Consider the following 118,655-nt stretch of genomic DNA (forward strand, 5'->3'; position numbering starts at 1 on the left):
AATTATCGCATTCATCAGGCCATTCAAAGCCAATATCATTACAATAGCTGGAATGACTGAAGCCACAGTCATGAAATATGGAATGCCATTTCTCAGTCTACACATAGGTTTGCAGCAATCATAAAAAACAGACTCATCTAGCATCCAGCAGAGCAACACAATAATCTGTATTCCTTGGCATAAAATGGGGGGAGGAGGAGGATCCAATTATTGAAATCCTACAGTGTTGGAGAGGCACATGAGGCATTAACAATAAAATAGGAAGGTAAGCTAATGCATTCAGCATGAATGATGGCTAGATAATTAATGACACATAGAAATAGTATGGAAAAATCCTATTTATGCAAAAATAAGTATCAAACAATAAATAGGTGAATTTTTCCCATTAGGAATGGTATGATATTACAGCTACTTTTTTAAAACAAAGAGCAAATTACTATTTTCTAATTAAAATAGTTGTTTTTCAATGTTTTTTTTTTTTTGCTGAATGAACTCTTGGCCCACCATAACCCAAGTTCATCAAGAAGGGATTTATAATCCCACCCTTTTCATTACCTTTCCAAATATCTTTTATATGTTTCAAATAAGCCAAGAAATAACATTAAAGAACAGTTCAACTGGACATTTTCAACAACAGAAGTTTCAGAGGAAACCTAGCAGATTTCACAATACCAATCAGGATTCTGATTCTCTCCACTGGATCTGCTATTCTAAACACAAAGTTTCTTGTGACATTTATCAAATAAGATCTTTCAAAAATAAGCAAAATAAATGACAAGAATGAATGGGTAAAATTGAAAAGTAAACTAATTATCTAGCTATGAATAATGGCTAGATAATTACTAATAGAAATAGTATGATGTTATTTCTTCAAAAGTAGGCATAAAAATTGTCGATCTGATCTATTAGGAATGACACATATTCAGAGTTGTTTAAGAAAACTAAGACAAGTGCAACTGATTATGTTGGAATTTAAGTTTGGTGCAAAATGATAGGAATTTGTCAGGAGAACTAAGGAAGTTAAAATCTGAGTGCCAAGGATCTGGATATGAAAAGGAAAAAGTTATCCTGGAGAGGCATAGCCTAAAGGGACAAAGAAGAAAGGCAACTCATGAATAAGCAAAAAGTAGAACAGAAAAGCAGAACACTTTTCTCCCTGCAGCTAACAGAGGGCAGCTTGGGCGGTGCAAAAGAATCAGGAGTATCAGTTGGCAATGCTCAGCCAATAGAGTAAAGAATGGCTGGCAATTTCATCAACGTCCAGTGAATTGACTGAGAAAGGCTTACGATGAGTGGAATGGCTCAGACCGGCCAGGATGAAGAGAATCCAGCCCAGAAAAAGGGATCAGAAGAAAGTGAGAAAACTGCCACAAACCCCAGCTGTTGTAAGGGAGTGGGGAGAAGGGGAAAGTGGTTAGTTTAAATATGTATTGTGCAGTTGAAAACACACACACACACACACACACACAAATATGAATGATGGGACTTCTAGTTTCATAGCAAGACTCCCACTGAGTTCACTAGCTTAGCGTTGTTTAAAGTTATTCTTGTATCTATGTGATACTGTTTGTATATATGTATAATTATTGTTTTTCTAATGCAAATAGTGAAGCTGTTCTTATGGTTCACCATTACGTATTTGATATTTTCCTTATTGGATGCCCCAGAAGGGAGAAGAGAAATCACCCCTTAGACCCCCACTACTGGTTGGGGCTTCAGTGCCAGGATTGTTTAAAGTGAATTTCAAAGGAGTTGGACAAATCTTGTTTGGAAGATCTCAGGAGTTTCAGCTTAAAACAGTGGCTATGCAGAAGACAGCAAAAATTGATGGAGGGCACATGTGAAGACAGGGCTAATTGAAATTAGAGATAGAGTTTATGTTCAGAGCAGATGTCTGTCAGCATCCCAGGTCCTGAAGCTCAAGCAGCATGAATGGAGCATGTTGATTCCTACCCCACAGAAATCTTTAGGACTGAGAAGATCCAGTTTTCTTGATGCCTGTCAAGAAATTGCACTGCAGACAGCTGTATGAGTCTTTCCTCTTCCAGACATATGCAGAGACAGGTTTGAGTCTTTCTTTCACTTTTAGCAAGACGACTCCACCTTTGGCCAAGCATAAAAATGTTCCTGAATAATTTCAATCACTTCCCTTCCTCCATTAGTTTATTTTCCTTTCATTTTTTTAGAGAGCCAGTTTGGTGTAGGGATTAAGGCACCAGGCTAGAAACCAGGAGATTGTGAGTTCTAGTCTCACCTTAGGAATGAAGCTAGCTGGGTGACCTTGGGCCAATAACTCACTCTCAGTCCTAAGAAGAAAGCAATGGCAAACCACTTCCAGAAACGTTGCCAAGAAAACTTCAGGAGTTTTCCAGGCAGATGCCAGGAGTCAAGACTGGCTTGAAGGCACCAAAACAAACAAACAAAAAAAGTAAGCTTTCTGGCTCATTTTGTGTTTCCATCCCCATTATCTGTGCTACTTTACACCAGTTATTTACATTCTAATGATTTTGTTTCTCTATAACATTTTCTACCTCTTCTCTGAGCAGCTCAGACTTGTACTTGTGCATTCCAGCAACCTCAGGTTCCAGAATCCAGGTGAACTAACCCATCTATTTGCTTGCTTGCTTTCCCTAAGTTAAAATGCTTCAAAAGTTATAAACTTTCCTCATGGTAATTCTGACTATCTTTTTTGAAATTTTTGTATACAGCCATTTAAATATATTGATGGTTGTCTGCAGGTTCCCCCCCCCCCCCTTAATAACTCCCAATGTGGAATTTGCTTTCATGAGGGAACCATGTTGGCTCAACATTTTCACCTACAACATCTACTGTCCCAAGATTCCTTTCTAGTTAGATCACCACTAGCTCAGATCCCATCATCAAGATGTTTAGCTGTGCTGTACATTGCTTTACACTTGACAGAAGCTCAATTTCACATGGATTTTATGAGTTGTAAACTATATACTATTATTATGTTCTTCTGAATTGCTACAATTACAGTGGAACCTCGAGTTACGAATTTAATCTGTTCCATGACTCTGGTTGCAACTCGAATTGGTCGCAACACGAGGCAAATTTTCCCATAAGGTTCAATGTAATTACTGTTAATCCGTTCCGGCGTCTGTGGACCATGCGTCAGGGGCGGAAAAACGGCCGCGGACCACGCGGCAAGGCGGAAAAATGGCCGCAGACCACGTGGAACGGGCGGAAAATGGCCGCGGATCCGGTTTGTAAGTCGAGGCGAGTTCGCAAGTTGAGGTAAATTTTTGGGACCGGAGCTGGTCGTATCTCGAAAAATTCGTAAGTAGGGGCGTTCATAACTAGAGGTACCACTGTAATTAAAAGTGCTACAACAGAAAAGTGCTACAACATTTAGGCTTAGCCCTCTCCCGAACTTAGGCTAAGCCTAAATGTCTGAATAAAATTCTTCAGGCTTCTCTGCTATGGCAGGGTTGCAAAAACTCTGTTTCAGCTGGATTATCTCCTTTGAGATTTAGATGCTGAACTTCACAATTACTCTTCTGTGATGAAGCACCTGGTTCTAGCCAATGATTAACAAATAAAATGGAAGCTGAAATTATAGTCCCATGAGTATTTAATTGATGAGTGTTTTCCAATCCACTTTCCTTAGAGCCTTTCACAGAATGATTCCCTTAGCCTCCCAAGGTGTCCAACTCTGTCACCATTACATCTGTAGCTATATCCTTCATCATCCTTGTCACCGGAAAGCTTCCATTACTGAGTTAGACTTCATACAATGGCCAATACATAGGATAAAGTTTCTGATAAATATGATTTTAGGAGAAAATTCATATAACTGAGCGTTATTCAGTAAGGGAAAAAAAGAACTGTGCATACACACAAACTGTGAAAATGGGAAAGAAACAGCTCAGTGTATAATATACTTTATAAAAAGTTATTTTCCATATTTCCTTATTGTATAGTACTGGGGAGAAAAATAATATCTAAGAATAGCTCTGACATAGTTCAATAGCAGCAAAAGAAAAATCTGATTTTCCCCTCTGCTATGCATGTAAGTGTCTGTTAATATTTTGGACCTATAACTTTCAGTTCATAAAATGCTTGGAAGTGATTAACTTACTGCAGTGAATCTGCTAAATAACAGTCTACACTTTGTTGCAATAAATTACAGATTTATTACCAACATTGACTTGGAGGAGAAACCCACATTTTGTGCTAACATTCTTGACATTTTTGGATGATACCCAACATGGATTAAGGCAACTTCCATTCACGCCATACAACATGTCCTTCCAGTGGCCTCTGCAGCAGGATTCAGCACTGGCAAGAGGGGGATGGAGAATTGTGATGCAAGCCCAACTCTTTTGGAGCACGCGTAGAACAGTGACACACATACAAAAGGACTGGTGTTTGCATCACAACACTCCACCCCTCATCTTGCCAATGTTGACTCCCCCATCTCCACAGAGGCCACCGTGCCCTTCTTCCTGCAGCCTTTGCAAATTTGCTTTTCTAACTTTTGTTGCTGATTTGGGGATCAGGACATGGGTCAGGGCTTTCAGATCTGGGGAATAAGAAAACAATTCCCTTTGTTTATATACACAGTTGGAATCTATCCTCTGTTTTCCTTCAGGGAGATTGATGAACATTTGTTGTATTGCCAAGAAAAATCCAGTCTATCAATACTAATAAGATTCCATAAGTCCCATTAAACCAATTGCTTTGAAAGCTGAGTGTCTCCCTCCCAAATTGTACAAGAAGAAGCAACACACACACACATACACACAGAATCCAAGCATGAAATGTACTCAAATGTTAGCTATTTTTAGTGGCATGAGATTTCCATGACCTTTGACTCAGAACCTCCCACTAAAAACCTCCTTTCAAAAGGATGAAGAGCTCTAAGGTCTGTCTACATTATTTAAACCAGCAATTAGAACCAGATGTTACCGCACTTTATATTTAGACACCAAATTTCAATGTCTCAAATAGTGCATTCTTGAAGGACAGAAGGAATAATTTCAAAAATGCAATTACCACATATTGTTTCTAGCCTCTCTCATTAATTTACCTGATTGCAAAGAAAATTAAACTAATTTATATTTAAATTTGAAATTGGACCAGAGAGCAATTTACTGTCTTCCTCCATGAATCATATGTGAAAGAAAATGTAGCTTTGGCATTCACTTAACATTATATTAAGTCAGCCACTTGCCATCAAGCAGAGAAATGGAGCAAGATACATATATTCCAATGTTCATTTCATTGCTCATGACATGGTATACAACACTGATACTTGGTGCTATAAATAACAACTGTGATATATAGACACCTATAAGGAACTTCAGGCAAGCCAGATTAAAATAAGCTTCTTTAAAAAAAAAAAAAAAAACTACAAATTTTCATGACATTGGATTTCTGGAGCTGCTGCAGACATATGTCCAAAGTCTCACCCTACATTAAGTCAACCACCATCTCCAAGATCCAGCCTTGTACTTATTGGCAGACAATCTCTATATGATATGCCAACACTATGTATTGTATAATAAAAGACTAAAGTAGGGTAGACATACAGCCCATCAACAACTTGAAATTATGCTACTGAAATTGGATGGCAAAATGGCCAACTTTTCAAGCCATGCTGCCTTCTGATATAATCAAGCTTCTCCTACTACTTTATACCTCTTTGAAACATCTGCAGCTCTCTTTTAGAGAGAAACATCATGCATAACTTCTCCTTGGTGGGTAGGCAATAGGAGACACTGACAACAGTGTTGGATTTATTCATGCTTCCACTTATTTTAACTCAAAAAGTGACTGCAGTACTGCCAGGTTCATTCACATAGATTTCACATGGATACTTTAATGAGCTATATAACTCCTCTCTTCTATTGCTTCTGTTCCGTTCAAAAAAATTGTAGCCTTTTTTAAATTGCACTATTTTTAATTGCACTATTTCAATCATGGGAGTCATTCCACCAGGCCTCAGTTATATTTATTAAATCACATTTGCCTTCTGCACCAAGAGTTTTAATTCATATTTTTGTTTCCCTGTACTTTGACTGTTAGAATATAAACAACAAAGAACATAAATTTTGAGAGCCAACGTTCTTTCCAATTTTTCATTGAGTAGTTTAATAGGCTCCATTACAGAAACACTGTCACTTTCTTCTATAGTACACAAGTCATTATCTGAGATCTTTGTTTTAAGGTTTTTGCCTCTAGCCCCCAGAACATTCAATTTAAATTCCTCCTGATTAAACTTACCATGTTTTGACCCAATGCTTTTTTGTAGTCTTTGTCAGATGCAACCCTTCCCATCTCAGCAGCCTTTAACTGCACAGGAGTCTCATGTCATTGCTTCCAAAAAGATTTCAGAAAAGAACTTACATTTTCATAATTATGAAAGAGAAATTTGGGGTGAGGGACACCATAATTCAATAGTACTTACAGATTTTCTCTTTACCCAAGTAAACTATGCCAACTTTCCCAAAGTGGGTTCCCTCTAGAAGTGTGAACTTCAACTTCCAGAATTCCCCAGCCACATGACCATTGCACAGAAGTCTGATAGATGAACATACTATATCCGGTGGATGCCCAGTTCGAGGAAGGCTGATACTATGCTGTGATTCAAGCATAGGTTGTTTTCTCCTTAGTAAACTATACTTGCAAGCTTTTTAGCTACAACCACTCATCAACAATAATTTCCTATCAGGCTGCACTGGAATTCTATGAATGGCTTATCAATCCAAAGACCAATGTGCTCATTTCATAAATATTACATCTATAATTTTCTAAAAGATATATGTGGTCTTTAATCTCTTCCACCTGCCAAAATATCTTACCAGTATTGAAAGGTAGAGGAGTAAGAACTAAAAGTGCGAGTTTACAAAGTCAAGCTATTTAATTATAGTCATTCACTAATCAATTACAGTATTTTTCTCAAATCTACAATTAGGCAAAAAATTAAGTCTCTCTCTCTCTCAAAAATGAACTCAACTGCCACTTCATATGTCCTGTGTAACATTCATCACTCTTTACTGTTAAAAAGAATCTCCAGTTCCAAGGAAGGGATAAGTGCCATACTGATTTTTTGAAAAATAAAATAATCATAAAATTGAAAGCTTGGAATAAAAAAAAAGGGAAAGGTACTCTTTCATCAGAACAAAATTCTACAGAGCGACAACTGAGATAATGGATAGTCTTTGAGGCAAGCCAAGTCTGGAAACAGACTCCACAAGGACTCTGCTTTATTGTTGCGGGTGATAGTGACAGAATCTGGAAAGCCTGACAGAGCTTCTCTGTTCCCCTACCCCTTATACCCAAGAGAATCAAGGAAAGGCAAACTTGAGTTTCTTTCTTACCTTTTCTTCTTTTTCAGATCTAAGCTGATGCTTATATAGCTAACTTTGTATTCCTTCTTCAACGTTATATCCATATACTTCTACATAACTGATGGTCCACTTTAAATTGTTGTTGTTGTTTAGTCGTTAAGTCGTGTCCGACTCTTCGTGACCCCATGAACCATATTGCGCCAGGCCTTCCTGTCCTTCACTGCCTCCCTGAGTTTGCTCAGTTTCATGCTCATTGCTTCAGTGATGCTATCTAACCATCTCATCCTCTGCCGTCCTCTTCTCCTTTTGCCTTCAATCTTTCCCAGCATCAGGGTCTTCTCCAAAGAGATATCTCTTCGCATTAGGTGACCAAAATATCTGAGCTTGAGCTTCATTATCGATCCTTCCAATGAGCAATCAGGGTTGATTTCCTTTAAGATTGACTGGTTTGACCTCCTAGCAGTCCAGGGGACTCTCAAGAGTCTTCTCCAGCACCAGAGTTCAAAGGCATCAATTCTTCGGCGCTCGGCCTTTTTTATGGTCCAGCTCTCACAGCCATACATTACTACTGGAAAAACCATAGCTTTGACTATGCGGATCTTTGTTGGCAAGGTGACGTCTCTGCTTTTTAATATGCTATCTAGGCTTGCCATAGCTTTCCTCCCAAGGAGCAAGCGTCTTTTAATTTCATGGCTGCAGTCTCCGTCTGCGGTGATCTTGGAGCCCAAATAAATGAAGTCTGTTACTGCTTCCATTTCTACCCCTTCTATTTGCCAGGAATTGATGGGTCCAGATGCCATGATCTTAGTTTTTTTAATGTTGAGTTTCAAGCCAGCTTTTGCACTCTCCTCTTTCACCCTCATCAAGAGGCTCTTTAGTTCTTCTTCACTTTCTGCCATTAGGGTGGTATCGTCCGCATATCTGAGGTTGTTGATGATTCTCCCTGCAATCTTAATTCCGGCTTGTGATTCTTCCAGCCTGGCATTTCTCATGATGTACTCTGCATATAGGTTAAATAAGCAGGGTGACAGTATACAGCCTTGTCGTACACCTTTCCCTATTTTGAACCAATCGGTTGTTCCATGACCGGTTCTGACTGTTGCTTCTTGGCCCGCATACAGATTTCTCAGGAGACAGGTAAGGTGGTCTGGTACTCCCATCTCTTTAAGAATTTGCCACAGTTTGTTGTGATCCACACAATCAAAGGCTTTTGCATAGTCAATGAAACAGAAGTAGATATTTTTCTGGAACTCTCGTGCTTTCTCCATGATCCAGCAAATGTTGGCGATTTGATCTCTAGTTCCTCTGCCTCTTCGAAACCCAGCTTGTACATCCGGTAGTTCTCGGTTCATGTATTGCTGAAGCCTAGCTTGTAGGATTTTGAGCATAACCTTGCTAGCATGTGAAATGAGTGCAATTGTGCGATAGTTTGAGCATTCTTTGGCGTTGCCCTTCTTTGGAATTGGAACATAAACTGACCTTTTCCAATCCCGTGGCCACTGTTGCGTTTTCCAAACTTGCTGGCATATTGAGTGCAGCACTTTAACACCATCATCTTTTAGTATTTTAAATAACTCAGCTGGAATACTGTCATCTCCACTAGCTTTGTTGTTAGCAATGCTTCCTAAGGCCCACTTGACTTCACTCTCTAGGATGTCTGGCTCAAGGTCAGTGATCACACCAGCGTGGACATCAGGGACATTAAGATCTTTCTTGTATAGTTCTTCTGTGTATTCTTGCCACCTCTTCTTAATCTCTTCTGCTTCTGTTAGGTCCCTGCCTTTTTTGTCCTTTATCATGCCCATCTTTGCACTAAACGTTCCTTTCATATCTCCAATTTTCTTGTAGAGATCTCTAGTCTTCCCCATTCTATTGTTTTCCTCAATTTCTTTGCATTGTTCATTTAAGAAGGCCTTCTTATCTCTCCTTGCTATTCTCTGGAAATCTGCATTCAGTTGCTTATATCTTTCCCTTTCACCCTTGCTTTTCGCATTCCTTCTTTCCACAGCTATTTGTAAAGCCTCATCAGACAGCCATTTTGCTTTCTTGCATTTCTTTTTCTTTGGGATGGTTTTAGTTGCTGCCTCCTGTACAATGTTATGGACCTCCGTCCATAGTTCTTCAGGCACTCTGTCTACCAAATCTAATCCTCTAAATCTATTCATCACCTTCACTGTGTACTCACAAGGAATATGATCTAAGTCATACCTGAGTGGTCTAGTGGTTTTCCCTACATTCTTCAATTTAAGCTTAAATTTTGCAGTAAGAAGCTCATGATCTGAGCCACAGTCAGCTCCTGGTCTTGTTTTTGCTGTCTGTATAGAGCTTCTCCATCTTTGGCTGCAAAGTATATAATCAATCTGGTTTCGGTATTGACCATCTGGTGATGTCCATGTGTAGAGTCGTCTCTTGTGTTGTTGGAAAAGAGTGTTTGCTATGACTAGCTTGTTCTCTTGACAGAACTCTATTAGCCTTTGCCCTGCTTCATTTTGTACTCCAAGGCCAAACTTGCCTGTTATTCCGATTACTCCTTGACTTCCTACTTTAGCATTCCAATCCCCTATGATGAAAAGGACATCTTTTTGGTGCTAGTTCTAGAAGGTGTTGTAGGTCTTCATAGAAGCGGTCAACTTCAGCTTCTTCAGCATCAGTGGTTGGGGCATAGACTTGGATGACTGTGATATTGAATGGTTTGCCTTGGATACGCACTGAGATCATTCTGTCGTTTTTGAGGTTGTACCCCATTACTGCCTTTCCGACTCTCTTATTGACTATGAGTGCAACTCCATTTCTTCTAAGGGTTTCTTGCCCACAGTAGTAGATATAATGGTCACCCGAATTAAATTCACCCATTCCTGTCCATTTCAGTTCGCTGATTCCCAAGATGTCGATGTTCAATCTTGTCATCTCATGTTTGACCACATCCAGCTTGCCTTGGTTCATAGATCTTACATTCCAGGTACCTATACAATATTGTTCTTTACAGCATCGGACCTTCTTTTCGCTTCCAGATACATCCACAGCTGAACGTCCTTTCAGCTTTGGCCCAGCCGCTTCACTCTTTCTGGAGCTACTTGGAATTGCCCTCCGCTCTTCCCCAGTAGCATATTGGACACCTTCCGACCTGAGGGGCTCATCTTCCGGCGTCATATCTTTTAGCCTTTTAACATTGTCCATGGGGTTTTCTTGGCAAGGATACTGGAGTGGGTTGCCATTTCCTTCTCCAGTGGACCACATTTTGTCAGAACTCTCTGTCATGACCTGTCCGTCTTGGGTGGCCCGGCACAGTATAGCTCATGGCTTCACTGAGTTACGCAAGCCCCTTCGTCACGACAAGGCAGTGATCCATGAAGGGGAACAACAAATATAGCCAGGCAAACAGAAATTAAGCTGCTGGTTATTTATGTGTTGTTGTTGTTGTTGTTATTTTTATTATGTGTTTTATGATGTGTTTAACAGCTGCCCAGAGGCATGAATTTGAGATAGGTGGCCATATAAAATGAATGAATGAATGAATGAATGAATGAGCTCACATATACTCAAGTTGAGACTTAGGCAGGGTTCACCATGGTGACTGAGAAATCATCTTGCTGGGTTACTGGAGATTGTTTTTGCCCTGTAACTTCTGAGGAAGTGGATAGAGTGCTCTTTGGGATTTTCTTGGCTACCTGCAAGTTGAATCCTTACCTCTCTTGGCTTCTTCAGGCAGCTAGGCAGGTAGTAGGCTGTTCCTTAGATCCAAGAGATTGTGAATACTTTATTGCAGGAGGGAATGATGCCAGCAGCCCTTAAAGAAACAGTGATGTGGCCCCTCCTCAAAACATGGCTTAATTAAAAAATAAATCATAGATAAATCTTGTTTGTTTGTTTTTTACAAGATAATTACTCTAGCAGACAAAGGGGATGCCACCAAAATAATCTACCTTGATTTCAGCAAAGATTTTTGCCAGATTCCACATGATATTCTCATTGACAAGCTTTTATTAATGACCTTGATGATGGGCTGTTTATCAGATTTGCAAATGACACAAAATTGGAAGTTTTGGCCAATACTCAGGATGACAGAATGAAATTTATCCAATCTCGACAGGTTGAAGGACAGTTGAGAGGAACAAGATGTCCTTTAAGAGAGAGAAATGTAAGATTATTTTTAGCGAGAAAAAATGTAGGACACATGTAGGAGATGGGGGATTCTTCTGAGAAGGGTTTGGGTATAGTTATTAGCAACAAGGTGAACATGAATCAGCAGTGTGAAATAGCTGCTAGAAGGGCAAATGTACTTCTGGGCTTCATTAGAAGAAGCATTATATCAAATTTTCAGGAAATTTCTCTATACTCAGCAATGTTAAAACTGCATCTGGGGTACTGTGCACTCCATCATACCTTAACGGAAGCTACAGGGAAGATGGTCAAGAACTATTTTCCATAGCCAAAGAAACTAGGACTAGAAGTAATAAGTATATGCTGAAGCTATCTAGATTTCATTTAAATATAATGAAAAATTTCCTGAGGGTAAGATCTGTACATGAATAGAACAGTCTACATATGATGGTTGTGGGTTCTCCATCTCTGGAGGTGTTTAAACCGCCTCTCGAGGGTGGTTTCAGTGGTTTTCCTGAACACTGTAGAGAGTTGAAGTAGATGATCCTTGTGGTCCTTTCCAACTCTACAATTCTGTAATTCTATGAGTTCTCACCAACAGAGAGCAACTCTACTTTACTGAGGAAGCACTGGGAAACTGTTGTCGCAGTACATCTTCTGGGCTAAAGACTGAGATGATTAGCTTCTGGAATTTATTAGTTCAGCTTCATCAAATTCTCAATAGACCCACAATATTGTGCAAAGATCCTAAATTAAAAGACCTCAATTGCCATAGTCTTTCCCGTACAGAAACTGTTATAGCCCCTAATCAGTTTACTTGCTTTTTTCTGAATCTTTTCAACTCTACAATATCTCTTTTTGAGGGCATTATTGCATTGACAGTTTGTCTTCAATTTCTTTCCAAATTATTCCTAAATTACTAGCACAGAATTTCAATTTTACTTTTTTATTTTATTTTATTTTAATTATTTATTTTCAGCCACTGCACACAGAACTGACATTTTCATTAACCTATCTCCTGTGAGCCAAGATTACGTTCTGTTTGGCTGCTGCAAGAAGATCACATATCTTTTTATTCCATGTATGTAACTCTTTACATTTCTTTAGCTGATGCTTCTTTTGCCATTGAGATTCACCTAATTTGGAGAGATCTTTTTGGATCTGTTTGCAATCTCCTTTTATTTTAGCCCCTTGGGTAATTTGTTGTCATTAGCAAAACTGACCTCCCCTTCACCCTATTCCTAGTTCCAGGTCACTTAGAGCTTTGGTCCCTATGCCAAGCCGAGCCTCAAGAAGACCATGCTCTGTAGCTGCCCATTGGGAAGATTGTCCCAAAATAATATGCAGCTGAACTTTGTAATTTCTTTTGCATTACAAGAAGTGTAATGGAAACAATAGATTTGGACCATCCCATACCATCGGGAGGATTAAACCTTTATTCGCAAGCTACTAGAGCAAAGTGGTAGATGATAGAAAGAGATAAAGATAATGGATGGGGGGGGGGAGAGGGATAGAGAAAGCAGTATGTGATGAGAATGGGTCCATACTAGAGAATAATCACTGTTTTCATCATACTGAGAATTTAAAAAAAATAAAAATTAAAAATAAAGAGTAGCTTTGCTATCAACTTGATGATTTCCTTCCTCCCCCCAAATGTACTTGAAACTGTTTGAAATCCAAATCTGTAGAAATTACCTCCACTATATTGGGGATATGAAAGTGAGGGTCATTTTCTCACTTAAAGAGGACTAGCAGGAAACAGGTCCTGGTATTAAAATAATTCATTCTATTAGTACTATGATGTACTGGTGGATTTTAACATTTTGGAAAGGGTACTTTTCAGTATAAGACTATTTACTTAGCAATCATAAATTAGAAAGAGCAAATAAATGCATGTTCCTCAATTATGGATTCCAAATCCTAATGCTGCCCCATAGGCTTCCTTAGTGTTGTGACTCTTCTGCCTAGCTTTTTAATAAAAAAGTACCCCTAAATAAAGATCAGCCTTCTGATCTAATCAGTCCTCTGGCCATTAATGGGTGCTCTTTCATTCTGAAGATCAATAAACATACCAGGTGGAACACTGCTTTTTCAATCCACAGACTTTCAGGCCTTTTTCAATAAGCATGTCCTTTTAGTATTTTTTTATTCACTTCCTTCTGTGTTTTGGGAAGAGTCTCACAATAAGCTTTTTTCATTTGTTATTCCCAATGTCAGTAAAAGAGCCTAACAGTCCTGATTATTCCCTGTCCTGACACTGATTCTGTCTTGTCCTCATAATATACACCATTAGCAACATAAGTATGCTTAAAAAGTGACTTATTTTGTAAGACATGGGGTACAACCTTTTCTGGTTTAAAGGCTGTCTGCCTGTGGATTCTGAGGAACATGTTGGAGGCTGGAGGTAGGTGAGGTAGATGAAATCAGGAAGGGGTATGTCCTGAGGAAAAGCTACATTTTTCTTGTGTCATTTCATTTTTCTGTGTCGATTTCCTTTTCCCACCATAGTCCACCTTAATTGAAGTTGAATTTACTGTACTTACAAAAAAATCAGCAGCAGCAAAGAAGGGACTGGTAGATGTATAGAAGGTCTTGGTGAGAGAGAAATGCAAATTGTGAGTCTACACTTGTTGGATTTATTTATTTAATCTCTTTATCCTGCCACATTTCTATTCTGGGAAGAAGCAGTATAGGATCTTCCTCATCACTACTGTCTTATGGCAATTGTTAAACGAGGGCTTAAATTTTAAGGACATATTGTTCATGACCAAGAAAAGATGTTTAGTAATGATTGGCCTGGAGGGGAGCTATCTTCTCTTTATTAAGCTACTCCAATACTTTAAGATTATTTAGACTCTTTGCTAAGCCTTACTGTGTTCAGTTTGAAATAAATGCAGACCTTTCTGTCTCATGAGTCCTCGTCTATTCTCCTTACTCATTTGTTCTCACCAAGATCATGAGCAGCCAAGGAGAAAAAATAAGTGGAAAAAGATATGCTAAGTTTTTGTGTGTTTTACTATTGTTATTTTAAGTAATGAGTGCAACTAAATCTGAGAAGCATACAGAGTTGATATCCATTTTCTGATGCTTCAGTTCTTTGTCTCCAGTTCTCTTACTCATGCTAGAGATGTAACAAAATGCCACTAAAAGTTTCCAGAAACATAGAATCATTTAAACTGATTCACCACTGAAATGCAATCTTTCTGAAGTGTAATCAAGTGAGGATTCATTTTTTTTATTAGCCATTGAAATGAACTCAGGCATCATCAGATACTTAGGTAGCCTGTCAACTGCTAAGATTTATTCCCCAATAAATATTCCTAATCTGCTCACAGATGGTCAACCCGATTTGAATGTGTGGGATACAGACTCACTTTTTCATAGTCAAAACAGAATATATAAAAGGAACACTCATTGGTTATTCATATTTCTTCAAGATGAAAAATCTATTTAGCAGTGCAATACTCTACTCAGAAGTAAGCCTCATTGAGTTTGGGGGATAGAGTTGGACTTCCTTATGACTGAAAGTATAGCAGTCCAAATTGCATTAAGAGATTAGCTTGTGTGAAATATTCTGTACTACCCATCAGTATTCATTATCCACATTCTAACCATCATGAATGCAGTAGGAATACAGTGGAAGCAAGTGTCTACATTGAACTTAGGGATGGGCAGCTTCTCAGTGACGCAGAGCAGCTCCAGGTGGATCTATGCTGCAAAGTGGAAGAGGCTAGGGAAAAATTCTGCGGAAACGAAATCCTCAAAATCACATCTTAAATAAACAAAAAAGAAAAAGAACAGATTTAGACATAAACACGCCCCTCCCCTCCAATTAAAATAAAGTATGTAATGAGCTCTGCAGCCTTCACACATGGATTTGTCACCAAAAATCAACCAGGCACGTGTGTCAGCATGATGATGAGAAGGATTCCAGGCCTTTCAAAATGGTAAATCAGAGCTACTGGTGGCCCATGGGGTACAGAGTGTCTGACTCTGAGTTCAGAGATTGAACTGATTGAGCTGTTCTCTAAAGAAGAAAAAGGAGCAAAAAAGTTACTGCTTAAATGTTAAACCTCTTCATTAATACTGTATACATATTTATAAGCTTTATGACTATTTTACCACATTTGAACATTTTACATTGCTTATTGGACAGATGTAGATCAGTCTGTCTCATAACATGGGCAATAATATCTAGATATCAAGGCAGCAAAAATCCACATTGGCCACTAGATGGTAGCAAGTGTTAGCACTGATCTGAATCTCTTTGGTGTCATCTGACAGTTGCTTGAATGTTGGCATTCCAGTTACTGATATACCTATGTTGTCTGAAAGGTGTCATTGTGGATTAATATCCATAATGAATGGATATGCTTGAGCATGGAGGACATATACCACTGAAGATTCTAGCACTGAAGGTGTTACCTAGGCGGGTAATGAAACGTCTGCAAGAAAAAAACAAGCTCAGAGAATCCCAAGAACTCCACAGACATATACCACATTACATGAAATATCTTTTGATGAGATCCTTTCGCCTTCACAATGTTGTCACATTTAGGATATTTCAATCTTTCATGACACTGATGATGAACGGACAGTGCCCTTATTGTCCTTATTACAGATGGTGGCCCATAATGGGAATAGACAATACAGATATGCTTGAAGGAGAAGATAGGAGACAATGTTTTGCTAGTGATCCTATTTAGAGTAAACCTCCTCCATCCCATCTAGTGCCCAGTCCTTGTCATTGATCCAAGTCATTGCTCTTGTCATCAAGGAGTGCCTAACATGACAGAGCTTTGCTGTTTTAGTGCCTAGCTTCCCCGCCCCCCCACCCTTTGCTTTATCCCTTTTCTAAAAAAACATTATTTGTGATAAATTCCTTTTTGGCTTTGAACATAAAATAGAATATTTGCAGTTTACTGAAACTAAAGGATTAAGAGATGTCATTAATGAATATGAACAACTGAAACTATCAGATATTTCCATAAATTCCAGAGATGAGTACAAAAATTTATTTTTAGTACAAGAATAATGAAATTTTTTAACTGGATGAACAGTGAAGTCTTGTATGCTCAGAAGCAGGTCCCCTTGAATTCAGTGAGATTTAATTCTGAGTAGAAGCAGCCTTGCTGGCACACCACTTTTTAATTCCTGTTCTCATAAATTTTCACATTGCCTCACCAAGCAAGATTCAAATCAAGTATGCTTTGGGGAAGGGGTAGAGTCCTAAGTCATCATCCTTCAGCCCCTTCTCAGTGTAGCTTTTCTGTGAAATTAGTTTCTGGCAAGAACTATAAACCCTGTGAGTAGAATCTTACATTCTGGGCCACCTCTTCTTTTGAGGCTCTTGGACTCCCTTCCCTTCACACCCCATCATCCTTTCTTGGAGGTAGTGGTACCTGTATTAGTCAGAAGATCAGAAACATCAAGCCTTCCTCTCTTACCAGCAATCCCACTAATGAGATAGCTGAAACCTTCAGAAAGTCTGACACTTACTTGTTTATAAGACCGACAAGCATTCTAATGTCATTTAGGATCAGCTGTTCTGCCGGAGTCCATATTTTGTCTAAGCCTTCTTCAGTCAAGAAAACCCCGATAACTACACCTACATGAAAGTTAAAGCAATTTCACACTCTATTGGCTTTTTACAGCAAACACTAATCCAGCATTCATTAATGTCAACAGCATCACAACTGCAGGGATACTACCTGTAAACACATCTACAAAAACCGTTCACTTCCCATTTTCATCGCTCTTTCCATTTTTCCTGCTCCAGCTAGCATCAAAACAAACTCTTGGTTCCTTACTGTTTTTCTAAATCCCACTTTTCAGAATCTGTTTTTCAACCCAGTGTTTTGGGAGTGAAATTAAACAGGGTGAAAATCCAAAACCTCAGGGCATCTATGACACCTTGAAAACCTGGAGCATGGCTCCAAAAAGCCACTCTAATAATTGCCACCCAATTATAATATTTAATATGGCAGACATGTGCTGTATTGTGCTGTATAACTGTTTGTTCTTGCCATATCGTTCGCGCTCATAACCAGCTTTGTATATATATATGTAAAGGTAAACATTTAGTCCAAAGTAAATGTGTCTCCAGAAAACTCCCTGAAGAGTAGGCCTCTTCCATTGCCTGGGTCTCTGTATATTCCCCTACATACCCCAGCCCTAGTCTGGGTATCATCTCCAAAGGTTTTTTGATTGGACACCAGAAAACACAGTTAGATACAGGTAGTCCTTGCTTAATGATTCCTAACTGGGGCCAGCAACTCTGCCACTAAGCAAAGTGGTTGCTAAGCAGGAACTCACCTGACCCCAAATGTGCTTTCCAGCTGGAAAGAGACAAGAATACTCAGTTTCACACCTTTGGCTTTTGTTTGACTCCTAACCACTCCCCCGTCTTTTGGAATGTTCACCGCTTACTGTTTTGTACACACTGAAAGCAATGTGATCGCGTTGCAGCCCAGGGCTGGGAGCTGTGGGCATGCTGTGCAAACAATTTACATGAGTGGAGTACACAAACAGTTTATAGTATTCTCTTGAAATCTTTTCTTCTCCAATCTCTCTGTTCTGTGAGGGGGCGGGGAGAAAACAAGCGACTGATTTCTGTAGGCAATCTCTCATTTGCCTGACACTTTCCCACTGTTGGTGCAATCACATTGCTTTTGATGTGTAGAAGAACAAGCAACTTATTTTCTTGAAATCTCTTTCTCTTCAATCTTGGAGGGGGGGAAGGGTCAGGCAAAGGAGAGATTGTCTATAGAAATCACTTGCTTTTTTCTCTCCCCACCCTCTCAGAGTGGAGAGACTGGAGAGAAAGAGATTTCAAGAGAGTACTGTAAGCTATTTGCGTAACATGCCCATGGTTTCTCAATGTGTAGAGGAGCAAACAGCTTACTCTCTTGCAATCCCTTTCTCTCCAATCTCTCTGCTCTACAAAGGGAGGGGGAGGAAAAAAACACAGTCAGCACAGGACAATGCATACTGACTCTAATGGTAATCATGTGAATGAGGGATGCTGTGAAGGTCATAAATGGTTGTAAATGGGCCATAAAGTTTTTTTTTTCAGCATCATCATAACTTCAAACAGCCATTGAACAAATGGTCAATAAGTGAGGACTACCTGTATTTCAATGACAGTTTTACACTAAGGTGTCTAATTTGAATAACATTTTCTAGTCAACATAAGAGTAATAAATAAAAGTGTAACTTAAGGAAACAATAATAGTCAAAAGAAATTGTCAGCAAGATTCACAAGGTGCTGTTAAAGTAGCCTAAATGCTTCTTGTGGTGTTCATCTGGGGAGAAGCAAGAAATAGCCTATTTCAAGGCTCTGCTGTGGCAGTTTTGGGAGTGGGAACAGCAGTTAAAATATATCTGGAGGACACCTGGTTGAGGAAAACTAGCATAGCTTCATATGGGAGCTTTGAAATGATTCCAAATAAGTGTTTTAGACCTGATGCAAGTCCAGCACTACTGTGGTTTTCAATGAAGCAGCCTGACTTCTTTCAGACTTTTGTGTGAACCTGGAAAAAAAGTGCTGTTGCTTTAAGAAATCCACTCATTAAAGTTAATACAATTCTTAAAGCTTAAAAAAAGTTGGTCTGGTTTAATCAATATATTCATGTCTGAAGCACTTGTTTACAATATTTTTGAAGAATGCCCAGTACTAATCAATATATCATATCATAACCACTTCTAGTATCAAGTTATATTAGCATTAGAGCTATATTTGCAAAGAGGTACTTTGCAACTCACTGGGAATAAAGCAAAGTGGCTGTGCGTGAACACGCTTGCAGGGACATTTGGGTGCAGGTTTTGAAAGAACCATGTGATCTTTGCCAAAGATGTGTCTGATTTAATTATTCAGAGAGGGGTGATTTGCCCCTGCTTCTGCATTTTGCAAAAGTATCTTATTCCAATGTTCTCCTAGCTCTACTAAGAGTATATAATTTAAGCTACTCCTGTCCTATGCTCATGTTTCCTTGACTCTAGATCAGCTTAAGAAAAACCTAAATGGGTTGAGGTGCTTTTGTAACAGTTTGCAAAGTATCTAGTCAACAGGTAATATTACGTATGTATACAGTATGTGGATGGATAGATAGACAGACACATACATGCAGGAACAACTACAAACAAACCAAATCCTTAAACAATTTATGACACCCCCTTCCCCCCTTCACCATGATGCTGCAATAGCAGAGTGGTCATAATCTTGCCTTGTAAATAGTAGGGTGCTTTTTTAAAAACCCAACAGAAACAATTACTTATGTTAATATTTTTCTTTACAAGCTTCCTACTTCTCCCTGGGCTTGCTTACTTGGTTGTTTGCTTTATTTATGGTATGTGGTGGTGTACGTATGAGCTGTTTGGGAAAAACCTTTTTTCCTCAGGTGACTGGGAAAATGATGATATGATGTACCACTGCACTTATTTCAAAAATAAAGCAGAGGGAGAAGTAGAAAGCTTGAAAAGAAAAACAGTAATTAAAATTATTTTTTCGATTTTAAATTAGGAAACTACTATTTACAAAGCAAGAGTTATAACAACAGTGCATTACAGCATACACATAACACTATGACATAAAATAGCTATTCATAAAATAGTGATTTAGAAAACATTTAAAAACCTGCTACTTTCTATATTATTTTAGAAGCTGTAAATTCAACTTCTGAGAGCTGACTATAAATTCAAAATGTAACAATGTTTATCTCTTTTGCACCAGATCTCATTCAAGCATGATTTCAAGCATGAAAGTCCTAAATTTGCATATTCTGAGTTGTCATCTGGGAACTGAAATAAAAAAGACACAAGCTTAGGACCTAGCCATATCACAGTTTTGCAGAAACATTGCACTTATCCATTCAGAACTCAATTACCATTGGGTATTAAGAGAGTTTGTTTCATTCTTCCTATTCAATGCTTGATCCAGCTGTTTTAGTCAACTAAACATCATTCAATATGTTAATATCGCTGTTGGAGCAAATGAAAAACAATCTGTTCCTCCAAAAATAATAGTCTTCTGGATTTCTTTGAAAACATGAGGTTTGAAACTGCATTGGTCAATCGATAACCTTTGATCTACCATCACAACTTAAGGGCCAGTTCTGGATATCTTATGCAGTATCTGGGGAAACTCCCTTCCTGGTTAGGCACTGTCGCAAGCAGAAATCTGACTTGGATGGATTTTAGATGTATGAAGCTTTACTGTTCTAATATTTTTATGTTTCTCTCTCCCCCCGAAGTTTTATTTTCCAAGCATATTATAAAGTACAAGCCAAATGCAAGTTTAGTTACATGTTCCAACTGAAGCACACAGAGTATTTATCCATTTATGAGCGGTTGCAAAGCTGAATATAATTTTGCAACAAACTGAGGTAAAGTTTGCTTTCCAGGTTTAGGTTTAAAATGTTTACAATTAGTAAATGGTTTGCATTTATACAGAAAAGTAGAACAACTTTGAATACACAAATGTTAAAATCCTTATTCTGATTTCTGATTTCTTTTCTCTGACTCTAGACACACAGAGCTAAACCACATTTACACACCATTCAAAAGAGGCAATGAAAAAGCTAAGAAGGAAACAAAAAGACCAGAATGCATCCTTTCCAGCAACCACCACCCAGATAATCAGGGAGTAACACCAGACAAACAATCAGAAACAAATAATCAATCAACAAACAATCAAGCAGAAAACAATACCCTAATCAAGGAACCACCAAGGAGAAAACCACACCCCCACCAACACTGGCAGGGCAAGCTACTTATATAAACAGGGAGCAAACCCCACACTCACCAGCACTGATGATGTTACCTAGTTGGGTAATGAAATGTCTGCAAGCAAGCAACCAAGTTCAGAGAGCACCAAGGACTCCACAGTTCAACTCTGAGCTACAGAGAGTCTCTTCTGTTGGGACAGGAAAAGGTATGTCTGAATAAATTAGGCAAATGCAGACACTAAACCAGACACATATTTTCTTTGGAGCTGATTTCATATACCAAGGAATCTGACACCTGTGTTAATAAATGAACTTCCTAACAAAAATGGTTGATTTTATTGAAATTTCTTTGATTGTTGTCGGCTGCCCAGAGTCATTGAGAATTGGATATCATACAAGTTTTATTATTATTATTATTATTATTATTATTATTATTATTATTGAAGTCATCTCAAGAAAAGTTCATCTATGAATCATGTTATTCTCCTGTTCAAATGCCTAGTTAAGATAATGAATTGTAGGCAATTCCCATGAAACAAAGGATATGGTCAACAGCAGCATTACTATCAGAGGGAACAGGTCTGTCTGCAGTTGATTAAACTCAAGGAGCAGACATACCATATTTTTCTGACTATAAGACGATACTTTTTTCTAAAATCCTTACGCTAAAAATTGAAGGGCGTCTTATTCAAGGAAGTCAGCCAAGGAGAGAACCGCGCAGTTGCAAAACTGCCCATACTTTGTCTCTGCAAACAGGCTTCCTCCTATTGCTAGCCTCCAATCACGAGTGAAATAGCTTGACTCTGCAAACAGGCTTCCTCCAATCATGAGCCTCCAATTACGAGTGAAACTGCCCATACTGTCTCTGCAAAGAGACTTCCTCTAATCACGAGCCTTATGTAACTGATGTCAGCTGATGCTGAACAAACCAATTGGAGGAAGTCTGTTTGCAGCAACAAGCTATCGGCAGTTTCACTCGTGCTTGAATGTAATCAGTTATGCAAAAGAGCATGGAAATAGAGCTGCAGAGAGACGGTTTGGACCTCCTCCCACCGAGTGTATCAGGTAAATGTTAACTAATTACTAAATAAAAATGTGTTCTGCACTATCTTTAAAATATTGATTTCTTAATTTTGGAAGAAATTTTGGAAAAGTGGGAGTCGTCTTGTACATGGGGGCATCTTATTGACGGAAAAATATGGTAATTACCAATTTACCTCTACTTTGCAACTCCTAAAAGCTAACAGTATTACACTGGAGTGGAAGGAAAACTTTCAGTCTCATGTCTCAGATACAAATCCATTCTAAGGTGGAAAAATTGGGAAGGTGGCTGGCATATGTTTTCCTAGAGAAGTTGACTCTATTTTTGTTTTCTGTCCTGACGGTTCTGTTATAAATAAATACAAAATATCCACATGCATAATGTTCCATTCTCTAATCTCATTTTATGATTTCATACCTGGCCAAATCAAGGAGAAGCACAATCAAGAAAGTTGAAAACTCCCAGGAAACAATACTAAGGAACATTGTGCTAGAAAGAGTCATTGGTGGAATCCAGTTGTTAACTTTCCCATATAACATTGAACTCCTGTTTAGCCCCAGTAAAGTTTGTGGCTGCTAAAAATGTGATATTAAAAAAACGCTTTGTCCCCCAAAACAATATCTCATCAGTGGCAGAAAATAATTTCTGTTTGCCTGGCTTTATTTGTTGTTCCCCTTCATGGATCACTGCCTTGTCGTGGCGAAGGGGCTTGCGTAACTCAGTGAAGCCATGAGCTATACTGTGCCGGGCCACCCAAGACGGACAGGTCATGACAGAGAGTTCTGACAAAATGTGGTCCACTGGAGAAGGAAATGGCAACCCACTCCAGTATCCTTGCCAAGAAAACCCCATGGACAATGTTAAAAGGCTAAAAGATATGACGCCGGAAGATGAGCCCCTCAGGTCGGAAGGTGTCCAATATGCTACTGGGGAAGAGCGGAGGGCAATTCCAAGTAGCTCCAGAAAGAGTGAAGCGGCTGGGCCAAAGCTGAAAGGACGTTCAGCTGTGGATGTATCTGGAAGCGAAAAGAAGGTCCGATGCTGTAAAGAACAATATTGTATAGGTACCTGGAATGTAAGATCTATGAACCAAGGCAAGCTGGATGTGGTCAAACATGAGATGACAAGATTGAACATCGACATCTTGGGAATCAGCGAACTGAAATGGACAGGAATGGGTGAATTTAATTCGGGTGACCATTATATCTACTACTGTGGGCAAGAAACCCTTAGAAGAAATGGAGTTGCACTCATAGTCAATAAGAGAGTCGGAAAGGCAGTAATGGGGTACAACCTCAAAAACGACAGAATGATCTCAGTGCGTATCCAAGGCAAACCATTCAATATCACAGTCATCCAAGTCTATGCCCCAACCACTGATGCTGAAGAAGCTGAAGTTGACCGCTTCTATGAAGACCTACAACACCTTCTAGAACTAGCACCAAAAAGATGTCCTTTTCATCATAGGGGATTGGAATGCTAAAGTAGGAAGTCAAGGAGTAATCGGAATAACAGGCAAGTTTGGCCTTGGAGTACAAAATGAAGCAGGGCAAAGGCTAATAGAGTTCTGTCAAGAGAACAAGCTAGTCATAGCAAACACTCTTTTCCAACAACACAAGAGACGACTCTACACATGGACATCACCAGATGGTCAATACCGAAACCAGATTGATTATATACTTTGCAGCCAAAGATGGAGAAGCTCTATACAGACAGCAAAAACAAGACCAGGAGCTGACTGTGGCTCAGATCATGAGCTTCTTACTGCAAAATTTAAGCTTAAATTGAAGAATGTAGGGAAAACCACTAGACCACTCAGGTATGACTTAGATCATATTCCTTGTGAGTACACAGTGAAGGTGATGAATAGATTTAGAGGATTAGATTTGGTAGACAGAGTGCCTGAAGAACTATGGACGGAGGTCCATAACATTGTACAGGAGGCAGCAACTAAAACCATCCCAAAGAAAAAGAAATGCAAGAAAGCAAAATGGCTGTCTGATGAGGCTTTACAAATAGCTGTGGAAAGAAGGAATGCGAAAAGCAAGGGTGAAAGGGAAAGATATAAGCAACTGAATGCAGATTTCCAGAGAATAGCAAGGAGAGATAAGAAGGCCTTCTTAAATGAACAATGCAAAGAAATTGAGGAAAACAATAGAATGGGGAAGACTAGAGATCTCTACAAGAAAATTGGAGATATGAAAGGAACGTTTAGTGCAAAGATGGGCATGATAAAGGACAAAAAAGGCAGGGACCTAACAGAAGCAGAAGAGATTAAGAAGAGGTGGCAAGAATACACAGAAGAACTATACAAGAAAGATCTTAATGTCCCTGATGTCCACGCTGGTGTGATCACTGACCTTGAGCCAGACATCCTAGAGAGTGAAGTCAAGTGGGCCTTAGGAAGCATTGCTAACAACAAAGCTAGTGGAGATGACAGTATTCCAGCTGAGTTATTTAAAATACTAAAAGATGATGGTGTTAAAGTGCTGCACTCAATATGCCAGCAAGTTTGGAAAACGCAACAGTGGCCACGGGATTGGAAAAGGTCAGTTTATGTTCCAATTCCAAAGAAGGGCAACGCCAAAGAATGCTCAAACTATCGCACAATTGCACTCATTTCACATGCTAGCAAGGTTATGCTCAAAATCCTACAAGCTAGGCTTCAGCAATACATGAACCGAGAACTACCGGATGTACAAGCTGGGTTTCGAAGAGGCAGAGGAACTAGAGATCAAATCGCCAACATTCGCTGGATCATGGAGAAAGCACGAGAGTTCCAGAAAAATATCTACTTCTGTTTCATTGACTATGCAAAAGCCTTTGATTGTGTGGATCACAACAAACTGTGGCAAATTCTTAAAGAGATGGGAGTACCAGACCACCTTACCTGTCTCTTGAGAAATCTGTATGCGGGCCAAGAAGCAACAGTTAGAACCGGTCATGGAACAACCGATTGGTTCAAAATAGGGAAAGGTGTACGACAAGGCTGTATACTGTCACCCTGCTTATTTATCCTATATGCAGAGTACATCATGAGAAATGCCAGGCTGGAAGAATCACAAGCCAGAATTAAGATTGCAGGGAGAATCATCAACAACCTCAGATATGCGGACGATACCACCCTAATGGCAGAAAGTGAAGAAGAACTAAAGAGCCTCTTGATGAGGGTGAAAGAGGAGAGTGCAAAAGCTGGCTTGAAACTCAACATTAAAAAAACTAAGATCATGGCATCTGGACCCATCAATTCCTGGCAAATAGAAGGGGTAGAAATGGAAGCAGTAACAGACTTCATTTATTTGGGCTCCAAGTTCACCGCAGACGGAGACTGCAGCCATGAAATTAAAAGACTCTTGCTCCTTGGGAGGAAAGCTATGGCAAGCCTAGATAGCATATTAAAAAGCAGAGACGTCACCTTGCCGACAAAGATCCGCATAGTGAAAGCTATGGTTTTTCCAGTAGTAATGTATGGCTGTGAGAGCTGGACCATAAAGAAGGCTGAGCACCGAAGAATTGATGCCTTTGAACTGTAGTGCTGGAGAAGACTCTTGAGAGTCCCCTGGACTGCTAGGAGGTCAAACCAGTCAATCTTAAAGGAAATCAACCCTGATTGCTCATTGGAAGGATCGATAATGAAGCTCAAGCTCAGATACTTTGGTCACCTAATGCGAAGAGAGATCTCTTTGGAGAAGACCCTGATGCTGGGAAAGATTGAAGGCAAAAGGAGAAGAGGACGGCAGAGGATGAGATGGTTAGATAGCATCACTGAAGCAATGAGCATGAAACTGAGCAAACTCAGGGAGGCAGTGAAGGACAGGAAGGCCTGGCGCAATATGGTTCATGGGGTCACGAAGAGTCGGACACGACTTAACGACTAAACAACAAAACAACAACAATTTGTTGTTCTAGAAAACAGAATTTGCCTTCAGAATTTCCTGATGCAGCATGGGTTATATAGACCAGAGTTTCTCACCCTTGGCAACTTTAAAATCATGGACCTCAACTCCCAGAATTGCCCAGCCAATGTGCTGGCTGGGGAATTCCTGGAGTTGAAGTCCACATATCTTAAAGTTGCCAAGGCTGAGAAACACTGATATAGACTATGCTGTGCTATGACAAAAAATGAACCAAATATGTGTATTATTCATGTATGGTTTCCATTGCATTTGGCTCACTATCTTTCACTGAGCAGATGCAGAGCTGAGTCATGAGCAAGTTAACCCAATGCTAACCCTTTGTAGTTCCTTTGAAACAAATAGGGCTATAAAACTGAATACATTGTGATGTATTCTGCTAAAATGGCTAGTATTCCTAATACTAGCTTTCCAAAGTACAGCTCTGTATGGATTCTGTGTTGTTTAGGCTGCAAATCTCATACTGACTTACCTGAAAATAAGCATCATTAGGCTCAATAATGTTTACTTCTGAATAGACATGTACAATGATTGAAGGCATGTGGGAATGAGAATGGGGTGTTTTTTCTTTGGGGATGGTATTAGTAATTAAAAAAATAGTCCTACTGATGATATATTTCTCATGTAAGCGTTCACACTGAGTATCTGCTGAGAGTGTTGACAATTCTCTTTTTAAAAAAAACCAATGATCCTCATTTTTAATTGCAACAACTATCCTTATTCCCTTATCATTATTCCTTGGTGGCTTGGGGCTGTGAAAATGCATATCAATTACAGCTCCCTTATTAACTAAAATCTGTTAGAAGCATCCTGCAGCACAAACCATTAAAAACTGAAAAGCAGAAAAGAAATAAATTATTCCAAGATTTGGAGAAGTATAAATAATGTTTGCTTGTTACAATAGATGCCAATTATTTTGGCATCCTTGTCTTCTGGCTTTCTGTGGATATGCCCCAAACCAGCAGAGGAGCCACTGGCTCTAAGAAGTGGCAATTCAAGCAAAAGAAAACAATGCAACTTAAAAGAACTATCCGTTCTGTATGCCCCCAAGACTAGACTATCTTCTGGTTTATGGGATTCCACTTAGGTTCCCATTCCCAAGACTCTGGAGCTAGTACTATCTTTACATCAGGCATGGAGCAGATCCTGTTGGGTCTAATGACCTTCTTGTTCCATCTGGTAAGCCAGTTCCCCCTCCTCAGGTCCCTTTCCAACCCCTTCCTCCCCCCCCCCCCATTTAATTTTTGCAGCTGATCTTTCCCCAAGAACTGCTACGTTTCTGGTGATCATCTAGTCATCCCTTTGCTTGAAGCAAGAGGAGGCTGTTTAGCTGTGGGACTTCTTCTTCCAAACATTTGCAGTTGAAAAAGGCAGTTGCAATGACAGAGCTTTCTGCGTAAAAATAGAGCTCTCAGGCTGGGGTAGAATTTTACCCATGTGTTCAGTTGGCCCAGGCCTTTTTGCTTTCTTCACACCAATGTAGACATGCTGTTGTATATATGTTACTTTATCCTATACTTTGCTTTACAGTCACAACCTTCTGGTATTGTGTAAGTGTCAACCCATCACCCAGCTAAGCTCTGACAGCACAATCCTTCCTTCCTGGAGCAAGAAGCCGCTGTGAAACAAAACACTCCCCTTTCCTTTGCCACACATAAGATCCTGTCAACCCTCCCACTAAACAAACAAACAAACAAACTAGGGTGAATTTATATCCCTGAAATTTGAAGGCAAAATAATCAAATTTTGATGGGACAATTTGTTTTGGAGGTTGGGAGAGGGAGGCCATCAGGAGGTAAACCTTTCCCATTTCCATTCCCATCCTAAAACTGAACCCCCAAGCTAAAAAATGGGAATCTTCAGGGGAAGGGGGCAGACATAGCCCCTGCCCATTTGGACGTTGCCCATTCCTGGTATATTGCTTAGAAGATGGGGCAAGCTCCATTTTAAAGTAAGCGCTTACAAACCTGGACCATCCTACAATATTGCAGTAGGAGTCCTATTGCAACAAGACCTGGCTTATGCTAGATCAGGCTCCTAATATCTTTTATTTAAAAGATTTCTAGAAAAGGAAACAAGAGCTAGGAGAAGCATTAACTAGCAGACAAGCTGGCTGATTGATAGGTATATGCCCTAAACGGCACCAAGCCCTCTATAAACTGTAACCACTACAGCTGTGGCTGTTTTTTAATCCTAATGTGTGCATCACATATTTATGACTGCACCTTCCTCCTCACTCAGCCCTCCATGCCTCATTAAGTGCTTCCAGTGCAAGCCAAATTCAATAGATAACATCAGCTATCTGCACTGCACACTTCATATGCTGATACTTCATGTGCATCTTTCTGACAAAAATAAAGCAGTCCTGCAAAATGGGCAATGTGACAGATTCTAACACCAAATGCTGTCTTGTAATTCCTCCAAATTAAAAGAAGCACCCCCTTTTCTCTGGGATCCCTGTATGCAGAGATTATGAAGCTCATCATGCAGAGTGCCATTGCTATACTGAACCTGGTGTCTTGGACTTCATAAAATATGGGGACTAAACGTCATAAATGGGTGTACCTGGTTTATATGTATAACTGTATGCATACAGGAACACTGGGAATCCATGGCTCCATTGGTGTCTTCTAACCATGTTTACTTTGAGAACCTGCACATTTCTTATTTGCAACTAAGTTAACTCTGAAGACTTAAAGTGGCCATATATGAACAGTCATATGTGAAAAAAAGAGTAGGCAAAATAGCCTGGGAGAGGCTCTCTGGTTCACCTCATTAGCAAGGTCAGTAGGATTCCAGTCCACAGTATTTACTTTCTAGCATCTACTCTTTTACTCATAGCACTGATAGTGGAGGAAGCAGGACATGTCAGGAGTCCATGTTCATGTACGATGACATATGATACCAGCCCATCAGAGTCACCTGGGTATTGAATACTGAAAACAAGTAGGCTTCAACCATTCTACTTTTGTCACTGTAAACACTTAAATATTTGAAGAGAGCTTAAAAAGGAACACAGTGCGACCTGCACTCATGTTGTAATTGCAAATAACGGGAATGTGTTTGCTTAAAGCAGGCTCATTTGTTTGCTGTTTCTGAACCATTAAACACATTATTGACTGATTTAGTTGAGCTGCATAACCAATGTATGTTCTCCCCATTCAACGAAATGATATACTAGAAACGGTATTCTGTGGTAATGTTAATAACAGTTTTGGAAATATTGCCATCTCACGAGTGTGTGCTTCAAATCACTTAAGAAGGTGGCGATTGCAAGTTGAACTGTATCAATCAAATGGAGTGAAGACATTGTGACCACAAAGAAGAGATTGGTTACTAGGCTGCGGTTCAGGCTAGGCCTCCAATCTGAGACCTAGTTATGAGCCAGGCAGGAGAGATTTCTTTCTGATTCCAATCTCTGTTAATCCCCAACAGTTCAAAGGAACAGAATTTGACCCATGGAATGGGAAGTGATGTGTGATTGAAGCTTTGCCAGCCAGCAGCACAAGACACATTGGCCAGGAGTGCATGAATACACGTGGGAAGGCTTAGGTGTTCGTCATAATCAGGGCTCCTCATGCCATACGTTTAATGAGTAGGGTGTGTTACTGTACTTCTTTTCAGAATGCAAACTGAGTTGGAAATTGGAGAAAAGAAGCAAAGGGAAATCAATGACATTTATCTGGGAATGGCCATAATACCATGGGATTTCCCCAGTGCAACAGAAGATAAAGACTGGCATAGCTTCTTCTAGGGACTATAATCTCCCACTCCATCAGCCTCTCTGTTATAGAGAGTAAATGACTCACGTCAGGCAGTGAGGGGCTCAGTTGCTGATAACACATCTGGTAAGAGAATGGAGATGAGAAACTGAAAGGTTGGCAAGCTTAAAAGAAAACATTTGGAGAAAGAAGAAGATGTTTGGTTCAGCTGCTTGAAAGGCAGGAGATGTTTTCAAAAAAGCCAAAGAATGGAAAAAGGAATGAACAGAATATATTTAAATGTAAATCACTCATACTCTTATGAGGTAGAAGCTTTAGAGAATTTGTCAGAGAGTAGGTACAGAGAAAACTGGGCCCTTGAACCTTCTCTAATGTGATTTAGCGGGTCAGAATATAACAAGAATGCTTTATCGGGCATGTGGATGAGTTTGGCTGGCAGTTTAGGTTTCTGCATTTTCCAGGTGACTTACGGAGAGACTGAATTGAGTATGTTCAGGAAATGAGTTGGACATCATTTCTGCATTAGTGTGATAACTATACAAACAAATCCAGATGCCCACTTTTCATCTCATGTGGGAGGCATGCCTCATTGGTTGATCACTGCATGAAAAACAAAGATAAGCATTAGCTATAATTGCAGAGAGGTGTTTACTCTGCTACAATTAAGGGACTGTCAGTGCTTCTATTAACCTTTATGTTGCTGGCATTTTCCATTTACTCCATCTGCATGAAGAAAAGTAGATGAGAAAAATATCCATGGCCTAAAGCTGCATTCCTAAATACATTTACTAGTGAGCAAATCTCATTGAATCCAGTGAAAAGAGAGGTACTTCTAGGAAAGCATGCATAGGATTGAACTCAGAGTCTATACAAAAGTGTATCACCTATATCTGGAGATGTGATATAGGTGATGAACATGTTAGCATCCTTCCGATGTCAGAGCAAATAATACACTACTAAAAAAATATCAGCTTGGCACCAAAGAAAATCAAAATTCTACTCCACAAAATGAATCCAGTAGAAAATCAGTCTCAAAATCAGAATACTCGGATACTGCCTCCTGCCTCAGACTGTATAGCCTTTCCTTAATGGTCTACCTTTATTTAAATTAGATTCAAATCACCCCAACCCAGTCCTAAAGTCTTTGCATGTAAGGCATGGCATATTTAATGAGGACCTGAGATGTAAATGAGCACACCCATTTCGCCCAGCATCTTCCAGCATGGCCAGTGATGGAGAATGGTGAGGCTTGTCAAATGGCAATATCTGGAAGGTCATAGACTCCCCACCCTTGATGGACATTGGCATTAGATTATAAATGCTTTCAATCATTTGTATTGCTCAGAAACATGGCAGGACTTGAACATTCACATGTACATTCCTAATACCATATGATGGATTCTGCATTAGCATCTGAGTCATCTTATTTATACGTGGCTAAATCAAGCACAAATTTATACACAAAACCAGTTATCTGGATTTACCCTTTCTCTAAAGAGCTGAAGGAACCCTATGGGTACAGCCAAAGGAACTGTTGGACTAGAGCAAATGTTCCAGAACATATATTTGTTTTTGATGCTGATGGAAGTGATGGATTGGGGTAAAACTCCTTGAGGAACACCATATTTGTACATTCTGATCCATGCAGCTCAGAATGAAGCTAGCCTTAAGACTTTACACTACTTATAAAATTGCAATGGCACGCCCAGCTCAAAATGGTATCATAATGCATTGAAAATTAAGAATGTTCAGATAAAATTGATAGATAATTTGTATCCTTATTTTTTAAAAATATAAATATTATTTAAGTTTAATATATGTGGGGTTTTTTAAAATCACAGATTAATACTGAAATGGGATAGGACAAATAAATGATTCAGCACTTGCCAAAGTGACATTGAATACAAATAGATTGTTCTGCTCAATCCAAGATAGGGAAGATGAATAGGATACCCAGACTTAGTGATGTTCCACTTTGTGCAACATCAGCTACAGTTCCTGGTGTCTTCCAGAACCATATAATGTGCCATTAATGAGATAATTAGTGATGACGGAGCCACATTCTGCAGCTCTTCGCCACCCTTTCTACTTTAAAGAATGAGCCATACTGTAGAAATTTAACATCCTCATCACAGGTGACAGGATAATTGGAGAGGAGAAGTATTAAATGAAACTTTCTATATAAGTGTTTGTAACATGTAAAAATACTTTTATGATGGTCCTCAAACAGTTAAAAACAGAATGTTTATTTGGTTAGGGAATACAAATGGTACCTTTTGGGGGATGGGAGAGAAACTAATCCTGTAACATTCCTCCACATTCCTACCACAAACCTTCAAGAGAAATGTACACTTCCTTTCTGATATCCTACGTACTAAGCGGGACCATAGCTAGGTATCAGAGAACACTGGACAGATCCAGTGCGTAATTTGGGGGTCCTCCTGGACTCACGGCTCCTGCTCAAAGAGCAGGTGGCAGCTGCGGCCAGGAGGGCTTTTGCACAGCTTCGGGTTGTGCACCAGTTACATCCCTTCCTGGATCGGGATGCCCTTCGAGCGGTCACTCATGCCCTTGTTATCTCCCAGATAGACCACTGCAATGCGCTCTACATGGGGCTACCCTTGAAGAGTATCTGGAAGCTTCAGCTGGTCCAGAATGCAGCCACGCGAGCTATTTTTGGGGTCCGAAGAACCTTTGCTCCGTGAGCTGCATTGGGTACCAGTTTGCTTCTGGGTCCAATTCAAGGTGTTGGTTATCACCTTTAAAGCCCTACATGGCGTGGGGCCAGGCTGCCTGAGGGACCGCCTCGCCCCCATGATTTCAACCCGTCCTACCCGATCTCACAGAGAGGGCATGCTCCGGACCCCCTCGGCAAAAGAACTCCAACTAGCGGGGTCCAGAAGGCAGGCCTTCTCTGCTGTAGCCCCCGCCCTTTGGAACATCTTGCCCCCGGAGGTGAGACAGGCCCCCTCACTCCCGGCCTTTTGGAGGGATTTGAAGACCTGGCTCTGCCATCTGGCCTGAGGCGGGGAGGGAGGTTGTCAGAAATGGGGTTGGCTAGCCCCCTAGAGCCTAGTGTGGCTTCCATCAGCCTCTTGGATTTTTTTCTCTTCTTTCCATCTGTGTAGATGTGTTTGTCTTTTTATAAATTTTAATCATGTATTTATTGTTTTAACTTGATGTAAACTGCCCAGAGTCCCCCATTGTGGGGAGATGGGCGGGGATAAGTCTATGTATAAATAAATAAATAAAAACACATGTGCAATGCAGAAAGTTCCAGCTTCAATCCTTGGCATCTCACATTCAAGGGAACAGGAAGCGGCTGATGGAAAAAACTGCCTGAGTATCTGTGGCTAGAAAGCACTGGAATAGGGTACTAAAACAGCTGCAAAATTTGGATGACCACTAGGTGGGAGAAAAGAGCTGGGGTGTTCATGATTTCTTCACTGCCATCTACAGTCATGCAGATTTTTGCAGTCTAGATCTGACAACTCAAGCACTGGCGTATATACATATAAAGAGAGCTGTGCAGTGATCAGATCCAGTGAAGTAAAGGTGATTTGAACTGCATGTTATCTGTGTGCAACTCTTTAAGAAAGCTGCATCTTTCCCTGGAGTCATGCAGTGGCAGTTTCTTGTGTTTCATATCTACTTTTAAAATGGCCTCAAGTAAAAATCGATGTGATTTTCTCTTTCTCTTTCAAATACAGACTTATAGAACTGAAAGGGGCATTGGGCCCATTGTGTCCAACCTCTGCTCCATGCAGGAATCCAATTAAAGCATCCTTGACTGATGTCTCTCCAGATGATTGAACATATCCAATGAAAAGGAGCATCATTACTTCTCTGAGTAATTGATTTCATTGCCAAACTGTTATTACTATTAGGACATTTTTCCTAACATTCATCTGGATCTGCCTCCCTGTAACTTAAACCCATTATGCAACTTATATCTATCTGTGGAGTTCTTGGTGTTCTCTGAGCTTGGTTGTTTGCTTGCAGAAGTCTCATTACCCAACTAGGTAACATCATCAGTGTGAGTGAGTGTGGGGTTTGCTGCCTGATTATATGCAGTAGCTTGCCCTGCCAATTTTGGTGGAGGTGTAGTTTCCTCTTTGGTGGTTCCTTGATTAGAGTATTATATGCTGCCTGATTGTCTGGTGTTGATCCCTGCTTATCTGAATGTTGGCTCTTTTGAATGGTGTGTAAATGTGGTTTATCTCTGTGTGTCTGTTGATGGCTGATTTGTCTGAATGCCAGGAATTCCCCTAGCATTTCTGGATTTGGCTTGGTCTAAGATGCTAAAAGTTTCCCAGTTGAAACTGTGGTTGAGTCTGTTCATGTGTTGTGAGATGTGTCCAAGCTCAGAGAGCACCAAGAATTCCACAGTTCAAGCCTGAGCTACAGATATTCTTTTCTATTAAATCTATCCCCTGGGATGATCATGAACAGGTCTGAGTCTTCTTCTATGGGTCATCCTTTCAATTATTTCAAATATGCTATCAGATCTCCCTTTCAGTCTTTGCTTCCTAAGACTGAACATCCCCAGATTCTTCAATCTCTCTTCATAAAATGTACTTTCTAGTCCTCTGATCATGTCTGTTACCATTCTTTGAAATTACTCTAGTTTCTCTGAATTCTTTTTTAAAATATGATGCCCAGAATTGGATTCAACATTCAAGGAGTAGAAATACTGCTTCTTATGCTTTGGATCAACCACTGTTGATGCAGTCTAAAATAACATTTACCTTTTCTAGCAACCATATTATATAGCTGACTCATATTCTGTTTGTAATCTAGTTAATCCTTTATTGATTGCTTTAGAGTCTTTAAAAAAATCAGTGTCAGAATGGCTGGTCTTCAGTTCCTCCTCTCTCTCTCTCTCCCTCCCTCCCTCCCTCCCTTCATGCATGCATGCATGCATGCATGCATACATTCCATTTGAATGCCAAAACTTTAGAGTCATGGCAGTTTACAATAACAATCAGTAATAAAAGCAGCCACAGAACAGAATCAAAACTTCCACACTAGAGTATAAAATAAAAATAGAAGTAAAGGAACCACTCTTTCCCTTTCAGTTCTCAAGCACTTCACTTCAAAAATCCAGGATATTTCAAGACAGTATATGAGGTTGAGCCAGACTATCAGCATGTCCTTCCATATCTTGGCATTCAATTCATCTGGCCATAGAGATTAAAGCTCAGTCAAAATAAATAATATATTTTTGATACTGGATCAACGAACATGAGTATTCAGTTTCTACTTATCTCTCATTATTTCCACTACCAAAAGCTAGAGAGTAAACTTCCTTACATCTATGGAGTCAGATGTGATGTTTCTGGCAGAGAGCAATGATCTGTGAAGGGAAATAAATAGAAGCATCTATACATTGCTTTTAGATATTTGGGAAGTGGTGTCTGCTGTTATGGGTATATTAATCATTTTCATACCTTGGCCTGTGTATAATTTATGAACACCTACAGACTGAACTGTATTCTCCAGAAATAGTTAGTGAAATTGCTTCTCACAGAACCAAACTATCCCAATCCAGTAGAAAACCTCTCACTCTTTCTTGAAAGAGAGGACAGGAGAGAGGGAGAAGCAAATACCCCATGATTCTAGCTTCAAGTGTACATATTGCTACTTAGGTGCAATGACAAGACATAACTCCAGCAGCGATGTAATCAAAAATTCTATTTGCAGTAGTGAATTGAGACACTGATGCGCCTCTATCTGGTGACACAATAAATCCCATCACCTCCAACTGCTTGAAAGAAAATAAATAAGGAACAAATTACTAAGGAAAGACAATACCCCCTCCAGTTTCTAATAGAACACTAGCAAATCACCAGCAATTGTTTCTGCTTTCTTTGGGAGGAGAGCACTGAGTGTCTGATAAACTAAATGCTGGTTTCTCCATCCAGGTATGTTTACTGCAGAGCAGCAGGACTGGAGGGTAAGAGAAACAATACGAAGGGAAGTCCCATGCAGTTCTAGAGACTGTGGGAAAAATGATGTGAGTTGCATGTATGTGAACAGGAGAATGGCAAATACCAAGATTGATGGAGGGTCCAAAGGACTGTCATGGACCTGTGCTTAGAATCCAGGAGTCCAGTATTGGTAGGAGGCACATCAGTACGACCATGCATTTTGTCCACACAGTCCCAGAAAACACTTTTCTGTTGTTATTTTTTTTTCAATTACTTTTTAATTGCACCTTTCTTCTAAGAAGGTCAGAAGAGTATAGGTGGTTCTTCATCTCGAGAGGCCTCAAGAGTCATTAAGCCTAGATTAGATAACATGGTATCCGTGAGGATTAGTATGTCGGCAGATACTTCCCATTGTATCCCCCAGATTCCCTACCCCACCCAAATTATTTTCATTAAGTTTTTTCATTGCCTCCAGCATTATTATCTATGTCCTTAATCAGTTAGACTGGCTGCAGTTCAGTGCACACCTTCCTAGAACAATGATTAATGTAAGCTGAATACAATACTGAGAGAGCATTGGGAGGGGTATGTTTGGAGCAATTTCACCCATTTACTTCTGGGAAATTGATGTTTTTTGTTTTTGTTTTAAACTAAGCTTGTCACCATGAGAACCATTTTATAAATAGGCAAGATTCCCATGGCATCCATTTTGGGAGTCAGCCTTTGACATGTGGTCAAAAGTCCAAATGTGTCCATCAACCCCAAGATTTGGAAAAGCTACTGAGAATATTAATTCTGTCCTGTTGAAATTAATGGAATTTGACAAAGTTTAACTTTGGCTAGTCTATCTCCATTTTTAGGGCAATTTAACAGGGTTCTCTTAATGTATGCTTTCATACATACACACACACATACGCACAAACAAACAGAGTCCATCACTCCCATAATCTATATGATCTATTCTACTCCCTTCCCAATTTTTGTTCTGCTGCCAGATTGAGGGAATACCCATCATACAGCCTGAAATTAATTGAAAATGAAAAGCTCTCACTAAAAGGTAAATGGTATAATACAACAAATTGTTTTTAAAGAGCACAGCTTGGATAACAAGTTTCAAACCCAGAGTGAAATGTTATGCCTGAGTTGTAAACCTCCAATTATGGAGGATTAAATGGAAATTCATACAGACTCTTCATTGTAAGAGCACTATACATTGTGAACAGCAAGATTATATTTTGAAAGAAGTGTTTGGAAAGAGTAATTTAAATTCTTTTTAGCTGTTTTACAGCAGTTGATACTTCCTCTGGTGCTTTATTATATGCATGAATGAGATAAAAATAATAACTATATAATTGTTGCCCACCTTACAGCCTTAAGAAGGAAAAGAAAGGAATTCACGAGTCTTCTTTGCTTTCACTTATTAAACAGATTTGAACAGGAAGGGCAAGAGATAAGTCAGCTTTACTTTTCCTGGTACCCTTCAGAATGATTGGATTTCAATTTCCAGCATGCCACAACTAGCATGCAGCAAAGCCAACCATGTGTCTAGTGGCACCTTAAAGACTTATGAATTTATTACTACAGAAGTGTTTGTGGATCACAGTAGTCTTAATTAGAAGCATGTATAGGCCTGAGAACATGGAGAGAGAGAGACAGAGACAGACAGACAGACGGACAGACATGTGCACACACACACACACACACACACATACATGCATCATACATATACTCTCACAGAAAGGAAAGGGGAAATGGTGGAAAGAAAAGTGAGAAAAAATAGTGATCATTAATAAAGCAGTACAATGCAAGCCTTGTGTGGGCATGAGCTAAACCAGAGTGCCCTCTTCCATGCAACTGCTTTGTTTAAGCCTGTCCCTGCTTGCATTACTATTACCATTGCTCAGCTGATATCAGCTTTCTTGTAGCATTTGTGCATTCGACACCACTGTCTATAGGAGACCAGCCTATGCTTGTAGAGCCATTAAATGCCCTGGCTTCCAAGAGAGCCAGGGACTTGCAAAATCACGAGACTGGCTCATGTGGAAGAACGTATGGCTTCATTTGTGCTGAACACACAAATGCCAGCAGGAAAGCTGACATCATTAGAATGGTGTTGACAAGATGAGCATCGCTGTCATTCTTGCATGCAGGTGCTGCTTAACATATGGAGAGTGATTGAAAAAGAAGGCCTTTGTCTCTGCTTAATCCATGAGAAATGTGGTTAAGTATCACAATTAATTCTAGCTCAGCTGGTTCATGGTGGAATTGGTCTTTGCAATTCATTTTGTCAAGGATGGCCAGCGGTGAGAGTTACTTCTCACAGTGACAGGGATGACAGTTATCAGAACAGTGAACAAATGCACACTGCCCTTCCTTCACAAAAAAGGCACACTTCCAGCCTTTTGCATACAAAAAGCAGGAGAAAACCAGGGTTTTGCCATCTTAAATTGTTTAGATATAGGTGTCCCATTTGTAGCAGAGTACTCACTGGAATTCTTGAGTTGTACCCTTAAACTTCCTTCTAATAAATATTATTAATCAGAGATCTTAGAGTCTTGTTGCTTGGATTAATAGTTTCTAGCCTAGAGTGCAACGAGGCAAGACTGATACCATCATTAGATCAGTAAGTGAATGTCCTGAGTAGTTGAATTATTCACAATCATTGAATATGGCCATTTCTTATGTTAAATTGGGTCTACTTTTATTCATGCAAACAGAGGCCAAATGGAGCAATTTAAAGAATAGGGGGTCCTTGCTGCAGATGGTGGCATACTGATTGGAGATCATGGGAAGTGGAGTCCAATTCATTTGGAGGCACAGATCAAGGAAAACTGATCTTTCGTATCTGGACAGCCTTTCAAAAACAGAAAGGCATCTATTGGGCCAGCAGACTTGTAGGGCTCAGTTAAAGATGAAAATGTGCCTGATTAGTTGTAGATTATGCATTTCCCCCATAATCTACTCATTCCAGAAAGCATCCAAACCAGAAGAGTGATATTTTCCTGTAGGCCTTTTTGCTTCATGCTTCACAGAAGTTCCATTTTGAAAGGCTGTTCTAGTAAGGCCATTTTAAGTTTGGAAAGCTGCTGGACAATACCGTAATGCTTAAGCATGTTTTTCCAAGGCTATCTGGAGACAGATTTTATTAGCAGAGTTATAAATTTTCAAAAGCATGTAATTCAGTCAAAAGCTTAAGATCTTGGCATTCTTTCACCTCCACCACCTCATTCCCACAATATATAGAAAATCTCATAATTTACCAAACTGAAGCAGAAAGACACTAGTTTACACTTAAAAAAAAGAAGAGAAAACCCAGATGCTTTAGTGTTTATTTTCTATCTTCATTGTAAAAAGGAATTAAAAAGTGTTTATTAGGTACAGTTCTAATGCATTTTACAGTACAATTACACACATACTATTACATATTGTGAAATGCTGCTGCAATTTATGCAATTACACAAGGAGAGGCAACCTGTTGAGCTTGGTAGACCCACCCATCAGGGATATAGCTGTTGCCAAAGGGATATCACAGGTAGGAAATACAATCTTTTTCTACTTAAGCATGGGTGAAACATTAAAATGGATATATTTTTATGTATAGTACAGCATCCATTTCGATCCTTATTTTAACAATAAGAACAGCAACAAAAATCAGCCATTTTGTATCAGTGGTGTGATTGCCTGTGTGAAAACAAAATGGAGCAGAAGAGCAATGACCCCTTCAATATATTTGTAATCAAGCCAATAAACGGTCACAAAGCAGCCTGGGTAGATGGGTAGACTTCTCTTATCATCAGTGTAATCCTCATAAGATAATATGACTAAACTAATCAGCCATCTGGTCAGTCAAGTAGAACGGCAAGTCAAATTTGCTATCATGTTTAATTCCCCCATGACATAATATTTTTCACTATACAGTACAAGAAAGTGAGGCCATTTGGGCAAAACTGCTTCATGTGAAAGCATGGCACTGAAAGCATTGGGTGAACTAACAACTGTCAAATTGTATGATGTGTCACCATTTGCCCATCCAGATGCCATGAGTACCACCCACTTATAAGTAGGTTCTTTAATGTTCTCTCACATTTGGCCTAAATCTGAACAAGGAATGGTGCTTGTGCTTCTCCAGCAGCTACTGGGTTTGAGGTTACAGAAAGGATGAAATGTTTGGATCAAGAGGACATTCTCTGAACGGCTTCAAGCAGTGACTGATAAATTAAACCAGGTGACCATTTTGCCTACGTATAATAGGCTTTCAAATAATACATTTATCTATTCAAAGAACCTTCAGTGCTTTTAATGAACAGTGGCAAACAGTTTCTGGCTATGAAATAAACTATTTAAATACTAACCGGTTATATTTTTTCATAAAAACAAGGAATCAGAGCTAGAAGGGGTGGTTTACGCTATCAAATCCAACAAGCTCAGTGCAGGAACTCAAAATTAAAAGAGTCACTTCCTCGTGAGATGGGTGGTGTCTAAATTTGAAATATAAATAAATAAGTAAGTAAGTAAGTAAGTAAGTAAGTAAGTAAAATAGGCCTGACAGATAGTTGAAGGTGAGCCTGTCATTGGTTTCACCATCAAGCTGCTTTTATTGTTAGGATGTGTTTTTTCCCCCGTATATTCATTCAGAATCTGTCTTCCTCTAATTAAGTGCATTATTCCATGGCTTGTATTGTATGAAAGAAAACAGGTCCTCTCCTTTTTCTGTGTGATCCCATTTCAGAAAGCAGAGAACACTACCATATTCACTCCATCATCTTTATACATAGAGGATACTATTACCAATCGCATTAACATGATATCACAAAGAGCTTAACAGAGCTGCCTAAGTGTTTCATTGGTACAAATCTGAATGTTTGTTTTGATCTGCAAGACATCCTTTTAGTTTATAGTCATGCAAATATATTATATGAATATTCAAGTAGGCAGGGGCATCCATGGGGGAATCAAAAAAGTCAAGATGGTGGCTGTGGCTGTGCATTTTTGTGCATCACACATGTGATACGTGTAAAAAATGGGTGGGACTTCAATCGCACAGTGGTGACTGCCATCCTGACTTTTTGATGCCCTGAAAATAGATATATATATGCAATCTTCTGCAAGGCATCAGGAAACAGAAAATGTGAAGGAGAGGTTGGGATGTATGTTCTCAGCTGAAGCCAGCAAGGCCTGAAGGAAAGAGTCAGAGACCAAACCAGACCGTTACCTTGTTTGGTGCCCTCAGGTGCACTGAAGGCTGAGGATCAGGCATAAAAATGTCCATTGTCACTTAATGATGGGGAAAAGAGAAGCCCTGAAGCTGATAGAGAAATAAGGCTATCTTCCTAGATTCTGGAATAATTGATATTCATTGTTATCAAGGCTTCTTTCTCAATAAAAGGAATGGATATTTCTGGGACACATCCTTGACTGTTCCACTTCTAAGTTCATCAGCATGTCTTGTGTCCTGAGAGATTTATTGCCGTGTCCGGGGAGGAGTTCTAACACCACCTATTTACCCTGATCTTAACATGTTTACAGGGAGGTCTGAAGTGATAGTGTAGCCGCATTGTGCCTTGATTCTGCAAGATTCCTGATCCTGTGGAAATTGTTTACAGCACTGAAATCCACAAAATGACACAATCACTTCCAACCTTTGCCATCAGCCTAGGAGCTTGGGGATAGAGAGGATGAAACTGGAGTATGCATTCTTCCCTCTATACATTGATTTTTCCTAACACCAGAAGAGGACTTGTAAAACTGAGCATACACATGTTCATTCATGCACTGAGAAGAAAGTGAAGCCAACTGGCTGTGCATGCACATTGATGTGGAGAAAACTGGGAGCAGCTTCCAAAACAACTGCAAGAGCCTTGCAAAAGATACAGCTACTTTAAACTTTTTTGTGCTCCTGTTGTTGGAAAGCATCATTTTTCAAAGGCTTTGCATAGCCAGAATAGCTACATGGTAAAGAGAAAGGCTTCCTCAGACAGCATTCTTGATAACTGCATGGACACATCCATGTAATTCTATTTGCAGCAATATTTACTGTTGCCTCCTTTGTTGATTTCCCAGTCTAGCTACCACCATGGTATTTTCTGATTGATTCCCATCAAAGTAGCACTGCTACCTGCTGCAACTGGTTACTCAAACCTGGGCATATTAATTATACATTTTGATTGAATGAACATATTATCATAGCCTGTTTTCCCCTAATTACCATCAGAGGTGAACTGGGGACAACAGTCTGAAGTAAAGTAAGAATCAAACCCAGGAGTCATATCTGAAGAATAAGTACAACCAGTCATGGAGAAGCAAATTCCAGTAACCAAAGGATATAGAAATATAGCAAAGTTCAACAAGAACTTAACTGCATCCAATCTATATGGGCGAGTGAGTTGCTCAAATGCTAAACTGCTTAGGTAGTTTCTAGAAGATGCAGTTCAATAGTTTTAACAATTGGCTGCTTCTAATGGTGATTCATAGATTGCATTCCTTAGAGTGAATCACACTTTTTTTTTTATTAATTTCATATCACAAACAGTGCTTTAACGGCAAATTCTTGTGATTTCATTTTGTAAACTGTGCTTAGTTAAATGAGTTTTGTGATCTCTAAATACAAACGCTGGTTTATCTGGCAAAGACTTGCAATTTCATATCACAAACATGGGCTTCATTTGCAGATTGTTGTGTTTTCATACAACAAGTACTGGTTTAATTTGCAGAGGATTGTCATGATACTAGAGGAAAAGAAGGTAAACATACCTCAGTTGAAGAAAATTCCTGACAACTATGTGCAGTTTGCTTGGCAGCTGTATAAATGATTGGTTATTACCTTTCTCCATGTTATTTTTCAACCTCTCAGTTTCACCTATAGCCTAGAAATTTCCTGGTGCTATCCTGTCCAGGTATTAACCAGGCAGGGGTGTCCACAGGATATGACCAAAAATACCCTAGCCGTACATGAAGTGTGCTTGAAGCTATGCCTGTTTTTTATGTGCATTGCATGTCCAATCTCTCTCTCTCTCTCTCTTTCCCCCCTCCCACCCCTATGGATGGTATGTGTCTTCCTCAGTCTCAGGTCCTCTACCAGAGGCTTGGGAGTTTGAGGGTTCTGCACAGTATCATAGCTGTTCCTAGCACTGCACTCTTCTGGACAGAAAGCTCTGATGTTGTTCCTGGGATCTGTTGGAGCCACTCTCCCAGCTTAGGAGTCACAGTGGCAAGTGTTCCTACCACCGCTGGGACCACTTTGGCCTTTACTTTCCACATCGTCTCTAGTTCTTCCTTCAGGCTGTGGTACTGCTCCAGATTCTCATACTCCTTCCTGATGTTGCTGTCACTTAGCACTGCTACATCTATCACCACTGCTGTCTTCTGGTCCTTGTCTACTACTACAATGTCTGGTTGATTGTCCAGTACCTGTCTGTCTGTCTGTGTCTAGAAGGCCCGCAGGATCTTAGCCCTGTTATTCTCCATGACCTTCTGTGGAATTTCCCATCTTGACTTGGAAGGGTCTAGCAGGAGGGTCTATTCTTGTACACAATGCCAGCTACTTGGCTGTGCCGTTCAGTGTATGCTGTTCCTGCCTGCATCTTACACCCTGCCACTATGTGTTGGACTGTCTCTCAGGCCTTTCTGCACAGTCTGCACCTTGGATCCTGTCTAGTGTGGTAGACCCCTGCTTCTATGGATCTGGTGCTTAGTGCCTGTTCTTGTGCTGGTATCTATGATCAGTGTCTCAGTTCTGTCTTTTAGTCCAGCCCTTTCCAGCCACTGGCAGGATTTCCCAGTTCAGCCACCTCAGCTGTCAATGGTATATCCCACGCAGGGTCTTGTTTTGCCATGGCACTTCCTCTGCTTGAACTTCCTCCGATGTCTGCTGCTGCCTCAGGCATTCTCTTAGCAGCTCATTTTTGGGTGACATCTTACTGATGTACTGCTGGATGCTCTGGGTTTCATCCTGGACAGTTGCTTTGACACTCACCAGACCCCATCTGCCCTCTTTCCAGCTGGTGTACAGACTCTGGGTGTTGGACTTGGGGTGGAAACCTCCCTACATTGTGAAGAGCTTCTGGGTCTTCACATCAGCAGCCTCCATGTCCATACATCTATATAAAACAGATGGAGCTCAGAGTTGTATTTTCATATGCAAATACTCTTTTAGCTCACACTCACTTCTGATTTCATATCACTAGCACTGGTTTCATCCCAAAGGTTTGAACTACAGAGATTTGTGAGTTCCTACCATAATGTTTGCAGACACTTGTGATCTGATGCCACAACCACTATACTGTGTGTAGGTAATACTACTTTCTTTCACAGAAAGTTGTGATCTTATTCCACAGATGCTGTTTTACGTGGTTTCATACAATAAACAAAATATGTGCACAGGTCTTGTGGTTCTTAAATGGAAAGACGGTTGATTCTGAAGCTTTGGACCCAATTAGCATGATGACCAAAGGAACCAGAACCAAGTGAGCACTTTGCACTTAGCAGAGGAGCAAAAACAAATAAATAATTCATGTACTTACAGAGTATTTTCTTTTTCAAAAAATGAAAAAGTTTAAAAAAAATAGTAACCATTCCTAAAAAACAGTTGGGTCCTCTGTGGAATAATCTCCAGTGTTGTTGCTGGAGTCTCAAGTAACCTCTGACTTCAAGAGGTTGGTAATCTACCTAGTAACTTGAGACCTCAATACTTGAAACATGAATCTTCCCAAACCAGTCTTGCCATGCATGAATATCTCAAGATGTTTCTGCAGTTGAATGCTGATTTTGGAAGGTTCTCTGACATGTTTGCGATCTTCCAAAACCAGGCCAACATACTTTTGATCATACAGACTTATAAATCAGTGCAAAATAAGAATGATTTAGTATTGTTATTTACACTTATCAGGTTATTCCATTGTGGAATTCTTGAGGAGAGGGGCATTACCAGAAAGTTGTAATAACCTTTGTCCAGAATCAGACAAATTCTTAATTTCACCTGGGAACTCTTTAGGGAAACAGTAACGTAGAGGTAAAATCAAATCTCCTTCTTGTTCCAAAATCTGTGGAATTCCATCTTTGGACCAGTAAGATTCCTAACATTATTATCCTCAGGAAACTGCTCCAAAATTTTATATCTCAGGATTTAAAAATAGGTCATGGAATGTTGAACTCTTCATTACTTCATAGCTGAAAACATTCTACAGTTTCTAAATTCAAAACCATACAGAACTCCTATAAAGCTCAATAAAAAGCTGTTTAAAAAAAAACAACAAAAAACTTCAATTAGTGTTTTTTGTGTCAAATTCCAAGTTTCGTTTCCAGTTTTCATCTCAACTTTATTAGCTTTATTAGTATAGCTCTTTATTCAGCTATACTGAATAGCAGTTAAAATGCTCTTTCTTACCCCAACCTTCAAATAGTTTTCAAATTAGGCTGATTTCAAAAACCTATTGGTAATAGCACTGGGTCTGAACTGCATCTGGAGGAACTAGAACAAGAAGTGCAACTTCAGTACAACATGAAATATAACTTCACTACAAGTATAACTTGTACTGAATCAGACAGGGAATCAGAAAAGCCGCCAAAGTCACACGGTTACCAGCGAGTAGGGCTGTGCACAAAACAGAAGTTGTGCTTTGTTTCCAGCTTGAAAGAATACTCTATCCCCCAAAAACGTTGGAATCATTTTTTATTGATTGTGACTCAGTGACACAAAACCGGCTTAGGTGCCTTGTGTACAGTAGAGTTAAGAAAAGACTCAACATGATTCAAATGTTTTGGTGATGGAAGACAGGGTGGGGCAGGGGACTCAGAACAAATCTCTGAAAAAATCTGGTTGACCTGTAGGTGGCGGCAAAGAGATTCAGAAAACTCTGGCTCTTTGCTTCCACCTAACGGTTGTCTGGAGTTCTGATAGCCTTCCTCAAACTCAATCCAGCAGTAATTTTCCCTGGAAAAGTAGAGGTCGTAACTGAAATCATCATTCGAGGCAGGCGGTCAACCTAGGAAAAAATATTAAATTAATTTCAATCAGTCCATTAAGAGAATACTTAAAAAAAAAACATTTCTAAACATATCTTCTAAATCATTCTGTGCCTAAACCTAACCTTGTAGTCAATTGGGAATTTGAACTTCTCCCTCTACCCTTGTTCACTGGCACTTCAGATTTACCATGATTTTCCCCCTTCTTTTTGGCTGCCAAAAACGAGGAGAGGAGAGGAGAGGAGAGGAGAGGAGAGGAGAGGAGAGGAGAGGAGAGGAGTCCAAGAGGCCCCACCCTGGGAAACAAATAAATCTCTCCCTATCTAGCTGCCACATTTATACAGTATCTGAAATAGAACATACGTTGATTTAACAGAACAAAAAGAATAATGAGTCACGTGCAATTCTTGCTCAGCAAAACTACTTTTTTTTTGCCCTTGAAAGGCTAAAGGGACAGAGCGAAAGCACTGCAGCAAACAGGTCTCAAACCACATTCAGACATGCATCCAGTACATCTAAACTTAACAGGCCAACCAGTACTGAGCCTTTTAATATATCCTAAAGTCTCCAGTACAAAAGGGCTCAGAATAAAGCAATGCAGAGATTGCACAGATGAATAAACACCAAAGCACTTCAGCAAGCATACCTACAGTGAAATCTTTGCTTTTCACATGCACTCAAAAGCAAACCCTCTAAAAGAGCCAACCATCAACCCAGAACTTTGGCTGTGCTATGAGGGCATGTCACCTCAGAGTCAGGGCACACTGTGTGACCCAGCTGGGTCAGGGGCTAAGCCCAGCAACACCACTTTTGGCAACACATAAAGGTAGGTGAGCCATGGCAGAGGATTTAGGGAGGGTGGGAGGATGGTAGAATTCTACTGACACTCAAATAGGAGAGGAACTGGATAACTCACATGGGGTCCTCTTCAGTATGAGGTTCATACAGTGACACTCAGAGACTAAAATGAACAGCCAGGTGAGCAACTTGAAGTCTTCCCCCATGGGAGCAAGTCAGCGGTGCTGCTCAGGGACTGAATGAGACAGCAAGGTGAGCCATGTGAAGATCATCCAGTGTATATCTCTCAGGTGATGTGAGCTAGGGACTCATTCCTGCATAACTTGCTCAAAGGCTTTACTGTCCTCAGAGTGCAGCTTCTCCAAGGACTTTTCTAAGAAAAGAATCAAGAGCAAAACCTAGCTTAGTAAGGCTGTCTCTGTACTTAAGAGATTTGTTGCAAAATGGCTCAAGTGCAGAAACTCCTCTCCTGGAGTTGAGAAGACATGCACTTAAGTGCAGAACATCCCGTTGCAAGAGGGAAACAACTTCCCATCATATTGCCTAAAATAGAATGGAACACTTGAAACAATTCTCATCTGAAGCAACCATATTGGTCTGTATCCAAAACAGTACAACTGGATCTCAGGAAGCTGAGGTGGAAGAGGAGACGCTTAAGAACTGCTGGAGGAAGACCCATCTTGAATCTGACTAGATACTGGTATGAGCTCATATTTGAGCCTTCACAGTGGCAATTCGGGTGACAAAAATCAAATATTTTGCCCTCTTTATTGCATTGGCTGAAAACAGCCCAGCATCCTCTTTTAAAGGCATCCTACTTCCTTTTAGGGAAAGATGTTTCCTGGATCTTGCTATGAGGAATTTTCACAGCATTTAGTGGACAAACCCACTTAGATTTGGGAGGAGTTGGACTCCAGCTGGACAATACCCATGGAGATAACTGGGACTTTGCTTCATCTTTGTTTCTGGGATTATTTTGAGTCTGGGAGTCCTGAGGAAGTAGATAGGGCCCTCTGCACTGTTACCACTTGTCATTTGGATCCTGTTCTTCATGATTGGTCAAGGCCTTCTATGAAGTGACACAAGTTGAATCTGAGTGATTGTCAGCACTTCTTTGAGCAAGCAGGTATTTCTGTCTCCTCTAAAGGAGACTGTGATATGCCCCCTGCTCAAGGAGTTTTCACTCATTCTGACAGAGTTAGACAATTTTAGACCTGTCTCTAACCTTCCATTTTTGGAAAGGTTGTGGAGAAAGTTGTGGCTCTACAGCTGCAGACAGTAATCTACTAGAAGTAGATTATTTGGACTCTTGACAGTCAGGGTTCAGGTCAGAATTCAGCAATCTGCATTAGTCACACTTGCTGATTATTTTGGGAGGATTAGGGTTGGGGAATGAAACAATCTTGGTCCTCCTTGATTTGTCAGTGGCTTTTGACACCATTGACTGTGGTATCCTTTTAGACCACCTCTGAGGGATTGAAGGGGGCCATTATTTTACTGTGGCACTTCTCTTTCATGAAGAGGCGATTCTAGTTAGTGGTAGTGTGCTTAGGGATCCCTCCTCTCCACTTCAATATCTATATGAAACTGTTGGGATAGGTCATTCATTGGCACAGGGTCCAGTAACATTCGTAGATTGATAACTAGCTGTACATCTCATTTCCTCATTGCTGAACAAGTGATGCAGTGGATGTACTGATCCAGTACCTGGAGGCTACTGGGAACATAGTGTTTGGGCAGCCACGGGTGTGCCCTGATACACTTGAGTGATCCCTTTGCTTTGGGAGCTCCATTTGTTGTTAGTTAGCTTCTGTATGTGATTTAAGGTGCTGATTGTCACTTTTAAGGTTCTACTTGGCTCTGGTCTTGGTTGTCTGAGAGACCACCTCCTCTGGCATTTATCTACCCATCCAACCAGATTTACTAGGGTCAACTATCTCCAGGCACTGTCCTTGAAGGACTGTCATCTGACATGTCCTCAGAGATAGGCCTTTTCCATTGTCACCTCCGTTCTGTGGAACTCCTTCCCATTGGAGCTTTGGCCTGCTTAATCACTCCTGTGTTTCAAGAAACTTATAAAGACTTTCCTTTTCTATCTGGCACAGAAGGGTGCTTCATGATATACAGGTGAAGAATAGCCTTGTGGAGGACCCAATGCATTGTACCACAATCCAGGCAGTGTTGTTTAGAGATAAACCTGTACAACTGGCAGCTCCAAACTTAGCAGATCTGGCTTGTTCTTTGTGAGGGACTGAAAAATCCTAAATCAGCTCTACAGAGGATCACCAGTGCTGGATCTCCTTGGATAATCATTTCTTTGTACTATAGTTATGGCCCCTAAACAGCATATGATGTATTACAAGTTTGTTGTTTCTCAGTCCTATATATTTATAAGGCAACAATTCCACCACTAGCAATTTCTTAACTTCATGGACTTGGGTTTTCTTTTTTCTTTTAGCATTTGCTATGGGGTAGTGAGCTTGTGAGATGGCTCAAAGGCCTTCCAATGATCCTGGAAGGGAACTATACCTATAGGGAGGATTAAATGTTTAAAGAACTGTACACAAAAGGAGAGACAAGTCAAGGGCACATAAATTATGGCAACTCAGGAGTGCTGATGCAAACATTTAAGGATGCCAGGGGCATTCCTGTCCCCCTTTCTTCTTTCTGTACCACCACAAACACAAGCTCCTGAAGTCCTTGAGATATAGGCAGCCCAATCGTAAGTAAGGGGAAAAAAAAAAAGCAAAGATCTGAGTTGCCATTGAAAGGAAATGCCTCCTTTGAGTCAAGCACTATTTCTGCTGACTTCACTGACACACACAGTTTGTTTTCCTGACAATGATGCAGAAGTGGTTTGCCACTGCCTTCTCTCAGAATATTTTTTTAATATATACTTCCCAGTCTTGGATTACCTAATGGCAGAGACTCTTGTAGACAGAGAGGTGGGGAGCTGACTAGCGAGTAACAGAAAGCAAACCCTGGACTCCCCAAAGATGTAGAAAACCTGCTGAAGTTTATTCTCCCCAGTCCCTTGACCATTCAGGAACAGGAGTTGACAACACAAACACTCTTTGGAGCCTTAGCAGTCCAAATCAAGAACTCAAAGTAACTCTCAAAATAAAATATCTAACCAGAATTCAATAGATCTGGCAGAAACAGTTTGAGACCTGTCCTCCTGCACTCACACAGTCTCAATAAATCTTCCAGCCTTGGCTGTAAGCATATGGACAATTCCTTACTTGAGTAGTCTCTGGCCCTTTCCTTCTCTGAGTAAGGCTTTCCAACGGAAGAAACCAATTGTCTTTTCTGCCTGCTGTTGGGTGCTGATACTGTGGGACCAAACTGATGTGGGGTCTTTAATTTTGATTCGTTCAGGACTTAAATGCAATAATTTTGGCCAGCCAGTGACATCTGGTTCCCTTCACCACAGTGTTCCATTGAAATACTAAGCAGGTCCAACCCTACTTAGCTTTTTGAGATCAACCAAGGTCAGCTTGATGCTTCTGAATTTGGACTAAAAGCACAGGTTGGGAATCTTTGTGTAGATATTGGAATAACCCTGGCAGACAATCACACTATGATACCCCCCCTTCCCCAAATGTTGGCACTTTCCAGATATGTTGGGATCAGAATTCCTAGCCAGTATAACTAGCAACCTTGGTGGCTGGTAATTGTGGGAATTACAGCCCCATCCTATCTGGAGGATTCCAGGTTACGAATGGCTATACCCAGGGCTAATCCCTAAAAGCCTTAAGGTTGGGGTTAGTCATTCAGGATAAAGCCCCCGTTAGAGTTCTGCACACATATTGCCTAACAACCAAGTGAAGCCAAGAAATTGTGTGAATTATGTGCTATATACATTGTACTATATACTGTTTTGAGAGTTTGAAAAGGGCTTTGTTACATTACTTCAAAACTAAATAAAGATTGCCAAATTCTCAGAATTCCCATTCAGCTAAGGCACAATGGAAGCTGAGCAGTGTGTGAATCTTGGATACAGTGAATTCAATTATTAGATCATGTAATAATGCTGTCAGCCTAGACACAGGAACAGTTTTATTTGTTGCATTGTCTGTTCCTAGTGACTGGTGGTTTTAATAAGGGATTGCCTGTAGGGAAACGTGGCCCCATTACCCAATCTATTTCTTAACAGATTTTCTTAGCTCTAAAATATCTTTTGTAAATGTCTTATTAAAGCCAGTGAGCTAAAGTCCCATTTCTTAAAAGTCTATCTTACATCTGCAGCATTTCAGTATCAACTCTCCGGTAAAAACAAAACAAAAACAAAAACAAAACAAATCAAGGCAGTAACAAAGATAAGAAACTTAAAATAGTGCTTCAAATCAAGTAAAAGCAAGCAGCGCACTGAAAATAATCAACTGGCTAGATGAAAATAATCAACTGGCTGGATGAAATGAGTGGTTAAAGTGAAAAGTCGATGTCTTGTCCTACACAAGCAGAAAATCCAAAGTCAGCATCCTATGCTGTCCAAGGATCAAACTTCATAAAAGAGCAATTAAATAACTTGCTGCTAAGAGATATTTGAGCAGGTTGTTCAGTGGCAGCAGACATACTCGGTTTGCAAGATAGGTTGAGAATAATTCCAGGCAGAAATCTCTGAGCAATATCAATCGAAAGACACTGTATAGCTTTTCCATCACTGCCTCTTTGAGGAAAAGGTAAAAGACAAATAAGCAATGGGAAAACAACAGAGAAACTATGTATGGAATATTGTGATATTGGACTTCCCCTTCTCTTCTTGCCTAGTAAAATTCTCAATTTTTAAAATGTTTTCTCAGTAGAGAAATAATCCAATTTATACTATGCATTCTTATGCATGGTTACTCATAAGTAAGTCCTACCATGTTCAATGGGCCTTCTTATTCTCCCAAGTGTATATGCAGGACTGCAGGCAAATAAAGTCTGACATATATCAACTAACTATATTTTGCATATTGAAATTAAGTTTTTTTCTTATTTCTTATTATTCAGAACTTACCTATAATTATGGTAGATCTTGCTTTTTTTCTTGCATCTCTGCATTGCTGCAGAACGTTAAGACAACATAAGAAGGATGTCTGCCTCTGTAAAAAAGGCACAAGTACACCAGGGAACAAAACAATGTATCTGGTTCATTAATAAATGCCATTAATAAATGTCAAAAGCCTAAGTCCCAGAGACAATGAACACCCTTCTTCTATAACATGGGGCTGGTTTGCAAACACCATTACATCAAGTTAAAAAATGGCAAATGCATTTTCCCCCAGAAATGGCTGCTAGTTGCTATTACAGTCAATCAATTTGAAGTGATTAAAAAACAACTACAGAGAAAAACTATTGGCTATGCTGTCATTAACAACCTCTCCCAATTTTCAATACTCTTCTGAAGTTTTTTTTAAAGTGTCTGTGATTTCTATGTGCATGTTAAGGACAGACATCAAAACAAATGAATGGATTGGTTTAGAAGGAAAAAAGAGCAGAACAGCCTCCACTGTATGAGAGAAGACAGGCAGCTGATCTGCTTGCTATAACGTGCACCCAGAAAACACACATCTCCTGTGAGCATTCTTAATCTTTACCCAAACTCTTAAGACCAAGCTTAAATCTTGGGCAAATTTGACAAGCAGTAGTAAATTCATTCAGCTAAACGTGCAGTTTGATTCAATACATTAGTCGTATAACACTTGTCAAGACCAGAAAGAGCTTGAACTGCAAGAAATAAATTAGAGAGCTATAGTGTTCTATTTTATTCTTTTCCCTCTATCATTAGAATGGCTGACAACTAAGCGTGCATTCAAAAATGTACCATGAAGTAAATCTTTTTGGAGACAAACGAAATGTAGTGCTGGCTACCAGCGTGGCTGGCTTCAAAAAAGGGCTGGACCCATTTATGGAAGTCCTGGGGATCAATGACTATTAGCCTTGATGGCAGGGTGACTGCCTTTGACGGCCATCTGTTGGGAATACTAGTAGGCTTTCTTGTGCAATTGGTTGGCCACTGTGAGAACAGACTGATGGACTAGACTGGCTAGGCGTCCAGCAGGGACAAGCTTATGCTTATATAATTTGATAATTTTATACCTACAGAAAAACAGTTGGCAAGTAGTGAATGAAGTACTAATGTGTGCTTTTATTAAGAGAGCCCCTGAGAATTCAGAAACTGTTTGTCATTTAGACTTTTCTGAGTCAATTTTTAATAAGGACAAATGGGTTACTTTGTTGGTCTGTGCAACAAACGCAAGTGGAACCAAAAAATGTGGGTTCAGAGAATGGCTGTGGAGGTCTTGGTGTCCATACATATCTTCCCGGGTTTATTTTCTGGGATGCTAGATTCAACGAAAGTGAGCTCCAAGGACATACCATTATCTCAACCCTATTTTGCATTCATGATCTCAACATAGCTTGGCTATTTTCTGTTACTTGTTATCTGGATCCATTCAATAAAAACTGAAGAATACTAGTGGTAAAAAGTGGAGGGACCACTAAGGCTCCAGTCATAACGGGGTGATGCCACAGAGAAGTCAGTTCAAGAAGCAGCATGGTACCACTGTTTATAATGGATGGTGACATCAGGTGGAAATGCAAGGGAATGCCAGACTAACATGAATTTAAAGAATTATATTAACAATTCAAGTTTAATTGTTGTGTCAGTATCAGACCACTAGGCACAACCTCAGTATACACAGAATATTGGAGTTTTTTTCTACTATTCTATAGATCAATCCTGCCTGCCTTCAAATTTTATGCTTTGCACTAGGCCTACCAAATCTGGACAACCCCTAGATGGCAGCAACGTTTTCTGTATTTTGCAGCAATCTAGTGGTCATTTGCAGTCCAGATGTGGTAGGCCCACTTCACATTCTGGAACTTGACTGAGCTAACATTTTTATTAATTAATTAATCAATTAAATTAATAATTAATCAATCAATAATTTAATCAATTAATTGATGAAGAAAATAATTAATGAAATAAATGTTGGTTTGGCTCAGTTGAGCTATTATTTTATTATTAAAATATAACAATTATTTTAATTGTTTTTATTTTTTAAATCCTGCTTGCCACCCAGAGTCACTTGGTGAGATGGGCAGCCGTACAAAATAATTAATTAATTTGTAGGCTGCCCATCTCACCAAGTGACTCTGGGTGGTGAACAAAATTTAAAAAATTAAAATAAAAATAATAGAAACATTAAAATACACAGCAGCCAAGAATAAAGCACCCATCATAATGACTAAATTAAAACATGAAACGGGACACGGCGCACACTCGGGGCTCCAGGTCCAGCCACATTGCCAGGTCTTTAGGACCTTATGAAAGGCCAACAGGGTTGGAGCCATCCTGATCTCCCAAGGGAGAAGTCCATAAGGCGGGCGCTACAGCAGAAAAGGCACATCTTCTAGGCCCCGCCAACTGCATTCCTTAGCCAGTGGGACCTAAAGCATGCCTGCCCTACCTGACCAGATTGGACAGGCAGAAACAACTAGGGAGAGACGGTCCCTCAGGTAACCCAAGCCATGATGAGCTTTAAAGGAGACAACCAGCACTTTGAATCGCACTGGGAGGCATACTGGCGACCAATGCAGCTCAGAGTAGGGGCGTTATATGTGCGGAATAACCATTCACTGCCGCATTCTGCACCAGTTGAAGCTGGTCCCTGCAGTTTTCTTGGCAAGATTTCAGAAGTGGTTTGTCACTGCCTCCTTCCTAGGGCTGAGAGTGAATGACTGGCTCAGGGTCACCCAGGCGGCTTTGTGCCGAAGGCGCGACTAGAACTCCCCGTCTCCCGGTTTCTAACCTGGTGCCTTCACCACTACTCCAAACTGGCTCTCCACACGATTCCACTATGTACACCAAACTGGCTGAGTTGCTGGGCTGCCCCCCAAAAGGAAAGTGGCCTCGCCACCTGCACATAGGCACGCTCAACCTTTTAACAGCAGAGGGTCCAATCTTCCTCCGTGTCTGGTGGTGTGTGTCTGTGAGACTGAGGGAGAGGGAGAGAGGGAGAGGGAGAGATGCCATGCAGGATCAGCCACTTCCTCCCACCAGCTACTTCCTCGGGCCGTACCACAGCAACCGTGTGCTTAAAGATAAGCCTGAAAATATGGAAACAGCTAGTTGACTTCCTCCGAAAATGCGAACGTGTTCACATTTCACTAGGCAAGTCCGGGACAGAAACCCTGGGTTGGACAGACAAGAAATGTTACAGATTGAGATTCACTCGGCAATGACTGCTGGAATCCCCAGATCGGTTTTAGCCCCAGGGCAAGGGAGATCCTGCAAACCACGCCACCGCGATGGATGTGCACCTTCTCTGCAAAGGTGAAAACGCTTCGTCCCTTTCGCTCAGGAGACTCGCTCGCCCTGGATGTACAGGACACTCCACGAGTCCTGGTTTAGGCAGGTTCCTCGCGACTCTGCCCATCAAATCAGCTCAGCTGAGCGGAGCGGAGCGCACGCGGCCCCCGCGACGGCCCTCGCAGCCGTTGCCGCTACCGGCGAAGGGACGCGAAAAAGGAAGCGCTTTCCTTCCACGCGCCAAGCTTCTACCCGCGCGCACGCGCGCCCCCCCCCCCGGCTGCCCTTCCTCCGAACGCCCGGAGATCGGCGTACAGTATCTCAATTTTGAATAGCCCCACCCAGCGAACGGCCCAAGCGGCTTCCGACGGTGATTTGCTCGCGCTGTTTCGGACCGTGACGTGGGCACGCACGCTGCGCCTCTCCCGGAAGTGAGGAAGCGGTGCGAGTCCCAGTAATAGCAACAAGCAGCTGCCTGGGCTTCTACGGTGCCCTCTGCAAGGGGCTCCCCCCTCCCCATACTTTTGCTTGCCCGGGCAGGGCAGCCAGGAGGGGCCCCGCCGCAGCGAGCGAAGGGGGGGCAAGCAGAACTCCTGCTTTCGCTTCCCCACTGAGGGGTGGTTGAGCAGTAGGAGGAGGTGGCGGCAGCGGCGGCGGCGGCTGGGGGGGGGAAGAGCAATGCGGCTCCGCCGCCAACAGCTCTGCCCGGACGCCACGCTTCCGCCACAGCCCCCTCCTCCTCCTCCTCCCTCTCCCTCCGTCCTCCTCACGCCATCACTGGGGGCCACGGAGTAGTGGCGCGCCCCCTCCCTCAGCACCGTAGGTATGAGACCCGCCGAGACTCCCCGCCAGCACCAAACTCGGGTATGTGATGTCTGTTATTGCTAGCAGTAGATTAGCTGGTTGATATTGTGGATAATGGTGGTGGTGGTGCGAATAACAACAACAGTAATCACACCCTGTCCTTCATCAGAACCATCATCATCACGCGTTCTTTCCCTGCTCTCCTCTCTTTCTACCCAGCAGAGGGTGGCTGGGTGGGAATTGCCATGTGGACTTCTCCAGCTGGGGATCCTCTCATTCCATTCATTCAGGTTTTTCTCTCCTTCCCATGAATCTGCAGGGTGGTAGTGAGGCCAGTAGTTTCCTCTTCCTTTAAAAGAGGGAGGGAAGGGGAAGTGAGGTGGGCAGCCAAGAGTTGAATGAAGGAGAAATCTTTCGCGCTGCTCTTTTGCCTTTGCTATTGCCATGCCAGCCTTCCTCAGGTTCCCCAGAAACTGATGGGGCAAGAATCTGCAATATTCTGGTGCTGCTTTTTCTTGATATCTGTGGCAGAAAAATACCTTTTCATTTCCTTCCTCTTAAAAGATTATCTTCCTTTATGAGTCAAGATAACATATTCTAGAGATGGGTATTTTATTTCTTATTGGTTTTAAGAGACTACTGAAAACACTAGAAACTTCTCCAGAGTGTTGCTTGTCGGGCAAATGCTTTCTGTCCTTCTGGACCTTTCTTTTCCTGCAAAGAATGGCCTTTGCAGTGGGACCTATTCTTGTTTAGATGAGTACACTTTAGAAAGATATAACCAAAATAATTTAGTTGTAATTGTGTCATGGACAACTTCCACAGATTTTTATTATATACAATCCTGATCATGTTCCTGAAGCATAAAATGCCTGGCACTTTAGAAGCTAATAAACATACTTTAGCAGAAGATTCTTTAAGCTAAAAGTGTGCTTTTGGTGCATTGGTACATTGGATAAAGTAGGCCCTAATTGCTACAGGAACCTTGCTGTTGAAAGAGTAGGGTATGGTTATAGTTTTTTATAAAGTCCAGAAAGGCTTTTGTCATGCTACTCTATATTTATTAGTCTTAAAGTTGTGATACCATCTTAGGAGCCCCTAGTGTCCAGTGGAGACGGTGGGACAAGAGAAACACAATAGTTAACAATAATTTCCAGAGATAAATAGCCTCAGAATTATGATCATGAAGATGTGTGGTGGTAGGCTCTAGACTCAAACAATAATAGAAGAACCCATGCTCTAGTCTCCAGCTGCAACTTGTTGCATAGGAGGGTAGTTGGAGCCAAATAATGTAAAAAGCATGAAAGAAGGGCTTTCGTAACCACCAGATTACCCATACCAATTTCTGCAGGGCATATAAATGCAGTCTCTCTTACACACAGTTTAAAAGTCAAAAGTGTTTTAGCTGTTTCTTTTCTCTGGCTCTAAGGACATAAGTGGCTCAGGTATCTTCTATGACTGCCCTTGTCACAAATATCTGAGTCCTCTTAGCTCTGTAAGACTGATGAGGATCAGATCTGGAAATCTAGGGGTGTGGTAATCCTGGATGCTCTGCTTAGACAGTGATGAGAATTGGACAAGGAGGAGTCACAGACAGATGCAGAGATTCCTACATTATACTAAACTGGTTTGCTTAAGTATATTTTGTTGAATATGCAATAACTGAATTCACACATTGCACTGTCATAACTCCTTGCTCACAAACCATAATGGCTGGGTTTACATAATTTGCTTAGCCAAAACTAAACCAGCTTATGGTTTAGTTAGTATGATGCATACCCTATCACTTCTAGCACTAGTGGAGAACAGGTAGAAGAAGAGAAGAGGAGACCATTACTGTATCACAAATGATTAGCTTTCTAAAAGGAAAGGAGTTACTCCTGCCTTCTTTTGGAATATTAAAAAAACCCTCCCATTTCAGATATACTGTTTTCTCAGTATAATATTGCCAAGGCTTATCAAGATATTTCTGTTGTAGTTTATTATATGGATTTTATTTCAAATGTGTACTAGCTTTAGGTAATGATTTACAGTAATGTAAATTATTTCATTTTTTTTCTGACACTACAGTAGCCATCACTTTATCTGCAATATTAGTTTAAAAAGTCTATTTTAAAACTGTTTAGATGAAACAGGTATTAATCAAGTGAATGTATCCGCATGTGATAGGACTTTTTCTTCTTTTCACTGAATCCCCTCAAATGTTCTCTAAAGGCTTTTCCAGCCCTCTGCAGCAGAGGTAGAGAAATGCAAAGGGAAAGGGAAATTCATTCTGTGTAAGGATGCCATTCCATCAGTAGATAGATATGGCCTATTAAGACTGGAATGTAAGAGATGGTGTTTGGTAGCAGTTCCAGCATTTGTCAATTTTATTTTCAGTATTTATTTGGATATAGTTTGTTCCTATGTACGTTAGTCAGCATTCACAAACCAGATTTCTGTGTGACAAGATATGTGAGAACAACCTTTTAGGAACCCTTTTTTGTAGCTTTAAAACTGATAATTATATTTGCTGTGTAACTCCAGGAGCAATGAAAATAGCTATTAAAATGGTATAGACCCTTTCAGTCTGTAATCTTCAGGATCCACACTGCTGAGCAGTTTGAAATATTCCGATAATAGGTTTTGCAATGACTACCCTCTAGTCCTAAATGCACTTACCAGGATGCAAGTTAAATTATTTGACTGGAACTTCAGCACAGCTTATTTGGAACCAGTAATGGCTCAGATTAATCTGCTTTGACCTTTTCTGCAGTTATACAGGAAATGAATCTCTGGTATGGTGCTATTGCTGAAGTCACATTGTAGTTACTGAATCACTCTGTTTACTACAAATTACATGTCTCATCTTTGGTAAGCAAGCCTTGATCCTCCTATGGCAATAATTAACTTTTAATTAATAGTTTTCAAACACCTCAAGTATGTCGGATTGTATTTCCTTCTACTCCAGTATAAAGGGAAAGTGGTTGGTGTTTTGCAGAAAAAATTGCCGTCAAACTTAGTAAATTCTAAAAATGCTAGGTGTACATTTTCAAATAGCTCTACAAATATGCAAAAACTGGCAGTAGCTACCAAGTTCCACAAAATTCTTATAAAATCTTTTTCCTTGATTTTTACTGTGTTGGATGACTATTGTACACTATGGTATAATTGTATAATATTGTACTCATCTATTAATGAGTTAATGACGTATATATCTCTAAAGTTCAGTCTAAGAGGTTGCAGTGCATTCCAAAAGTATTCGGACCCCCTTCACTTCTTTCAATTTTGTTATGTTGCAGCCTGATACTACCATCGTTCAAATTCATTTTTCTTCCCATTAATCTACACTCAGTACCCCATAATGACAAAGTGAAAACAGAATTTTAGAAATGTCTGTAAATTTATTAAAAAGGAAAAACTGAAATATTACATGTACATAAGTATTCAGACCCTTTACTCAGTACTTTGTTGAAGCACCTTTGGCAGCAATTACAGCCTCGAGTCTTTCAGTATGACGCGACAAGCTCTGCACACCTGGATTGGGGGATTTTCTGCCATTCTTCTTTGAAAATCCTCTCAAGCTCAATCAGGTTGGATGGGGACCATTGGTGGACAGCCATTTCCAGGTCTTTCCAGAGATGTTCAATAGGGTTCAAGTCAGGGCTCTGACTGGGCCACTCTAGGACATTCAGAGAGTTGTCCCTAAGCCATTCCTGTGTTGTCTTGGCTATGTGCTTAGGATCGTTGTCATGTTGGAAGGTGAACCTTTGGCCCAGTCTGAGGTCCTGAGCGCTGTGGAACAGGTTTTCATTGAGGAGATCTCTGTACTTTGCTCCATTCAGCTTTCCCTCAACCCTGACCAGTCTCCCAGTCCCTGCTCCTGAAAAACACCCCCACAGCATGATGCTGCCACCACCATGCTTCACTGTTGGGATGGTATTGGGCAGGTGATGAGCGGTGCCTGGTTTCCTCCAGACATGTTTAGAATTGAGGCCAAACAGTTCAATCTTGGTTTCATCAGACCAGAGAATCTTGTTCCTCACAGTCTGAGAGTCCTTCAGGTGCTTTTTTGCAAACTCCAAGCGGGCTTTCATGTGTTTTGCACTGAGGAGAGGCTTCCGTCTAGCCACTCTGCCATAAAGCCCAGATCGGTGGAGGGCTGCAGTGATGGTTGTCCTTCTGGAACTTTGTCCCATCTCCACACAGGATCTCTGGAGCTCAGTCAGAGTGACCATCGGGTTCTTGGTCACCTCTCTTACTATGGCTCTTCTCCCCCGATTGCTCAGTTTGGCCGGTCGACCAGCTCTTGGAAGAGTCCTGGTTGTGCCAAACCTCTTCCTTTTGAGAATTATGAAGGCCACTGTGCTCTTGGGAACCTTCAGTGCAGCAGAATTTTTTTTGTAGCCTTCACCAGATCTGTGCCTTGCAATAATCCTGTCTCTGAACTCTGCAGGGAGTTTGACCTCATGGCTTTTGCCCTGATACAGTATGCATTGTCAGCTGTGAGGCCTTCTATAGAGAGGTGTGTGCCTTTCCAAATCATGTCCAATCAATTTAATTTACCACAGGTGGACTCCAGTCAAGGTGTAAAAACAGCTCAGCAACTATTGAGAGGCACCTGAGCTAAATTTCAAGTGTTGTTACAAAGGGTCTGAATACTTAAGTACATGTGATAGTTCAGTTTTTCCTTTTTAATAAATTTACAGACATTTCTAAAATTCTGTTTTCACTTTGTCATTATGGGGTACTGAGTGTAGATTAATGAGAAAAAAAATGAATTTGAACAATTGTAGTATCAGGCTGCAACATAACAAAACTGAAAAAAGTGAAGGGGGTCTGAATACTTTCCGAATGCACTGTATATCATAAAGATAAGCACTAATAAGCATCTGTAGCCTAAGCAGATTACTGTGAAGTATTTAAATATTTAAAAACCTGTAAAAATTCAGCACATCCAGATACATGTGGAATTTTTAAAAATGGAGTACAAGAAAGAAACTTGTTCCTAACAGAAGCTGACCTTGCCTCTGCAGGCAAAGACCTTTTCGAGGTTGGCTTTTCTTAAAAGAGTTCAGAGTACATGAAGGCTTATGTACTTGTCTATCATGCTAATCATGCACTCAAGGGTTTTCAGTCATAAGGACAGGAACTGTTCTCTACTGTGTACTGCCACATGACTACAGTACATAGAATCATTTGAAGCAATGTGTAGATATAACCTCAAACTGGACTCTCAGTAAAAAGCTTCAACCAATTGTTCTTTAACAATCACAGTTGTGTGATACATGTTTTTATAATTTCTGTATTCTTACTTAAAGATGTAACATTTGACTAAGGAAGCTTAACACCAGAATTTCAGTGACCTAGCTCCATGTGTTGTTTTGAAATAGTTGCTATGCAAGTTTAGAAGAAATACTTGATTTGTCAATGAATATATTTTCCAATGCTGTATCAATTTATTGGGAAGAAAATGCACATGTAAATACATGTTTAAAAGACAGATTTTACCTTTTGGCTGGAAGGTAATCTTTGTATTAAATAAATGAATGAAATGGCTTTATTGTATTGAATAAGTATCTGGCAGGAAGATGTACTCTGTTCGCATTTGCATTTTGTATGTTCATGAAGGGAGGAATAGAGACTGTTTTATATCAGTGAAAGAAAGGGAATGTATCCCCAAGATAATGCATATGACTTTTGCTGATAGGAGTTTTCTTTTGTGGTTTGAAAAGGCCTACTGTTTAGCACTTTGTAGCAACTCATGTTTGGTAATAGACTAAGCCCTTCTAGATGACATTGTTGTTGCTCTCCAATCCCTCTAAAGCTTTCCGAAGTCAGCCCTGTGATGGTCTGCATTCATGCTGACTTCAGACTGTTGACAGCAGATAGGGTATACTATGAGCCAATCATACTCCCTCCAGGCAAACAGTAGGAAAGTACAAAAATGATCATTCTGTCAGTGTACTGTGCCTTGAGCTACAGCAGCTCCTGGAGTAACAAAAATCCACTCAAGACCACTATCGAAAGCAGAATAATCAATTGCTATTCCTACCCCTATGTTTATAATGCATGTTGTACATGTTAGTCTGGCCATTGTGCAAAAAAAAAAAAAAATCTGAACTGTTGGTATGAGTGGTAAATTGTCTGATCATCAAAATGTCATTCTTCCTGCAAATACATTCCAATGTCATTCTTCCTGCAAATATGTTCCTGTTGAAAGCCACAGTGATGGTATAACACTGTAATTTTGCTATGAGGCACTTTTCTTTAGTTGCAAGTAACTCACAAAGACTGGGAACTAAACTAAGACAAGACTTATGTGCTTGCTGCTCATATAAGTAGAGTAAGTTAAACTTGGCCCTTATTTAGAGGCATTAAGAAAATTTCTAGAAGTATTAAGATTGAGTTTGCTGGTAATGTAGCCCATGAAATCTGTTAAAGAGTGCTGAGTTCAGATTATTGGAAGTGGGATGAAGAAAGTATTTCTGCAAATGGGAAAGTAGCCAATTCCCAAGTCCACGAAGTTTGCAATTTGAGTTGTGTTATGACTGATATGAAAGAAAATTAGTTTGGTTGCTCAAAGAATGTAATGTCTTAAGAATGCAGAAGTGTTGGTTTGTTATTAGTTGAATATGCTTCCTATGGTGAATCAGGTGTTTTGAAGGAAGTTATGTTTTAAAGATACCAGTAAGTTGCTAAATTACATTTCAAACATTTGGAATTTGCCTACTTATGAAGAATTTTGGATTTATTATACTCAGATTGTTGCCAAAAAGATGGGTATGTGCTCCTAGAAAGATAAATGTTGACCTGATGAAATGTGTTCACTCTCAGCCTCTGCACTGGCTCATTATCAGCATAAAGAAAAGATTGGACAGTATGATACCATGTGGTCAAGATTCAGGTTGTTCAAAAAAAAAAAAAAAGACTTAAAACAGTTTTGTACATATGTAATTGTATCTTTTTCAGTTTTTTTTCAATTTTCAAATTGTATTTGATCTAAAACGTTTCTTTGTTTTGTTTCTTTTTATATTTTGTTTTGTTTGCATTTGTTGTTGTTGTTGTTGTTGTTTAGTCGTTAAGTCGTGTCCGACTCTTTGTGACCCCATGAACCATATTGCGCCAGGCCTTCCTGTCCGTCACTGCCTTTCTGAGTTTGCTCAGTTTCATGCTCATTGCTTCAGTGATGCTATCTAACCATCTCATCCTCTGCCGTCCTCTTCTCTTTTCGCCTTCAATCTTTCCGAGCATCAGGGTCTTCTCCAAAGAGATCTCTCTTCGCATTAGGTGACCAAAATATCTGAGCTTGAGCTGCATTATCGATCCTTCCAATGAGCAATCAGGGTTGATTTCCTTTAAGATTGACTGGTTTGACCTCCTAGCAGTCCAGGGGACTCTCAAGAGTCTTCTCCAGCACCAGAGTTCAAAGGCATCAATTCTTCGGCGCTCGGCCTTTTTTATGGTCCAGCTCTCACAGCCATACATTACTACTGGAAAAACCATAGCTTTGACTATGCGGATCTTTGTCGGCAAGGTGACGTCTCTGCTTTTTAATATGCTATCTAGGCTTGCCATAGCTTTCCTCCCAAGGAGCAAGCGTCTTTTAATTTCATGGCTGCAGTCTCCGTCTGCGGTGATCTTGGAGCCCAAATAAATGAAGTCTGTTACTGCTTCCATTTCTACCCCTTCTATTTGCCAGGAATTGATGGGTCCAGATGCCATGATCTTAGTTTTTTTAATGTTGAGTTTCAAGCCAGCTTTTGCACTCTCCTCTTTCACCCTCATCAAGAGGCTCTTTAGTTCTTCTTCACTTTCTGCCATTAGGGTGGTATCGTCCGCATATCTGAGGTTGTTGATGATTCTCCCTGCAATCTTAATTCCGGCTTGTGATTCTTCCAGCCTGGCATTTCTCATGATGTACTCTGCATATAGGTTAAATAAGCAGGGTGACAGTATACAGCCTTGTCGTACACCTTTCCCTATTTTGAACCAGTCGGTTGTTCCATGACCGGTTCTGACTGTTGCTTCTTGGCCCGCATACAGATTTCCCAGGAGACAGGTAAGGTGGTCTGGTACTCCCAGACATAGACATAGATGTTTGCATTTATGTTATATTAAAGGAAAAATTTTAAAGGGCATACACCCTTCTTAAGGTGGCGCAGATATCAAACCTGGGAGGGCCCTAAGTTAAGATTAAGTCTATTTTTTCCTTCCCTCTTAAGTTAGAACTACATTTGTTTTCCCTTTGGCAAGTAGTTTCATAAGGCCACTTCATGATTCACTGTTAAGATGGCATTCTAGGATTCTGGATCATTCAGTAGCCTGTATTGTTTTATCTTCTGGATCCTAAATTCAGCATAGGATTATTTCTTGTGCTGATAACTTAGTATAAATTATTGATAGGTAGATTAAAGTCATTGCCATAACATACTGAATAAAAATTGTTGCATTTCAACATTAGATCAACTCATATATTTTATTTATTTAAATCTCATGCTTCTACCCCACCACAATCAAAATGACTGTTAGTATAGATAGAACAAAAATTAAAACATGCACGTAAGATTTAAACTAATTCAGATCATAGCGATAATAGCCACGTTAAAGCTTACATAAAAACATAAAAAGCAGCACCCCCCCCAAGATCAGACATAAACAAGAAGCTCAGGATCGTGTAACTAGAAGGGCAAGTGTGAATTTGAATATTATACCTGACTGTATACTCATTTACTTCCTCTTCCCTGGGTGTGCTAATTCCTTCCCTCATTTCCTGGGTATTCTAGCTATACCTATCCATTACATGTAAATTGCATAAAGGTACAAGAACAGGAGCCCAAAAGTTGGGCTCTGTATTCAGAATCAAAAGAAAGTGGGGGAGTTGTAGGGTATGAATAGGAAGGGAGAATGTGTGATCCTGAGGCTTTTGCAGAGTAAGGCATCAGTTTACCTTATAATGTGTTCAGCTTGCTTGTTTGCTTTGGGTGGCCAAGTTTTCCTGGCCACCTCTGCAGTGGAGTGGCCAGACAAATCACAGGCTTGGAGCTGGGAAAGATTAGATTTACTGTGTGACTGATGGCTGGTCCCAGCCATTTATGTAGCTTAAACATTAATAGGAAGTCTGGGACTGTGCTGCAGAACTTTGTTGTTGGTGGGAAGGTTATGAGAAGAGGTACCTGAAAGTTGATATTGTTAAATAAAGTTTTAATTGTTCACAGTCAACTAGTTCTCTAAGTAAATGATAGAACACACACACACATATGGTTAGTATGTTACCTGAAAAAGAACCAATAAGAGATAGCATCCATATAATATCAAATTTCAGTACAAGGACTTTTAAGTTTGTTGTTTTGGAGTTGCAGTAGCAAGATACTAAACTAGATTTATCCATCCCTCCCCCACAACATAAGAAATTATGCCACTTTTCCCTAAATAAACCAAAGTTTGTCATAAGTAAACACAGTTACTGAAAAAATGTTTTAAAGAAGTGAATATCATTGAACTACAGATTCTTGCATACTATTGAAGCACAAAGTGGAATAGTTTTAAAATCTGGACAAAACAAATGACTTGAAAAGATGTATAGTTATATTCTGATAAATGATTGGCTGACTTCTGAAAATTTGTAAATTATCACTTGAGGATAGTGTTTTCAGATGTTAGTAGATGTCTCTGAACATCTAGCAACCCAAGTTTGACACTTCTGAGATCAGATAATGTAGAGGAATTCCTGGTAGAAGATAATGCCCTCCTGGCAGCTTCTTCCCAAAATCTCTTCTGAAGGTTAGGGAGAAGCCATTGAATTACTATATGCTACTGAGAAGAGAATGCTGTTGAAAAATTATATTCCTTGCACATTTCACTGTATCCCATACTAAATGTTTGGATTTGATAGGCTTATTCAAGAGTCTCTGGTGGCCTCTAGAGGCCTTACCCCAGACATAACTCAGACCATCTTTGTGAGATTGGGCCATACAGATCAATGGAGATTGTCACTCACTTACCTTCCTCCTTGCAGCATAGCAACATCACTGCCTATGCGGCTGGACTCTATGTTCAGGTTGGTGGTAGAGTTCCCCAAGCTTATGGTTCTGGGAGACTTCAACCTGCCTTCTCTGGAAGCGGGGTCTGAAGTAACCTGGGAGCACATGACAACCATGGATCTGGTCCAATTTATTCATGGTCTGACTCACACGGGGGTCACACTTTGGATCTGGCAATTGACTCGGGATAGTGGTGTCATGATCTAGATCTGGGTGTGTGTGTTAACATCAGTCTCTTGCCATGGATGGATCACTCCCTTTTGGCCCTAGAGTTCTCTGCCTCAGGTGCCTGATGCACCCAGTGTGGTTTCAGAGGAAGTTTGGGGGTTTTCCCAAAGCTCTGGCATGTAGTTTGGTGGGTGACCTTCTTGTGGTTTGGAATGAGCATATGACGGGTAGTGGACCAAATTGCACCTGTGCGGTCTCTCTGTATATGTGGATCTTGTAGAGTGCCATGGTTTACTGAGGAGCTCTGAGAGATGTAGTGGTACAAGAATGCCTAGAGCACTGCTGAAGGAAGACAAAAAGTGAAGTCGACCAAGCACAGATATGAGCCTTCATTAGGACTTACTTACGGTGATAAGGGCAGCGAAGGGCGCTTACTTCTCTGCCCTTATTGCATCTGCAGATAGTTGCCTAGCAAAGCTGAGGAACCCTTATGGGGCCGCTCTGAGGAATATGCTTAGCATCTGCTAGACAAAGTCCTTCAACTTCGCTCAGAGTTGGACTCTGGCTGGACATATCCTTTGGAAGTAACTGAGACACATCTGAGCCCTTTTACCTGGGAGGAGTTCAAGTTGGGGTTAGTCCTGAGGAAGTGGACAGGGTCCTTATGGCTGTGAATTCTGCCACCTGTGTTCTGGATTCATGGCCCTCCTAGTTGGTGAAGGAGGGGCTGGCACGTGGTTGGATCCAAGAGGTAGTTAATGCCTCTTTGTGGGAGAGGGTGGTACTTCCTGCCTTGAAGGAGGCAGTGGTTTGCCTCTTTATTAAGAGGCCATCCTTGGACCCAATAGTTCTAGACAACTTTCATCCCGTCTCCAACCTTCCCTTTTTAGGGAAGGTTGTTAAGAGGGTGGTTGGTGCTCAGCTACAAAGGGCTCTGGGTGAAGCGGATTGTCTGGATCCTTTTCAGTCTGGTTTCAGGCCATGGTACAGTACTGAGATGGCCTTGTCACACTTGCAGATGACCTTTGGAGGTCTTGGGATGGAGGTAGTGCAACCATCCTGGCCCTCCCTGATCTCTTAGCAGTTTTCAATCCCATCGACCACGATATCCTGAACTGGCTTTGGGGAGTCAGAGTGGGAGGCACTGTTTTGTGGTGGGTCTCCTCCTTTCTCCATGGCTGGTTTCAGTCAGTATTGGTAGGGGGCAGAGAGTTCAAGCCCTAGGCCCCTGCAGTGTGGGAAGCCTCAGGGCTTGGGTCTCTCTTCTCTCCTCTTTAACATTTACATGAAACCGCTGGGTGAGGTCATTCGAGATTGTGTGAGGAAGTGAAGCTGGGATTGCTATCTGCACTTGGGAAAAACAGCTGCAGCCAGGCAGAAATGCTTCCCATCCCCACTTCCCCAAGGCTCAGCACAGCTCATGCTTTTTCCAGAAACTTAAGAGGAGATGGCTCATTCACCCATTCATTCCCTCACTCACAATTTACTCACAAGCGTCCATGCTGACGTTCCAGCTGCCTGGCTAATTAAGCCATAACCTGGTATTTTCAGGGACATTCCAATATCCAAAGGCAGCCTCACTCCACCCAGGCCCTTAGCTTACAAAAAACGAATGCTACGACAGAATGTGTGGGGATGTGTGGAAGAAATGGCGATAAGAAAACAGCAAGCAGACAAGAAAGCGGGAGGCAACATCTGGAAATTTATTACAGGCAGGGAAGAGGGCTATCAGTCAACTGCCAGGACCACAAGCTACGGTAAACACCATACCCTGGTGGGATTCCTGCCTGGAGCTTGACTTGGGATCTCAGCTGAAGTGCTCAAAAGCAACACTGCTTAAGAGCAGAGCTTGGAGCTTGGCCTGGAGCTTGGCAGCAACCAGAAAACAGCAACTACGCTGAGGCAGCACCATATCTCAATCAGTGCAAGAACTTTTCAAGGGAGGCAAAAGTTATATGCCACTTTACAGATTTTGAGACTTTTATTTGTTTTAAGGACTGAGTATTAAAGACATATTTACATGTCTACATCAACTTGCAAGTCCTACTAGAGTAGAGTCAACCCAGAGCAGCAGCCTGTTAAGTGCCACAATAAAGCATCGTGTACAGTTATCTGCTATGCTGTGGTGTGTTGCCATTGTTAAGCAAGGACCATGCAGGTCATTAAACGAGGACCTCATGTGGCTGTGACTTGCAATTTCCTTCCAGCTTCCCCATTGACTTTACTTGTGGGAAGCTGGCAGGGAATGTCGGAAATTGCGATCATGTGACTGCGATTCACTGTAACGTCGTGAGGTGGGTGCCGAGTGCCTAGATCACAATCATGTGACCACAGGGATGCTGCGATGGCCAGAATTCCTGGGACCAATTATAAGTCCCCCTCGTTCAGTGCCGTTTGAATGGTTGCTGAACAAATGTACATAAACTGAGGACTATCTGTACGTTAACTGTGACAATTCATTCCTTCACATCCCACATTCACATGATCACCATTTCTGACCGTCACAGCCAGCTTCCAACAAGCAAAGTCAATGGGGAAGCAGGCAGGAAGTTGCAAGTCACAATCACATGACATCACGCTTAACCCCTGGTGATTTGCTTAATGACTTCAGCCAGAACTGATGTTATAAGTTGGTATGGTCACATGATGTTTCATTTTATGACTGTGTCGCTTAGCGATGGAGTTGTCAGTCCCAATTGCGATCGATAAGTGAGGACTACCTGTATATCTTTATTACATTCTGTCACGTGGAGTCCTAGGTATTTCACTGAATCATTTGTTATCTCATAGCCTTTTTTTTTTTTTTTACAAAATCTTCATCAGAGGTTAAATGCCTTGTTTTTATTTTAGTTTTCATTAATTCTATATCCAGAATGGCAGCCAGAGTCTTTAATTCTTTGCCTCAACTGTGGTATGGAGCTTTGTGGTTGCATAATGGATAATGCTATATCATCTGCACAGCATTTCATCTTCTTGAATTTTGATCCCAGTTATATTTTTATCTTTTGGGATCTTATTTGCTGGAACTTCCAAAGTGATTACAAATAGTAAAGGAGAAAGTGGATGCCTTACCTTGTACCTTTACATATAGAGAAACTTGCAGAGAGTGTTCTGTTCACTGTAATCTTTGCTGTTTGCTGTTGATATATGTTCTCCACCCTGGTTTTGCATCATTCTCTGGGATTCAGTTTATTTAGAACCTCCAATAAAAATATTGACTGCAAATTGTTGAAGGCTTTTTCTGCTTCTATAAGTATTACCATTGCCTTCTTTTTCTTGACATTGATATATTCTAGGGTGTTGATAATAAATCTACCATTGTCCATCATATTTCTCTTTGGGTTATAATGTGCTTGGTCTGTGTATATCTTTTTGGGGATGATTGAGGTTTCTTTGGCTCATTCCCTTCTTTGTGTATACTTTTTATGTTTTTGGTATTGTTTTTGTTGTTTGAATTTTATTCATTGTCTTCAATAGTGGTTCCACTAATTCATCTTCTAACTTTTTGTAATATTGGGCCATCAGCCCATCTGAGCCTTTCCAATTCTGATTTTTTTAATAGCTTCTTTAATCTCTTGTTTGTTATAAGTTTCTTAGTATTTGTTGGTATTCTTTGGTAAATCCTTTAATGTATGTTTCCAGATTTTCATTGCCAATTTTATGTTTAGAGTATAATTCCTTAAAAAATTATCTGTTTTCTATTATATCTGTCTATAACAACAAAATGACTATGATATAACCCTGCTGTAGTCTATCTGTAGTTTCTATATAAGATATAAAACTAATCTGGAAATTTTGCTGATTTTTTAAAATCTGTTTTTCAAAGACTGATATACAAACTGGAAGGTGAACAAAGTTGCTTTTTACAGACTTTCAGTTAAATATGTACTTTACATATATAAACTTGCTGTTAAACCGATCTGTTCTAATAATTGTATCAAATTTCTCAACATAAAAGGGAGCAAAAAGAAGATTAATTTCCAATATTTAGGATGAAATGTCATAAACCTGTGATCATGTCAGCCATATCCTGTGTGTGGCATTTGTTTTTGTCTCTAATACTTAATCACTGTATGTTGTCATCTTAATTTAGAGGCATAAACACTTTTTTTCTTTACCTCCATCTGTGGAATTTAGCTGATTAGGTTAAGGTTCATTGGATATAGCTTTTCTACACTGTGTTTAGAGATCCCCAACAATATAAATTATTGTCATAATGTCTCCATTCCACTTCTTTTCAAACTATAATAAGAGAAATTTATACCTATCTTCACTTCTAAAATGTGAAATGTATGTATTCAAAAACTGTGGGTATCTGGGCAGAATAATACTCCATAATATTAAAACCCATTTGAATCATTTTAACTTCAGTTGCTTTTGGGTGGTCTTGGCTAGCATTAGGGCTTAATATGAAATACAAAATGTGACAAATACATTCTTCCCAGTGTTTGGAAGCAGCTACAGAGCCACAAGGATATGTTTTAAGACAGTGCTAGTAAGATAAACTATCTAGTTAACCTGTCTCACCCATGGAATGGCTCCTATCAGTAGAAAAAGGAGAGGGGAAATTCTCTTCCTTTCCATTACCATCATCATCATCATTATCATCATGCTCCAGCAGAAGAGCACTAACATGCTGTTAGATTTCATCCATCAGTTTTTTTTTTTAAAGTAGTTTGAAGGCTTTGCTTAAAAAATGTAATTAATATACATTGCTCTCTCTGTTGGAATTTGTGTGTATCTATAAAAATAGCATCCTTGCATATTAGCCATACAGTTAACCTTAAATTGATTCAGTATGCTTTACCAAATACATTGGGTTAAAAGAGGATTTCTGTAGAAGCAAAGAATTGGTTTGACAATTTCTCAAAAATGAGTTATAGTTAGTCAAATTACCATTAATTATTTCAATTTCATCACATGCAAACCTACCTGTTTCAATATAGCCAGTAACTGTCACATTTTACTTCAGATAATTATAGGCATTTCATTATCCCTTGTCATATTATTTTATGAAGTGGGATCATGACAACGTACAGGTAGACCTTGCTTAGCAACTGCCTCATCCAGCAACCATTCAAAGTTACAGTGGTGCTGAAAAAATAACTTTACAACCAATGTCTGCATTTATGACCTTTGTAGCATCCCTCAGTCACATAATTGCCATTACAATCAGTACGTGTTATCCTGTGCCTGATCTGTTGTTTTTGTTTTTTTTCCCCTTGCAGAGCAGAGAGATTGAAGAGGAAGGGATTAAAAGAAAGTAAGCAGGCACACAATGAGGAATACACATTGAAAGGAATGCAGTGGCACCAGCAGCCCCAAGCCCACTCACGGCTGGAAGCCACAAGCACACTACACAAACAGCTGGTGTATTTCCCATCATGTGCCTGCTTACTCTCTTCTAATCCCTTCTTCTCCAATAAATGTAAATACAAACATTAATTCCCTTCTTGTTAATTATCCCAGCTCTGGGTGAGGATTCCAAAGGGCTGGGGATTGGGGAAAAGGAAAGCACAGTCACGGTCATGTGATTTTCCACTTAGCAACCACTTTGCTAAATGATAGAGCTGCCCATTCCAACTGTGTTCACTAAATGAGGACTACCTATAAAATGGAACTAGAAGGAACAACAATAGAAGAAAAAAAATTGCATGATAAATTTAAGCTTGAAGTAATGAATTATTTTGCTATTATTTATTTTATTTAAGTATATCTCCATGCTTACAGAGTGTAGTAAGAATTCTAGAGATGGCCTTTTGATCAGTTCTCTCATATTCTTGCTTTTCTTTTTAATTTGAAAATATAATGTGTAACTTGAATCACATTTGCTAGAACAAAAAATAATAAAAAGACTACATATTCTCCTGAAACACCAACATTCAAGCTAAACATAATTTCTAGAAAGTAACTTAAAATAACTACTAACAATCTAGTTAAAAAATATATTCAAATAATGGTGAACTTAGAATAGTGTTCTCAGAATTTAACATGCCAGAGAATGAAAGTTTTCCAACTCTGGATAATAATAATAAAGTATATTATTTCTTCTCCCCCATCCCCACCCCACCCTGCCCTTGCAAATAGCACTTTTTTATGGAACAGTAATCCAGTGTTAGTACCTAGGCAACTTTGGCTGATCTTGAAAAGCTTAGCAGAGTTAGACTTGTCGGAACCTGGAAGGGAGACTATTGGTAAGTCCCATGGGAAGTCAGAGAAACTCTCTGGAAGAAGGCTTGTTGCCAAGAAAGCTACGTGGGCTTTTCCATGAAGTCAGCAGGGGTTGGTTTAGGCTTGAAGACTTATATAACACTAAGCTGCCTTTTGTTTTAATCATAATTGGTTGAAGTGAGGATCAAGCAAGCAAAAATTCTGGCACAGTTATATTAGACTAGCAATTTGGTTATCACTAATTCGTTTGAATGAGGTTCCAAAACATTCTTCTGCCTTCAAGAATTTCAGTTGCTATCAGGATACTCAGCTTAAGTGCTAAAATCCTCATCACATGCCTTCCTCATCACATGCCACATAGAGTTGTTTCTAGAATTTCCTTCTAACCCATCTCCCCAACAAAATATTTCTTGAAAAGCACTATAGCTCTGTGTGTTTGTTATTAAAATAAATAATACCAAACTGATCTAAGGAGAGTAATCCATTCACTGAAATTCTTAGACACCCAAATTTAGAATGACTCTGGGTGGCTTCACAATTAATAACAGATAGAAAAATGATGTCATATAAGCAAAGAAGAGGAAAGATGGGATAGCACGTATTGGCACAAACCATTCCATACATGGAACAATTAGTTCTGGATGGTCCATATGGGCAGAAGTTTTGGGAAGGGGGGGAACCCTTCTTGTCCTGTTAGATGTTTTACAGTAGTTGCATTTGGTACCATTGATCATGATACCTTTTTGGGCCACCTGTGAGGTTGGAGATCAGGTGCACTGTTTTGCAGTGTTTCCATTCCTTCCTAAGTAGGCAATTCCAACTGCTGTTGGGGGAAGAAAGGTTCCCTGGGTACTCTAGTGTGCGGTTCCTGTAGAGAGGGCTCACAGTTCCCCAAGGTTCAGCCCTCTTCCCCATATTATTTAATATTTATATGACACTGCTGGGGAGGTCATTTGTCTATTTGGGATTAGATATCATCAATATACTAATGATAACCAACTTTACATCTCTATCCTAGAGGGAGCAGGAGATGTAGTAGAAGTCCTTTTCCAGTACCTCAAGACTCTGAGGACTGGATAAGCTGAAACAGGCACATTGGATATGAGCAACAGAGAATTACTGTTGGTACAGAAACCTTCTGTTTCCATGGATATTCCATCTGTTGCTCTGGATGGGGTTGCACTTCCCTGAAAGAGCAGGTGTACACTCTGGGGGTTCTCCTGGCTTCTGCTAAAGCAACTGATGGAAACCATTGCCAGAAAGTCTTTGTCTGGCTTAGGCTGATCCACCAGGTGTGCACTTTCATAGACCAGGGAGTTCAGAAGACAGTGACCCATGGCCTTGTCATCTCTCAGACTACTGTAGTTCATTTACGTGGTATTTAGAAGCTGCAGCTTATACAGAATTCAATTTCCTATTTGCTGAATAGTGCTAGCTGCCCACTTATTTTGGGCAGGTACATCGGTTACCAATATGCTTCTGGGCCAATTGAAGGTGACCCACTCCTTGAAAGAATATTACCTACTGTATAAAGCCCTTTCTAGCTTTGGTCCTTGTTACTTTCAGGACTGTCTTCTTGAGGTACAGTTTGTTCACCCGACACAGTGTAGCTAGGTGAAGATATTTCTGGTACCTATTCCTTGAAAGATCAAGGGGGATGGGGATAGAAAGTAGACATTCTCAGTGATAATCTCCTCACTTTGTTACAGTTTGCACCCTGAGATCAGATTAGCCCACACTGTCCTGCGCTTTAAGAAAATGGTAAAAACAGTTCCCTTCCACAAAACACTTGGAGAAAAAGATTTTTAATGAGGGGATAGCAGGGGAAATTATTTATATCTGGTATGTCATTTTAATTGCTTTAAAATCATAAGCCTGGAGTCTGAGAAGGTAGCATGAAATATGATAATTCAGTGTCATATGGTGTTAATATTCTTAAGGTGCATCATTATTATCCTAGGTATGGCTTTCCTAATAATAGAAATTGAAAGACAGTATGGTGTAGTGGTTATGGTGTTCGACTTGCAGCAGAGAAACCTAAGTTCAGGTCTACCCTCAGCCATAGAATTTCACTGAGTGATGTTAGACCAGTCACTCTGTCTTAGCCCAATCTGCTCATGAGATTGTGGGGAGAGATGGGAGGGAACACTGTGTATATCACTTTGAGCTCCTGAATGAAAAATGGGATATAAGTCTAACAAATGAAGAAATAAATGTGAAAAAATGTTTAAATATAGAAAAGCAGAGGGTAGTGTGGCATGCTGCCTTAGAGTGGTTTTACATGAAAATGTAAAAATTAGTTTTGTTTTAATCATGAATTATAAGAAGTTTGTAAACTATCAAGTGGTTCCTTTAAATTTGCTTTCCTTACGTATCTGCAGCAGATTGAAGAGGCCTAGTTAGCAAGGAAGTGGACAGGAAAGGAAGATCTAAAAAAAAAAGCACCAGTTACCAAACCATGTAAAGAGTTTTGTTTCACCTGCTCTTACTTTGTGGTTTTGTAGCTGAATGAAGAATTGGAGCAGACTTCCAGAACTGTTACTACACCAGAATTGCAGATCTGGAAATAATGAGAAATGCAAGCATTTGAAAACTGGCTGATTTCAGATTGTGGTTGGTTGGCCAGGGATCCTGGTATAGAATCCACAATTAAAATAAACTATTTATGTTACAGAGGCAAATATACAGAGACAAATGTCAAATTAACAAAATTGCCAGTCCATATTCTATGGATCTAGCTAGAGGTGGGAAAAATATGGTCCCACCCCAATATGATGAAGTAAAAGTTTTGGTTGAAAACAAAATGTTAAATTACTATTTCTAAATTCATATAATGACTGTAAATAAATTGGAATACCTCCAAGAGGGTATTCAGGGACCTAATAACTTACCTATCTAGAAATGAAAGGAGCTTCTGTCCCACAGTTCTTGAAGGAATCAGATTTAAGATTGCTGCAGAAATATGGAGATGTTTTCTCAGCAGTGCCTTTTTAGATGTATCGCCTGGAGGAGCTGAAATTGCCTAGGATTATAAGGTATCATTTCTATCACAAAATAATTGTAGGACATTGTGGTACCATCTTAATTGTTGATTTTCTGGAAGAGATACAGTTACTGGGAATTACTTTGTTATTGATGTTACAGTTATATATACTGTACAGAAACAAATATAAATTTAGTTTTATATCTGGTGTAATTGGTTTGTATTGGATAAATTACTTGAAAAGAAGGGTTCATTAAAATTGTAAAGTGTTTTTTACTGTGGAACCATATAGCATGTCTCATACCGATGGGTAATTGCCCTTTTGTTCCATCTGTCCCAATCCATAAAGACACTGAAGATGGAAATAGAAATGGAACAACAAAGAAAGTGTTGAAATAAATCTCTAAACTCAGAAGGAGGTTCCAGCTTCAAACTGATACACTGAAGGATACTAATGGACAAATAGTAACTGATTCAAAGAAGATCAAAGAAAGATGGAAGGAATATACTGAAATTCTATGTGGTAGAGTTGTCAACATCCAAGATATCTTAGAAGATATTCCCCATTTAAAAGAATGTGTAATACCAGAAGATGAAGTTAGATTAGCACTCAGACTATCATCAAGTCTGAAGGCTACAGGAATTAATGGAGTATCTACAGAAATATGGCAAGCAACAGAAGAAGAATAAATACAGGTTCTAACCAAACCATGTCATTAAATCTGGAGAACAGCACAGTGGCTAATGCTAAAAAAAAATAAAAAAATAAAAATTATAGAGTGTGCAAACTATCATACAATATACTTAATTTTACATGCTAACAACATAATGTTGAGGATCATCCAATGTGGATTAGAACCCTGCATGGAAATGGAGATGCCAGACGTTCAAGCTGATTTTAGAAAAAAAACAAGGAATATTATTGCTAATGCATGCTGGATAATTGAGAAAGGCAAAGAATACCAACAAAAGTCAATATGTGCTTCATTAATTATAGAATGGCCTTTGATTGTGTTGATCACATCAAATTGTGGAACCTCTTACGGTGTCCATTTTATAGAGAATTACGAACAAAATTTATTTCTCCAACGATCAGCAGATAGCCCGGCCGACCGGACGCTGAATATCTTCAAATTCTCCTCAAAGATGAGTGGAGTAATGTTACAGTGCAGGTGGCAAGATTTTGTGCAGCAGCTCTTAAGAGCCGACGTATTATTGTGAACAATTGATATAAGCATTCTGTGTTGCTATATTTATGTACTTAAAAACTGATATTAACTCTTAATTTTAATGGTTTATAATGTGTAATTTTAGGAAAATTGAAGCCATGGTGCATAAATTATTGTAAATGATTTTTTAATTATAACCGACAAGTACCTTGACTAGCATACTTTTGGATATATAATCCCTTATTTGGATTGGACATATTTCATGTCTTTCCCTTTCTTTTAATATTCTACTGGTCTAATTGACTGTAATAAAGTTAATAATAATCAAATTGTGGAATGTCCTTAGGAAAATGGAAATCCCAGAACACCTCATTGTCCTTATGAGAAACTTATACATAGGACAGGAAGCCAGAGTCTGGATAGAACATGGTGAAACAGACTCCAGACTGGCAAAGGAGTAAGACAAGGCTGTTTGCACTCTTCTTATTTATGTTGAATTGTTAATGAGGGGAACTGGATTAGAAGATTAGCATGATTTTACAATTGGAGAAAGAAATATCAGTAACTTATGCTATGCTGATTACATTATTCTAAGAGCTGAAAATGCAAATGATTTGGAAACTCTAGTAATGAAAGTGAAGGAGCATAGTGAAAAAATGGGACTAAGATTAAATATAAAGAAGACCCAACTGATGACAACAGGTACAGCAACCAGCTTTAGAGTTGACACTGAAGACACTGAAGTGGTAGATAACTTCTGTCTTTTATGGTAACTATCAACAGTAAAGGAACCAGCAGTCAAGAAATATACCACATACTAGCATGTGGTAAAGTAACAATAAAGACCTTAGAAAAGAAATTTTGGTTCCATGATTTATCTGTATCTACAACGATCAGAATCATGCAGGAAGTGGTTTTCTCTGTGATGTTCTATGGAATTGAAAATTGGACTTTAAGAAAGGTTTGTAAAGAATACCATGGATAGCCAGCAAATAAACAAATGGATCATAGAACAATTCAGTTAAGAGTTCTCATTTCAGGCTTGAATTGTCATATTTTGGATACATTAGGTGAAGACCTAGCTCCCTTGAGAAGTCTATAATGCTGGGAAAGATGGAAGGAAAGAGAAGAAGAGGATGACCAGCAGCAAGGGGTTGGACTTTATTACAGTGATGATGGATGCACTGTTAGAGATCTGAATGGCCAGACTGGGGACAGATGATCCTGGAGAAGGTCTATACAGTATGGTCACTAAGAGTCAATGTTAACTTGAGGGCATATAATTAGTCAATTGCTCTTTTGTTCCATCTGTTTCAATCCTATAAATTCTCCACACTATTTATTATTTGCATTTTAATGGACTTTATAAACTCTATTAATTAAGCTCTTTCTGATATTGTTGGTCTGTTTTCTTTATGTAAGAAAAATGGGTATATTTCTTACATATATAGTTGGCACATCTTCAGAAGAAACTTCTTAAATTACTAATAGTCTGGGGATTATAAAATTGTCTTGAATAGAACAAATTATTCCTGTCATGAAACACATGCTATTTAGATTCACTTTCAAATGTCTTTTTCTGTTTGAAGTTCACCATAATTATGTGTGAGGGTTTTTAAAAAAATAATATGATTGAATAACAAAGTTAGAGATCAGATGTCGAATGTAACAGAAAGGGAATGTCCCTTTGTCTTCTCTTCTCCACTCCCTCTATCTGCTTCCTCCAGAGCAGACTAGGAAGCTGGCAGATGGAGACAGTTAGGTACTACCCACATATTTAATTCCTGAGGATTTGCTTTCCAAGTTAAATCTGAACATCTCTGATACATTAATCCTTATCAGTTCCAATTCTGTGGGGCTAGGCTAATAGCTTTGTACATTTCTCAATTGTGTTACAATATATGATGTAGACTTTATGCTCTAGTAATTGGAACAGTGGAATAAGACTGTGAAGATCAAGGTTCAAAACCCCATGCACTGATGATGTTCACTAGACTGTTACTAATGAAGTTCATTGTTGTTGTTATACTTTTCAGAAATGTAAGCCATCCATAGCACCCCTTTAAAATCCTACCCCACCACAGATGCAAAAAAAATAACTAATTTTCCTGGTTTGAGTTGCTTTGAGATCCTGTCCTATCTACCCTAATGACAAGTTCATTAGCCATGGCTCCCAGATTTAAAAAAGATGGTCACCCTTGCCATATAGTTAGGTGTAATCATATCCCTTTAATTGCAGTTTCTAGAGTACTTGCCTGTGATTCCCAATGTTTTTACTTATTACACAATATAAGTAAATCAAATCTTCATATACATAAAATAAAATTTTGTATAATTAAGTGAAAAAGTGAATTACAGGTAATCCTCGACTTAACGGCCACTTGTTCAGTGACTGTTCAAAATTATGACACAGCTGAATGAAGGGGGATTTGCAAATGGTCCACCAAGTTGCGACCATTGCAACATCTCCATGGTCACGTGATCACCATTTGCGACCTTCCCTGCCGGCTTCCCAGAGTCAACGGGAGGGAAGATCGCAAGTTGCTCTCATAAGTCACTCCCACCACTTTTTCTCCCAAGGAACTCTATTATGGAGTATGAGATCCCAGGGATTGCATACTCCATAGCACCCCCCTGCCTTCCCACGCTTCCTAGCACCCATGCACTGTTTTTGCTGGCCCACACACTGCCTTTGCCAGCCTGCCTGTTCCCCTTGCTGGCCCATCTGCCCTTGCTGGCCCTCCCGTTCCCCTTGCTGGCTCGCCCGCTGCCCTTACCAGTCCACCCATGCTTCCCAAGGCCTGCACACTGCCTTGCTGGTCCACCCGTGCTCCCCAGGGTTAATGCACTGCCCTTGCTGGCCCGCCCACACTTCCTAGGGCCTGTGTGCTGCTTGCCCACCCACTGCACTTGCCAGCCCACCTGTGCTCCCCAGTGCCTGCCTGCAGCACCCCCATCCCCCTGCACTCCTTACCTGGGACTCCCACCTCTTCCCTTGCCATCCTGGGGCTACAACGGCAACCAGGAGTGCCGGGATTGCCATCGTTAAGCCATGCGATCATGTGATGTCATGCTTTGCAACCACATTGCTTAGTGACAGTAGTCCTAGTCCCAATTGCTGTCATAACCCAAGGACTACCTATAGTAGAAAATCTGTTTTATTACAAAAACTCACTAGGAGACAAATGGAGGGCAAATATACTATTACCTGAGTTTTCTCACTTTATGGTTAAAATGGTTATTACAAGTATTCAGTATTTTAGTAAATTTTACCATGTTTTTCCAATATTGACAACATTAATCAAGTTCTTTATAAGTTCTGATGTATAAATCAAGTGCATCCCTGTTTACAGTTGTGAAATAAGAGACTGGAAATTAGGAAAGATTACTTGTTGAACCTTACCACCAAATATGATTATATGCTTTTCAATGCCCCCGTGTTCCCGCTTAGCTTTTACCACCCTCCTGAATTTCAAAATCAGCCCCAGGGACAAGGATGTTAGAAAATGCATGTTTAACTTAAATCTAACTGTAGTGGAATAATGAATCTAACAGGTGTCAGTGTAGGTATACTTAATTAATTTATAATACTTATAATCTCTAATTTTTTTATCTTCCATCCTCTCTTTGCTCTGCCTCCTTCCTCATTCAAAAGATTTTATTGCCCAGATTTTTAAAGCAACAATTATTTTAAAACAGATTAAAGCAGCAGCATCTCAGACTACATACTATGTTTTGTCTGATAAATATTTGTATTTCACAGACATTTCAAGGAGCATATTTTCATCATAATTAATTTTTGCCAGTTGATAGTTTTACATTTTACCCTTTATAGCTATCTTAAGACAGAATTATAAGTAATCATTATTAGAGAGCTACTTAACCATCAGCAGTCTTTATCTTTTCAACAATCCAAAAAATAGTGTTACCTCAGTCTAAGATCTTACTCAATTGGTTTAGCAGAGTTGAAATATTAAATAGTGCTTCCATCAGGGTTATCCCTGCACAAATAGTAAGTGGTCATCTTCTTGTAATCTTAAATTAGGACACACCTGTCCTTGTGATTTATTTGAGCAGGAATCAGATGTCCTTGACTCTTTTCCCTTCTCCTTGAAAGATGAATGGACTTGGCTGACAACTACCATAGGCCATAGGAAAGAGGTTTGGTATTAACTACAAACACTTCTAACATTTGATGCTCATGCTTTTCTTAGGCTATTCTTACCATTTCTGTCTTTTAGATAAAAGCTGTACTGATTTATCTGAAATTGAACTTTTCATTGTAAATCTACTTTAGGGATTGTGCCACTATTTTCATTCTGTATTAGAAGCCTTACAGGTAGTCCTTGGGTTATGACCATTCTTTCAGTGACTATTCAAATTTACGATGGCATTGAATGAATAGTAGTTATGACCAGTCCTCGAACTTCCGGCCATTGAAGCACCTCCGTGGTCATGTGATCAAAATGTGTGAACTTGGTGACTGGCCTGCATTTACAACTGGTTGCAGCACATCCCACGGTCACATTCTCCTGCCCTGTGCAAACTGCCTCTGGTTCAACTCCCCCCACCTATCTCCTCCTACCTCTGCCCCATTAGCTGCCCTGCACTCCACTGCTTACCGCTGCCACCCCCAGCTGACCTTTGCCATCTTCCTCCCACTGCTGGCTTGGGATCCAGGTGCTGGGCTAGGGTGCAGCCCAGGACATGTGGAGTGAGTCTGGCAGGGCAGCAGAGCCTCATCTGCCAAAGGGAGCTTGCCAGGCCCAGCTGGGGAGGCAGCAGCAGGACGCAGCTGGCAGAGTAGGTGGGGCAGTGGTGTGGGCAGAGGAGCTCTGTCTTCCCCCACTGGAATGAGGAGTGATAGCCTGCAGACCATGGAGAATGCAGCAGGATGAGTTGGAGAGGTGGTGGTGGTGGCTTCCTGGGCAAAAGTGGCAGTGGTGTGGAAGACACTGTTCGGGGTGGTGGCAGAACTGGAGGAAGCAGAGGGACAAGGGCTTCCTGGAGGCTCAGCACCTGAATCCTGGGTAGCAGTGGAAGAAGTCAGCAAAGATCAGTTAGGAGTGGCAGTGACAGCAGAAGTAGGTGGTGGAGTGCAGGGAGCCCAAAGGGCAGTGATAAGGAGGGGCGATAGGCAGGTGGGGGGAGTTGAAGCAGAGGCAGTTCGTGCAGGGCAGGAGAAGTGTGAGGTTCTCGCCTAACGACCGTGCAGTCCTGGCCTAATGACCACAACAAGGAGTGTTGGAACTATCATCACTAAGCAGCACATTCACGTGAAGTTTTGCTTAACGACTGCTTTGCTTAGTGACACAAATTCCAGTCCCAATTAGAGTCATAACCTGAGGACTACCTGTATATTTTCCTTAGGTGGGTGATCTTCAGCCAAAAGATCTTAGAGAAACCTATGCAAATCAAGAAGTATATATTGTGCTGAAGAAGTTAGATGATTGAATTTCCAAGGTGGACTACAGTCATTTTTCAAGCATTTCAGTTCATTTACTTGATATTCTGATAATAATAATTATATGAGAAATTTGGTGACTCCTTTTTTCCCTTTTATCTGTAAATGTTATATTGAAAAAGCTGAGTATTTTTTTTCTCCCTTGGCAGGTGTGATTATATCCCAGTGAGAGTTTGGTTTAAGAGTGAATATTCAGTCTGATTGAGTCAGCCACTAAGAAGCTTTTCTTTATCATATAGTAATTGCCTTGTTCAATTAACAATATTAGATAAAATAAAGCAGAAGCTCTAGAATCAGAAAGCTGTCCTATTTTTTACAAGCACTTCTGTAAAAATTATTTTATAAAGTATTAAAGTGTGTAATTAGCAAGTGTGATATAGTTAGAAATATTATTTTATACTGGTATTTAACAAAATATAGAAGATGCCAACTTATGTACCGCCTGATGCCCTAACAGCACTGTAGGAGTTGTCCTCCTTATTGTACTTGTGTTTCTTTCTACTTGTGTTTCTTTGTTTAGCTTGAGTCTTGAGATGTTTAAAGCCTATAAACCTCCTAAAATGCCCATCTGATCACTCATAACTAGCTTGTTCCTGTTCCTGGGGCACTAGAGGCATTGAAATATCTGAAAAGCAGTTGTTCTGTGTCTCCTCTGATCAGATCAGTCTTTAAAAGCCTCCCTGTTTGGTCCTGTGAACCATGAAAAAAAGCCTGACAGAAACAAAAAAAAAAAAGTGAAATATTTTGACAGCTATTCATTATTAACCTTGGTGTTAGCATGATCTTTCCCAAACTTCTTGTACATGATGTGTTTGATCTTCCATTGGGGATGTTAGTCTTGCAGAAAGCATAGCACAATGGGACTGCTAAGTGTTAGTTATGCTAGCACAAATTTTAATAATGTATCCTAATTATCTTAATAATTGTAATAATTACCTTAATTTAATTATCCTAATTGAACAGTTATGTTAAACTTTCACTTGGTGCCAGTTCTGCCTCTTGAGTTTTTAGAAGTTTGCCAGCAATACAGACTTCCAGGAAATAACTTAAATTGAGTCTTTGGAAGTCCATTAATCATCACAATAACTTCTGGAGGTGGAACTTTGAAAGGCACAGCATACAAACTTCTTTCTGATTTTAAGTAATGATGCAATGTTCAGTCACATATTGTTAGAATTTCCATTCAATTTTTCCCCCTACTTGTAGATTGTGAGTCTTTCATAATACATATTACATATTGGGTATAATCCACCCAAGTTAAGCACTTAAAACATATTTATTTTAAGGGAAAACACATGTAAGCATCAACTTAAATTCCCAATGAGATTTAGGCTGTAATCCTATAGATTTTTATTTGTAAGTAAGCTCCATTGAAGTTAGTGGGGTTTATTTCTGAACTGATTGTTTATAGAAGTGCACTATTAGGTGTTTGAACCTTGACTGAATTGTGTCTATTGTAATTTATTAATAATAAGAGAGCCACTTTGGTGTAGTGGTTAAGATGCTGGCATAGAAACCAGAAGACTAAGTTCTCATCCTCCTTTAGGCATGAAAGCCAACTGGGTGACTTTTAGCCAGTCACTCTCTCTCAGCCAACCAACCTCATAGGGTGGTTGTGGTGGGGAAAACAGGAGGAAAGAATATTATGTATGTTCACCACCTTGAGTTGACTCACTCTCTCCTCTCTCTCTCCTCTCTCTCTCGTCAACTCAATGTCATATCATCTAAAAATCTAATAATATTTTACAAATCAGCTTCAGAAGGAAGTGAATTTATGTGAACTTTACTCAACAAATGCTTAATCTCTCTTCATATAGATAATTGAATAGAAAATATTTTTAAAATAAAAATATTTTTTACTAGAATTATTGAAATATCTGACTTAGGTATTTGTCACTGTAACTTGTAGAACTCTCAATTTCCAAAACAAAAGCTGTTAGGAGCCAGTCAATTCAGATTCTTGAACTTTGATATCCACCTTCTTGTAATTTTGAATAATGATATGCCACATAAGTAATTTTGGTTCCCTATCTTAGAAACATGTTTTTCTAACATGTCCTCGGAGTTCCGGCTGTTGGAGTGTCCTTATGGTCTTGTGGTCACAATCTGGGTGCTTGGCACCCAGTTTGCAATAACATCGCAGTGAGCCAGTCACGTGATTGCAATTTTCAATGTTCCCTGCCGGCTTTCCACAAGTAAAGTCAATGGGAAATGCGACAGGAGGTCTCAACTCACCACCCCATGGCACCTGTGCACCTGCCCATGCTTCCTAGTGCCTACCTGCGGCACCCACCTGTACTCCCTAGCACCTGCCCACAGCACCTGCCCTCCTGCCTGCCAGTAGCTCTCGCTCACAGCTCTCACCTGCCAACCTGCTTGCCTGGGACTCCTGACTCTTCCTGCTTAATGACCCTTGTGGTCCTGGGCTTACGACAGTAACTGGGTCTGCCAGGATTGCCATTGCTAAGCCATGCAATCACGTGATATCATGGCTTAGCATCGCTTAGTGATGGAAATTCTGGTCCCAATTGCTTTTGTAACCCAAGGACCACCTGTATGCAGCAGCTCCATGTTTGCAAGGAACTTCTATTGAATATTTTTCACAGATATTTTTAATGAATATTTTCATGCTTAATTAATGTTTTTAGGCAAATTCTGAAATAAAAGGGAAAAGAATAAAGTACAAGAGATTTAGCCATGCTGGTATTAGTGGAGAGGTATGCTTTGAGTCTCTCTCGATCTGTTGCTAACAAATATTGAAGTGAAAGTTTTTTACTTCTGGTTTTACGTGAACCTTGAAGGAGCAGTAGCTTCTCTTTACCTTCCACTGATTGTTTTGATGGTTTTGTGTATATGTTTAATTTTAATACATGTGATACTGTGATAAAACCTCTTGAATATTGTTCATATGTGTAGCTGTTTGGTATTATTTTAATATAATCAAATTTATTTCATAATTGCTGTTCCTTAAATTCTTTATTTTCAAATCAGCCCCTCCCTATCCTCTATCAATATTTTGCCTGCAATATACTTGGATCACACATGCACAGTCTGTATTAACCTATTACCTACTGCCATATTTAAACTTCGTGTTCATCCTTATCTTAGGAGAAACAAACAGCTCCAATTTTAGTCTGTCTCAATTTACTGATTTCTGCCAGGGTAAAACACATTATAGTTACATTTTAGAGCTCAGTACAGCTATCAGACAGTTTAAGGCAAAAATGATTAATTCTGATGGATTCTCCTGGGGAAAAAAAGTTTGTAGTTTTAATGCTTCAATAAATTTTGTGTTAAAGCTGTCTAGTATTTAAATGACTTTTTAGAGTTTAGAGTTTCCACAGACATGGAATTTTTATAATCTAGAAAGCCATGTTGGAGGAAAATATTTGTTTATCAAATCTAATATTGACTGAATACAGGTAATCCCCAGTTTAAGAACAAGTTCTGTTCCCAATGTCTGTCCTTAAGTCGGATTTGTATGTGAGCCCGAAAACTATTATTGCATAATACTGTGTAAGTAGTATTGTGTGATTAACTCAAACCAATGTGTATTTAACTCAAATCAACAGGATAAACATCTTTGGAAAAATGTCATGCCAAATGTTTCAAAAGGCAGACAACATTGTTTTTGTCTGCTTTTTATGGATGTCTCAGTGTTGTTGAATGGAACCATTGGAACTTTATATACAAAGCTGTGTGTAGCCAAATCCAAGCTTGGATGGATCAAGGGTTTCCTCCTGCTAGGAAAAGCATCCCCCATGCAGAAAGGAAGAAGGTGACTTTTTTCCAGCTTCCCTATCCTGGGCTTCCCCTGAAGATCTGCTTTTGAGATTCATTGTGTTTCCTGAAACAGTATGGGGGACTGTGACCTAGATCAGAAGTCTTTAGTAGACTTTGAATGAACCTTTCTTCTCTCACGAGGCTGAATACAATGTGCAGATTAATATTAGGGCTATTCAAAGCATTCAGAAGGGGTGCTTCATAAAGCTTGTAAAACCAGGTGAAGCACCCCTGTGTGAAGTGTTAAAACAGTGCATCCTTTGTAAAGCTCACTCTGTTGCTTTAAAAGTTGTACCCAACTATCTCCAGGGTGTGTCCATGCACAACCACTTTGTTGCTGATTCCAACAGAAATCTGCCCCCAAGCTTTCAGGCTGGCTAAATGAGCCTTGCAAAGGGTATGGCTGCTTTAATGCTTTGAGAAGTTTCTTTGCACAACACCCTCCCTCATTGATAAGCTTGAAATTAATTGCACTTGTCTGCCAGGGTTGGGAGAAATGGAAAGTTTCCTCTTTTGATCATGACACAGCCCTTTTCCTTCTTACTAAGTGTGATGAGTGTTTGTTTGTTTTTGGTTATAAGAATCAGAAGATAGTCCATTATCTTTGATCCCTGTAGGTTTTGTTAAGGATTTATGTCCTTCCCTTTGAGAAGAATGAATGCAGAATGACCTCTAGTGTAGTTCAGTTCTACTGATTTAGCAAATCTCTCTGGATAATGTTCTGTCTACCAAATTGAGATCCCCCTGGGCTGCATCTGGCCCCTTTGCTTTTGGCCTTCTGCAAGGCGGTTAAAACCAGCCTGCTCGGGCAAGACTTTCTTTCTTTTTTCTTTTTCTTTTTTTCTGTTTTTGTTTGAGATTTCATTCTGTCGACTCAGGTCTGATAATGTCTGTGTTTCATGGAATTTTATTGCATTCTAATATATTTTATGTTTGTAAGCTACCTAGAACTTTTGGAGGCATATGAATAAATGAAATAAATAAAGGTATCCTCTGTCAGTTAAATATATAGATAAGCCACAACAATTGCTGTTTGATATCTGACTTGGAAAAAAAAAGTAAATTGGTCCAACAGTTGCTATTGGCACTTTTCATTGACTTTTTTGAAGTCTATTTAAATTTTTTTTTAATAAAAGGTGGATACTAAATTAAATTGTCAGGGTTCAAAATATAATAATATAACATCTCTTCATTTTTTCCTGCTTAGGAGAAACCTACAGCTAATGAAGAAACAAAACATCAATATTATAGTAAAACAAAGGAAATTATGTCTTCTAGAATTTGATTTCACTGTATGAAATTTATCAGAAGCTATCCACTAATCTTTAGTAGAAAAAATAAGATTCAGAATATATTTCACCACATGAACCATTTCTGTATGTTCTTACTTTCTTAATGTGAAACACTATTATTGTCAGTAGTTTTTACTCCTCAGTTTTTATTTTTTAATCTTTTACCAAGTTCATGGGCTTACAAAAACTGCTATTTTCCCTGTACTGAGGCAAGCTGTTTTGCTGTTTTCCTTTGACATGTTAATCTATTTTTTATGCAATATATTTATAAACATAGAGCAGTTTCTTTTACCTTTTAATACTTTTATGTATCATTAAAAGAATGTTAAGATAAATTTTATATTCCCCCCTTCCCCCTTTTTCAGTTTTTTATAAAAAAATTAAAAGCCTTGGAGAAAGAAGAAGAAAAATATAGTTTTTTATCTCAGTATTTTGTTCACTTTTTGTCTTGTTTTTTGAGCTTTCACATCCTTAGATGGAAAAATATATATTAATAATGTGAAATAGTGTTAATTCTTTGCTTTCATCTTGGTGTTTAAAGGAAGGATACTGACAGCTAAATTGCTGCCTATATACTGAAAAAGAGTGCCATAAAGTGGGGATGTCAAGAGTCCCTACTCCTTTACCATCTGGAGAGATGTCCAGTGGACCTGTGGCTGAAAGCTGGTGTTACACACAGGTAATGTAATGTCTGGGTTCAGAATATGTTATTAGCATAATTATCATACATTAGCCAGGTTCAAGTCTAACCTTTGGGCTACTTATGCTCTCTCAGTCCAACCCTATCACATGGGGTTGTCATGGTGGGTGGGGATATAATGAAGGGAGCTCCCAAGTAAACTGCCTCGAAATCATGGAGGAAAGGCAGGATATAAATCTAATAAACTAAGTAAAAATAAATAGCCTTGAGAAAGAGGCATCTTATACTCCCCAAATGTAATGATGCCATGCCCTGAAAAGTCATTCAAAGAAATCCCATGCCCTGAAAAGCCATTCAGAGAAATCCTTATGATTCTGGTTTTCAGAAAGAACATGGAGACAAAAAGTTGAATAATAAAGTTTTAGCAAAAAAATCCAGTATACAAAAAGAACAAAAAGCAGTGACAGTTTTATAGTAGGCAGAAGATTAAATACCAGAGTTTGGCAAGTTGTCAAAAAAATAGATGAACAGCCTAAAGCCTTCAAAGTGTTCAACATGCACCTGACAGTGACAAAGAGTAGCCGGTGGTAATTGGTCACTTAGCCTTTCAATAATGAACCAGATCTCAACAGTTAGTATTGCACAGTTCAGTTGTGTATCTGTGTTTGGTGAAATGCAGTGACAGACCTTTTATTTATTTATTTTTAATTCCTTTGAGTCAGCTTTAGCTCCTTCTGATGACATTACCTCTGGTATCCTCTGGTGGTATTGCATCAAAGAATCAACTAGATTTAATTCTGCTTAACCCAGAAACTCAGAAAGTCCTAGTAAAAGTGAACAGTAAGGCTGTGCATATTTCAAAAATGATTCAGTAATACTTCAGAATGTAGAAGAGCACAGCATCTCTTTAAAGCAACCATGTCTTATTTCAGGTTTCCATGCTAGTCTCAGTCCAGAGGGTTACCATCACTGCCCAGAGGATCATTGGTTGCCCTCTCCCCTCTTTGGAAGAACTTTATAGTTCCCGCTGCCTTAAGAAGGCTCAAAACATTCTTAAGGATCCATCCCACCCGGGACATTCTTTCTTTGAACTATTACCATCTGGCAGACGGTACAGGATAATAAAAACAAGGACGAATAGGCTGAAGAATAGCTTCTATCTTAGAGCTGTAACTATACTGAATTCTATCGTATAGTGCAGTATTAATGGAGCATCAGGGGTTGTGCAATATGGAATGTGAAGGTTGTGTTATATGTTTTATGTGTGATATGTGTTTTATGTGTTCTATGGTTTTTATATTTTTAAAGCTGCACTGGGGTGGCATTTAATTTCATTGTACAAGTAGTACAATGACAATAAAGATTTCTATTCTATTCTATTCTATTCTATTCTATTCTATTCTATTCTATTCTATTCTATTCTATTCTATTCTATTCTATTCTATTCTAAATGCCATGGCTGCTTTAAAGCGATGTTGTTCTTAAGGCATTCTGACATACCTCTTTTGGATCATTTTCATTTTCAAAGTACATACAATCCTAATATACAATGTAAAAATGCAAAAGAGATGTTCTGAAATAACCCAAGACCTAGTATCTAACATTTAAAAAGTTAAACATTATTATGTGTATCCTTCTTAAGGTTTTTGAACCCTGAGAACCACAGCTACTAAGTTTATTATGCTATATTTTCTTTAAATGAGAAACATACTACTGTTTCCATTTGGAAGGAAGAGGAGATAAAATACTGTAATCCTGTCTGCATTTCTTATGCAGGTTAAAGTTGTAAAGTTTTCTTATATGTGGACCATTAATAACTTCAGTTTCTGCCGAGAAGAAATGGGTGAAGTTTTAAAGAGTTCAACGTTTTCTTCAGGGCCAAATGATAAAATGAAATGGTAAGATAAGTGTATTAATTTCTTTTTTTCCTTAAATATATGAGATTCCTTAAATATATGAGAAACATATAATGAATAAGGTTAGGGTACAATATCTTTCTTCAAATGTTAGAACAGTTGACAGAAAAACTGTCAATTATACTAGTCACAGTTACAGTCAGCACAGCTAAAGGCTGAAATATAATTTGTCATATAATAGACTAACATATTGAAATATACTGTACCTTAGTGGTTTCCAGTCTTTTCTCTTATAAGGAACATTGTATGTCATCCCTGAAAACATTTGGAGACCGCTAAATTACGGGTTGGAAATGTACACCTTTCCCTATAATACTATATATGATAACCTTCCCCCAACCCAACATTAAACAATTTAAAAAATTGTAATGTTCTTGATAGCTAAAACCTTTTGAGATCACCAAATTGTCAAGGTTTTGATGTTTCCTCCTAAAATCTTGTAAAATGTAGTAATTGGTGCAAGTTGGCCAATAAATACAGTGGTACCTCGGGTCACAAACGCTTCTGTTCACGACCAATTCGGGTCACGAACAGCACTGATCGCAAAATTTTGCTTCCGTCTGCGAACTCCGCATCGGGTGACGAACAGGATCCGCGGCCATTTTCCCTGCTGTGACACGTGGTCATGGCTTCCTGTAGGGAGGGGGACTCTCCCTCTAAGCAATAACCGCCTCCCCACCCGCCTTCCTGTCCTCCACGCCAGAAGTCGCCTCAAGCAAGGTTAGCGTTCTCTCTCTTCATACTACACCGTACTGTATTTTGTTTCATATTTTTGTGGTTTAAAAAAAAAATACATATGGTTCAGAACAGATTAACCGTAATTACATTGAACCTTATGGGAAAATTTGATTCGGGACGCGACCCAAATCATTGGCGACCAAATTCGGAGGAGTCAGAACGGATTAACCGTATTTACATTGAACCTTATGGGAAAATTTGATTCGGGTCGCGACCAATTTGGGTCGCGACCAGAGTCGCGGAACGAATTAACTTCGTGACCCGAGGTACCACTGTATATATCTTTTGTGTGTGCAGCAGGGACTCCCAGTGTTCCCAAATGAATGATTGGGAACCACTGGTGTAGTTTTTGGATTTGTACAAAACCAGTTTCTCGTTGTTTGACTACTGAAACTCTTATAGGGTTCATATATCAAGCTAAACCATGATTTGTTTAACCATACATTTTTGAATAAACAAAAATAGGCTGTTATTCATGCTTATTCAGTAAGTCTGAACTAGAGAAACCATGTTAACTTAGGGTAGCTGTCTGTGGCTTATTTAACTTTATGTGCAAACCAGGAATACTTGTATGTTCCATTTTAAGTGGGGTATAAGAATGTTTTGGTGTAATTCCATTGTTGTACTTAATATTTTGATTATAATCCACTCCTTTTGTGCCTGTGTGTGTGATAGAAGCATGCTTTCTGAAAGCTTGGGATTACTATCCTGAGCTTCTTGAGGTGGAATGCAAATAGAGCAGATAAGTAGTTACTGTTTAAAGAGAAAAATATGCTTATATCTGATTTTCAGTGCAGAAAGATCCAGACCTGAATAAAAACCGCTGGTTTTTTTAATCTATGTGTTTTGAACATACTTGACAGGCAGGCTGCATTGGGTAGATTATAGAAATCACCTTAGAATATAAAGAAGCTTTTTTTAAAAAAAATGTGTGGTAAGGTGAGAATGGATTTTGTCGTCTTCTTCTGTACTCTATGCCATATTGTTCTAAGGACCCTGGACATTTTTTTTTTTTTTTTTTGGAGAGCCCAGGTGTTGACAGGAAAATGACCAAATTTTTCTTTGTGTTAACATATTTTAGGGTCAGATGTGTGTGTGTATGTGTGTTTTTTAAGGGAGCTATTCTACTTTATAAAAAACTGAAATTTTGCCATTGAGGTAAGAGAGCAAGATTAGACTTGAAGGTAAGTGGATAGCAGATGGTATGTGACAGTAATCCACAATAGTGGAGTATTGGAAGTTTGAAACTTTGACTGGGGCCATATTATTCAAATATTTCTGTAAAATAACCATCTAAAAGAGTGAAACGTTTAGGATTCTTTGTAATGGACCTTATTCTACCAGATTAAAAACACATTGGCCTATAAGTCCTGACATAAATATATCTAGCAAGTGACAGTTTTATTGAACATTGGTGTATAATCCAACTTCTAAGATTTGCTTCTTATATTTCAGGTGCCTGAGGGTAAACCCAAAAGGTTTAGATGATGAAAGCAAAGATTATCTTTCATTGTATTTACTTCTAGTTAGTTGTCCAAAAAGTGAAGTGAGAGCAAAATTTAAATTTTCTCTGTTAAATGCAAAAAGAGAGGAAACAAAGGCAATGGGTAAGTGCATTTTTAAAATTACTCTGATGTTGACTTTCAATGTAAGAAATAAATATTTGGGCCTTTACGAAGCCTGTCAGGGGGATGACTTAGAATCTTCACTAAGCTTTATCACCCGTTTATTCCCTTAGAAATACTTATGTTTACGGCAAATCAAACATTTCAGAAAAGTTTGTGCACTCTAGCTTTTCATAGAATTTTTATGCTTAATATTGCATTTGTTCTTTCTTTTTTTGCATTATATCATCTAAGTTGTAATAGCTAACTGTAGTTTTTAAGCTGATGTTTGTCTAGTTGACAGTACAGGGTGTTTATTTACCTGTGTTCCATTTTTTAAAATATTCACTTTGCAAATATGATTGGGAAAGTATGATGATGATACTGTCTGTGAAGCTTTTTGTAGAAAAATCTGCTAAAATCTTTAATTTCCATTTAATGAATATTTGTAGGACCTGTCTGTTCTTCACTACAGAGAGGGCTAAGCAGTTGGTTCCTGGATGGGTCTGGCTTGGATTATTTTAGCAGCCTGCTGTCTGGGTTACCTGAGGCCTCATTCTGTCCTTTGATTTGTGTGCAGAATGCTGTTGTTCGTACTATTATGGACCTTTCTTATGTTTCTCTTACTTCTTAAAGATACTAGTTTAAATCAGTGGTGTTGACACATTGTGCCCTGTGATGGGCACACTCAGCTATTTGAAAGATCTGCTGGTGGCTCATGAGTTACTGGACTGGGTTCAGTTGATTGTCCCATGTATTAAAATAACCATTTCAATGAGGGCATTTTCACTTCTTTAGAATTGGCTCCCACCAGAATTATGTTTGGAGTCAGATCTCTTAAAAAAAAAAAAAAACACTAAAGAGTTTCTTTTTCTCGGGCCTCTGTAAAACCATTAACTAACTAACTAATATACATGTATTTGAATGTGCAGATGTTGATTTTATTATATACCATGGTGTTTGAGTCTAAAAAGTTCTTATTTTATATTATGATTTTACATTTATAATATGTGATAATATTAATTTATCTTTTTATTTATGTCTGTACTGTGCTTGATTATTGGTGGATGATAAATAGCTTTATTGCTACTGTAACTAGCATTAATAGTAGTACTGTTTTTCTAATCCAGTGTTCATCCACTTGACACCTTCCAGGTTTTTGGGACTCAGGCCAGGACTGTGAGAGCTGAACTCCAACTTGATTGGAGAACAGCAGGGTAGAAAAGAATACATAACCTTTGTAAAATGGCTGTGTATAATACATTTTCTAGGTAACACAATCATTATCTGACTGATCAACATCCAAATATTACCAAATAATTTAAAATTATTTTTAAAAGCCACCCTTGGCTCTCTATAATCAAAAATATTTTGCCTTAGTGACTCCTATATTTTACTTCTATGTTGCTGGCAATTGTATCAAATGACTTAGTAATTTATATTAAACTATGCTCAGCGCACAGCAACTGGGGTAATTTCTCAAATAGCCCAAACAGTATTCATAGATGCATAGATTGCTATTAATAATATAATGACTTAAACTCAGTAGGAATCTTGGATTTCATTTCTCATCTGTAATTATTTTAAAACATCTATTTTAATTGAACATACTCCTGTTTTATTTATTTACTACTAGAAAGCCAAAGAGCGTATCGATTTGTTCAAGGCAAGGACTGGGGTTTTAAAAAATTCATTCGAAGAGACTTTTTACTTGAGGAAACTAATGGTCTTTTACCAGATGATAAGCTTACACTATTTTGTGAGGTAGGTAATCAATCTGTGCTTTTTAAAATAGAATATTGGTTTCCATGGCTATGAATGAGAAATGAGGAGTGCTTTAAATGTTAAGTTTATCCCTTCTGTGTTAAAGAAACACCCTGATCAAAGGTTTGAGCTTAATGGTTTTCTTACATATTTGATGCACGATCCATTTTCTATAAATAAGTTGGCCATTGCACACATTGCTATTTAGCACAAAATGAAAAGAAGCCTGAGGAATACTCCTATGATTGATTGATTGATTGATTGATATACATATATATAAAAATCCCGTCTCACTCCTATGGGTGGTATGTGTCTTGGTCAATCTTGGGTCCTCTACCAGAGGCCTGGGAGTTTGAGGGTTCTGCACAGTATCATAGCTGTTCCTAGCACTGCACTCTTCTGGACAGAGAACTCTGATGTTGTTCCTGGGATCTGTTGGAGCCACTCTCCCAGCTTAGGAGTCACAACCCCGAATGTTCCTACCACCACTGGGACCACTGGGTCTAGAAGTCCCACAGGATCTTAGCCCTGTTATTCTCTATGACCTTCTGTCGAATCTCCCATCTGGACTTGGGAGGGTCTAGCCATACACTGTGCAGATGTTCCTGTACACAATGCCAGCTACTTGTCTGTGCCATTCAGTGTATGCTGTTCCTGCCTGCATCTTACACCCTGTCACTATGTGTTGGACTGTCTCTGAGGCCTCTCTGCACAATCTGCACCTTGGGTCCTGTCTAGTGTGGTAGACCCCTGCTTCTGTGGATCTGGTGCTTAGTGCCTGTTCTTGTGCTGCTATGATCAGTGCCTGAGTGCTGTCTTTTAGTCCAGCCCTTTCCAGACACTGGTAGGATTTCCTAATGTCAGCCACCTCAGCTATCTGTCAATGGTACATCCCATGCAGGGTCTTGTCTTGCCATGACACTTCCTCTGCTTGAACTTCCTCTGATGTCTGCTGCTGCCTCAGGCATTCTCTCAGCAGCTCATCTTTGGGTGCCATCCTGGAGGATTAATGTAAACATCTACTACATGGCCACAAAGAATTGTAGAAAATACTTCTCTTTTATCATTCAGATTTCTTCAGTCTTGATCTAGTAGCCATGTCCTCTTTCCCCCCTCCTCCTACCCCTCCTCCTCCTCCATACTTCATTATATACTCCAACTAGTTTCTCTTGCCCTGTTCCCTTAAACCCCTTAAAAATGAATTAATTTTTTTTTTGTATCCTCAGGGATCCTGCAGGCATGCCAATACTTTTCTGTTGCTATTCAGAAGTGTTCTTTTGGCTATAATCCTATCAATACTAATAATCTGAGTTCAGTTTTAGGAATGACTAGACAACCTGTGACCCATTGGGTGATCATTTCAGAGACATTTCCTTACCTAAACAAAGAAACAGAATGACAGAAATCCTGTGTTTCATCCAGGACAGTGGCTTTGACACTCACCAGACCGTGCCCGTCCTCTTTCCATCTGATGTACTGTCTCTGGGTGTTGGACTTGGGGTGGAAACCTCTGTACATTGTGAGGAGCTTCCGAGTCTTCACATTAGCAGCCTCCATGTCCTACTTTGGCCAGCTCACTATACCGGCAGGGTATCTGATGACTGGCAGGTCATAAGTGTTGATGCATGCATCTTGTTCTTCCCATTGAGCTGGCTCTTCAGGACCTGTCTTATCCTTTGGTGGTACTTGGATGTTGCTGTCTTCCTTGCCTCCTCATCGTGGTTTCCATGTGACTGTGGGATACCAAGATACTAGTAGCTGGTCTGTATGTCTGCTATGTCGCCTGCTGGTAATTCCATCCCATCAGTCTTAACTACCCTCCCTCTCTTTACTATCATCTGGCCATATTTCTCCAGTCCAAATGACATCCCAATGTCCTCATTGTAGATGTTTGTCAGGTGGATCAACGAGTTGATGTCTTGTTCACTCTTAGCATACAGCTTGATGTCATCCATGTAGAGGAGGTGACTGATAGTAGTTCCACTCTTGAACTTGTATCTGTATCTAGTCCTTGAGCGGCTGGATAGCATAGCGGTTAGAGCATCACCCTTTGACATGGGAGACCAGGATTCAAATCCCAGCTGGTACCTACCATGCCAGTAGGGGTCCTTGGGCAGACTCCCTAATGCTTCACCTGCCTACCTCAAATATGAGAGTGACACAGACTAAGAAAGTCATGTTGGCTTGGACGTTGCCTGGATTAACAAGGTCTGCACCAGATGTTGGGGAACCAGGACAATCTGATGATGATAAGTAGGTTACTAGAACAAACCATACATGGAACACACACATACACGTGCACACACCCACACACACACAATTGCATGAGGATGGAGTAGGAATTGGAAGAAATATCCTTCTCTTCAAAGTTATGTAAGATTGTGAAAAATGCCATTGCCTTGGAACTTACTGGAGTGTGTTTATTGGTTACAGATAGCTAAAGAGTGTTTGCATGGTTCTAATGCTTCACTTTATTCTACATTGCATTGGGATGTACCACAGGATCCAATTGGTTCAACAAAAATATGTTTTTAAATAAAGTCCAGTCAAATGACTCTAACATTTTCTTGAATCAGGCCAGTACTCTTTACATTGGCTGACAGTAGCTATTCAAGGATTTGTGTGTCTTAAAGCTACAAAGCATATGATCTGTTATTTGTGTATTTTGCTTGAACCTCATTTACTGATTAGTTTAAGATAAGCCTAACTTTTAAATTGGAATTCGCCTAAACAGAAATGTTTCTGGTCTGTAGAAGCATGACTGTAAGCTTATGCTGTAAGCTTTTCTTCCTTCATTTTGGAACATCTTTTAGTGGTTCAGCTCCTTGGAGAGAGCAGACATAGCTTAAATTGACCAGAACTTTGGATGCAAAGTCTTGAAAGACAGAATTAATGGTTGATTTCCATAGTGAATACTGTGTGATGATCATTGTGATCCTGGACTTTTCCTAATCAGCTTACCTACCAAGAAAAGAGATAGGAATAGTTATACGATATGTTTTAAGAAGAAGGAGGTTTCTAAATCACGAGTTTGACATACTAGAATTAGTAATCATGCAGTGAAATGGACAAAATTGTTTTTCTCAAAACAATTGTAATGTTCTATATATTGATGATGCCCTTCATAATGTTAGATGTTTAGAAGTAAATTCTTATGATATTCTTCAGATTTAAATCTTTCAACAATATTACAAAATTAGGGCAACTTTTCTCAACTGTCCCAACTGTTCATGAATGCTTGGAAGAATGCAAGTTATTTAGATTAATTTAAAAATCCAATAAATATAGATTCTCTGCTAAAATAGATCCTTAGCTTAAATAAGTAAATCATTGTTAATTATGTCAATAACCAAAACTGTCTTAGTAAAACCCAGAAAGACTGGTTATGATGGGAACTAGTGAAGAAGGTTATGATCCCAGTACAGTGAGTGTTAAATATACTTTGGCTGGTTATCACTGCTGCCGTGGACTGATTAGTGGCTTAGGAGGATGATAGATGCTGTAACTGCTAATAAGTTTGCTTTGATCTTTGTATTTACAAGAAATATGTGCAAAAATTTCTTGGCAAGCTTACAACTTAATTATGTGCCATTATATTGTGCATGAAGAATAATTGAAATGTGGCCCTTGAGACTAAATGGTGCAAATGTACTGCATCTTATTTTAGTTAGATAGACAGGCTAAATTAGCTATGTGATTAATTTGTTATGAATACAATTATTGCATTGATAAGTGGATGTAAGAAGTCTGAGTCTGAAAGGATTTTCATATTATAAAATATTCCTGAATCAAACAGTTTGTGCTCCAAACCAAGCTCGTTAGAAGCGAATCTTTAATATGGATGAAGGCAAGGAGTGTGTGCAACAGATGTAGTCTGTTGCATTGCAGTGCTTTTGATGCATTGATTCAGGAAAATCCAGTCTTGCTCTTCGTTTTCTTAACTCCCTGTGGAGCTTCAGTTATTGTTTACAACCTGAACATACTTAGCTTTAAAATAGAGGCAGTCCTTGCTTAATGACCACTTGTTCAGTGACTGTTTGAAGTTACTGCGGTGCTGACAAAGTGACTTACAACTGGTCCTCATAGTTGCGGCCGTTGCAGCATCCCCACGGTCACGTGATCTCAATTTGGGCACTTGGGAACTAGCTCGCAATTACAATGGTTGCAGCATCCTGCAGTCATGTGATTGCCATTTGCAGCCTTCGCTGTCAGTTTCTGACAAAGCAAAAGTCAATGGGGAAGCCAGCAGGAGGTCGCAAATGGTGATCATTTGACATTGTGCTTAATGACCACGTGGGATTCACTTAACAATGGCAACCGGAACTGCCACAACTGCTGTTGTAAGTCGGGCAGTTGCATGATTCACACTTTATGACCATGTCGCTTAGCAACGGAGTTGCCAGTCCCAACTATCATCATTAAGTGAGGACTACCTGCAGGGATGGGCTATAGCTCTTCATCTTCTGTATTGAGATGATCTTATGCTGCTGGGTCTTCTTGAAAATCTGGTCTCTGTTGCAACTTTGGCAAATTGTGGGGAGGGGAATGGCAGGCATCATGGAAGAAGAGCATTAACCCTTAAAGAGATTGCTGAAGGCAGAGAGGCTTTGTGTATGTACAGAGTCTATATATGTGTGCATTTGATGGAAATCTGAATGCACATGCATATTTGTGACTCCTAACCCACCATGACATTTGGGAGCAAAGAATGTTGCCCATCGATGCTTTAAAACATAACAGATATAAAATGGTAGCTTTTTATCTTGTTTTCAACACTGAATTTGGAAAAAATGTCAAGGTCACCATAGGAACAGAAATTCAATCCATTTTTTTCAATCTATAAACTATTCCTGAAACAGTAATGCTGGCTATCATTTGGTAGCCACCCATCTTAGGTTAGACTGTTTGTCCATGTTGCTGGTAACATTCTCTAAATTTTAAAGATTTTAGGTACAATCACCAGAAGTTTTCTACATAAAATGCAGTCTACTGTTGGGTATTGCCCCTGTGAAGTAGCTTTTAAATTCCCTCTCTTCTCATGCCCTGTTTTTATCAAAGCCGTTTCCTTTTGACTTAGTTGAATCAGCTGTATTCTATTTTGTCTTGCATTAATTTAAAAAAATCTTGCTTCATCTGCATACAGTATAACAAGACATTAGCTGGGACAGGAAAGCTAGCCCAGCATCCTTCTGGGTTGATTGGAGCTGCTGGATTATGTAATTCAGCAACTATAGATTTCCTACTCTTTAATTACAGAATTCTTTCTGCTGTATCTTATAAAAATATCTATTCTAGACACTTTATTTCTAACTTAAGCCTAAATACTTCCAATTCCACTCTGGCTTCGAATCTGGTACAAGATACAACAGTTGTACAGTACTACATATTGCTGTTAGGTTTCATTAGGAGCAGAGTTCAAAGAACAATCTATTAGGAATGCTCATCTCTTGCTTTCACTTAATATGCTGAACTGCTGATTTGAATGAGTCAAATAGGTTTGTTGGTCTGTTTTATTTTTCTAGCTAAATATCATGATGTGGGGATATCAGAAATACTTGAGTTGTCAGTGGTTTGGAATGAAATGAAGAATACCAGTTGCCTAATTTATTTATTATTGCCCTATAGAGCCTTAACATTATAATTATCAGTGCATTACCTTACTGTTTTGATTAGGTAAGCGTGGTCCAAGACTCAGTGAATATATCAGGACTGTCCAGTACAAATACTTTAAAGGTACCTGAATGCCGACTAGCTGAAGATTTGGGGAATCTCTGGGAAACCACAAGATTCACAGATTGCAGCTTTTATATAGGAGGACAGGAATTCAAAGCTCATAAATCTATCCTTGCAGGTATCTTTTACTTGGGTATTAATTGTTTCGTAGTTTTTGTTACAGCCTTGATGTGCTATTAACACTCAAGTCTCTTCCTACAGCTCGTTCACCTGTTTTTAATGCCATGTTTGAACATGAAATGGAGGAAAGCAAAAAGGTGAGCGAAGTGTTGCTTTCATTTGCCGTGCAGTGATGTCCCAAAGGACCTTACCTTTTAATTAGATTAGGGTTACAGGAACCAGTCAGTCGGTTAGGTAAAAAATGTCATTGACCAAAGAATACTTTAGAGTTTAGTCGAACAATACATTTAAAAAATGTAATACTACAGGAAGTGTTGCAAATATGTGACCCGTAAAATAAAATAAAGTGCTTTGCTTTTGCCCTCTCACAGGAAGATGTGCAATTGCAGTAAGACTAGTAGATGGCATACTAGAGCTTTGGAACATCTTTTATAAGATTGGCCTTTCTGGACTGAATATGCTGACATAAGAATATGGAAAATATGGGTTGTCTGTCAAAACTGTCCTTACTCCTATACTTAGTTATGAAGAAATGATCCATCAGAATAAAACTGGTTTCATAGTCTGCTGTATTGTTGCCTCTTCTGAACTGTTTCCCAGCTGGTACAATCGAGGGATTTTTTTTTGAGGGGGGGAGTGACCCATTTCTTTGGCCAGGCATTGTAGAGCCTTCAGTGGCAATTGCCTTATAACCTTCTTTAAAAGTTAAAGCCAGCATTTTGCTCTGAGCCTGAAACAAATTTGTAAATATAGAAAATGCAGTATTGGAGCTACATCTAACATAGGAAGAGCTGTATGAGGATTTAGCTGCAAAAGAGCTCTAGTTCTTCTTTTGACCCATATATTTTTGACTCATTTGACTCATTTATTTAAATCCAAATGGAGCACTATGGCAATACCATGGGAAAAAAATGTCATTATCTGAGCTTGAAAGGACAGAAAATAAGTTTAATTAAAGTTTCAGCAGCAGGTGCAATGGAACCCTAATGTGTTTTGTTAGCTGCATTGTTTTAGGTTAGGTGGTTTATAATGCTTTAATTCAAAATCATAACAAGATTTTTCTGATCTGTGTAACAGAATTGTGTAGAAATAAATGATGTAGATCCTGACGTTTTTAAAGAGATGATGAGATTCATTTATACAGGGAAGGCTCCAAATCTTGAGAAAATGGCTGACAGCTTGTTGGCAGCAGCAGATAAAGTAAGTAAAGAAAAGCTATATAAGCTATATATTTACCATTTGTTTGAACAAAATGTAGAAAGTGCTTATTTTGACATTTTCCTATAATTATGAATACTACCAATACAGCAAAGTTACTTTAGTTACTTGAGTAAAGTAAGATACCAAAATTATATAAACATGTTTTATACTATTAGTGAAACAGCTGTTATGTATTATTTTGGACAGAGAATTGGGTGACTAATCACCCAGACATGCAGTTGTCTATTTAGGAAGAAGAAAGACCTTTTCAGACTGCTTATTGCCATAAATCCCTTTTTCCAGGCTATCACGGTAGCAGACTAGAGAAATGAAATTTATAGGTTTGGATTAATATTTTTATTGGTGTTTTAAACCTGGTGAATGGACTTATTTTAATAAATAAGGATGGGTCAGTGTACTTAAGCCTATAAGGGTTTCCTTGCCAGATATGTAGCCACTGGGAGATGTTGTCCCTCATACAAATTCATTGAAGGTAGAGCAGTACATGCTCTATTATTCAAAGTAACTGATAATTCTTTGTGAGGGATCAAGAATTTCACAGTTCCTACCAGGCATATGTATATTAGAAATGTCTACTTTTTTGACTGAAACAGTATAGAATATATACAGTTTTTCCCTCCGATCAGTATGCACTTGAACGGCTGAAGATCATGTGTGAAGAAGCTCTGTGTAGTAACCTCTCAGTAGAAAATGTTGCAGACATTCTGATTCTCGCAGATTTGCACAGTGCAGAACAGTTGAAAGCACAAGCAATAGATTTCATTAACAGGTATGTAATTTGTTTCCTTGAAAAGTCTTTCTTCTTTAAAGTGAACCCTTCAAAGAGATAATATTTGAGTATTTTCTCATGCCACAGGTGCAGTGTTCTTAGGCAACTTGGTTGTAAAGATGGAAAAAACTGGAACAACAGGTATGTACATTGATTGTCACTTAAACATTGTCTGTAATCTAGCTGTTTCTTGTCTTGATCTTGAGAAATAAAAAAGTGGAATAAGGAGTGAAACTCAATTAATGTTAAAGCCAGGCATGCAACTATTGAAGGATGTCCTTCATTTTTCCATTACAAATTTCTCCCTATTTTATGTTCATTGTATTTGAATCTTTTGCCAGGTGGATTTCATGTCTATTTAATATTTGTGTATTTATTTTGTAAACTTGATCAGGAAACCAACTAAAGGTAAACTGGGAATATGGCCTTGAAATTAATGGGATATCCACCATAGCTCACATATAAAATGCAATATTGAATGAAATGCAATAGCATTGTAATACCCACTCAGAACAAGAGAGGGATTTGTTGAAATGTCAAGCAAGTTTCCCAGCTCTCCAGGTACTGAAAGGTAGCTTTTTACAAACTTTGATTACACGGGTTGACTTTGATAATCACTGACTAAAATTAAAACTAAAAAGATATGCTATCAGTTAGTTTTGGTCCCTTATCTTCCTCATCAAGTACTTGAATCTCCATGTGGAAGTATGTCCTATTCAGCTTAATGCAGCTTGATTTTTGAGTAGACATACTTATAGTACCTTGCAAATCTTCTCAACCCAATTTTTGTACATCTCTTTTCTTTACAGCCAAGCAACAGACATAACGGAAACAGCAGGGTGGAAATCGATGATCCACTCTCACCCCCACTTAGTCGCTGAGGCCTTTCGGGCCCTTGCCTCTGCACAGTGTCCGCAGTTCGGCATTCCACGCAAACGACTAAAACAGTCATGAAATCTTCCATGAACTTGAGGGAACTAACATCTCCTAGTCCATATCCAAACGGGGTTTTGCAAACCCTCTGCCAGAATATGCTACCCTTCTCTGCAGAACAGAACCAGAAAGCGTTTAAGAATGGATAATATATGTTTTAGTAATCAGCTTTAAATCAGACTGATAACTCTCCAGTTCACTGAAAGGCCTTAACGTCAACTATTCTAGTTCATTTGTGATTTTCCTTGTTTTTCTTTTTTAAATGGTGCCTCATCATTTTTGACTCAGCTTTGTAGGATTGCACTAGCTCCATAAGGCAGTAATGCTGATAAATGAAGACCGTTTTCAAAAGGATCTTCCTCTCCTCCTTTCCTTTTTTTTGTAAAATCCCCAAATGAAGATTATCGGTTGGTCTTATGGTAACTGGATTTCAACTAGCCTCCTGTTAAAAGCACTTGAACTGGGGGCAAACAAGCACTCCAGTCCAAATATTGTATTTAGGATGCATCTGCCTATCTTGAGAGAGTGCTGTCAGGCATGCGGTGGCAATATACTACTCTGAATATAATTTATTTTTCATTGGTTCAGGTGACTGAGGGAAATATGCAATGTCTTGGCCCAGAAATGTATTTTACTAGTATTTATAAATGCTTACTATGTGAGTGTGCCCATCAGTGGAAAAAAATACAGTAATTTTTTTGGTCCATGTTGCTTTATCATTGTTCTTTTATCTTGTACTGAACCAGAGTGAGAGTTGGTACGGAGAGGAAATAAGGGGTATGTGCTGAGGAAGAAATGGTTATTTCTACATGGAAGGTCAAGGATGCTTAAGAGTGACCAAATGTAAATTTCAGAAATGGGCCAAAATGGAATCTCAGTATGCACTTTTAATGTGTAACTTTTGTATGTTGTGTAGTACATATATATTTTGGTTTTGATAAATATGGTACAGTACTTGTGGCCTAATTTTTGAAATACATTAAGATGCCCACAGCCACATGGGATTTAGTTTTGTTACTGCAAACAAGGAGCGCATGACTTAGAGATGTTGATTTTAAGTTAATATCTCAAGTGTTCATGTTAGAACCCCTTCTGTTTTCACACTTGGGTAGGCTTAACTTTGTTCCCTTAGTGTGTGTACGCACAAGCCTATTCTCACTAGTGAAAGTTGCACAGACACACACTTGGCAGGAAGAATAGAAGTCTGAAATGTCAGTATTTATAAGCACTGACCTGCTATTTTTAGCCTTCATTATTGTATTAGCGTTGCGGATGGTATTGAAATTCTGCATAATGTGAAAAGGATCTTATAAACAACCTTGTAAACTGCTTGTAATGGAGAAGGGTTTTGTTTTGTTTTTGTTTTTTTTGCTATTACTACTATAATTATTGTTACTATTATCATTCAAACTTTAGCTTTAATGCCAACACTTTCAGTGTGTGTGTTAGCATTGTTTACAATTGGAGGGATTTATCTGCAACAATGCACATTAGAAATGTTTTATTATGTTGAATTTACCTTAATAATGTTGATGTGATATATCTGTTGTGTGGGAAAAGTTGCATTGAACCATAAGTAAAGGGAATTTCTTGTACTTTTACATAAAAGGTTTTAGGTAGCCCATTGGACTCACATGCTCAGTTCATGAAGGTTTCTTTAGCTTTTCAAAAGATATATTCTCTCTGTTTTCAACAGGGAAGCATTAATTCAAAGATCTAAGGCACATTTGTTCTGAAAGATGATTATTTTGAATATACGTAAAGAGGAGTTGGAAGCAAAAAGAGTGCTTCCAAGCCAGTGCAAAAACTTGAAACAAATCCACATTCTGGCTCAAGTCTTTCTTTAAGAGGAAAGAATTTGTGCAGTGCAGAATTTGAACATGCATCCTTGAGGCACAGTTAAAAGGACCATTTTAGATGCACTTCTGGTGGTTTCAGTGGGCCTAAACATTATTCAGTGAACCAAAGTGGTACAGCAGTGTTCTATCCAGAGATGCATTATAGTTTTAACATTTCTAGAAGTTTCTGTTTATCTAAATTATTATCACGTAGGTGTTCTTACCAGTGAAAGTAAAAGAATGTAATGTCCCGCAGTGATAAAAGAAAATTTTGCTGCACGATAACAACATATTCATATAAGCAACTTTGCATTTCGAATGTTGCAGCTATAGTATAAAAGTGACTTGAATATTTAATAGAGTGATTGTCCATTTCAGCTTCTTCTGATAGTACGCGTACAGTAGTCAAGTAGAACATCTTAAGCATTTTATTTAAAGATTTTAAAAATCTTAATAGCACACTTTGTACCAAAAATATCAAGCACTGTGTGGTAAGAATAAACTATTTGTCTAAGGGATCTTATCAAAATTTACAAGATGTTGCCATAGATGACCTTAATAATGAATCATGAGAATTGATCTAATATATTATTTGTTGGCTATAGCAAAATACACCGTAAAGAGTAAAATTAATGTTGTTTTCTATGGATACACTAATCCATCCTTCTTTTCTTAAGGAACCACATTCAATGTTCTTATTCTTCCAAAAGAGCTGGCAAGAACAACCTGTATGTATTTTCGATGTTTCTGTACCTACTGGCTGAAATCTGGAAAGTATGTGAGGGTAGGGAAGCCCACTTCCCCAGATTTTCACTACAAATGTCAAAATGCTACATTTGGCTTGCCAGATCTGCTCCTCTCCATCTGCCCTCAGCATCAGACCTCTTTCCCTGACCCCAAAGAGAGCACCCTGCATGTGCTGTGTAATGATGTATGTTTTTTTTTTTTTGTAAGAGTTGTTTTCCGAAAAACGGGATTCAGTTTTCTGCTAAAAGTGATAGAGTTACCATTTGAATCACTTATGTTGGTGATGTTTTTCAACGAAGGAAGCCTCAGTAACACATCCAGATTTTGGCAGTCCATTTACTGCATGCTGACATGTAATGCCTGGTGCCTTTAGAAATGCAAGATGATGAAATGAAAACATTTGGAAAGTTGTGGGAGAATCTAGACAGAAAGACTGGTAAAGAAGTCATGAACATCGAATCTGGTCAGCTCATCAAATTTGTTCATCAAAAACTGAAGATGCCAAATATTTTTCAAAGGCACATTTGTCTCTCACAACCAATTGCAGGTTGAAAACAGCCCTGGATATCCTAGAAAGAGAATTATTAAGATGAGACATATTTAAGGTATGCTTTTCTGTTTTTGTTTTGTAATTCCTTGATTTAAATATGGCAATGTGATAAGTAATGGTCATCCAAAAGTAATAAACAAGGCATTGATGGCATGATGGCTTCGTTATGAAGGGGTTCCTTCAAGCTGAAAGCTAGATACTTTTGCTTGTCCAATTCTACAGAAAATATTAGGATAACCATTTGGGGATGCTTTGTTTTAAGGGCATAAACGATTTCTTAAAACAATTGATGTTTAGCCCAAATTTAATTTTTATTGACTGGATTGATTGGAATCCTCCTTATGGACTCTCATTAGTTTCAGTGCACGGTGGAGTTGCATTGATTTTCTTGCTTTTTTGCTTGCAGCAAATGGACTTTCTCTGAAATGGATGCACATTACTTTTATCAGTGTCTGCTGTGGTTTGCGTTTATCCTACTCTGTAGTCTAGTTAATCCTGGATTTTGATATGTCCCAATGAAGGTATATTTTTGAGTCCTGTTTTAGAATCTGAAGATTGGAAGAATTGAAGCCTGCGCTTAATTGAAAACTATCTACGTTACATATCATGTTAAAACACTTTCATCAAACCATCCAGCCTTTTATATCTGCCTGATGTTAACAGTGAAATACTTCAGTGAAATACTTTTTGTACCTTGTTGCTGAAAATATTTTTGCATTTCAGGACATCAAGTTACAATAAAGTTGTTACTTATAAAGAAACATGTGCACATTGAAGTCTCTGGAATATTGTCTTTGCTGTAGTTCATCCTCCCCTAAGAGAGGTAACATGGGCAGAGCCTTATGGTGGTTGTAATCACCATGTTACTCCCACTTAGATTAAACCTTTTCAGGACACGCAATAATATTTTACTTTCCCATTTGTGCACTGTTTTTAATTTATTTCAGGAACAAAAAGAAAACAGCTTGTTAATGATAGTTGCATATAAACGTGGGGGCACTAATTTCGTTGTAATAAATTGCAAGAAAATGCTTTAAAAAGCAATGAATTGAACAGGAAAATAATCCAAACCACTTGTCACTTGAGTGAACTTAAAGGGATTTCTCCTGAGATAGAGACAAGATTCTTGGAAAAGTCTGAGCCACAACTTGTTGCCCTGCCCTCTGCTCTTCCTGGCTGGGGGGGGAGTCAGCTAGGAGAAATCGACATTTGCAGCCAGCCTGGTAATGAATAGGGACTTCACTAGGCTTGTCATTCATGCCTTGGTGATTCTGCAAATAGATGTCTTTCATGTGCTCTGCAGGTCATTACCTGAAGACAACTTGGAAGCTTAAACTAGTATAAAAATACAACCAAAAAAAGGTATAGTTTAACTAAAATGAAGATTCTGCCCTGCTTTTTTTTTTTTTTAAAAAAAAAACATTTTAAATTCTCTCACTTCTGAACAAAATGCTTTTGAAATTCTAAATGTCTCCTCTGCAAATAAAAATGATCCGTTTGTAAAAAGCTTTTGATTCAGCAGAGGATTCCTCTTTTGGAGAGGAGGCCATTTTCATTCACTTTCTGTGCTTCACCATTCTTCTGGAACATTCCCATGCAGGCAGTCACCCATTTCCTTTCTGTCCTGTAAGCTCAATGGAACTTTTCTGGTTTTGGAAAAGAACTAAGATCCAAACTTATAATCACTCATATGCTTCATAAATCATTTTGTTCAAACAGAATATACTTGCCTTTCTCATGCTGAAAAGAGGATAACGCATGCCAGCACAAGCTTGCATCCAGTGCAAGAAAGAAGTGCAATATTACTAGTGTTCCAGCATGAAAGTTCCAGCTATCTATGATGCTTGATAAATTCTTTGAAAAATAAATTAAAAGCATTGTGCAGAGAACCATAGGTTGGAAGGAACCTTGGAAATTATCCCCCTGCCCAATACAGGAATCCATTACTACAATATCCCTGACAGGTGCTCTCCACCCCCTAGTCCTTGTTTAAACACCTCCAGCAAAGGAGAGACCATCACCTCCTGAGCCATCCTTTTCATTTCTTAACACCTCTTGCCATGAAGATTTTTTTTTTCCTGATGTCAGGAATATTCCCACAATAACATGTTGGAAGTTCTTATCAAACTAAATACCTAAAGCCTGACTCTCATGCTTGGCAGTATCTTGATTGTCAAGTTGAATGGTACTGATGGAATCCAAATGAAGATTTTGTGATCTTGACGTCTAATAACTCAGTCTCAAGTCATTAAGAAAATTAAAAATTAAGAAACAGGAAAAGGAAGGCTTGAAATACTAAGAATGAGTTTCAGTCCTATGACAGAACTACAGGAAGGAAGTGCTGATGGGGTTGTTTGTTTAATTCCATGTGTTGTTTCTACGCATTTGCAGTTCTATATATTCATCTATGTTTATCGGGGTGATGTTTCTCAGATTGAGTGCTAATATGTATATGTATCTGCTTAAGATGTTAAGCTGTTCTGGAAGAAGAATGGATATATTTCACTTATTGAACAACAGGCTGTTTTTCTTTTCAGAGCTTGAGTTTAGTTTATGTCTCATGAATTGGAATGTATTTGCATAATTTTTGCCAACCAGTCTTGTGTCAAAACTATCTTGACATTCTAATGTACTATTCTACCAACAATTGGAATGTGACTTAATATTGGGATGTGTTTTCTCTTCTTTTTGCCACCTTAATGGAGACTGCTGTTCCAACTGTATATGAAACCAGCATGGCAAAGAAGGGAATCTGAACCCAAACTCTTAACTTTCTACAACTGGATTATTTTTCATGCAAGAGAAAGGGGTACATTTAAACACGAACTCGTTTACATGTCTGGTACAGTCAATCAATCTGATTAGTTTCTGTTTCTAAGCACTGGGAATGTTTATGAAATCAATGTATAATTTGATTGATTTTCACCCTTTGCCCCATTCACATTAGACTTCCAGTTAGTGGAATCTCCTTCAAAGGGATTTAAGTCACCATGTTCTTTTTTATTTAACTATATTGAAGTTTTCAGCATAAAGATAATTAAAAGCAAGCAGATACAGCATCTTATTAATCAGCCACTGATTCATAATATGATTTGCTATAGATTGTCCCACTGGCAACAAGCTCGTCATTCTGGGTGACTTCAATGCTAGGGTGGGGGCAGGCAGTGACAGTGAGGATATAGTCCTTGGGAGACATGAGGTGGGAAAACTAAATAGCAATGGCCTGCTGCTTCTGAGCAAATGTGCCAAGCACAACCTGTGCATTACTAACACAATGTTTAGACTTGCAAACAAGTGCAAAACTATCTAGATGCATCCCAGGTCCAAACACTGGCACCTACTTGACTATGTCATAGTATGTCACTGTGATCTTAAAGATGTCACCATCACCTGAGCCATGCAAGGTTCTGAGTGCTGGACAGATCACAGACTGGTCCGGTCGGTCCTCAACCTGCACATAGCCCCTTTACATCATAAGCAACCAAGGACTGTCAGAAAGTCATTCAGCATCAGTGGACTGCAAGACCCAGGCCAAGTCCAGTGTTTCCAAGATGTACTTAATGAAAAACTCTCCAGCAATTTATCGCTTGTAGGAACCTTGCTTTAAAGCAGGAATCCACCCAGTGGAGACCTTTGGCATTTTGAAAGCATGTTAAGGGCATTCTGGGGAAAATGGTTGTCACTATGGGCTTCATGAATATGACTATGCAAAGTTTCAGAGAAGTGTTTTGTCTATACCCCAAGTTACTAATTCTGGAATGGCATCCAGTGAAACTTGTTAGGACAGTTTTATTTCTGATATTTGGAATAATCTCTTTAACTAGTGGAGGCAAAAAGAATACCCTACCAGGTTTTTCTAATTTGAAAGTAACTACTTAAGAGGATTTAAACTATACTGCAGGGGGAGGAAGGGGGAGAAAGAAACTACTTTCTAGTATTAATAACAGACTCCTACTTTTGACAAGCTGACAAAATTAGAGAATTGAAACTTGATGAATCTTAATTTTTTTCTGTCATGTAGTTCAATTTTCCCAAATTATTTCTCTAATTAGTTCTAGTGTTTTGTGAAGGAATGTCTAATGATAATTAATACATTCTTTTAATTTGCATATTCAAGCTCTAGCATATCTAAAACATGCAGATTTGTTGTCAGGGTGAGTCAAACTTCCTTGGTGGGAAAAATGGCTTAAATGAACACGTCTCTGGTAATGTTCACTACTGGTAAGTCTACAGGGTTTTCAAATACAGTCTTTTCCCTCACGTAAACCTGCTCTCTTGATAAGCAGGCTTGTTTGGGATTGAACCTATTGAGCCTATTTAATAGTTTGATGTAATGGACTCACCTAAGTGAGTTTGTGTCTTTGTACCAGTGAATGTGAGGTGGTTCCTATAAAATATCTTCACATCAGAGAACTGTATCCATGTGTGTGTTATCATTGATTTGTAGTGAAATTTAACAATGCACTGGAGTAAAGGGGCTGTTCTATTTTTCCCACTACAATCTCTTCCTCCCCACTAAAAATCCACCTATTCCTGATGGTTCACCAACTGTCTGGTATAGCTTTTGAAGCCAAACCACCCAGGTGCGCTATTTGTCCCACCTCTCTCAAACCCATGTTTCTTTTTTGGGGCAAAGTCAAGTCTCATTCAAGTTGAGTTTCATTCCTGGTCACTTTATGTACAGTTGTATGTAATTCTTTTGGCAACAATACAGAATGGATGTGCCATTGCTCTCTTCTGGGTTTTTTTTGTTTTGTTTGTTTGTTCCTAGCCTGCCCTATAGCCATAGGCTCTCCTTGTGGTCTCCTATCCAAGAAGCAACCAGATCCAAATCTACTTAGTTTTATGAGATCAGCCAAGTGCAGCTAACTGGGCCATGTAAATACTGGTAATTACTTCGCGCATGCATTTTATGGTCATGAACCATAAGCCTAGGCCAACATGAAACTCCAAGCCTCTCTTTCTGTGAGCTCTCCAAAGCCTCCAACTGCACTGCTAAATTCTGAGAGTACAATTGTTGCATATGAGTAGCAGGAGTTCCTATGTATCTGAGGCAGGAAATTGAGGATATGGTGATGCAGCTTTCATATGGGTAAGCATATGAATCCCCCCCCCATCAAACCCAAGTGGGGCATATTATGAGATGATGTGAAAGGCCCATTGCAGGGCGACACCTGTCACCCAGGGAAGCCATGCACCCCTCTACATGCACACCACCAATTGGCAATAGTTCAAGAAAAAAGCACACCAATTCAGTTTGGTCTGCTTTCTATAGAACATTGTTCTTTAAACATTAGAGAGCGAAATAGTGGTGACAAGAGTAGAACTAGGATGGAAAGGTTCAAGATTTTAGTCTGTCCTGAGCAGATTCATTAGGTTGGCTGGGAGCAGCCATTCTTTCTCAAATCAGCCTACCTCAAACTCTCTCACAGGGATCTTATTATGGGGAATATTTTGAATGCTGTTTCCTCCTCTTAGCAGAAAGGCGGGATACAAATCTAATGAATATTCAGAAGCCTGTTCAGCTGGGCTCTCCCTCTGTCTTCCTCCCCATAGCTCTCAATTACTTTGTGGGAAGGATGCTGGAAGTTGTTTCCTTTCTCAATAATATTCTGCATCTTGAATTTATTGATTCATATCCCAAGATTCTGGATAGCAGACTTCCCAAAGCAGCTAACAACAAACTAACAATTGTTATCCTGGAAGATGGAGGAGTAACTGATCAAATTGGTGCTGCTTTACAGAGATGTTTCTGTTCCAAGCCAGTGAATAGATAAAACTTCCCATGCTAGAGGCTGGATTGAACATCAAGGGAGCTGATCCTTCTGGATAGTTTTAAGATGAATTCACAGAGAATTTGTCAAGCAAGCTTCTTTATATATGTGTACAGCCATAGAAAACCCTGTTTGATATTTTTAAAAATGGCACCTTTCATTGTTCATTGGAAAGACAAAGAATCTGGCCCAGGGAATGGGCAGAGAAAACAATCATTTCCATCTGCTAAGACTGGCTTTTGAGTCAAGAAGCTATGCCAACAATAGGAATGCTATCAGGTCTGCATGGGCAGACTTTGCCATTGCTGTACAAAAAGAGCAATTATGAGAGCCAGTATGAGCAATTTTGCTAATGCTACCTGACTTCATGCTTCCAAACAGAACAATAATCAAATTTATTTGTGATGTCTGTTGCAGAGAATGCAAATGGAACACTCCACTGAGCACTTGTGAACAGTAAACAGAGCATGAAATCATTTTCTCACAATAATTCTACAAAATCTACACGCCTCCCACCCCACCCAACTTTCCCTCCCCTTCACCCCAGCATTCTGCTGTGAGAACACTAGACATCAGTGAGAGAAGGACAGTAACAGAGAGACAAGATCAAGCAGAAAGTCTTTTTTGACAGGTGGGTCCACTATAGAAAGACTGGTGAAGTCCTGGTGAAAACAGCTGGACAATACATCATGTATTCCAGTGGAACATAATGCAATTGTCTCTGAACGTGCTCATGGCTTCAAATACAGGATCCTCAAAATACAGGATCCTCTTGTCAGATCAAAGAAAAGCTACATCACTGCAAGGCGAAACTCCTGTCCTCGTCCCTTGGCCAAAGAATTAGCAACTGTAGGAAGTTCTCTGCTACAAAGAACATTGAACTTCAGAGAAGAGCTGTGTGATGGTAAAGCTGCAGACAAGTACATCTGGGCTTCTGCTGGACAGAATATACTTGCATTTAAAGTTAGAGACGCTTATCTTTCCAGTTCTGATGGTACCATTAGAATTATGTTCCTGCCAGAGCTGGTCCCTGAATTTTTCCGCCCCATTTTTTCAGAGATTGTGGAGCTGCAGACAGGAGCTGCCTTGCTTTTTAGTCTCTAGACAGTGATTAGAAAATGTTAGGTACCTTACCAATAGTAAATTAAAATAAAAGTAACAACTCTAGGAATCCATATGTTCTTTTTCACTGGAATTTTTTTTTTCTTTTTAAGATTTGGTTTTCAGAGCTCAGGGTCAGATGAAAAATACCATATTTACCCAAAAATACACCCTGAATTTAAGGTGGACTCCTCCACACACACTATTTAAAAGAATAGACAGATAAAACCTCCCTGATTCTTTTATTGTATTCTCAGCAGTTCTGACCTGCCACTCCCACTTTAATGAGAAAGATCTGTAATCTTCCTGTTTAGGCATATGTCTGGTGTGATGCCAGCTCGTGGATATGTTTGACTTCATTTATGTCACTCCAGAAGCATAGTGTACATATACCAGAAGCCACTGTCAGAAACAATTTGCCATGCAGAACTGGGCCTCATGGGATAGAGAAGTAAAAGTATCCACTCAAGTTCTCAGCATGGCTACTCCTGCTTTGAGCAAGGTATTTTAAATCAGCCTTCTCCATCTACATACCCTCCAAACAGTTGCATTACGTTGAGGTTAATGTAAATAGTGTCAGGTCTTATTCTTGTCTAGTAGTTGTTGGATATATCCTCCTCATCAACCAAATTGTCCCCATTATGGCACAGAATAAAGGAGGAATGACCCTCCCTATTCTGCTGCCATTATGCACGTAAAAGGGTTAAGGTTGGAATGACCAAAGGACCCTCCCTTTGGGGCTGTCCATGCTAATTAGCCACAGTATCGTTTCCAGTGGCTTTGAAGGTTCTGTGCCTTTTGACATATTGCTAGAGATATATAATTAATGTAAATTCTTGCCTGGTGATCGTGTCTCTCTCTGCCTGCTTTTCCCTCTCTTGTCTCATTTTTACCAAGTAACTGCTTCTATTGTTTGCTGAGGTTTAACAAATAAGCATCAAGCTACATTTTTTGTTGGATGAATGGTGCGTGTGCTTGCTTTGATATGGACATAGGAACTGACTGGGAGTGGGCCGGATGGAAACTAACCTGGCAATTACCCATAGTAATTTTCTAACACTAGTCCCTACATCTGGAGGACATAAAGTGAGAACAGGCTACTTAAATCATTCTTCTCTGTCTTCTGCTGTTGCCTTCCATTTCAGCATCTCTCATCTTTTATTGAAATCCATACTTAGAAACATGTCTTCATGGGTCTGCAGATCCCGTTTAGTTTTAATATACATTTTGGGGGGTTGTTTTAATGTCAGAAGTGAACCTGGGATGGTGGCTTATTTAACAAATGCATTGGATGAGTAGGAGTTAGCATGCCTTTTGAACCCACACAGTGAATAATTTCCTTGGTTGGAAATATCTGTGCAATCAAATATCTTTAACTGAGCTCAACCTACCTTACACACACACACACACACACAAATGTTTATTACAGCCATAAGGCCAGATACAATCATAATATACTATAGTAACCATCTTACATTTATGTGTGTGTGTATGTATGTGTATGTGTGTGTGTCTGTGTCTGTATATGTATGTGTGTATGTGTGTGTGTATATATATATGTGTGTGTGTGTGTGTGTGTGTATATAAACAAAACAATATTATTTAATCTAAAATTAAAGGAAAAATACTAAAATATATCAAAGTAAAATACTATGCTATAAAGTCTTAAATCTAAATAATGGTGGAGCACATTGTGCAGATGGTAGCACAAAACTGGGCAACCTGGGGGGATATTTTCAGATCCTTGTCTGAAAGGAGTAACATTAAATGGAAATCACACACCCTGCCAGGAAAACTCTTCAGTATCGGGTATATAAGTATCTGTCTAGAGTCCTTATATAGGGAACAGTATAACAACATATGGCTTAGTGTTTTTCTTGAGCCGTCTCCGGGTCCGAGCCGGACATAATCGAAGGTACAGAGGAGTCCCCTTAAAACGTCCCAAAAGGACTGCTGAGGGCAGTGCGTCCAGCCTAGCTAAGGCAAAAGCTTTACGAAATTTCAGAATTGTAAAAGATGATAAATAAGAAGCTGGAGCAGACCCTTTTGGTAGAAAATGACAAATATTGGGGTGTAGCACTTTTCTTAAATTTGTTTGAAGATCTATATCCCAGATACATTGTTTAAGGGTGGTTCTAGCATTATCAAATCCTAATAAGCACAGACTTTCCATAGAGAAGCCCAGCAATTGAATTCTATCTAAGGCTTTTTTTTTTTTTGCCACGATGATTTAAAATGATCTCTGAATACCAATGGGGCTAAACCTTTAGGAAACAGAAGTAATTTTAGCCGGAAGGTAAGAAGAAAAAAACATGCTCTGGCATCCAATGAAACTATACCTAATTCTACCCTTAGGATGACATTTTTAACACTTTTTGGTACCATCAGAATGACTCTAATAAACTTATTCTGAATCGTTTCAATTATATTAAGCTTTGCAAGGGAGCAAATTTGAGAACCATAGAGGAGCTGAGGTATTACCTTAGCCTGACACACCTTGCCAGCTGCAGAGATACAATGGGCTCCTTTTGAATGGTAGAATCTCACAATAGCTGATGAAGTACGCTGTGCCACACCAGCCCAGTAAAGAAAATGAGCATTCCAAGATAAGGAAGCATGGAAACGCACTCCAAGATATTTACAGGGGCGCCCCTGTTCAACCTACCTTACTGTAATGAGAACAACTCCTTGATCAGAGAAATCCAGGTGAGCTAAAAGTTGCATCATCTGTCACTTAGATTACTTACCTAGCTTGCCTGGAAAGAAGGGCATCACTTCATTCTTCATCTTTCCATTCTCTTAACTGCACGTAGATGTAAAAAAATAAATGAATGCCAACACATTGTGTTAAGCCATGATGCAGTTTAGTTCAGATTTGTTTAGTGAGATTACCCGTTGTGGTTTGTAAAACATGGCTGAAGCTTAAATAAAGAAATAGTGGTTGTGTTAATTGTGTTTCTGGCCGCCGCAAGGAGTGGGAGTTGATGGGGGTTTTTTGTATTGGGTATTTTACTTTGTAAACTGCCTGGAGTCAGTGTGTGTGAGTTGGGCAGCCATATAAATTTTTTAAAATAAATAAATAAATAATTAAAAAAAAACAATCTATTGCCCATCTGGCTCTTTCCAGAACTTGAATTATACTGATGGAAAATTAAACTGAAAAAGAGAGAAAGGAGGAGAAAGATTCATACAAGTTCCCATTGAAGAATGTTAATATACAGCAACTTCAGTTATTTAACATGTTATTAAACCTAGGCCATGTTTTAAGAGAGTTTTCAGTGTTATTTCCCATTAGATATTTTATGCTGATAGACAAATTATTGAGGAAGTTTCTGTGGAAGAACAAAGGCCCTCAACTCTTTTTGGTTAAACTGAAGTTGCTGTATAAAGATTCAGTGAACTAGATTTTCAACTTTATTACTGGGCTTTTTATATGGATCTTCTTCTTTTCAATTCATTATTACAATTATTATTATTTTATTTGTATTACCATTGTTGTGTTAATTTCATTTATAAAATAATGAAAAGCATATAAACATGTTGACTGGAAATTTCATTGCCAACATATCTGGAGAATGTCAGATGAAGGAAGAATGATTTAGGGTTATGGCTTATCGAAGAAACCATGACTCAGCATGATATGCAAACCCACTCTATAGAAGCAATATTCGAATCCAATGTTTCCAAAATTTTAGTTTAAACAAACATGCCATGATTTGAGATTATTAAATCTTATTTCAATAGAATTATGAAACTTCATATTATAATGAAATTACATTTATTTTCTGTTGAATTACAATCATCTCCTCCTTTCCAATTTCTGGCTGCAAGAATACAGCAGCGGCATAAGTAGTTACTGTAAAGAAAAGGCAATTCAAACAGATTTAGCCGGATAATATTGCAAGCAAAATAGATTGTAAAAACTGAAGAAAAAGATAACATGGAATATTATCAGTTAAAAATAAATGGCTATTTACTGTAATTTCCTGTTGATAGGATTGTAATTTTTACTATTTTCTAATTTGTTAAATCTTTCAAAAGGTAATAGAATAAGTGGAGTTAAACAAATATTGTGTTCTATCCTTTCTGAACATATCCCCACCAAAAAGTTGGGATTATATAGAATTTGAATGCATTCAACATCACAGAAAGAAATAAGAATTAGCTATAATAAAATAAACATTTTTTCCTTACAAAAAAAGAGCAAGGTCTGTAAAAAAAAATCAAAATCATGTAATAACTATATCCCAGGATTGGACAACCTTTTAAAGTTGGAGTCTGCAATTGGGCTTTAATATATACATACATACATACATACATATATATATATATATACACATACATACACACACACACATATATACATATATACATACACACACACACCACAGTGGTCTTAGTTTAATTTAATTTAATTTTCAATTTAATTTATTCAATTTACAGTCATGGGAAAAGTAAGTATACCCCATGTATTTTTTTTTCTTTTTTAACCTATGTGGACATATCAACATTTTATCTTCATTCAAACAGTATATAAAGATAAAGGTGATATAATCGAAGAAAACTATGAAAATTTGACTTTGCAATAATTTATTCAACAAAAAATTAACATATATGCCATTTCCTTCTGTGGAAAAAGTAAATTCACCCTTGGCTCTAATACCTGGTACTGCCCCCTTTGGCAGAAATAACCTCAAGGAGGCATTACTTATAACCGTCTACCAGTCTCTGACATCGACTGGGAAGAATTTTTTCCCACTCCTTCATGCAGAATTTTTTCAACTCTGCAATGTTTGAGGGGTTTCTTGCATGCGCAGCCTATATCACATCACCCCACAACATCTTGATGGGATTTGGATCAGAAGTTTGACTTGGCCATTAAAGAATACTCCATATACAGTACTGTGCAAACGTTTTAGGCAGCTGTGAAAAAATGCTGTAAAGAAAGAATGCTTTCAAAAATATAAATTGTAATTTTTTATGTTTATCAATTTACAAAATGCAAAGTGAGCGAACAGAAATCTAAATCAAGTCAATATTTGGTGTGACTACCCTTTGCCTTCAAAACAGCACCAATCCTTACACTTGCAGAAAGTCAGGGATCTTGTAGGATTACAGTCAGGTGTATGATTAACCAATTATACCAAGCAGGTGCTAATGATCATCAGTTTCATATGTAGGTTGAAACATAGTCATTAACTGAAACAGAAACAGCTGTGTAGGAGGCTTAAAACTGGGTGAGGAACAACCAAACTCTGCTACTATGGTGAGGTTGTGGAAGACAGTTTTATGTCACAGGTCATACACCATGGCAAGACTGAGCACAGCAACGAGACACAAGGTACTTCTACTGCATCAGCAAGGTCTCTCCCAGGCAAAAATTTCAAAGCAGACTGAGGTTTCAAGATGTGCTTTTTGAAGAAGCAAAAAAAAAAAAAAAAAAGGACAATGTTGAGGACTAGATGCAGTGGTTGGCCAAGGAAACTTAATGCAGCAGATGGAAGACACATCATGCTTATTTCCCTTTGACATCGGAAGATGCCCAGCAGTGCCATCAGCACAGAACTGGTGGAAACCAATGGGACCCAGGTAGACCCATCTACTGTCTGGAGAAGCCTGGCCAGAAGTGGTCTTCATGGAAGAATTGCGGCCAAAAAGCCTCTGATGTGGAAACAAGGCTAAGTGACTCAACTATGCACGAAAACATAGGAACTGGGGTGCAGGAGAATGGCAGCAGGTGCTCTGGACAGATGAGTCAAAATTTGAAATATTTGGCTGTAGCAGGAGGCAGTTTGTTCACCGAAGGGCTGGACAGCGATACAATAATGAGTGTCTGCAGGCAACAGTGAAGCATGGTGAAGGTTGCTTGCAAGTTTGGGCTGCATTTCTGCAAATGGAGTTGGTCAGGATCAATGGTGTCCTCAATGCTGAGAAATACAGGCAGATACTTATCCATCATGCCATACCATCAGGGAGGTGTGTGATTGGCCCCAAATTTATTCTGCAGCAGGACAACGACCCCAAACATACAGCCAATGTCATTAAGAACTCCCTTCATCATAAAGAAGAACAAGGAGTCCTGGAAGTGAGGGTTTGGCCCCCACAGAGCCCTGATCTCAACATCATTGAGTCTGTCTGGGATTACATGAAGAGACAGAAGGATTTGAGGCAGCCTACATCCACAGGAGATCTGTGGTTAATTCTCCAAGATGTTTGGAACAACCTACCTGCCGAGTTCCTTCAAAAACTGTGTGCAAGTGTACCTAGAAGAATTGATGCTGTTTTGAAGGCAAAGGGTGGTCACACCAAATATTGATTTGATTTGGGTTTTTCTTCTGTTTGCTCACTTTGCATTTTGTAAATTGATAAACATAAAGAATTACAATATAAATTTTTGAAAGCATTCTTACTTTACAGCATTTTTTCACACCTGCCTAAAACTTTTGCACAGTACTCTGTGTGTGTATGTGTGTATAATTTTTTTTTCCTCCGGCCATTCCTTGGTGGATATACTGGGATGCTTTGAGCCATTGTCAGGTTGCAA

The 118,655-nt window shown here is 39.2% G+C and overlaps 1 protein-coding gene and 1 long non-coding RNA gene across 2 annotated transcripts; one reads left to right on the top strand and one right to left on the bottom strand.

Annotated features, from left to right (window-relative positions):
• Positions 1-45,409: 45,409 nt before the first annotated feature.
• LOC112542059 (uncharacterized) lies at positions 45,410-55,088 on the bottom strand. The gene is made up of 4 exons (XR_003085942.2): positions 54,819-55,088; positions 51,511-51,595; positions 46,627-46,881; positions 45,410-45,730 (listed from the first exon to the last, which is right to left on the bottom strand). It is a non-coding gene; the product is annotated as an uncharacterized LOC112542059 (long non-coding RNA).
• A 151-nt stretch (positions 55,089-55,239) lies between these two features.
• On the top strand, positions 55,240-115,977 carry SPOPL (speckle type BTB/POZ protein like). Its single transcript, XM_007439355.4, has 11 exons — positions 55,240-55,671; positions 87,205-87,342; positions 89,080-89,201; positions 91,413-91,564; positions 93,198-93,325; positions 98,999-99,176; positions 99,260-99,315; positions 100,256-100,378; positions 101,026-101,168; positions 101,256-101,309; positions 101,978-115,977. Exons 2-11 carry the CDS (start codon positions 87,265-87,267, stop codon positions 102,120-102,122), a joined length of 1,179 nt encoding a protein of 392 aa, XP_007439417.1. The 5' UTR covers positions 55,240-55,671; positions 87,205-87,264; the 3' UTR covers positions 102,123-115,977.
• Positions 115,978-118,655: the final 2,678 nt, after the last annotated feature.

This window comes from Python bivittatus, unplaced genomic scaffold (genome assembly GCF_059951505.1).
Source record: "Python bivittatus isolate LINGU-HERP-01145 unplaced genomic scaffold, Pbiv_v1 ctg000480_np1212, whole genome shotgun sequence".
Lineage (NCBI taxonomy): Eukaryota > Metazoa > Chordata > Lepidosauria > Squamata > Pythonidae > Python > Python bivittatus.

Bases quoted from the DNA above. Each gene is read 5' to 3' on its own strand.
- SPOPL (XM_007439355.4), top strand. From the start codon at position 87,265: ATGTCAAGAGTCCCTACTCCTTTACCATCTGGAGAGATGTCCAGTGGA. The intron at 91,565-93,197 runs GTAAGTGCATTT...ATTTACTACTAG, and splicing joins AGAGGAAACAAAGGCAATGG to AAAGCCAAAGAGCGTATCGA. The intron at 100,379-101,025 runs GTAAGTAAAGAA...CCCTCCGATCAG, and splicing joins TGTTGGCAGCAGCAGATAAA to TATGCACTTGAACGGCTGAA.